This window comes from Lethenteron reissneri, unplaced genomic scaffold (assembly GCF_015708825.2).
Source record: "Lethenteron reissneri isolate LAM-NWPU_2019-01 unplaced genomic scaffold, ASM1570882v1 scaffold_146, whole genome shotgun sequence".
NCBI classification, from domain to species: Eukaryota; Metazoa; Chordata; class Hyperoartia; order Petromyzontiformes; family Petromyzontidae; genus Lethenteron; species Lethenteron reissneri.
In genome coordinates, this window is record NW_026891179.1 from 120,281 (window position 1) to 245,766 (window position 125,486).

Sequence of the window (125,486 nt, forward strand, 5' to 3'; positions counted from 1 at the left end):
GGGAAGAGAGGATCGTAGCGAGTGCGCAGTGATTGGTCAGATAAGTGGGTACTCTCAGCGACGTCCGCAGGAGGGGTATAAAGGGGGACGCGCGAGAGCACTCGTGGTCAGTGTTAACCAGTTGAAGACCGAAGACGGGGTGGAGGAGATAGGGGCCCTGTGTGGCTCGGAGCCGAGACTGGGGGGACCGTAGTCCGACGCCCGTGTGGGTCGGGACGGTGGTACCCAGAGCCGAGACGGGCACCCCGGCTGGGTGTGTCCCGGACGGCAACGGGGCGTAAGAGCCCGTGTCAGTACAGCTGAGTGGGTGTTAGTCGCCCGTGTAGCTGAGTGGGTGTTAGTCACCCGTGTAGCTGAGTGGGTGTTAGTCACCCGTGTAGCTGAGTGGGTGTTAGTCACCCGTGTAGCTGAGTGGGTGTTAGTCACCCGTGTAGCTGAGTGGGTGTTAGTCACCCGAGTAGCTGAGTGGGTGTGGGTCACCCGTGTAGCTGAGTGGGTGTGGGTCACCCGTGTAGCTAAGTGGGTGTTGGTCACCCGTGTAACGAAGTCGTAGCTGAGTGGGTGTCCGTCACCCGTGTAGCTAAGTGGGTGTTGGTCACCCGTGTAACGAAGTCGTAGCTGAGTGGGTGTCCGTCACCCGTGTAGCTAAGTGGGTGTTGGTCACCCGTGTAACGAAGTAGGGTGTTAGTCATCCGTGTAACTACAAGTTGGTGAAAATAAAGAGTGTGCTACCCGTGAAGTCGTCTCCTGCCGAGTTACTACTTTACATATGCTCCAACTCTCCAGGCAGATCCCGCTGATAAAGACAAGTTTTATTCCGACCTACGCAGCCTTCTGCAGGATATCCCAGCTGACGACAAGATTGTCATCCTTGGCGACTTCAACGCCAGAGTGGGCAGAGACTCGGAAACTTGGAAAGGCGTACTTGGAAGGCACGGCGTGTTACTTGAACTCTGTGCGGAACAACAGCTTTCCATTACCAACACCATCTTCCAGCAGAAAGACAGTCTGAAAACAACCTGGATGCACCCTCGGTCAAAACATTGGCATCTCATAGACTACATCCTTGTGCGCCAGCGTGACCTAAAAGATGTCTTTCACACCAGGGTAATGCCCAGCGCCGAGTGTCACACAGACCACCGTCTTGTCCGCTGCAAACTCAGCTTTCACTTTAAACCCAGACCAAGAAACGGTGGCGCCCCGAGGAAGAAGCTCAAAGTCTGCAGCCTTCAGTCTGCCGCGGTCAAAGCAGCTTTCCAGAAAAGCCTACGATCTAGGCTAGAGGAACCGAGCTGCCTAGGAGACTCGCCTCCGATTCCTGAAGTGCTGTGGGACCGCATCAAAACTGTTGTTCTGCAAACATCTGAAGATACCCTCGGATTCTCCACGAAGAAAAACAGAGATTGGTTCGATGAGAACAACTTAGAAGTCCAGGAGCTGCTGTCAAAGAAGAGATCAGCACACCAGGCCCACCTGGCCCGACCATCCTGCCCGCACAAAAAAGCAGCCTTCCGCCTGGAATGCAGCACCATCCAGCGCAAGCTTCGAGAGATTCAGAACGAGTGGTGGACCAACCTCGCAGTAAAAACTCAGGTTTGCGCTGATACTGGCGACTACAGGGGATTCTACGAAGCCCTAAAAGCGGTATATGGCCCCTCGTACCAAATCCTGAGCCCCCTGCGGAGTACAGACGGGAAAAAAACTGCTCACTGAAAAGGACTCAATCCTGAACCGCTGGTCTGAGCACTTCTACACGCTCTTCAATGCTAGCCGCTCAGTCCAAGAACCAGCGATTGACCGCATCCCACAACAACCAGTGAAAACCGAACTGGATGTGGCACCAACATTACAAGAGACTGAGGAAGCCATTAAACAGCTGAAGAGTGGTAAAGCTGCAGGAGTCGATGGCATCCCTCCTGAAGTATGGAAGAACGGAGGCCCAGCACTGCACACCAAACTCCATGAATTCTTCGTCTGCTGCTGGGAGCAGGGTAAACTCCCTCAAAATCTCAAAGATGCAGTCATCATCACCCTGTACAAGAACAAAGGGGAGAAATCAGACTGTTCCAATTATCGTGGCATAACACTTCTGTCCGTCGCCAGCAAAATCCTCGCAAGAGTACTGCTGAATAGACTGGTACCCGCAATAGCTGAAGATCACCTCCCAGAGACCCAGTGTGGCTTTAGAGCCAACCGGGGGACCACAGACATGGTGTTTGTCCTGAGGCAGATTCAGGAAAAGTGCCGGGAGCAAAACAAAGCACTGTACGTCACCTTTGTGGACCTGACAAAAGCGTTTGACACCGTGAGCAGGCAGGGACTTTGGAAAATCCTGGACAAGCTAGGCTGCCCACCGAAGTTCCTCACCATGATCGTCCAGCTTCATGAAGACCAGCTTGGACAAGTCAGACATAGCAACAATCTCTCGCAGCCCTTCCCTATTGCAAACGGCGTGAAACAGGGCTGTGTTCTTGCTCCCACGCTGTTCACCATTTTGTTCAGCATGATGCTCCAGTAGGTCACAGAGGACCTCGACGACGCTGATGGCGTATACATCCGTTTTCGTCTCGACGGGAGCGTGTTCAACCTGAGGCGTTTGCAGGCCCACACAAAGACCATGGAGCAACTGATCAGGGAGCTGCTTTTTGCTGACGATGCCGCCCTCCTTGCTCATACAGAGGCAGCTATGCAGCGAATTACGTCCTGTTTCGCGAAAACAGCTCAGATCTTCGGCCTTGAAGTCAGCCTGAGGAAGACTGAAGTTCTTCATCAGTCCGCACCCCATGAGGAGCACCATCCACCAAGCATCTTCATTGAACAAACAGAACTGAAAGCTGTCCACCAGTTCAGCTACTTGGGGTGCGTCATCTCGTCTGACGCCAAGATCGACAACGAAGTCGACAACAGGCTGGCCAAGGCAAACAGTGCATTTGGCAGACTATACAAACGTGTCTGGAACAACAGAAACCTTAAAAGAGCCACAAAGGTCAACGTCTACAAAGCTGTTGTGCTGACAACTCTCCTGTATGGCGCTGAGTCCTGGGTCACGTACCGTCGTCACCTGAGTCTCCTCGAGCGTTTCCATCAGCACTGCCTCCGCACAATCTTCAATATTCACTGGAGTGACTTCGTCGCCAACACTGAAGTCCTCAAGTCAGCGAAGGTCATCAGCATCGAGGCCATGGTCCTCAAGACACAGCTTCGTTGGGCAGGGCACATCGCCAGGATGGAGAACCACCGCTTGCCTAAGATTGTGCTGTATGGGGAACTGTCCTCTGGCCATCGCGACATAGGGGCACCACGAAAGCGATACAAAGACTCCCTGAAGAAGTCCCTCACTGCTTGCTGCATCGATCACCGTCAGTGGGCAACACAAGCAGCTGATCGCAACTCCTGGCGGCACACAGTCCACCAGGCCACCTCCTTCTTCGAAGATACCCGCAGGGCCCGTATGGAGGACAAAAGGAGAAGGAGGAAGAACCATGATCCCTCAGCACCCATCCCAGATGAGACCTATACTTGCAGCTGTTGTGGCAGGACCTGCTTGTCCCGCATAGGCCTCTTCAGCCACCAGCGTGCCTGCAGAAGACGTGGATGTCCTTCCTAGATCTTCGTTCGCGAAGCCAAGCCATGAGTGTAGGGGTTGCTGTGTGTGTGTAGTGGTTGCTGTGTGTGTGTGTAGTGGTCGCTGTGTGTGTGTGTAGTGGTTGCTGTGTGTGTGTGTAGTGGTTGCTGTGTGTGTAGTGGTTGCTGTGTGTGTGTGTAGTGGTTGCTGTGTGTGTGTAGTGGTTGCTGTGTGTGTGTGTAGTAGTTGCTGTGTGTGTGTGTAGTGGTTGCTGTGTGTGTGTAGGGGTTGCTGTGTGTGTGTGTAGTGGTTGCTGTGTGTGTGTGTGTAGTAGTTGCTGTGTGTGTAGTAGTTGCTGTGTGTGTGTGTAGTGGTTGCTGTGTGTGTGTGTAGTGGTTGCTGTGTGTGTGTAGTAGTTGCTGTGTGTGTGTGTGTAGTGGTTGCTGTGTGTGTGTGTAGTGGTTGCTGTGTGTGTGTGTAGGGATTTCTGTGTGTGTAGTAGTTGCTGTGTGTGTGTGTAGTAGTTGCTGTGTGTGTATGTAGTAGTTGCTGTGTGTGTGTGTAGTAGTTGCTGTGTGTGTGTAGGGGTTGCTGTGTGTGTGTGTGTGTAGTGGTTGCTGTGTGTGTGTAGTGGTTGCTGTGTGGGTGTGTGTAGTAGTTGCTGTGTGTGTAGTGGTTGCTGTGTGTGTGTGTGTAGTGGTTGCTGTGTGTGTGTAGTAGTTGCTGTGTGTGTGTGTAGTGGTTGCTGTGTGTAGTGGTTGCTGTGTGTGTGTGTAGTGGTTGCTGTGTGTGTGTGTAGTAGTTGCTGTGTGTGTGTGCGTAGTGGTTTCTGTGTGTGTGTGTGTAGTAGTTGCTGTGTGTGTGTAGTGGTTGCTGTGTGTGTGTGTAGTGGTTGCTGTGTGTGTGTAGTAGTTGCGGTGTATGTGTGTAGTGGTTGCTGTGTGTGTGTGTAGTGGTTGCTGTGTGTGTGTGTAGTGGTTGCTGTGTGTGTGTAGTGGTTGCTGTGTGTGTGTGTAGTGGTCGCTGTGTGTGTGTGTGTAGTGGTTGCTGTGTGTGTGTGTGTAGTAGTTGCTGTATGTGTTTGTGTAGTGGTTGCTGTGTGTGTAGTGGTTGCTGTGTGTGTGTGTAGTGGTCGCTGTGTGTGTGTGTAGTGGTTGCTGTGTGTGTGTGTAGTGGTTGCTGTGTGTGTGTAGTGGTTGCTGTGTGTGTGTAGTGGTTGCTGTGTGTAGTGGTTGCTGTGTGTGTAGTGGTTGCTGTCTGTGTGTGTGTAGTGGTTTCTGTGTGTGTGTAGTGGTTGCTGTGTGTGTGTGTAGTAGTTGCTGTGTGTGTGTGTAGTGGTTGCTGTGTGTGTGTGTGTAGTGGTTGCTGTGTGTGTGTGTGTAGGGGTTTCTGTGTGTGTAGTAGTTGCTGTGTGTGTGTGTAATAGTTGCTGTGTGTGTGTAGTGGTTGCTGTGTGTAGTGGTTGCTGTGTGTGTGTAGTGGTTGCTGTGTGTGTGTGTAGTGGTTGCTGTGTGTGTGTAGTGGTTGCTGTGTGTGTGTGTAGTAGTTGCTGTGTGTGTGTGTAGTAGTTGCTGTGTGTGTGTGTAGTAGTTGCTGTGTGTGTGTGTGGAGTAGTTGCTGTGTGTGTGTGTAGTAGTTGCTGTGTGTGTGTGGAGTGGTTGCTGTGTGTGTGTGTAGTGATTGCTGTGTGTGTGTGTAGGGGTTGCTGTGTGTGTGTGTAGTGGTTGCTGTGTGTGTGTAGTGGTTGCTGTGTGTGTAGTGGTTGCTGTGTGTGTGTGTGTAGGGGTCGCTGTGTGTGTAGGGGTCGCTGTGTGTGTGTTGACTCTTATTCTTCACCGATGCAAATCCAACGTCTTTGCTGCTCACAGCTCGGAGAAGGGAAGTTAGAAGGTAAACGAAACTAAAGTTTTAAGGAAAACTTTGGTTGTTAAAAGCTCACAACGGCATATTTCTTTAACAACTACAACAACGACAATACTACAACAACAAGACTACTACAACAACAGAAAGACAACAACTGCAACAAGAAGCTCACATACCGTGCTCACCTCGCCGTGCTGTACATTGAAACTATTTCTCACCGTACGTAGCACACCGTAACTAAGTCTTAGTATATGGGCAGTGTTAGTCTGTGGGTAGTGTTAGTCTATGTGCAGTGCTAGTCAATGGGTGGTGTTAGTCTATGGGTAGTGTTAGTGTATGGGTAGTGTTAGTGTATGGGCAGTGCTAGTCAATGGGCAGTGCTGGTCTATGGGTAGTGTTAGTGTATGGGTAGTGTTAGTCTTTGGGCAGTGTTAGTGTATGGGCAGTGTTAGTCTATGAGTAGTGTTAGTCTATGGGTAGTGTTAGTCTTTGGGCAGTGTTAGTCTATGGGTAGTGTTAGTGTATGGGCAGTGCTAGTCTATGGGTAGTGTTAGTGTATGGGCAGTGTTAGTCTATGTATGGACAGTGTTAGTCTATAGACAGTGTTAGTCTATGGGTAGTGATAGTGTATGGGCAGTGTTAGTCTATGAGTAGTGTTAGTCTATAGGCAGTGTTAGTCTATGGGCAGTGTTAGTCTATGGACAGTGTTGAGTCTATGGGCAATGTTAGTCTACGGGCAGTGTTAGTCTACGGGCAGTGTTGAGTCTATGGGTAGTGTTAGTCTATGGGTAGTGTTAGTCTATGGGTAGTGTTAGTCTATGGGTAGTGTTAGTCTATGGGTAGTGCTCGTCTATGGCCAGTGTTAGTCTATGGGTAGTGTTAGTCTACGGGCAGTGTTAAGTCTATGGGCAGTGTTAGTCTATGGGTAGTGTTAAGCTATGGGCAGTGTTAGTCTATGGGTAGTGTTAGTCTATGGGTAGTGCTCGTCTATGGCCAGTGTTAGTCTATGGGTAGTGTTAGTCTATGGGCAGTGTTAGTCTATGGCCAGTGTTAGTCTATGGGCAGTGTTAGTCTATGGGCAGTGTTAGTCTATGGGCAGTGTTAGTCTACGGGCAGTGTTGAGTCTATGGGCAGTGTTAGTCTATGGGCAGTGTCAGTCTATGGGCAGTGTTAGTCTATGGGTAGTGTTAGTCTATGGGCAGTGTTAGGCTATGGCCAGTGTTAGTCTATTGGCAGTATGTATGTACGTTGAACCTCTTTCTCACCGTACGCAGCCAACAGTTGTCTCATTGAAAGTGCGGTGGTGGTGTTATTATTATCATCTACGGTGTCGTGTTGCGTCTACTTGAACCACGCCGCGGCATGGTGAGGTGAATTGTCTCGAATGGGGGGTTAAGTGGTCGTTTGTAGCGCTGCGAACCCCTGGCGACCGAGTTCGATTGCTGGCTCCACGGCCACCGACACGTTCCTGACGAGAATCTAAACCGGTCTAGGGCCCTCCTCTAGGTCGACTCAGCCTGAAATGAGTTACCTGGTGCGGTGGTAAACATCGCCAGTCGGAGTGCAAAAGGGCGTGGTGCTGGCCACCCACGCCCTCGTGTGCCACGGTGCCGGCAGCCTTCAAAGACGCTGCTGCTGCTACCCGCGACTGCAGCCCCTCACCTCAACGATCTGTTAAAGCTACACGGAAGATCTCGGCACTTGCAGTTCTTGATGCGTGCGGTGAGTGTCTATATTAGATGTTTTTACTACTTTATTACTCGAGTTATAATTCGTCTGTCTCGGGGTGGGTTGCAGAATCTTTGTCTGTGAGTGTCGGATAATTCTAGATTTGAAGCTTTCGTGACTGCTAATGATTCATATTCTTGGGTTTTTTCGGTAAAGTCACGTAGGTAAAAAAATATAAATTAATAAAAGTAAAATTAAAATAAAATAAAAATCACGACGTTTCGGGGGCAACACAAGCTTCCGTCTTCAGGTGGAACCGTCACAGCACGCTTGCTGTATCACATTTACTTGATACAGCAAGCGTGGAACCGTCACAGCACGCTTGCTGTATCACATTTACTTGATACAGCAAGCGTGGAACCGTCACAGCACGCTTGCTGTATCACATTTACTTGATACAGCAAGCGTGCTGTGACGGTTCCACCTGAAGACGGAAGCTTGTGTTGCCTCCGAAACATCGTGATTTTTTTTTCTTTTACTTTTATTACTTTTTATTTTTTTACCTACGTGACTTTACCGAAAAAATCCAAGAATAAGTGTCGGATAAGTTGCGAGTCTCCGTCTGCGCACGCACTCGCACGGATTGCAGTTTCAATCCACTCCACCAAGCCCAGTGCACTTGTCCCCGCAGCCTGTGAGACAGTGCGCCTTTGTCTTTGTGAGTGGTGGCGCAGTGGTGAGCGCGCACTGCTGCTGCTGCTGCTGATGCTACGAACCCCGGGCAGTCTGAGTTTGATTCCCGCTCATTGCCAAATATATCTATGTATGTGTGTATGTTGAACTTCTTTTTGCATCATTCGTAGCCAACCGTGTGAATCCGTGGGTGTCTGTGGGTCTCTGTGTGTCTCTATGGGTGTCTCTGGGTCTCTATGGGTCTGGGTGTCTGTGGGTCTCTGTGTCTCTATGGGTGTCTCTTGGTGTCTATATGGGTCTGGGTGTCTGTGGGTCTCTGTGTCTCTATGGGTGTCTCTGGGTCTCTATGGGTCTGGGTGTCTGTGGGTCTCTGTGTGTCTCTATGGGTGTTTCTGGGTCTCTATGGGTCTAGGTGTCTGTGGGTCTCTGTGTGTCTCTATGGGTGTCTCTGGGTCTCTATGGGTCTGGGTGTCTGTGGGTCTCTGTGTGTCTCTATGGGTGTTTCTGGGTTTCTATGGGTCTGGGTGTCTGTGGGTCTCTGTGTGTCTCTATGGGTGTCTCTTGGTGTCTCTATGGGTCTGGGTGTCTGTGGGTCTCTGTGTGTCTCTATGGGTGTCTCTGAGTCTCTATGGGTCTGGGTATCTGTGGGTCTCTGTGTGTCCCTATGGGTGTCTCTGGGTCTCTATGGGTCTGGGTGTCTGTGGGTCTCTGTGTGTCTCTATGGGTGTCTCTGGGTCTCTATGGGTCTGGGTGTCTGTGGGTCTCTGTGTGTCTCTATGGGTGTCTCTGGGTTTCTATGGGTCTGGGTGTCTGTGGGTCTCGGTGTGTCTCTATGGGTGTCTCTTGGTGTCTCTATGGGTCTGGGTGTCTGTGGGTCTCTGTGTCTCTATGGGTGTCTCTGGGTCTCTATGGGTCTGGGTGTCTGTGGGTCTCTGTGTGTCTCTATGGGTGTCTCTTGGTGTCTCTATGGGTCTGGGTGTCTGTGGGTCTCTGTGTGTCTCTATGGGCGTCTCTTGGTGTCTCTATGGGTCTGGGTGTCTGTGGGTCTCTGTGTGTCTCTATGGGTGTTTCTGGGTTTCTATGGGTCTGGGTGTCTGTGGGTCTCTGTGTGTCTCTATGGGTGTCTCTTGGTGTCTCTATGGGTCTGGGTGTCTGTGGGTCTCTGTGTGTCTCTATGGGTGTCTCTTGGTGTCTCTATGGGTCTGGGTGTCTGTGGGTCTCTGTGTGACTCTATGGATGTCTCTGGGTCTCTATGGGTCTAGGTCTACTCAGCCTTAACTCTGAGCGTGTACACATCGATTAGTTGGGAAGACAAAGATGGCCGGGCGTGTTTCCTCGCCAAACCACGGACACTGTGCACAGCGACCTTAACAGGTGCTCACTGACATCACCGCTCACTCCTGCAGCCTACTTGGCCAGATTCCTGTGGTTCGGCAGCTCGTTTTCAGGAAAATCAAAAAGTTAAATCAAGAATTACAAGAAATGACGTACGCTGCTGCACACGTGATCCCTTGGGGCCGTCCATAAATGACGTCATGCACCTAGGGGGCGGGGGTCAGACATTTTTGACGATATGTGACGAGGGGGGGGGGGGGTTGAGAAATGTGACGTCACATCAAAATGGGGGGAGGGGGGGTAACCCAAATGCGTATGGGGGGGTCTCCTGACAATGCACGGGGGGGGGGGGGGAGCCTCGATAATAATAATGCAGCCGGCGATGGACTATGTGTTTGCTTAAACACGTTTATATTATTGATCATCAATGGATGGCCCCAATTGGAGCGGATCGCGCTGCTCTGCGCTACGAACCTTACGACCCGGGGTTCGATTCCCACTCACGACCAACACCAGTGACGATTATCTGAACCGGTCTTGGGCCTCTCCTAGGTCGACTCAGCCTCAAATGAGTACCTGGTGAGATGTGTAGACATCGCCACTAGGGAGACAAAGGCGGCCGGGTGTGGTGTTCAACCACCCCCTCGTTTGCCGTACCCGCCTTTATAGGTGCTCGCTAACAGCACTTGTCCCTACAGTCTGTTAAGGCTATACGGGGGATCTTTGTATTTGCCTTTATTGATGAATACATTGTGGGGAGCGGTAGTGTGGAAGCGGTTAGCTTCGAATCTGAGTCCCGCTCACAGCCACCAACATCAGTAGCGATAGCGATTATTGGAACCCGTTCTGGTGCCTCTCCCTAGGTCGCCTCAGCCTCAAATGAGTAGCTGGTGCAGTGGTGCGTAAAACCATCGCCGCTGGGGAGACAAAGGCGGCCGGGTGTGGTGCTGGCCACCCACCCCCTCGTGTGCCGCAGTGCCGGTAGCCTTCATAGGTGCTGCTACTCGCTACGAACAGCACTCGCCCCAACAGTCTGTTATACGGGGGGATCTCTGTATTTGTACACATTAAAGATAATAATTTTACCAAGTATAAGTCCACTGAGCAAGAAGCGACCCGGCCATCACGAATGATCGCTCCAGGAAGTGGCTTATCACGTGGAAACTTACGGCGGCCAAGTGCTCTTTTAATTTCGATGACAGAATGCATGCTGAAGCTGGGAGTGGGGGCGAACAAAATTTAGTTTGAAGAAATTAGTGTGTGTGTGTAGTATGCATGTTGAACTTCTTTGGCACCGTGCGTAGCCAACCGGGCTAACCTGTGGGTCTCTATGGGTGTCTCTAAGTGTCTCTGTGGGTCTCTGTATATGTATCATGCAGAGGTGTAAAAAGTACTCAAAAATGTTACTCAAGTGAAAGTACAAGTACTGAGGGAAAATTTTACTCAATTAAAAGTAAAAGTATCTGGCTAGAATCTTACTTGAGTAAAAGTAAAAAAGTACCACATTAAAATTGTACTTGAGTATTAAATAAGTAAAAGTAACAGCAAGAATGAAAACTAGAGATTCTTGTTTAAGCTTTTAATCTCAAAAACATTAAATGAAATGCAAATAATGTTTTATCCTGCTTTAGAACTGTTTGTATTTAATTATAAAACTATAAGTCTATCTAATGCCAGTATGCAACATGCTACTCAAAGTTGTAAAACCTCAGATTTAACTTAAGCAGAAGCTGATTTTCAAAATTGTGAGTGTCAAGCCTAGCTCTTTTGGGGCTGAAAAGCAATCCTGCAGTGCTGAAAAGCCTCTCACAGGCAGCCGATGCAGGAAGAGGTGTATTAGTCTTGATAGAGAGGCTGCAAATAGCAGGGAACGTGAGCAGAGACTCCCTGGTGTCTGAAACACAGGCCAGATATCCATCCAACTCTTTGCTGGCTTCATGTGTTGTCGGTTTCAAAGAAGCGAAAAAATCTTCATCATCAGATGAACTGTTGGCCAATTCCTTATTGTGGTCCAAAGGCTCCAGATGCACTCTGATGTAGTCCATGCCTACAAGCAGAGTGAGCAGACACAAAGAAAGGTTTGGTTGAGGGGCTTCTGACTGGGAACAAATTTTATGGATTTTGTCATTAACTACATTTACGTGCAGTCATCTACATCTAAATGTCTAAAATCATGCAAATCCATTATTTTAGCATAAATTCTAACAGCATTTCCAAGCCACATATGATACGAGAGTTTTGTTTCAAGAAACACTGAGGGATAACTACAACCTGCTGCAAGAATACTATACATGAATATTCATATTGAGATCACAGCCAAAGATCGGATCATAATATTCCTAAAAAGTTCAAAAAAAAATATTGGTATGGATCAAATGTTGCCCAGATTAGAATTTCTTCAAGTGTATGTTGCTTGCATTCATTTACCTCGTTTTATGAGGTTTCATCATTTGTCCAAGAGGTCCGAAATTTAGGGAGAAGGATGGCAGCTGCGATGATCTCAGGATCTTCAAACATATGCTTGAATCGTGTTTTGATTCCTTGTTGTAGGGCATCCACAAGTGGGTCACAGTACCTGAGAGAATGGTGGAGTCGCTGAAGTTTAAGCTTAACTGATGGACACTAGGCAGCAGCCACCCCAGCTGTGTATTCGTTTCCGCTTGCAAGATGTCGAGTACTTTTGCAACTGGACGCATTGTGTTGGCCCACTCTGTCAAGAACAGCATTTCTGCTGGATTAAACCTACAGGAGAAATCGGCATAATCAAAGAGTATACAACAACAACCCACATTTGTTAACATCAATAGAGGGGAAAAACACTTACATTGGAACCTCAAGAGAGGTGCATATATTCCTAAGTGCGCCTTCTCCTGCTTCTTTGCAAATTTGAAGAATTCTGTCAACAGCCATAAAAGTTGAATTCCACCGCATTTGGTTTGGCCTTAAAAGCTGAAGCCTGCTTTCTGCTTCAACAGCTTCAGCTGCTAGAGCCGATCGGCTGCTTTTATTCCATAAAGCTTGGCATTTGCCAAAGACAGTTCTGTAGAGTTTCTTGTAGTGTTCATTTGAGAGAGCTTTTTGGGCATCAACGCTTGAGACTAGGTTAAGTAAGTGACATGCACACTTTTGATGTTTTGGTAGCTGGAATTCGAAGCCATCGTCTTGGTCCAGGACTCGAGAGGCATCTTGGAATTCCACACCATCACTTCCCTCACCACAGCCTTCAGAATCAGTGTCATCACTTTCACACCTTCTTGTCTCAGTCTCGATATCATTGTTTTCCACACCAAAAACTCTGAAAGCCTTCAGAAAGTTGGAACCACTGTCTGTGGTTGTGCAAACAACCTTGTCACGTATTTCATACTCTGAGTGGATATCATTCATAGCACTGGCCACTACCTCAAAAGTATGAGAGCCCATTAATCTTTTGCAGGCAAGTGCAGCGGAATGTCTTTCAAGACATCAGGGTTGATCCAGTGAGCAGTTACACCAATGAATGACTTTGTACGTGCAGTCCAACAATCCGTTGTGGTTGCAATCCATTCAACTTCACTCATGGCAGCAGTCACTTTCTGTTTCATGATCAGAGCAGCTTCAGCTATCTTGGAGCGTAAAGTAGGCCTTGTAATGACAGAAATGCCAGGCTGCAGTGTACTAATCAGCTCTTTAAATGATGGCAGATCAACAGTGCTGAAAGGATGAAGTCCTTGAATGATGTACCTTAATATAGCTTTGTTCACAGTGACTGGAGACACGTGTTTGACTGGGAAAACTGAGTCAACTTTCAGTTGCTTACTGCTGGAAGCATGGGTGGAGGTCCCGATCTTTATCTTCTGTGCTGTCAATTTAGAGTAGTTTTTGAGGTGATTTGGGTGCATTCTCTGTAAAAACAACAACTAAATATTTATATTCAATATAAATGTACCAATTACACATACGCTCTCCGATTACAGCATTAATAGAACTGACATTTGCATCCAATTGCACACTTTATAATGTTAAATACTTTTTGATTTTAGAAATACAGTAGCATTTAGTGACTATCAAACATTAATTTTATTTCTGATTATATTGAAAAAAAAAACAGGACTGTAAGGCTGACATGACAGGGTGAATTGATTTAATTACATTAGTTTTGACGGTAACACTTTACAATAAGGTTCGTTAGTTAACTACATTAGTTAACATGAACTAATAATGAACTGCACGTATACAGCATTTATTAATCTTTGTTCATGTTAATTTCAACATTTACTAATACTTTATTAAAATCTTGTTAACATTAGTTCATTCACTGTGAACTAACATGAACAAACAATGAACAGCTGTATTTTTATTAACTAACGTTAACAAAGATTAACAGATACAGTTACAAATGTATTTCTCATGGTTAGTTAATGTTAGTTAATACATTAACTAATGAACCTTATTGTAAAGTGTTACCGTTTTGACAATACATGTTTGGTAATTATAAAAAAAAAACATTTCTCGCTTGGTTTTCTTGTGTTGTGCATGAATTCAAACACAATGAGAGCACGGAACGATAATGATGATTCAAAACAATACTGCTATAGGCGCCAAATTTCCCGTGGACCTAACGTTACCATAGCAAATAATTTACAGACAATTACAAATGCATTTTAGCATTTTATTACGTGAGCCTTATATTGTCAGTCGCATGCATTAGTGAAAATAGGCCCTCTACACATATAAAAGGTGCGCCGTCAAGGTCAAAACATGCACACAAAAAAAAACTATCAGTAAAACAAAATACTTAACGTACTTACCTCAATATGCTTCCTTAAGTTTGATGGCGGACTTTTGAAGGCCGATATTTCCTTATTAAGTGGGAGACAAAGGACACATTTCATCTTGAATTATTCCTTATTAATACCACTAAAAGAAAAGAATTCGCTAAGATACGGCCACGGGTGCTCTTGATCCTGTGGCTGATTTTGGACTGTGCTCGCAGCTGACTCACGTTCTTCCTCCATTTTCTTCCACTGATTGACTGTTCTAATTTCTCTAATTTCCAGGTCAAGGTGCTGTGCATTGTGGTAATAGATGTGACATATCGTCACTTCCAAAGGACCAATGAACATGTCTGACCAATTTCATGTAATGTGAAAACGATTTTCATAGGCAGAATAAATAACATTTAAATTAAACTGGGCATCAATTGGTTTGGTAATAGCAAGGGAAAATAGAATGAAGTGATCTCCAAAAAATAAGTACTTTTTGACTGTAAATTAAATTGTAAGGAGTAAAAAGTACTTTTTTTTCAACAAAAAATGTAATTAAGTAAAAGTAAAAGTATTGATTTTTATTCGTACTCAAGTAAAGTAAAATCCCCAAAAATAATACTTAAGTATAGTAATCAAGTAAAATTACTCAAGTACTTTACACCTCTGTATGTAAGTACGCATGTTGAACTTCTTTCACACCTTACGTAGCCAAACAGTGCGTGCTAATGGGAGGTGCGTGGGAAGGACAACAAACGCAACACAAGAAGTCGTTCTAAAGAAATGAGTTTGCAATCGAGGTAATTTAAAAGTGCACAGCTCCAGCGGCTCCCTAATGTCAGAAGGAAGAGCGTTCCAGACGGCTGCAGAAGCGCGGTGCAGTGACCATCTTTGTTCGATGGTTAGCCAAAAGCCGCTGCTGCCAGGATGACCGGAGTTTACGTGGTGATGGTTTATGCTCTTTAACGAGCTCACCATTGGTTTGTTGTTCATTTGTGGCGAGCACTTTGTGTGTGTAATGAGTGCGACTTCAATGTATTCGTTTGGTACCCGGAAGCCAATGCAGCTTGGCGAGTACTGACTGGACACGGTATTGGATCTTCTGCGGGAACTAAACACATATTGGTTGTCACTGTCACACGACGAACATCACTCCCAATATAGACCACTGAGGGGGGAGATAATTGCTGCCCTCCGCTATGGGAGACAGAGAGAGCTCATTGCAAAACATTCCTGTGGTAACTCTGTGGTCTCCGCTTCTGCAGGTCCATTCTAGAATAATAACAACGCCACGAAGGGCCTGGAGGAGGCACTGCCTCTGTGAGAGTTCCCCAATAGATTCTGCCTCTCGTGCTGCGATGGTGATTTAGCACAACATGGAGAGAGGAAATCAAACATTGGCAGGAAAATAATGGAAATCACTACGAATCTCAATGGGGAGCATGGCCATAGGAAACATTTAAATTAAGGACGTCTCAATGCTATCAAGGAAAATGTAAACCTCAAAGTGGTGGGACCTGGTAAGAATAAACGTGCATTTTACTGATACATTTCGTCTTGTTTCTCACAGCAGCATCGTCAGTTGTCTACGATGGTTACGAATCGGTCTGCACTGGTGGCAGTATTTGTGGGTAAGTACTGGACAGCTCTTCAGCATGCTAATATTTATTTACATTTATTGGAGGAATCCAATAAGCTATGAAGCTCTTTTTCACAGATAGTCCAGTAAGGGCACGGGGACAGAACGTTACAACAACAGACACAAAACAAAAACACGATAGGAGTGCAAAATATAGGAAAGGTAAACAAATCACGATTTAAAGCTTTCGTGACTGCAGGGATTCATCTTCTTGGTTCTTTCATTCTACATGACTTTACCGAAAGAACCAAGAAGGTAAACAAATCACTTAGAACAAAAAAATATAATTATTTAAATTTACCAGGCAAAGCCCACTGAGCGAGGTGGCTCTTATTCAGAAGCGACTTGGCTATCACAAATGACAGCTCTAACGAAGTAGCTTATGGCGTGGACATTTATAGCAGCCAAATACTGTAAACGCATTAGGATGATTCTAAATGTCGAGGGAATAAGCAGATGACCCGGAGAAAAATCCACGCGACCACCATGGAGATAGAGAGACATGCAAACTCCAAATATACAGCAGCAGGCTTCGGGGTCGCGATCGAACTCACAATCTCCTTACCAGGCAAAGCAGTTAACGTCTTCCCACCGTTACAACTAGCTTCATCAGGCGACAGCCAGATTTGTGGAGAAGTCCACCTGGATTAGGCTGTCGCCTGATGAAGTTAGTTGTAATTACTGGCGAAACGTCGTACTCAGATTGTAAATGTTGTGGCTTGGCTCTCCAACACACCGGTGTGCTGTACTAGTGACGAAGTGGCCACGTTCTATTCTTAGGTTTTTTCGGTAAAGTCACGTTGGTGACTTTACCGAAAAAAAACCTAAGAATATGAATCCTTGCAGTCACGAAAGCTTCAAATCTAGAATTGGCCACGTTCTGTTTACGTGGCAACCCTTACTGGTTGGCTGTGTCAGATGGTGGCGGGTTTTAAAGACACATTTATATATTTACGCGATCTAACCCAAAAAAAACCTCTTATGGAATATATTGGTCGCGAAAGCCTACGTGTTAAACTATGTTACATTTCTAGATTTGAAGTTTTCATGACTGCAAGGATCCATACTCTTTAGTTCTTTCGGTAAAGTCACGTAGATGAAAAATTAAATAAAAAATTAAAAACATTTTAAAAAATGTTAATATTTTTTTTCATCTACATGACACCATATGTAGCCAGCAATGCTAATCGTATGTGCAGGGGGAGGACATAACTCAACACAAAAATCAGTTTTAAAGAAATTAGTCCTCAATGTAGTATAGAGGTGTAGTGTATAGTAGTTTATAGTGTAGTGTATAATAGTGTCGTGTATAGTGAAGTGTGAACTTTTTTCCCAATGTGCGTAGCCAACCGTGCTAATCGGAGGTGCGAGGGAAGAGCAACAAATTAAACACATCAACAAGCATGATAATAGGTTTTTCCCCTTTTTTTCTGGCAAAAAAATTGGTGTTAAGATACTCTTTGGTTCTTTCGGTAAAGTCACGTAGGTAGAAAAATACTAGATCACGACGTTTCGATCGCAACACAAGCAATCGTCATCAGGTGGGACAACCACAGCATGAAAAAACTGCTGAAGTAGGCGAGAGAGCTGCCGTGGCACGAGGTTATATAGGCCTCCGCAGTAGGGGGGGGAGAGAGGGGGCGGGGCAGAAAGTGGACCCCGCGGCAGCACTTGGAGAGATCTGAGAGATCGAAACGTCGTGATCTATTATTTTTCTACCTACGTGACTTTACCGAAAGAACCAAAGAGTATGGATTTCTGCAGTCACCAAAGCTTCAAATCAAGGTGTTAAGATGTTAAAACACCAAACTGAAACCTTTTACAAGAAATCATGTCAGCATTAACCAAAATTCTTGTGGTCAGAGTGCAAACAAAAAACATACTCTGATAATACATGCATTGTCCTTGAAACTGATTGGTCTAACCCAGAGACAGCTTTTTTTTAGCCTTCTCTCAAACGGTGTCGCTACCTCGGAACAATTCTCATTCTTTTTCACTCGTTGCTTGCGTTTTCAGTGTCTGTGTTCACAGGACCTGCCCACTTTGCCGCTCTGAACGTGAGGACGGAGACCGAGGTTCAAATCACAGAGGGATCCGTGGCCCTGCTCTTCTGCTCCTTTGACTGCAGCCCCAACAGTGACAAGGCCACGACTGTAGAGTGGTCTCGAGTATCTGACGGCTCAAAGGTGATGGGATTTTCTTCCTGAAATGTAAATTTAAACTATTTGAAAATATATATTGGTAAGGCCAACTGAGTTTGCAGAAGTGACCTGGCCACAAATGAAAGCTCAACGACATGGCTTATCATCATGTATACATTTAAAGCAGGCAAATACTCTAGATATGGGGGAGAGAGAGCACACAAACTCCAAGATCAAACCAACGGCCTCCTGCATACCAGGCGAAGGAGTTAATATTTCCTATCCACCATAGCACCCCCATTAATCATACTGCCATTGCTCAGAGTGGTTTGAAGCCTTTATCCAGCAGGGGATAGAAAGCTGTAACCCTGTTTTACATGCTTCCTGAGCACAGGCCCCAAAGGCCCGAATGCCATGAGCTAGCTAATGTAAGTGCATTGTTGATGGTGTAAATTGGAGCAGTATTATTTTAAGGATTATGGGACAGATATACAATAGGAGAGAAATCCAAAGTAGACCAGTGTGAGGAAAGAACAGAAAAGGGAGGGGATTTGTGCTTACATACATTTAATTTATTTCGCACCATATGTAGCCAACCACGCTAAACACAAAAAGCAGTTCTAAAGAAATGAATTGTCAATCTAGAAGATTTAAAAGTGCATATGTGGGGGCTGAGGCTCCCCTCCTCCTCTCCCCCTTCCTCCTCTCCTCCTTCCCGCCGGGCTGCCGCCGATTGGGTGATCGGACTCCCCGCACCAGCGTCCTCTCTGTGGGGCATGACTCGTGGCTGGCTCTCCACCGCCTCGCATTATCCTGACTCCATCCCCCGCGTAAACCACCACTCACGGTGTGGTGGCTGCATGCACGCACACAACCATACCTGCTGCTCACCACGTGCACACGCAGCCACCCGTACCTGCTGCGGTGGCTGCGTGCACGCGCATGCCTGCTCAGGTTGCTTGCCCCGACTTGCGCTCCCACGAAATCTTCTTCCCTCCGCCTTGGCGTCAAGAGCGTAGGTACACGTATGAGTGCAAGTCCCGGGCACACGATGATCGAATCAATGGCAATATTCGCGCATTGCACCGCTGAGCGTTAACGTCGTTACGCTGACACACTGCGTAAAACGCGTGTCGCTATGCGGACACACTGTGTAAAATGCGCTGAGTAAACCCACACGCGAGCGCAAGCACCGGGCACAACGACGATCGGATTGATGATAATATTCGCGTGTTAATCAGCCGTACCAAACACGCACGGCGAGCGCAAGCACGCGGGCGCAGTTACTAAATTACTACCCGCGCTGCCTCACGCACACACACATAAATCACATGGCATCATTGCTCTGTGCTAAACTTTATTACTGGCTCGCCTGAAGAAAAACCCTGCATGACCCGGAGCAAAATATTCAGTGAGCAGCTTCCCACCTATCTCTATCCAACCCCTCGGGGAACCCTCGCGCTATTCCTCACCCCTCGGACATTCTCACGGTATCCCACGGATGCGATGGGAGTGGGAGGGACGAGGGTCCGAGAGGTCTCTGCCTGGGTGGAGTTGTAGCTGCACTCGCCAGCATCTCTTGGACGCTCGAGCGGCTGGGAGTCCGACTGGGTAGCTGGCTGACTGGAGGAGAACTGCCTAACATATCTCCTTTTCCCTCCTTTTATCTCTTCTCAATTCAAAAATCCCTGGCCAAGTTGTGTTGCCCTCCCAGCCAATCCGGCCCAACCTTCCCACCTGCGCAGGGCTGGGCAGCGAGCGATACCCTGCTGGCCAATCGGGCGCCTACCTGGCGTGTGGCTTTCACTTGCTTCACAATTCGTTGTTTACGTGCCCGTCGTTTTCCTCCCACTTGCTTCCTAACCCATTGTCTTTGTGTCCGTCCTCCCTCCCGTACTTTTGGTTGAGATTTTTAGCTTTAGCCAGCTCACTAGGTGTTTTGCTCTCCGCACGGCCCTATTCCCCTGTGTTCAGTGCATTTTAATTGCGGTTGCTCGGTGAGCTCGCCGTGGCCATACAATTTTAAGTTAATCCACAAGGCCGCAGTGCAATTTGGCCTGGGGGGGGGTCTGCCAATTTCCTGGCACTGGGAAACCGTGGGACATCCCCACGAGGGGGCCCTCGGGTAAAAACCCAGGGTGCCAGGTGACCCCCCCACGAGACCCTACATGGGTGTATGTGTGTGTTTAGAGGTGGTGTGCGTGTGTTCGTGTGGGGGGTTGCGAGGGGATAGCAGTGCTGGCAGAGTTGCTCTGTTGCTGCGGCACCACATAGCCCCGGGTTGACTGGAGCACCTCGCCTGGGCCGCCCCCACGAGGTAGCGCCACGGGTCTGTGGGACTCGACCGGCCCTCGTTGCCGGTCTCATGGGTGGTGGCTCCGTTTTCTGGGGCTCCCGTGGTGGTCTCCTTCTCCACTCCAAAGGCTCCTCCCATCCCTCGTCATCTGCGGGCTGGGGAGCAAACTCAGGGGCAGAGGGGGTTAGGGGCCACCGCCCCCACTGCCTCCGGGCCGGGCCAGGGCCTCCCGGGGGCTGGGGTTCCACGGGGCCCATATACGGTGCAAAGCCCCCAGGTATGGGGGGCATGGGGATCCCGGGATTTCGGGGTACCGACCGGCAGGGGTCTCTCTCGCCGGGGCTGCCCTCCATGGTTTTAATCGGAGGACGTTGACCACAGTCTCTCGGCCCCTCTACCCGCCCTGGATCAGCATCGTCCAGGGTGAGATCTGCCACACCACGGTCCAGGGCCCACGCCAGTAGGTGGTCAGCTTCCCCACCTGTCCAGCCCCTACACGCGAGGTGTGCAGCCACACCTTAGAGCCCGCCGAGTAGAAGGGGGGCTCCATACGGGGTCGGGCGCCCTACTCTTGCCGCTGATGTGCGGCCTCCCCCTGTTGGTAGGCCCAGCCACGGCCCCCTCGTAGGGTCCTCATCAGTTGCTCCACGGGCTGGCTCCCTTCCTCCGATTGTGGTGGGGGAACGCCGAACAGCAGATCTGCGGGTAGGCGAGACTCACGACCAAACATCATTAGGAACGGGGTCTGTCCCGTAGATGTGTGTACTGTGGTGGCGTAGGCGAACAGGGCATAGGGGAGGTGTTCGTCCCAATCCTGTTGATTGGTGGCCACCATACATTTGAGCTTCCCGGCTAAGATCTGGTTCATACGCTACACCATACCATTCACCTGGGGGTGGTATGCCGTAGTTCAGGTCCTTCTGGATTCTTGAACTCCCGGCACAGTGCCTGAAATAGCTCTGCCTCAAACTCACTACCCTGGTCAGTAATGACTCTTTCGGGGATCCCATGTTTAAGCACGTAATGCTCCACAAATGCCAGGGCGACCACAAGGGCTGTTTTGTTGGGGATGGCCGCCGCCACTGGATAGAGCGTGAAATTTTCCCCGGTACGAGGATATACCAGTTGCCTTGGTGGGATCGTGGGAATGGCCCCTGTAGGTCAATCCCGACTAGCTGGTTCACCCGGCTGACGCGGAACGGCCTACACTGCTGGCAAACGCGGCAGCCCTGTACCCAGGTGGCCACGTCTTGCGCCAATTTGAGACAAAGATACTGGCGACGCAGGCTTTTCCTGGGCGGTAACACAGATGCACCCCAGCTGCCCGGCTTTGGTTAGTTCCCACACCACCCCATTCTTCACACACAACCGGGCATACAAACCACTCCAGGGTCCCTGTAGGGCGACCCTTTCTTCCCGCAGGGCCGCCTCACCCGCCGCCAGGTCCGGGTCCCGCTGCTGGGTCTGTTTCAGCTGCTCGTCATCCAGACCCGGGAATGCACAGCCGACGTCCTTTTGGATCCGACCGGGCGGGGCTGAGCGGTCTGTCAGAAAGACAGCGTTCTTCACCTGAGGACGGTTGCTTGCGTTGTGGCCGAAACGTCGTGAGAATTATTTTATTATGTTTTATTTTTATTATTTTATTATTTCCATTCTACGTGACTTTACCAAAAGAACCAAGAAGATGAATCCCTGCAGTCACGAAAGCTTTAAATCGAAAATTAGATACTGTTTCCATTGCAAGCCCCGCATCACCAACTCCATCAACCACTGGAATGTCGCCGGCGCATTAGTGAGTCCGAACGGGAGTACTTGGAACTCGAACAGTCCCATTGGGTGGTAAATGCGGTCTTTGGCCGATCCTCCTCCGCCATCTCCACCTGTCAGTACCCGGACGCTAGATCGAGGGTGGAAAAATACCGCGCCCTCGTGTCATCGATGCGGGGGATGGGGAAGGCGTCGCCGAGGGTAACTGTGTTCAACTTTCGATAATCAAGGCAAAACCGGGCCGAACCAACCTTTTTCGTCACCCGTATAACCGGGGCAGACCAGGGACTCGCTGAGGGCTGGATTATGTTATCGCGGAGCATATCCACGACTGCCTCTTTAATCTGGGCCCGTTCAGGTGCACCCACTCGGTATGCGGGGTGTTTAATGGGTCGGGCAGCACCTGTGTCAATTTGGTGCTTAACGAGGTTTGTCCAGCCCACATCAGAATCGTGCTCACTGAACAAGTCAGCGTACTCCCGCAATAACCCACACAGCTGATCGGCCTCCCCCTTGGGTAAATCTGCCCAGGGTACATGTAGTGCATCAAGCAGGGGGAAGACCTCGGCTCTGGGAGTCGGGCCGACTCGCCAGGCCAGGTCCTGGTTGTCCTCGGAGCGGCAGGGGTCCTCAGCCCACAGGGCAAACACTGAGTTGTTAGAGTGGCGTGTGTGTAGGGGGTGTACTGTGGCCACCGTGGTGCGCCGTTGCAGCATTGCCGAGGTACTGTGGGGGATAAATACCCGCGTAAACAGTCGGCTCCCATCCGCGTTAACTAGCGTGGCGGGACCCCACAACCCCGTACCGTGCCACCAACTCCGGGTGAGGAGTCAGCATTACCTCAATTCCAGACACCCATCCATCAGATTCACCATGGAAGTGGAGAAAGATGGTAAACTACCATTCTTGGATATTCTGTTTGAGAAGAGACCTGACGGATCCTTGGGACATTCTGTCTACAGAAAAGCCACCCACACAGATTCCTACTTGAAACCGGATTCCCACCACTACCCATCTCAAAAGAATTCTCTCATCAAAACGCTATACCACAGAGATCATGGCATTTCTGACCAACACCACCTGGCCAGTGAATTAAGACACGTACATCGGGCCCTCAGGATGAACGGATACTCTGACCGCACTATCCGCCAAGCTGTTTCTCTCACCATACAGAAACAGCCACATGAAACTCCGATCAAAACTATCACGTTGCCATACATAGCAGGCGTGACCAAAAATATCTCCAAAATTCTAAACAAACATAAGATCCAAGTCCGATTCAGTAGAGTGCATAAAATCCGTGATCTGATTCCATCTGTGAAGGATGTCTTTCCTGACTTACAGTACCCTGGAGTCTACAAACTGAGTTGCAGTTGTGGTGATTGCTACATTGGAGAAACGAAACGTCATGTTTCTGATTGTGTCCGCGAGCACAAGTCAGATCTGAAACACGGCAGAACTGATTTTTCGGCCGTTGCCGATCATTGCTACAACTCTGTGGGCTCTCATGAGATTGTCTTTTCCGAGACCAGGGTGCTCTGCAAACCTCCTTGCTACCATCAGAGGTTTGTACACGAAGCCATACAAATATACAAACACAGACATAATTTCAACCGTGATGATGGCTACAAACTGAGTAATCATTGGAAAGATGTGATTAACCATGCAAAAAAGATTTAACTACACACATTTGGACCATATTATTTGACAGACAACTATTCTTGAGTTACTGTACAGGTTACTGATAGACAGCCAGTTTTGTTTTACCATGTTTAGCTTCTTTTTTCACACACTGGTTTCCTGCTATAAGTTTTACCCACCAAACAACATATCAGGAGGCCGTTTCTTCCTGACCTGCTTTTGTGCTTTTACCATCTACATGGCATAGGCTCGGTCTCATTAGCAGCAGTTGCACTTTGAACAACTCTGGCACCCCCCCCCCCTCTCAGGCTCAGTCCTTTGTTATGTAGACTAACTGTAGTGTCAAGCTGCACCTTACCATAATAAAAGCTCAGTCCTTTGTTATGTAGACTAACCGTAGTCTCAAGCCGCATCTTACCATAATAATAAAAAGTGGGCCGTTCTGGCCCATTCCCCCCCCCTCAACCACTATATATACGGGATAGTATCTCTTGTAATCTCTCATTTACTTGATACAGCTATCGTGCTGTGACGGTTCCACCTGAAGACGGAAGCTTGTGTTGACTCCGAAACGTCGTGATTTTTATTTTATTTTTACTTTACTTTTATTAATTTTTTACCTACGTGACTTTACCAAAAACCTAAGAACATGATTACCTCACTCGATGGTCGGTGTGCGGGGTCAGGGGAGGGTGTTGCCACCGGCACCAGCATCTCCGCGAGCAGCCTGATGGTGACGGTCGACACCAGAGTAACGGCCACGGATGTGAAGCGGGGGCGATCCGGCTCCTATCCAAGGAACGGAATCCGCTCCCCGCTGCCTTCCACGGTGGCGCATCGCTGGCGGGGCTGTACATTGAGCCCCAACTTTTTCAGCAGGTCGGTACCTGCAATACACTCATGGCACAACACGCTCGAGACACAGAACTCCTGGGTACACACCTGGTGTCCGAGACGGACCTCAAGGGTGACCCTCCCCAGCAGTCCCATCCCAGCTCCGCTTGCAGTGTGCAGCGCGTGATCCGGGGCTTGCAGGCGGCCCACATCATCCCCGAACATGCTGCAGTGTGTGGCGCTCACGAGTGAGGCCACCGCCCACTTGTCCAGCAGAATCCCGGTACGCCGCCCATTTATCTGCCCTTCCACCAGCGACGTGGCCCCCGTGATTCCCGCCACCAGCTCCCGCAGCCAGTCGCCCTCAGTCGCCGCCTCCTTGGATGTTGTTGTCGGCATCTGCGTGGATGTCACTCGCTCACCATTATTATTATCATATTTTCGTGCTGGGACTGTGTCGATTGTACCCTTAGTTGGTCCACTCTCTAGGGGGCGTTGGTGTTTCACCCTAGCGCGTGTCTAGCAAGGGCGATCTGGGGACAGTCTCTCACGAGATGCCCCCGACGGTCGCATAGGTAGGGTGGCGGCTCCGTAGGAGGCCCGCTGCCCACTCCCTCTTCCCCCCCCATGCGCATCTGCCCGAGCTCTGCCTCTAACTAAGACACCCGCTCAGTCAGTCCCCCTACCCTGGAGCGTAGCCCTTCCATCTCGGATTGGATTGTCTCCACCATAGACTGCTACTTGGGTCACCTCCCCGCGTACTCGGGTCACCTCCTTGCCTACGTGGGTCACTTGCTCGCAGGTTTGGGTTACCTCCCCGCGTACTTGGGTCACATGGCCGGCTATATCCCCTATGCCATTCTGTAGCCCCGCCACCCATCCTGGGGCTGTCTCGCAGGGCCCTGGAGGCTCCCTTGCTCCCCCCCCTTACCATCCTGGCGACGAGCTCCTCCTCCTCTTCCTCCTCTGCGAGAAGGCTCGCGATGGCGCGCTCCCGTCCCAGCCCTCGGAACTGCGTGGGCACACTGGCGAGTCTCTCGCATGCACGTGCGCGCTCAACAAGGGTGTTAAATAGGAGGTGCGCTTAGCTTACATCGGGCTGCCACCACGCGGTGCCAGCCAGATATCGCTGGACCTTCTCGGCGGCGAGGTCCTCAATTATTTCCGCAGCATACCCCAGGCGTGCGATCTGCGTTAGCGAGCGAATGTCCTCGGCGTAGTTGCGGAGGTCCTCGCTGGGCTGCCGGCGGTGCGCATCTAATGCCGCCTTCGCCTCCTCCTCATTACGTGCGCCGAAGCGTTGGTCGAGTCGGTGTATTAATTCTCCCCACTGCGCTTGCGCGTGTGCGCGCTTGCGGGTAGCGCTTCTACAAAGTCGGCTGCCCATCCATACAAATGCATATTCAGCTGTTGTAACGCTTGCGTGTCCGTCCAGCTGTTAATATCTTTCGCGTATGTGAGGTTGCGGGCAAACGACTTCCATGACGGAATCCCTTGCCCGGTGAATACCGATCTTACCCTAGCTTGGGGTGGTGGGCCTCTCTCCCTTGGAGGTCTGAGGGTCGTACCACCTCTGACGCCATTATGTGGGGGCTGATGCTCCCCTCCTCCTCTCCCCCTTCCTCCTCTCCTCTTTCTGCCGGGCTGCCGCCGATTGGGTGATCGGCCTCCCCGCACCAGCGTCCTCTCTGTGGGGCATGACTCGTGACTGGCTCTCCACCGCCTCGCATTATCCTGACTCCATCCCCCGCGTAAACCACCACTCACGGTGTGGTGGCTGCATGCACGCGCACAACCGTACCTGCTGCTCACCACGTGCACGCGCAGCCACCCGTACCTGCTGCGGTGGCTGCGTGCACATGCATGCCTGCTCAGGTTGCTTGCCTCGACTCGCGCTAAAAATTGCTGTATGAATATGCCCGCGCCTCTGCCCCCTCCTACGTCAAGAGCGTAGGTACACGCGCGAGCGCAAGTCCCGGGCACACGACGATCGAATCGATGGCAATATTCGCGCGTTGCACCGCTGTGCGTTATCGTCGCTACGTGGACACACTGCGTAAAACGCGTGTCGCTATGCGGACACACTGTGTAAAATGCGCTGAGTAAACCCGCACGCGAGCGCAAGCACCGGGCACAACGACGATCGGATTGATGATAATATTCGCGCGTTAATCAGCCGTACCAAACACGTACGGCGAGCGCAAGCACGCGGGCGCAGTTAATGAATTACTACCCGCGCTGCCTCACGCACACACACATAAATCACACGGCAGCATTGCTCTGTGCTAAACTTTATTACTGGCTCGCCTGAAGAAAAACCCTGCATGACCCGGAGCAAAATATTCAGTGAGCAGCTTCCCACCTATCTCTATCCAACCCCTCGGGGAACCCTCGCGCTATTCCTCACCCCTCGAATGTACTCACGGTATCCCAAATCGGGCCCGACCTTCCCACCTGCGCAGGGCTGGACAGCGAGTGATTCCCCTGCTGGCCAATCGGGCGCCTACCTGGCATGTGGCTCTCACTTGCTTCACAATTCGTTGTTTACGTGCCCGTCGTTTTCCTTCCACTTGCTTCCTAACCCATTGTCTATGTGTTCGTCCTCCCTCCCGTACTTTCCGTTGAGATTTAATCTTTAGCCAGCTCACTAGGTGTTTTGCTCTCCCCACGGCCCTATTCCCCTGTGTTCAGTGTGTTCTCGTTGTGGTTTCTCGGTGAGCTCGCCGTGGCCATACAATTTTAAGTTAATCCACGGGGCCGCAGTGCAATTCGGCCTGGGGGGGGGGGGGGCGGACGGCCAATCTCCTGGCACTGGGAAACCGTGGGACATCCCCACGAGTAGGCCCTCGGGTAAAAACCCAGGGTGCCTAGGTGACCCTCCCATGAGGCCCTACATGGGTGTATGTGTGTGTTTAGAGGGGGTGTGCGTGTGTTCGTGTGGGGGGTTGCGAGGGGATAGCAGCGCTGGCAGAGTTGCTCCGTAGCTGCGGCACCACACAGAGCTTCCTAATATCGGAATGAAGAGCGTTCCAGACGGCCGTGGAAGCACATCTGAGAGCGCGCAATGCAGTATTGGATGCATATGAATGTGTAGCCCACACAAAGGCGTTTGGAAGCTCTGTGTATGGTCTTCAGTAAAGAAAACGTTTCAACACCCATGACGAAAGACAATGCATCATTTAACCTAATCTAATTGTACCTATTTATAGAACACCTCTACGCAAGGTACTCTATGACACAGAATGGAATGATGCAGTTGGCAGGGGCCATGCTACATAGATTTAAGAATTCCGATTCCAAAGAACACAGGATGAGATGTTACTATCCTTTGTGCAAGCACTTCCAAGAGTTCATGAACAGTGAGCCTGGTGAAATTTGGGGAGCGCATCGTCAGTAGTGACCCTTTGGTTCCTAGGGTGTTTCGGCCTTTCATACTATACACCCTCTCCAAAGGCGGCCAGCGACAGGGTGATCAATCCTACGCTTGCGTCCCATTCCCAATTAGTCATAGGAGTTGCCTTGTTGTTGATAGCCAACATCCCATGGGACTATGCATGGCAGGGGCGTCCTCCTCCCTGAGTCAAGCATTGTGGACTGCATACCTCCTGGCCCACTCACTTTGGGGCCCAGCTGGGGTCTTTCCTCTTCATCCAGAGCCACTGACTGCTGCCTTCTGCCGCCTCCGATACAGCTCTGATTGCCGAACGCTGGCTCTGGCCCTTAATTCCCAGGTCTCTAAGCAGTCTGGTTGTAGATGTTGCCACAAAACCTCTGCAGCCCACCTCCACTGGTCGGACTTCTGTGTTCCAGCCATGATGCCGTGCTTCGGCAGCTAGATCGGCATAGCGCAGATGTTTTCGCTCATAAGCCTCATCTACTGAGTCCTCCCAGGGTACTGTGAGCTCAATGATGAAGACCTTCTTGAGCGAACTGGACCAGAGCACCATGTCAGGTCTTAGGGTGGTGGTTGCGATCTCCGGAGGAAACACAAGTTGCCGGCCAATGTCAGCTAGCATTTTCCAGTCGCGGGCCAAGCGCAGCTGGTCTCGCTCTATTGGTGTAGAGAATAAGTGACAGCGATAGAGGGGGAACTCAGAGGATCACGAAGGGGTAGTGGAGGGGCGGGAAAGAGTGGAGGGGTGGAGGAAGAGAAGAGGAAGGGAATGGGTGATGTAGAAGAGGTGAGGCTTTAAGAGAGGAATGGAAGGAGGTAAAGGAGGGGGACTGCTTAATGTCCAGGGGCAGTGTTGAGTCTATGGGCTGCAGTGTTAAGTCTATGGGCTGCAGTGTTAAGTCTATGGGCTGCAGTGTTAAGTCTATGGGCTGCAGTGTTAAGTCTATGGGCTGCAGTGTGAGTCTATGAGCTGCAGTGTTGAGTCTATGAGCTGCAGTGTTGAGTCTATGGGCTGCAGTGTTGAGTCTATGGGCTGCAGTGTGAGTCTATGAGCTGCAGCGTTGTGTATATGGGGGAGTTCTGCTTAATGTGTTGATTCCAGTGGAGGGGTGTACTACTCATCCTTTTAGTGAACGATCATCTTTCAAACGTAAGTCACGTATGGTATTGTGTGTATGTGCATTGTGGATGATCCCCCAAACCTCACAGATCTTGGTTAAGAATGGCTACGATATCCAACTTTACCGGCGGGTGGAGTGGGCTAGCAAGAAGTCCAACTGCGACGCAACCATTCGCATCAATGACGCGGAGATCGGGGACTCCGACAGCTACCAGTGCAAGGTGATTCGCCAGCCCTCCGACGATCAGGGCTTCAGTGTGGTCAGGCTGAGAGTCTCCGAGACTAGAGGTGAGATGGACGGATGGACACATGCGCAACGGCTCAAGTTGTTTGGTCTTTTAATTTGTTAGATTAGCAGCAATGAGAAGGGACACTTGCGTTGTTTGGACACACACACACACGTATGTAGAAAAGATGGACAATGGGAAAATAAAAATTGGGGTGGTGTTGTTCTGAAAAATGGAAGGAACCGGTAAGAGAGGGGGACTCTTAACAGAGAATAGCTTAACGACGACATTCGGAGATTGTGCCAGAAAGATGTGGCCACTATTTGATACATATTGGCACTACAAGACAGAGGAAAGTGGAAACAAATGACTAAATGTGCAGTGAACACACAACTACTACGGGCTATCTGTCCATGGCTCCTATGGTGTTTACCTCAAAATTTAGAATCAACGTTACCAGTTTTAGAGTATTTGGCTGCTATGCATTTCCGTGTGATAGCTATATAGTCAGTCACTTCTGAATAAGAACTACATAGCTCAGTGGGCCTTGAACCTTAAAAAAATATAAATTGTTTGTTTGCATCAGTGGATTCATCAAGGCCGTGTCACAACACTCAGCCAATGCTGGGTTTGAATCCAGGTTTTTCCCTCACCTGGGCCATGCAATGAGCGTGCGGTCGTTTAAATTTTAATCAAATATATCCTGTCTGGTTTTATCTATAGATCTGGTAGTCCGTGCCCCTGAGGAAGTTACGGCGGTGCAAGGAGACACCGCCTTCCTGCCATGCTCCTACTTCTGTGGCGTCAAGGGCAATAACGACACGCTGGTGGAGTGGTACAAGACCATAAACGGAGAAAAGAAAAAGGTCAGTGTTGGCGAGTGGTGCATTGCAAGCAGCGCGTTCCTCCCGTTCCCCCCACGGGTGAAGACATCTCTCTGGAGGCATGGCTGGATTCCTTTATTGTAACGAGGTTCTCTTCTGCTGAATCTTGGGGGTGGCATAGTACCACTGCGCTGCTTGAAGCGAGTAGTCTCTCCCTCCACCTTTCTGAGCTGAACTCAGAAAGGTGGAGGGAAAGTATGAGCACCCAAAGGCCTCATGTAGATTATTTGTTTTCATGGGGTGTTTCTTTGCCCCCCCCCCCCCCACCATCTGCCCTTTATCCAATTTCCTACCCCCCTTGCTGGCCTAGATTTTCCCTCATTAGGTTGGGGTTTTACTTCCCCTCAAACTATCTCAGCCATGACAACCTCGACTCTCACTCCCTGCATATGGCTGGCTCAGTTTCATCACGACAGTTCTTCTCCTCGTGCGATTGGCGACTCCCAGGAGCTTTGTGAACCATGCAAAGGGCTGTAACGTGCCTCGCGTTTTGTTAAATAAAAGGCAAAAACATATACCAATACGAAGTCACCTGGCTACGACTTGAGCTGATCATCGCCACTGCTCTTTGGTGGTGTGGTGAGTGTGGGGAAAGGCGCTGCCCTCTCTGTGTGTGTGGACCAGGTAGAAAGGAAACCCTCATAGTTAACGGCGGTCATCCAGCTCCACGTCAATTTAACAGGAAGGATATTCTCAACTAATATTATTATTCGTGACGACGTGTTTTTGGGTTAGATCGCACGAGTGAATTTTAGGGCGGAAGTAGGAAGACTTATTCACAATTCTGGCAATCGCCCGATGATGGTGCTGGTTGTAATCACCAGCGAAACGTCACAATTACTCGCATTGTAAACATTGTTGTGGGTTTAACTCTCCAACACAGCCGCTATGCTGAAGTAGTAACTAATTGTCACGTTTTATTCAAGTGACTAACCTCACCGATTTGGCTTTGTCGGGTGGAGGTAATGTTTACAACACATTTACATTTACGCGATCTAACCCAACAACAATAAGCCTTGACATGGATCCACATTAGTTCTCTCTAACATGAAAGGTTGGCACTGCTCTGCGAGATTTTAAAAGCGACACTTTACTCCTTGACATGACACCAATAACACAGTAAGGATACAACCGGGTGTTGGGGGGGGGAGAAGAACATTTCATGACTTAAAATGTCACACCTCTGCTGGACCAACACAACTCAGTGCAGCCTCCATTCTGCGTAGTTCCCATGCAGTCTGAGACAAGACAATTCCCCAGCAGTTGGTACGTTGCTGGATGCCATTGGAATCAAAGTTAAAAACAAAGATTAAATGGGCTCAAAGATTAGCATTCGTCAGCAGTAATGAGCTCTTCATGATTTCCAATTATCTCTCGACAGTAAAGAGAGAAAATAGAGCGTTGAAACAGACGCCCGTGACGATACTGGCGTGCAGTGTGGTTGCTGTGCGGAGCAGGAACTTGAAATCTTAGAAAGGAAGACGAGACGCTCGGGGAAGTCTCGAGATGTGGTTATGAAAATCAGCAAGATTAGTATATTAACAAGCGGTACGAGTTAAGGAGTAAGTTCTTGAAAATGTTAAGTAGGAGTCAAATATAGTTTTAAAAATGCGGAAGAGGCAATATATATGTTACAATGTAGGAGATGAAAGCGTGATGAAGGAATTTTCTGGAAGGTAGGTAGGATGTTGAAAAAAGAGGCCAAGAAGAATACAACGTAAAATGTTGCTTCACAAATTGAATGTGGGGAGGGGTGAACAGTGAACTGAAGAAGACAGCCTCCTGATTCACCAGACAGCTGCCAATTCCACAGAGGTGTGGGGGCCGTTGGCCCCCGGGGTCTCTCCCTCACGCATCCCCTGTTCCAGTTGCGTTGCCGCACCGCCCTATTACCCGCTAGGGTTTCGCCGACATTCGAACGCGACGCCCCTACTGTTACAGCCTCGCGCAGCGCTCCCACGCTGCGAGCGTACGTACGTACAGCATCATCAATCAAGCACCATACTCCCCCTCACGCAGCTTCGCGCAGCACTCACTCGCTACGAGTATACGTATGCCCGTCTACAGCCCTGAGCAGCACTCGCCTCAACGCCGAATAACCACGTTACCAATCGCGCACCTGTATCATACACGGAGCGAACGTACGCCCACACCCACACACAGCTCCACACGCGATACTCACTCTTGCGCCGCTCTGCGCAGCGCTCCCACGTGGCGAGCCGCTGTATACACAGCACCACACACGTTCACACTTCTCAGCGAGATCACACGAGGCCACGATCAGCTATTAATGATTTATTGTCTGCTACCTGGGACTTGTTGTTAAGTCAGTATGAATCAACGAGGCTGGCCTACGCTGATACCTTTATGCCTATTCCCGATTTATCTGCTTATGATCCTAATTCACCTTCTTACTCATGGTTAGGTGTCCACGGCGGTCCGTTGATCCCGTGCTCGCAGCGTACCTCGATGCGTCGCACGGACGTCCGGGTCGCTGGGCTGGAGAGCGTCTCGTGGCCTGATGCTGGAGCAAGAGAGACCGATCTCCCGTTTTCGCCCCCTTTTTATCGTTCCTACATCAAAGGGATGATGCTCCGACCATGGTGGTGGCCCCCTCCCAGTTTTTCTTTAACAATGGGCGTGCGGCGGTTCCGGGCGCGCTTGCTATGCTAATCAGATGCGCTGCGTGTGTGGCGTTTATTCTAATTATGCTCCTCCATAACATGCTTATGCGTGGCGCTTATTCTAATTATGTTCCTCCATCACAATGCTTATGCCCCTCTGCCTGCCCCGTTGATACTTGCGTGTGTGGGGTGTGTGGGGTGTGTTTCACCCGCGGTGGCCGAGTGGCCCCTCGCTGCGACCTTGCAATCTTAATGCCGGTCGCAGCGCCGCGAAGTAGCATCGGGGGAGGTCGTCCAATTCCCTGGTCACCGGAAACTGTGAAAGTTATCCCGATAAGGGTTTCTCGGATTAAAACTGCTCGGCCAGGTGACTTCCCCTCGGAGCTCTATGGGGGGGGGGAAATGCGTGCGGGTGTGTTCATGTGAGGTGAGGTGAGGGGGACGCGGGGTTGGCTCCGTCGCTTGGTGGTGGCGAGGTCATAGATGGGGCGCCTGCTGAACGGCTTCGTGGCAGCGGCATCACAGAGGATTAATAAAGAGAAATATGAACATCCCCAATTCTCTCAAAATCTTACGTAAGTTCTTCCTTCCTCATCTTGTCCTTCCCCACATATAAGTAGATAACCGATTATCCAGTGGCTTCCAGGGTGGGGGGGGGGGGCGCCAGATTTTCAAAAACGCCGGATAATCACTAAATCAACATGATAAAAAATGTCCTTGCATTAAATAACGTGGTCTAGTGTTAGTGGATGTGTTTTTTTGTGTTTTTAATGTTTTTACTAAGTGAAATTGTCATTTTTCGATTTAAAGCTTTCGTGACTGCAGGGATTCATCTTCTTGGTTCTTTCGGTAAAGTCACGTAGAATGGAAATAATAAAATAATAATAATAATAAAACATAATAAAATAATTCTCACGACGTTTCGGACAGAGTCTCCTCGACAGACCTGTTCTCCACCTGAGGATGGCTACTTGCGTTGTGGCCGAAACGTCGTGAGAATTATTTTATTATGTTTTATTTTTATTATTTTATTATTTCCATTCTACGTGACTTTACCGAAAGTACCAAGAAGATGAAATGGTCATTAATAAACAAATAGGCTAAAATAAACATTCTACTTTAAAAAGCTACTGAATTTACTGTACCGTACTTACCACTCCAATCTCGAATAATCTGCATGGGGTGATGTATACACGTGCAGTATTTTCATTGTTTAAGTTATATGTGGTGTATAATATACTTGATATAATATTTGACACTGAAATCAAATATACTGTACGTACTTGTGTTTGTATCAGAAAACTATTACAGGTTACTGTTTAGCTTTCTACCAGGTTTAGCTTTCTTTTTTCACACTTTTGTTATGTAGGCCAGGCGTAGTCACAAATCGAACCTCTCCATAATAAAGGCTCAGTCTTTTGTTATGCAGTCTATTCATAGTCTCAAGCCGCACCTTTAATCATTGGAAAGATGTGATTAACCATGCAAAAAAATATTTAATTACACTTATTTGGACCATCTTATTTGGCAGAAAACTATTGCAGGTTACTGATGGACAGCCAATTTTGTTTTACCAGGTTTAGCTTTCTACCAGGTTTAGCTTTCTTTTTTCACACTTTTGTTATGTAGGCTAGGCGTAGTCACAAACCGAACCTCTCCATAATAACGGCTCAGTCTTTTGTTATGCAGTCTATTCATAGTCTCAAGCCGCACCTTACCATAATAATAAAAAGTGGGCCATTCCTGGCCCTTCCCCCCCCCTCAACCATTATATACACGGAGTGGTATCTCCTGTAATCTCTCATTTACTTGATACAGCTGTCGGGCTGTGACGGTTCCACCTGAAGATGGAAGCTTGTGTTGTCTCCGAAACGTCGTGATTTTTATTTTATTTTACTTTTATTAATTTTAATTTCCTTTACATATGTATACATTTTTTCACGACAAATAACTACGGTACTAAAAACAGAAAATGTACACGGTGCTGCCTAAAAAAAGTGCCGTGTAATTCGGCGTTCGCGGGAGCACCCAGTCTAAAGGCTGCATCAGTCGGGCGATCGTCAAAAACATGGTTGTGATGAAACACGAGCGTAGAACTCCGTACATCATCTCATGCGGAGTCGTCGATATTGTCGTGGTAAGTACCATGCAGCAAATACAGTAACTTTTTTTTCCAAAATATTTCTTTTTCCTTATTAGTATATTTTATTTATGCCAATTCCTTATAGTAAACACATTTAAAACACCAAAAAATATATACACAACACCTAATACATACTGTTTAGAAGTAAGCGCAAAAATAAACTATTTTAAATAATAATTTAATGATTATCCGTTATAAAAAAAAAAATACGGCGCCCCCTTCCCCCACTAAAGCTGCCGGATAATTATTGATGATCTACCGTATTGTCCATTTTTTGTCGTCACTGATTTAAAGTATCGTTGACGCGTGATAGGTTTGCACACTTTTTACCCATTAACTAAGACATTGTTGCTCTATGCTTTTGTGCTTCCAGATATTTAAGATCGAACTCCGGAGCTTGAATGAACCGCGGGTGAAGTGGATGGGAGACGAGTCCAAGTGTGATGCGTCCATCTCCATGAGCAACATCCAGAACGACGACTCTGGTCCCTACCGCTGTGAGGTCACACTTCTCCCCTCTCTCAAACAAGGCAGCAAGACTCAACAGCTGAGAGTACAAGAAGCATCACCAGGTCTGTATCGCATCCGCCAATAGTAATATTTGAACGTATTTGTAGTTACACCGATAGTGTGTGGTATATAAAAAAAATTAATCGAAATAAAACAGGTCCCTGCGGGGTGGGCTGGTAGGAACGAATAACCAAAGAATATAAACATAATGTATTATTAGACTTGTTTAGCCAGGAAAGCCGCACTGATTCTAAAGGTTTTTGTAGGGTCCTGCCAAGTGTTTGCAGTAGGGGGCGATGTTGCTACACCTAATCGGACGATACGAAGGGAGAGTTTGAGGCCTACTTCTAGGCTTTAGGCCTAGCTGTAGGCTTTAGGTCGCTGTGAGTTAATTTTTTATTTAAATGTTTTAATTATTAATGTAAAAGCTTTAAATTTAAATGTTTCTATTTAAAAACATCAGGGAATGTAACATTGTTAAACATTAACTCCCTTTCACACACGCGGGGGTACGATATGAAGGGAGAGTTTGAGGCCTAGTTTCTAGGCTTTAGGCCTAGCTGTAGGCTTTAGGCCGCTGTGAGTTAATTTGTAATTTAAATATTTTAATTAAAAACAATGTCAGGGAATTATAAGGGAATGTTACACTTGTTTAGCCAGGTAGGCCGCTGTGAGTTAATTTGTAATTGAAATGTTTTAATTAAAAACAATATCAGGAATTATAAGGGAATGTTACACTTGTTTAGCCAGGAAAGCCTCACTGAGTCTAAAGGTTTTTGTAGGGTCCTGCCAAGTGTTTGCAGTAGGGGGCGATGTTGCTACACCTAATCGGACATCGGACGGACGGACGGACGGACGATATAATCTATTGTAGGCTGGTTCACTTCGTTCCTACCAGTATTAGTATTTTCCCTCTATTCGCACCACAGTAAGAAAATCTTGTCGAAATAAATTCGTATTTTCCCTCTATTCGCAACCACAGTAAGTAAATCTTGCGGGGTGTTGGTGGTGGTGATAATCGAAATCAGTTTCTCGTGATTTTGAAGCGGTCAGAAGATGAGTGGTTATGAGCGGCCTGAACACAAAGCTTATTCACAGTCTGATGCCATATAGCAGCAACCCAGCATGATGACGATTGGCCGGCTCCATGTTCCAAAGGCAGATTTCTACTCGTGCCCGAGACTTGGTCGGACGGTTCTTTGATTCAACGGGACCTAATTCAACGGTCAATATTGATCTTTTTTAGCAAGTATCAGTAGTCTTGGTTCTTTCGGTAAAGTCACGTAGAAGGGAAATAATAAAATAATAAAAATATAAAACAATAAAAAATATTTTTATTGTTTTATATTTTTTATATTATATATCCCTGCAGTCACAGAAGCTTTAAATCAAAGTATCAGTAGACTGAATAAACCTTCGAATCGTGTCAAACGTTGTGACAGGGTCAATAAAAGATTGAGAAAGAGATTTGGTTATTAAAATGTATATTTTAGACTGTTAATGAGGATCAGTGTATTATCATCTCCCAGTGGTAACATGGATTTTTCTCTCGGTCCTCCGGTTTTCACCCCCACATTTAGAAACAACGTCACAACGTGTTCAGAGTATTTGGCTTCAATACATTTTGCGACGTGATGATAATCAACTTTGTTGAGCTATCATTTGTGATGGCCAGATCGGTTCTGAAAGAGAGTTATGTAGGTCTATGGGGCTTTACTGGTAAAACAATATATAGTTTTTATATTTTAGTTTAAAGTCTCTCTTACCAATTCAAGACAATTGAATTGTCCTTTCTGTTCCAATCTTAACTCAGGGCATCCCAGAATGTCCTGAAATACATTCTAAAATAAGCCATGCATTGTCTTTGAAACTGATTGGCCTACGCCAGAGACAGCCTTCGTCATGGCCTTGTCTCATCAGTGTCAGACTAAAAAACGGCACGAGATAGGAGCGCCAAGGGGGCTAGGAGATGTTAACTACCTCACCTGGTATACAGGAGGTCGTGGGTTCGATCCCGATCATGAAGCCTGTTATAAATTTGGAGTTTGTGTATCTCTCTCTCCCCGTGGTTGCGTGGATTTTCTCTGGGTTCTCCAGTTTTCCCCTCCACATTTAGAATCAAAACGAGTTTCAAGAATGTATCTGTTATAAATGTCCACATTATAACCCACTTCGTTGAGTTTTCATTTGTGGCCAGGTTGCTTCTGAAAAAGAGCTAAATGGCTCAGTGAGCCTTAACTGGTAAAATTAAAAGAAAAAAAGTCCACAGTTTATTTTTATTTTTTAGGACGCTTCACTTGAAACTGCCCAAATCATCTTCAGGTCAAAAATCAGGAAGCAATTTTTTTTCAACAGCAATCAACACGCTGAATGCTAGTACTGTATATGTTACAATTTTATGTATTTGTCAATAGCAGGCGGCAAGGGTCTGACAACACAAATACACACAAATTTGTTGTTACATTTCAATTTACAGATTTGTTTGCGTATGTCTGTATGTATTTCGAACTTAAATTTCACCGTACGTAGCCAACCATGCTAATCAGATGTGCGGGGGAAGGACAATAAACTTAACACAACAACGAGCAGTTTTGGCAGCATTCATGATGTGGCTTGAAATACCAAAATCAGGGCAGGGAGCACGCGAGCAACACTACCAAGAGGACAGCATCTACGGAATTCAATTTGCGACTCTCAGCAACAAGGCGTCCCAGTTATTGTGAATATCACGGCCCAAACCATAAGTGGTAAGCATAAATGTGAAATTCATCTTGAATTTAACAGGGAGCTGATGCAGTGGTTTACGAAATGGAGTGAGTGACACACACGTGCATGTGTGTGTGAGAGTGTCTGAGCACTCTGGCTGCCCAAAAAAATGTAACCAGTTAGAGCCAACGTCGCTTGGAATCAGAAAATCCCAGTTTTTGTGATAGGAATCTAACCGAGAGATATCAGAGGTACGAAACATCTCAGCATTTTTGTTAAGCAGAATGTATCACAGTTGGGTGATGTCCCTCACCTTCTCAAATGAGGTCTTTATATTATAACTAATATGGGAATCTAAAAACCGTTCTGGTCTCATGTTCATAGGAGTTGGAGTGGTGATATGGGTTGGGGTAGTGAAAGGGATTGGGGTAGTAATGTACAGTATGTATGTATGTTGAACTTCTTTCGCATCGTACGTAGCCAACCATGCTAATCGAAGGTGTGGGGGGAAGGATAAAAAACTAAACACAAAAAGCAGTTCAAAAGAAATTAGTTTTCAAATGAGATGATTAGAAAGTGCATAGCTTCACTGGGTTCCTTATATCGGAATGAAGAACATTCTAGAAACGCATCTGAAAATGCTTGATGCGGTAACCGTCTTTGTTTTATGGTTATCCAAACGCCGCTGTGAGTATGACCAGAGTTAGCGTGATGGATTTGATTATCATTGACGAGATCAGCAAGGTATTGACAAGATCAGCAAGTGATAGGGGTAGGGTAGTGATAGGGGTAGGGTAGTGATAGGGGTAGGGATAGTGAAAGTGGTAGTGATAGGTGTTCTAGTAGTGGTATGGGTAGTGAAAGGGGTTGGGATGAGGGCTTCAGTGTGGTCAGACTGAGAGTCTCCGAGACTAGAGGTGAGACAGGCGGATGGACGCACCCGCAACGGCTCGAGTTGTTTGGTGTTTTAATTCGAACGTGGCCGTTGGATTTGTTGGATGAGCAGCAAATAGAATGGATACTGGTGCTGTTTGGAGACACACACACACGTATGTAGAAAGGATGGACAATGGGAAAATAAAAAAGTTGGGTAGTGTTGTTCTGAAAAATGGAAGTAACCGGTAAGAGAGGGGGATTTTTAACAGAGAATAGCTTAACGACGACATTCGGAGATTGGTGCCAGAAAGATGTGGCCACTACTTGAGCCATATTGGCACTACAAGACAGAGGAAAGTGGAAACAAATGACTAAATGTGCAATGAACACACAACTACTACGGGCTATCTGCCCATGGCTCCTATGGTGTTTACCTCCAAATTTAAAATCAACGTTACCAGTTTTAAAGTATTTGGCTGCTATGCATTTCCGTGTGATAGCTATATAGTCAGTCACTTCTGAATAAGAACTACATAGCTCAGTGGGCCTTGAACCTTAAAAAATATAAATTGTTTGTTTGCATCAGTGGATTCATCAAGGACGTGTCACAACACTCAGTCAATGCTACCGAGGGCCTGGGTTCGAATCCAGGTTTCTTCCTCACCTGGGCCATGCAATGAGTGTGCGGTCGTTTCAATTTTAATCAAATATATCCTGTCTGGTTTTATTCATAGTTCTGGTAGTCCGTGCCCCTGAGGAAGTTACGGCGGTGCAAGGAGACACCGCCTTCCTGCCATGCTCCTACTTCTGTGGCGTCAAGGGCAATAACGACACGCTGGTGGAGTGGTACAAGACCATAAACGGAGAAAAGAAAAAGGTCAGTGTTGGCGAGTGGTGCATTGCAAGCAGCGCGTTCCTCCCGTTCCCCCCACGGGTGAAGACATCTCTCTGGAGGCATGGCTGGATTCCTTTATTGTAACGAGGTTCTCTTCTGCTGAATCTTTGGGGTGGCATAGTACCACTGCGCTGCTTGAAGCGAGTAGTCTCTCCGCCATGCAAGAGCAAGCACCTACGATTAGATACGGTTGGCTATGTATGGTGCAAAAGAAGTTGTCAATAATACGATGCAGCATCCCCCCCTCCCCACTCGGTGGTTAAAAGGGAGCTGAACTCAGAAAGGTGGAGGGAAAGTATGAGCACCCAAAGGCCTCATGTAGATTATTTGTTTTCATGGGATGTGTCTTTGTCCCCCCCCCACCATCTGCCCTTTATCCAATTTCCTTCCCCCTTGCTGGCCTAGATTTTCCCTCATTAGGTTGGGGTTTTACTTCCCCTCAAACTATCTCAGCCATGACAACCTCGACTCTCACTCCCTGCATATGGCTGGCTCAGTTTCATCACGACAGTTCTTCTCCTCGTGCGATTGGCGACTCCCAGGAGCTTTGTGAACCATGCAAAGGGCTGTAACGTGCCTCGCGTTTTGTTAAATAAAAGGCAAAAACATATACCAATACGAAGTCACCTGGCTACGACTTGAGCTGATCATCGCCACTGCTCTTTGGTGGTGTGGTGAGTGTGGGGAAAGGCGCTGCCCTCTCTGTGTGTGTGGACCAGGTAGAAAGGAAACCCTCATAGTTAACGGCGGTCATCCAGCTCCACGTCAATTTAACAGGAAGGATATTCTCAACTAATATTATTATTCGTGACGACGTGTTTTTGGGTTAGATCGCACGAGTGAATTTTAGGGCGGAAGTAGGAAGACTTATTCACAATTCTGGCAATCGCCCGATGATGGTGCTGGTTGTAATCACCAGCGAAACGTCACAATTACTCGCATTGTAAACATTGTTGTGAGTTTAACTCTCCAACACAGCCGCTGTGCTGAAGTAGTAACTAATTGTCACGTTTTATTCAAGTGACTAACCTCACCGATTTGGCTTTGTCGGGTGGAGGTAATGTTTACAACACATTTACATTTATGCGATCTAACCCAACAATAAGCGTTGACATGGATCCACGTTAGTTCTCTCTAAAATGAAAGGTTGGCACTGCTCTGCGAGATTTTAAAAGCGACACTTTACTCCTTGACATGACACCAATAACACAGTAAGGATACAACCGGGTGTTGGGGGGGGGGGGAGAAAAACATTTCATGACTTAAAATGTCACACCCCTGCTGGACCAACACAACTCAGTGCAGCCTCCATTCTGCGTAGTTCCCATGCAGTCTGAGACAAGACAATTCCCCAGCAGTTGGTACGTTGCTGGATGCCATTGGAATCAAAGTTAAAAACAAAGATTAAATGGGCTCAAAGATTAGCATTCGTCAGCAGTAATGAGCTCTTCATGATTTCCAATTATCTCTCGACAGTGAAGAGAGAAAATAGAGCGTTGAAACAGACGCCCGTGACGATACTGGCGTGCAGTGTGGTTGCTGTGCGGAGCAGGAACTTGAAATTTTAGAAAGGAAGACAAGACGCTCGGTGAAGTCTCGAGATGTGGTTATGAAAATCAGCAAGATTAGTATATTAACACGCTGTACGAGTTAATGAGTAAGTTCTTGAAAATGTTAAGTAGAAGTCAAATCTTCTTGGTTCTTTTGGTAAAGTCTTTACCGAAAGAACCAAGAAGATGAATCCCTGCAGTCACGAAAGCTTTAAATCGAAATTTAGGAGTCAAATATAATTTAAAAATGCGGAAGAGGCAATATATATGTTACAATGTAGGAGATGAAAGCGTGATGAAGCAAGTTCTGGAAGGTAGGTAGGATGTTGAAAAAAGAGGCCAAGAAGAATACAACATAAAATGTTGCTTCACAAATTGAATGTGGGAAGGGGTGAACAGTGAACTGACAGCCTCCTGATTCACCAGACAGCTGCCAATTCCACAGAGGATTAATAAAGAGAAATATGAACATCCCCAATTCTCTCAAAATCTTACGTAAGTTCTTCCTTCCTCATCTTGTCCTTCCCCACATATAAGTAGATAACCGATTATCCAGTGGCTTCCAGGGTGGGGGGGGGGGGGCGCCGGATTTTCAAAAACGCCGGATAATCACTAAATCAACATGATAAAAAATGTCCTTGCATTAAATAACGTGGTCTAGTGTTAGTGGATGTGTTTTTTTGTGTTTTTAATGTTTTTACTAAGTGAAATTGTCATTTTTCGATTTAAAGCTTTCGTGACTGCAGGGATTCATCTTCTTGGTTCTTTCGGTAAAGTCACGTAGAATGGAAATAATAAAATAATAATAATAATAAAACATAATAAAATAATTCTCACGACGTTTCGGACAGAGTCTCCTCGACAGACCTGTTCTCCACCTGAGGATGGCTACTTGCGTTGTGGCCGAAACGTCGTGAGAATTATTTTATTATGTTTTATTTTTATTATTTTATTATTTCCATTCTACGTGACTTTACCGAAAGTACCAAGAAGATGAAATGGTCATTAATAAACAAATAGGCTAAAATAAACATTCTACTTTAAAAAGCTACTGAATTTACTGTACCGTACTTACCACTCCAATCTCGAATAATCTGCATGGGGTGATGTATACACGTGCAGTATTTTCATTGTTTAAGTTATATGTGGTGTATAATATACTTGATATAATATTTGACACTGAAATCAAATATACTGTAGGTACTTGTGTTTGTATCATACGCACTTGGTGCCGTTCGCCGGACCTGGTTAACAGCCTTTGGAGCGCTTTTTGCCGGTTTCTCCGGATCAACCGGATAATTTTGGAAGCCGGATAATGGGGCAGAGCCTCAATCTCCCTCCCTCTAAACCCCGTAGCCCCAGAGTTGGGGACCTCTGTCCCAGCGGAGATTCTGTAGCGTCCTTCCTCCCTGCGTCGCGGTTCGTGCTCCGTACCGGGCTCATGGTCCACCCTAAAACCACATCACCCACTGCATAAACCACGGCTGCAGAAGATGCGGATACCTGATGCACAAATGGGTAATTATAAACTTTCCAGGAGTATGCGACTGTGGTCATCCAGAGCTGAGACCGTACAATGTATGACGACGTCAAAGCCCCAATCCACAAATACGGAGGAGAGATCACAGCCATATACTCCACTCCTCCTGACGCAGTTATCTGGCTTGACCACCCGAATGTGACATTTTAGTTGTTGCTCAGTATCTATATCAGCCATATGAAAGAATAAGATTGAAATACAATAAAAACTATTTTAAAAAGAGAAATATATTTCAATACGTGATGAGCAGCATGATTCATGTACAGATTACCATCGATTATGCAGTGCGCGATTATCCAGCTTCCAACATTATCCGGCGGTCCCGGACTGATCCAACGAAATTGGCAAAGGCGGGTCAATCGGCACCGTGTGCGTGACGAAAAAAAGTAGCTATTCTTGATTTCAGTGTCAAATATATACAGTTCATTGTACACTCCATCCAGCTTGATGAAAATGCTGTACGTATATATGTGTAACAGGTTCCGGAGACACTTGTAGAGGTAACTTCTTTATTACAATCCAACACTTCAACAGTCCTGATACTCTGTTACAGCCTAGGTACACAGCCTAGGTACACAGCCTAGATACACTACTCTGGCTACGCTCTGGAACTCGCCCTCACTAGGACGTAGAGCAGGGAGTTCCAGAGTCCCACCACTGGCCCTCACATCGTCCCAGGGTCCTGAGATGGCTGGTCTTGGGTCTTGGGTCTTGAGCTACAACTGGCCTCGATCGTCCAGGGAGCTGCCCTTTTATGCCTCGTCCCCAACGAGGGGTGGGGTTGTGGTCGCCCCCAGATATCCCACAGAGCACACACAGCACCCCCCCCGTTGGTGGCGCCAAGGGGCTTAAGCATCTGGATTGCCTGGGAACCTAGCGCCTGGTGCCAAGGGGCTTAAGCGTCTGGGTTGCCTGGGAACCTAGCGCCTGGCGCCAAGAGGCTTAAGCGTCTGGGTTGCCTGGGAACCTAGTGCCTGGCGCCAAGGGGCTTAAGCGTCTGGGTTGCCTAGGGTCCCAGAGTCCCCAGCAGTCCCTCCCCTCTTATGTCACTACATATGTATACATTTTTTCACGACAAATAACTACGGTACTAAAAACAGAAAATGTACACGGTGCTGCCTAAAAAAAGTTCCGTGTAATTCGTCGTTCGCCGGAGCACCCAGTCTAAAGGCTGCATCAGTCGGGCGATCGTCATAAACATGGTTGTGATGAAACACGAGCGTAGAACTCCGTACATCATCTCATGCGGAGTCGTCGAGATTGTCGTGGTGAGTACCGTGCAACAAATACAGTAACTTTTTTTTCCAGAATATTTCTATTTCCCTATTAGTATATTTTTATTTATGCCAATTTCTTATAGTAAACACATTTAAAACACAAAAAATATATACACAACACCTAATGCATACTGTTTAGAAGTAAGCGCAAAAATAAACTATTTAAAATAATAATTTAATGATTATCTGTTTAACAAAAAAAATACGGCGCCCCCTTCCCCCACTAAAGCTGCCGGATAATTATTGATGATCTACCGTATTGTTAAAGTATCGTTGACGCGTGATGGGTTTGCACACTTTTTACCCGTTAACTAAGACAATGTTGCTCTATGCTTTTGTGCTTCCAGATATATAAGATCGAACTCCGGAGCTTGAATGAACCGCGGGTGAAGTGGATGGGAGACGAGTCCAAGTGTGATGCGTCCATCTCCATGAGCAACATCCAGAACGACGACTCTGGTCCCTACCGCTGTGAGGTCACACTTCTCCCCTCTCTCAAACAAGGCAGCAAGACTCTACAGCTGAGAGTACAAGAAGCATCACCGGGTCTGTATCGCATCCGCCAATAGTAATATTTGAACGTATTTGTAGTTACACCGATAGTGTGTGGTATATAAAAAAAATGAATCGAAATAAAACAGGTCTCTCCACATTTAGAATCAATAAAAATATGTTTTTATTGTTTTATACTTTTTATTATTTTATTATTTCCCTTCTACGTGACTTTACCGAAAGAACAAAGAATATGAATCCCTGCAGTCACAGAAGCTTTAAATCAAAGTATCAGTAGACTGAATAAACCTTCGAATCGTGTCAAACGTTGTGACAGGGTCAATAAAAGATTGAGAAAGAGATTTGGTTATTAAAATGTATATTTTAGACTGTTAATGAGGATCAGTGTATTATCATCTCCCAGTGGTAACATGGATTTTTCTCTCGGTCCTCCGGTTTTCACCCCCACATTTAGAAACAACGTCACAACGTGTTCAGAGTATTTGGCTGCAATACATTGCGACGCGATGATAAGCAACTTTGTTGAGCTATCATTTGTGATGGCCAGATCGGTTCTGAATAAGAGTTATGTAGGTCTATGGGGCTTCACTGTCAAAAAAATATAGTTTTTATATTTTAGTTTAAAGTCTCCCTTACCAATTCAAGACAATTGAATTGTCCTTCCTGTTCCAATCTTAACTCGGGGCATCCCAGAATTCTCTGAAATACATTCTAAAGTAAGCCATGCATTGTCTTTGAAGCCGATTGGCTTACGCCAGAGACAGCCTTCGTCATGGCCTTGTCTCATCAGTGTCAGAATAAAAAACGGCACGAGATAGGGGCGCCAAGGGGGCTAGGAGATGTTAATTACCTCACCTGGTATACAGGAGGTCGTGGGTTCGATCCCGATCATGAAGCCTGTTATAAATTTGGAGTTTGTGTATCTCTCTCTCCCCGTGGTTGCGTGGATTTTCTCTGGGTTCTCCAGTTTTTCTCTCCACATTTAGAATCATAACGAGTTTCAAGAGTGTCTGTTATAAATATCCACATTATAACTCACTTCGTTGAGCTTTAATTTGTGGCCAGGTTGCTTCTGAAAAAAGAGCTAAATGGCTCAGTGAGCCTTAACTGGTAAAATTAAAAGAAAAAGAGTCCACAGTTAATTTTTTATATAGGACACGTCACTTTAAACTGCCCAAATCATCTTCAGGGCAAAATTCAGGAAGTATTTTTTTTCAACAGCAATCAACACGCTGAATGCTAGTGTAATAAAAGACTCGGACGCTTCTCTCTGTCCTGTGTCCTTTATTTGGGTTCGATCTCTTTTCCCTCACGGCACTCCCCCTTACTCTTCGCTCTGCAGCCCCAGGCTGCTATCGCTCACGTAGCCCACTTCCCTCCTTGCAGACCCGCTGCTGTCTCGTCGTGCAGACCCCCGCTGCCCAACTCCATCCTTGCAGACCCGCTGCTCTCTTTGCAGCCTCCTCGCTGCTCCTCCAGCCCCGGGGTCGGTCATCGTTGGCCGACGGTGCCGATCCTCGGGGTCTGTGTGTGTGGCGATCTCGCCACTCTCTCTCTTCCCCACTCCGCCCTGCGTGGCCTTACACTTTCCCAGTCTCCGATCACTCCCCTACTGCTTCCGGTTTCCCCCCTTATAGACCTGAACCCTCTCCCCCACGTGACGTAACTCCTCCCCCCATGACGTCACCTCCGGAAGGTCGTCCACTGCCCGCATTACACTAGTACTGTATATGTTACAATTTTATGTATTTGTCAATGGCAGGTGGCAAGGCTCTGACAACACAAATACACAAAAAATTGTTATATTTCAATTTACATATTTGTTTGCGTATGTCTGTATGTATTGTGAACTTAAATTTCACCGTACGTAGCGAACCATGCTAATCAGATGTGCGGGGGAAGGACAATAAACTAAACACAACAACGAGCAGATTTGGCAGCATTCATGATGTGACTTGAAATACCAAAACCAGGGCAGGGAGCACGAGAGCAACACTACCAAAAGGTCAGCAACTACGGAATTCAATTTGCGACTCTCAGCAACAATGCATACCAGTTATTGTGAATATTACGGCCCAAACCATAAGTGGTAAGCAGAAATGTGAAATTCATCTTGAATTTAACAGGGAGCTGATGCAGTGGTTTACGAAATGGAGTGAGTGACGCACACGTGCATGTGTGTGTGAGAGTGTCTGAGCACTCTGGCTGCCCAAAAAAATGTAACCAGTTAGAGCCAACGTTGCTTGGAATCAGAAAATCCCAGTTTTTGTGATAGGAATCTAACCGAGAGAAATCAGAAGTACGAAACATCTCAGCATTTTTGTTACGCAGAATGTATCACAGTTTGGTGATGTCCCTCACCTTCTCAAATGAGGTCTTTATATTATAACTAATATGGGAATCTAAAAACCGTTCTGGTATTATGTTCATAAGAGTTGGAGTGGTGATATGGGTTGGGGTAGTGAAAGGGATTGGGGTAGTAATGTACAGTATGTATGTATGTTGAACTTCTTTCGCACCGTACGTAGCCAACCATGCTAATCGAAGGTGTAGGCGCTCTTGCAAGGTCAGCAGGCACAGGCAAAGGCGCGTCGGCAGCAACAGACCCCGGCAAGGCAATCTCAGGAGATGACGCATCAGGTCGAGGGGCCACGTATGGTTTCAACCGAGATGTGTGGACGAACCAACGCCGAGATCCAAACCGAACACGCGCCGACTGTGGGTTGGGAACCTCAATGAGGCGAACCGGCCCCTGCCATGGTTTGTGCAACTTAGGAGAGGTACCTGGCCGCACCTGTGGACAATGAAGCCAGGCCAGGTCCCCCGGTTTCCAGGGGCATTCCCCTTTTGAACGTCGTGCACACCTCTCATTCTAAGCCTGGGCTTTGGCCGTAGCCATGCGGGCCCCTTCCCGCGCCACGGTGACTCGGCGAACGGTGTCCTGAATATAGTCAGGAAGAGGCTTAGCAGGTCCCCTCGCTCCGGTTCCCAACTGTTCATTAATCGGCGGTACGTTTTCACGACCGTACATAAGAAAAAACGGCGAATATCCTGTAGCCGCGTGTGGCGTCATCCGGTACGCAGAAAGCACCCCAGGGATATGCAAATCCCAATCCGATTGTTTTTCACTAACCGTATGGCACAACATGGCGGACAGAGTCCGATTTAGCCGTTCCACCATACCATCCATTTGCGGGTGGTAGGGAGATGTCCTGAATTTTCTTTGTTCCAAGAGCCGCACACACCTCCCCCAACAATTTAGACGAAAAATTCCGGCCTTGGTCCGTAAGGAGCCTCTCCGGCGCCCTCTTGTCCATAACATACCCAAATAGAAAGGCGTCTGTGATAGACGCCGCTGACTGGTCAGGCAAGGGCCAGGCCATCGGCCAGCGGGAGAGGTACTCCACCCCTACCAGCAAATATTTATTTCCCCTAGCGGATGGCGGAAAGGTTCCCAAAATATCTAACGCCACCAACTCATTAACTCTAGACACTTGAATAGATTGTATAGGCGGCACATATGGATGTGTAGGTGGCTTACGGCGGGCACAATCGGGACACGCACGAACGTGTCCGACGACATCCGTCGTCATGCCGTGCCAATAGTAATCTCGCTGCAGCGTCAATAGGGTCTTTTGCACCCCCAGATGTAAAAGCGTGTCACAATGCAGAGTCCTAATCAATTCGTACCGCAATGATGCCGGTACAACAAGACGCCAGCGTTCCTGTATTCCATCCCTCCACATCAACAAGCCATCACGGAGAGCAGTTTCCGGCACACCCCCCGCACAGAGATCCCCCTCTCCCTTCACTGGCCGCTTACGTAATGTCACCAAAGAATCATCCAACATTTGTTCTCGGATCCACACGGACCTTGGAAGATGTAAAATGCCATCAGCCGGTCCCCCATCAGCCGGCCCCGGCTCAAGCGGAGCTTCAGGCACCTCGACTGCCAACGCGACAGGCTGAGGGGGGTGCTGAATCGGGCCACACCTATGCGTCCCCGACGCACACGCGCAAGGGGATCGCTGTGGCAGCATGGAAAGTGCGTCCGCATTAGCATGACGCACTCCCTTCCGATGGTGAATTTGGAAGGAAAATTCTTGCAGCGTGTCCAACCACCGCGCCAGCTGGCCAGATGGTTGGTCCATTTTAAGAGCATATTGCAAGGCCGCATGATCCGTGCGAACAATAAACGAACGGCCGTACAGGTACGGTCGAAATTGGCGGAGAAAAAAAACAATAGCCAAAAGTTCCCTGCGTGTGACGCAGTAGCGGGTCTCAGCGGGAGACAAAACCCGGCTACCATACGCCACCACGCGTTCCACACCACCCTTGGACTGAGACAACACCGCCCCAATACCCGTGTCACTCGCGTCCGTATCCGCTGCCTAACTCCACCCTTGCAGACCCGCTGCTCTCTTTGCAGCCTCCTCACTGCTCCTCCAGCCCCGGGGTCGGTCACCGTTGGCCGACGGTGCCGATCCTCGGGGTCTGTGTGTGTAGCGATCTCGCCACTCTCTCTCTTCCCCACTCCGCCCTGCGTGGCCTTACACTTTCCCAGTCTCCGATCACTCCCCTACTGCTTCCTGGTTTCCCCCTTATAGACCTGAACCCTCTCCCCCACGTGACGTAACTCCTCCCCCCATGACGTCACCTCCGGAAGGTCGTCCACGCCCGCATTACACTAGTACTGTATATGTTACAATTTTATGTATTTGTCAATGGCAGGTGGCAAGGCTCTGACAACACAAATACACAAAAAATTGTTATATTTCAATTTACATATTTGTTTGCGTATGTCTGTATGTATTTTGAACTTAAATTTCACCGTACGTAGCGAACCATGCTAATCAGATGTGCGGGGGAAGGACAATAAACTAAACACAACAACGAGCAGATTTGGCAGCATTCATGATGTGACTTGCAATACCAAAACCAGGGCAGGGAGCACGAGAGCAACACTACCAAGAGGTCAGCAACTACGGAATTCAATTTGCGACTCTCAGCAACAATGCATACCAGTTATTGTGAATTTTACGGCCCAAACCATAAGTGGTAAGCAGAAATGTGAAATTCATCTTGAATTTAACAGGGAGCTGATGCAGTGGTTTACGAAATGGAGTGAGTGACGCACACGTGCATGTGTGTGTGAGAGTGTCTGAGCACTCTGGCTGCCCAAAAAATGTAACCAGTTAGAGCCAACGTTGCTTGGAATCAGAAAATCCCAGTTTTTGTGATAGGAATCTAACCGAGAGAAATCAGAAGTACGAAACATCTCAGCATTTTTGTTACGCAGAATGTATCACAGTTTGGTGATGTCCCTCACCTTCTCAAATGAGGTCTTTATATTATAACTAATATGGGAATCTAAAAACCGTTCTGGTCTCATGTTCATAAGAGTTGGAGTGGTGATATGGGTTGGGGTAGTGAAAGGGATTGGGGTAGTAATGTACAGTATGTATGTATGTTGAACTTCTTTCGCACCGTACGTAGCCAACCATGCTAATCGAAGGTGTGGGGGGAAGGATAAAAAACTAAACACAAAAAGCAGTTCAAAAGAAATTAGTTTTCAAATAAGATGATTAGTAAGTGCATAGCTTCAATGGCTTCCTTATATCGGAATGAAGAACATTCTAGAAACGCATCTGAAAACGCTTGATGCGGTAACCGTCTTTGTTTGATGGTTATCCAAAAGCCGCTGTGAGTATGACCAGAGTTAGCGTGATGGATTTGATTATCATTGACAAGATCAGCAAGTGATAGGGGTAGGGTAGTGATAGGGGTAGGGATAGTGAAAGTGGTAGTGATAGGAGTAGTAATAGGTGTTCTAGTAGTGGTATGGGTAGTGACAGGGGTTGGGATAGTAATAGGGATAGTGATGAGGTTGGAATAGTAACAGGGGTAGTCATAGGGGTAGTGGTAGTGGTGTGGGTCGTAATCGGGCTTGGGATAATGGTAGGGGTAGTGATAGGAGTTGGGGTAGTGATTGGGTATGATGGGGGTTGGGGTAGTGATATGATTTGGGGTAGTGATATGATTTGGGGTAGTGATAGGGGTAGTGATCGTGGTAGGGGTAGTGGTAGGGGTAGTGATAGAGGTTTTTGTAGTTGTAGTGATAGGGTTTGGCGTAGTGATAGCGATAGGGGTTGGGATAGTAATAGGGGTAAAGGTAGCGATAGGAGTTCTGATCGTAGTATGGGTTCCAGTATTGGTATGGGTAGTGGTAGGGATAGTTATAGGGGTTTGCATAGTGGTAGGGGTAGTGATAGGGGTTGGGGTAGTGCTCGTGGTCTGTGTAGACATAGGGGTTGCAGTACACCTGGTCGTAGCTGGAGGGCATTGCCAGGGAGCAGCAGTGGCAGCAGGATGGGCTTGGGGAGACGAGATGGGGGTTGTTCCAAGGAACGGAAGTTGCAGGTTGTGGTTGTTAGAGTGATGAAGATGTTTGCTCTGTGCGCTGCAGTGGAGGAAAAAATAAATAAAATAATTCTCACGACGTTTCGGCCACAACGCAAGCAGCCGTCCTCAGGTGAAGAACAGGTCTGTCGGAAAGACAGACGCTGTCTTTCCGACAGACCTGTTTTATTTTTATTATTTTATTATTTCCCTTCTACGTGACTTTACCGAAAGAAGCAAGAAAACCAAGAATATGTTTAACTTCTTTCGCACCATACGCAGCCAAGCTGCTTTTTAAATCCTTTATATTAAGTTCGCTTGCTTGCTTGCGTGCTTGCGTGCTTGCTTGCTTGCTTACGACCGTGCAAATCTTTCGGTCGTTTTTTAACCCACTTCCCGTGATCCAATCGAGCTGACATTTTGCACACAGACTCGTTGTGCGAGACAATTAATGTTCGTGAAAATGTTTTTCCAAAATTTTACACTGTTTAGGGAAAACAAATTAAATATTTGATTACCAATTGCTTAATACTGGCAGACAATCATCTGACCCATAGGTGGCAGCCATCTCAAGCCAGAGGACGAGAGGACTCTAGCCGCCACGCATATAAAGGATTTATAGTGAAAAACTTTGTTTTTACGGGTTATACTTATTGTATTTAGTTTATTGTCCTTCTCCCACTCCTCCAATTAGTATGGTTGGCTATGTACGGTGTGAAATAAGTTCAACATGCATCATTATTATTCTTTAAATCCTAAGGCCTTTTTAAATCCTTTATTAAATCCTTTATATTAAGTTCACTTGCGCGCTTGCTTGCTTGCTTACGACCGTGCAAATCTTTCGGTCGTTTTTTAACCCACTTCCCGTGATCCAATCGAGCTGACATTTTCCACACAGACTCGTTGTGCGTGACAATTAATGTTCGTGAAAAACATTTTTCCAAAATTTTACACTTTTTAGGTCAAAAATATTATATTTAATTAGTAATTGCTTAATGCTGGCATGCAATCATCTGACCCATAGGTGGCAGCCATCTCAAGCCAGAGGACGAGAGGACTCTTAGCCGCCACGCATATAAAGGATTTATAGTGAAAAACTTTGTTTTTACGGGTTATACTTGTTATTCCTCCAGGTATACGCTGATAAATATAACGGCACATTTTTGGCCATTTGACCGATTGGTCTAAATGAGTCGTAACCTTGTGACACTCAAACTAGATTTGAAGCTTTCGTGACTGCGGAATTACTCTTTGGTTCTTTCGGTAAAATCACGTAGAATATAAAATAAAATTATAATAAAATACGACGTTTCGATTACAACACGAGCAACCGTCATCAGATAAGAATGAATTAGAAAACCAAACATAGTAAACTTATAAATATAATGCAATACAACACAGTCGGCTAACACAACAATCAACACCCCACCTGGTTGATTACGTTCTTCCAAAGATTGCTAATTCTGAGAGAGAGGCAAAACACAGACACGGAGACGCATAGACAGACATGCAAAGAGAGACACAGACATACAGAGAGAGACACATACCTCATGTGAAGGTGTCCTGGCTTAGTTGAGAAGTTACGATTTAAAAACAAACTATTTGTAATTTACCAGGTAAGGCCCCACTGAGCCTTGTAGCTCTTTTTTTCGGAAGCAACCATGGCTATCAAATGATGGCTCAACGAAAGTGGCTTATCACGTGGAAATTTATAGCACCCACAAACTTTAAAATGTTAACCACCTCGCCTGGTATACAGGAGGTTGTGGGTTCGATCCCGACCCCTTTATGCCTGCTGTATATTTGGAGTTTGCGTGTCTCTTTCCCGTGGCCATGAGGAGTTTTCTCCTGGTCGTCCTGTTTTTTCCCTGATTTAACATTCCACGATAAGCTCCTTCATTTTTGTGGCCAGGTCCGTTCTGAAAAAGAGCTATATAGCTCAGTTGGCCCTACTTGATAAAGAAAAGTTTAGTTTTACGAGATAGAGATGCAAATTGGCATGAATGAAACTACATTAAAGGTATTTATTATTATATGTCACTTGCCAGTTATGTTAGCCATGGAAGGTAATTGAACTCAACACAAAGGTATGAACCACTGTGCCACTGCCTGTATAAACGTTTATGTGCGTGTACATATTGCGAATACGGGAGTGTGCATGTGGCGTCTTCTGTTTGTGAATTCAAATTCAGAGGAGTTGCTCAGCGGTTAGCGCTACGCTGAGCTCCAGAGCCGTTTCTCGAGTTCAATTCCCACTCCCGGCCAACACCAGTGACGATTATTTAAACCGGTCATGGGCCTCCCCTAGGTTGACTGAGCCTCAAATCAGTACCTGGTGCGATGTGTAAATATCAACTCTGGGAGACAAAAGGCGGTCGGGCGTGGTGCTGGCTACCCACCCCTTCGTGTGCCATGCCAGCACTTGCCTCAACAGTCTGTTAAGGCTATATGGGGGATTTTGTCTTTGTGGGGAGCGGTAGTGTAGCAGTTAGCAAGCTGTGCTACGAATCCGGCGACCCGAGTTCGATTCCCTGCTCAGGGCCAACACCGGTGACGATTATCTGAACCGATCCTGGGCCTCCCCTAGGTCGACTCAGCCTCAAATGAGTATCTACACCTCGCCACTGGGGAGACAGGTGGCTAGGCGTGGTTCTGGCCGTTAGGGCCTTCATAGGTGCTGCACTTGCACCCAACAGTCTGTTAAAGCTATACAGGGGATCTTTGATCTTTAATCTCTGTCATGTTGTTCATGCGTGTGGATGCGTGCCCATTAGATCCAGTTCCTTCAACAACCACAACTCCGACCACAACTCCAACCACAACACCAACACCTGGAGGGCTGAATGCTGGAGGCATTGCTGGGGTCAGCATTGCTGCTGTGATTGGAGTTGCTGCTGCAATTGGTGTTTACTGCTGGATGTCAAGACGTGACAGACCACCAGAAGAAGTCGTCCAGTGAGTGAAATGGCGTTAACTCGCTTTAATGAACGTGCTTTCCATGAGGATTAGTGATAACGGACAATTTGAAATGGTTTATACATTTTGTTTCCCCCCACAAAATGAGCAATCGATTTATCGACGTGTGTCCTGTGGCGGCAAGGTGTCGTGCTAAAACTTACATCTCATATTTTAACACGGGCAGGCGTGGGGGAGGGATTCGATGGGAAAACGACGATCACTTAACAAGTTGTTTTGCCTACCGAGCAGTTTTCTCACTCGTTATGCCCCGTACTGACTGCCAACTGCACTGTGATGGGCACGGTGAGTAGTGACACGTGGCTCATAGTGGCCGTGACGGAGACCCCCGGGTCGGCACCACTGAGAGTCCAAGTCTTTCGTGTCTTCATCTTTCTCTCCTTGTTATCTCTGTCTCTTTTCTTAGGGTATTATTTTCTTACGTTTTTTCCTTCATGCCAATGTATGTGTAGTGGCGGTGCGCGCCGACAAGGTGGGGGCGTGGGTGGGCGTGGGTGTGCGCGCGCCGGGCGTGGCTACATCGAGTGTGGGGGGTGTTGACGCACACTGACAGTGATGGATCACGGGGCGGCGCTGGGTGCGTGGTTGTGCACGCAGACACGATATGGGAAAGAGGATCGTAGAGAGAGCGCTGGGTGATTGGTCAACTTGGGTGGGTGCTCTCAGCGACGTCCGCATGGAGGACTATAAAGGGGGACGCGCGAGAGCACTCGGGGAATTATTACCAGCTGAAGATCGAAGACGGAGTTGAAGAGATAGGGCCCTGAGACCCTAGCCCCGCTGTCCTTGTAAGGGCCGGGACCCTGTGCGGCTCAGAGGCGAGGCTGTGGGACCCGGGGCCTGGTGTCCATGTGGAACCAGGTTGTGGGACCCAGAGTCGAGACTAATAACCCAGCCGGGTGTGTTCCAAGAAGCTACGGGGCGTGAGAGCCCGTGTGGGTATAGCTCAGGGGAACCTCGTGGGTTATGTGGCAGTTGCCACCCGTGTAACAGTTTGGTGTTAATAAAAAGGTGTGCTACCCGTCAAGGTCGTCTCCCGCCAAGTGACTACTTTACAACTGGCGTCAGAAGTAAACCTGTCTTCACAAACGATGGATACCAGGAAGACTACCCGAACCCACGACCGAGATCGGGGAGACGACGACGTACCGGAGCCACAAGCATCGGGAGGCGAGGAAGATGAGACGCCACCGATGCAGCACCGTGCGGCGATGGACGACGCTGCGCTCGCCTCCAACACCGGCCTTCAGGAAGCACACTCCCGCCTGGCGGAGTTGTTGCTCGCCGCCGCTTCTTCGATTTTGTCCGAAATCACGGCTTCAGGGGCCGGGACGGCGACTACGAGGGTGGAGGAGGGAGTGCGGCCGCCAGGATCCCGCCAGAACGCGCTTCACGCCAAAAGTTTTGAAATTGGCGCCATTTTCGAGGGTCCACCTGCAATTGGCGGGAAGCGTGGACACCACGTGCTCGGAGACATCCACTCCACACAGCCCGCGTCATTGGCGCGCGACGAGACTCTCCACCATGCGCCTGCCGACGGAGCCGACATTTTCATTGACTACAGCGGTGCGCGGGAAAAACATTCTTCGGGGGACGACGACCAGGTCCTCCAACAGAGACTGCCCGCGCTCACGGCGTTCAAGGCCGACGGGGGCGACTGGGGGGCCTTCCAACGAAGGTTCCTCGCGCATCAGGAGATGTCGGGGTGGTCCGACACCACTGCCCTACGCGCGCTGCCGGCGATGCTCGACGACGACGCACTTGCGGCCTTCACATCCGCCCCAAGGTCGTCCCGCTCTACGCTGCAGACCGCGCTACATCTCATGGCTAAGGTGTTCAGACCGCCCTCGACCTGTCGCCACCAATTTTACGAACGACGTAAGGTTGATGGAGAAACTACACTCGCCTATCGCACATCGCTGCTCGCCCTGGCGGACGCCGCCTTTCCACGCATGGACAAGGAGGGGAAGGACGCCATGGTGACGGAGCAGCTGCTGGCGTTGGCACACGGGCTGGGAGTGCCCATAAATACAGCCGATGAGATGGACATCTGCTCCTTGGGGGTGGCGACAAGTATTCACACACACGAGGTCCTCAAGCGAAAGCGGCCGGTCATCTGTGCATCGGCGGGGATCGCGACACCAGCCGCGACGGGCGCCGAGCCTCAGACTGCGACGGTTCGGGAGGAGGCCTTCACCGTCTCAAGACCGGGGGAGTGGAGATCGGGGGGTCGTTCGCCCGTACGATCCCGCAAGCTGGAGCAACCGAAACCTACGACGTCCATGGTCTTGTGTTACAACTGCGGCCTCCGGGGTCACGTCGCGTCCGGGTGCTGGGCTCCGCGTCAGCGCGCCTCGGGACCACGTCCGGACGACGACCAAGGCCCCAAGTCGTCCCAGCAAACCCCGGCAAGTCGCGGCACCCCACACGCTCGGTCCACATACACGGCACACTCGGGTCGCCGCTTCGCGGTGGGGGGACCGCGTATGGGTACCGGGGATTCGGTTCGGCGAGGGGGGTTCGTACACGGGCCTGGGGCAGTCGAATGGTCAGAGTTGGCCCACAGGATAGTGGCTGCGTCGGCCGGGTCGTCCGTAGTAACGGGGTTTATTGACGGGGTCAAGGTCCGGGTGCTGGTGGACATGGGTGCGTCGGCCACCATCATTTCGGACCTTATTTATAACATCCTCCCCGCCCAATGCCGACCCCTTCTCCCGGTGGACGTACCGTTTTACGTGGCGAACGGAGGATCCTTGGGAATAATCGGACAGATTCGGGCCACTATTTGTATTGGTGATATCAAATTGACGGGTCCCATTTTTGTGTCATCGTCTCTGGCGGTTCCTTGTTTACTGGGCACGGACTTTTTGGCTAAAATGCCCATTAAAATTCTCATTGATCAAGCCTGCATTGAACTTCCGTCGGGTCGGCGGGTTGCATTTTTAACGAGTCCTACCAAAATACGCACGGTTTGTGCAACGGTTCAGGCGCTGGCAACTCAGACTGTGCGGGTGCCCCCGGGATCGCAAATGTTGGTACCCCTGCGGTTGCGAAAACCCCTGGGGATCGACGGGGGGGACCAGGGAGTCCTGTTAGGGCCATCTAACAGAGCAGTTGGGGGCCTGGACTTAGCAGTAGCTCAGACCATGGTGCGGACAGAGATCCGTTCGTGATGGTTCTGAATACGGGGCCGCGGACGGCTGTAATTACTCAGGGCACGGTGCTGGCTCACGCGGCGCCGCTGCCCGTCGACGGAGGGCTCGTTGCGCATGCCGACTCCAGCCTCGATACACACCCTCCATCGGATGAGGGGACAGAATGGCTCGACTCGTTGTGTGCTGGGTCTAGCGACTTGTCTAGTGTGCAGTTGGGAGCGTTGAGGGGCCTGCTACTCGAATTCGCCGACATCTTTAGCAGACATAAGTACGATATTGGCTGCACGGATTTGTTGCGCCACCACATAGCGACCGGTGATGCGGCCCCTATTCGGCAAAATCCCTTCCGGCTCAGCCCGGCCGAGAAGGAACATGTGAGATCAGCTGTTAACGACATGCTGGCTGCCGACATCATTTCGCCCTCTTCCAGTCCGTGGGGGGCTCCCATTGTCCTTGTTAAGAAACAGGACGGCTCCTTGCGGTTTTGTGTGGATTTTCGCCGCCTAAATAAAATCTCTATGGCCGACGCGTATCCACTACCTAGGATGGATGAGTCGCTGGATGCCCTGGCGGGAGCACAGTATTTTTCGACGCTTGACCTGCTTTCAGGATTTTGGCAATTGCCCCTCGATGAGGAATCAAAACCTAAGACTGCTTTCCGGACACCAGGAGGCCTATTTGAATTCAATCGCTTGCCCATGGGCTTACATTCCGCTCCTGCCACGTTCCAGAGGCTCATGGAATTGGTTTTGTCAGGACTCCAATGGGACACCTGTTTGATCTATCTCGATGATATCATCGTTTTCAGCCGGACTTTCGAGGAGCACCTCCAGCGGTTGAGAGGGGTGTTCCTCAGGATGCGTTCCGCTAAATTAAAATTTAAACCCGCGAAATGTCACCTGCTCCGGGAATCGGTCCGGTACTTGGGCCACATTGTTGGCCGTTCAGGGATATCCACGGACCCTGCTAAAACGCACTGTGTCAGCTCATGGCCAACGCCAACCTCAGTCACGGAAGTCCGCAGCTTCATAGGATTCGCCTCCTACTACCGCCGGTTTGTCGAACATTTTGCCACCATTGCCAGGCCCCTACACGCTTTGACGGCTAAAGGGGTAAGGTTTCACTGGGGCCCAGATGAGGAGGCCGCGTTCTGCTCCCTTCGGGACGCCTTGGTGCGAGCTCCCCCCTTGTGTTACCCCGATTTCACGTAACCGTTTCTGCTTGACACGGATGCCAGTAACACGGGTATCGGGGGAGTGCTCTCACAGGTGGTCGGGGGGGTCGAACGGGTGGTCGCCTACGGTAGTAGAGTTCTGTCACCTGCGGAACAACGCTACTGTGTGACTCGTCGTGAATTGCTTGCGATCGTTTTCTTTATACAACAATTCAGACCATATCTCTACGGACGTCATTTTACTGTTCGTACGGACCACGCGGCTCTCCAATATGCAATGCGGGTGGCGCAACCCTCCGGCCAATTGTCCCGATGGCTGGAGGTCCTACAAGACTACCAGTTCACGACGATTTACCGAAAGGGATTGCGGCACTCGAATGCGGATGCCTTGTCGCGGTTGCCGCCTCGCTCGGAATGCGCGTGTCTTCTGGGATCGGCGCGGTGTAAACCCCCTGTCACCGCTCGCGCCGGAGTTTTGCTCGCCGCCACTGATGCTCCAGAGGTTGTTTTGACCGCCGCTCTCACGTGCGGGGACTCGCTGCTCGCGTTACCTCTTATCGAGTGGGGCCGTCTCCAAATGGCCGACAGCTCCCTACTCACGCTACGGCGGAAGGCAGAGGCTCCCGAGGGGGGGGGGGACGCGGGTCAGTTCGTGGGTGGTCAGACAAGGCCTCCTGATGAAGTGGGACAATATGTCCCGGCGCCATACGCTCGTTGTGCCATCTGCTTTACGGGGTAGGGTCGTTCTGGCTGCTCACGAACGCCTCATGCATTTGGGATTTCACAAAACGCTTACCCTACTCCAACGGGACTATTATTGGCCGGGTATGGGGAGCGACGTGGAGAACATCCTCAAGGGATGTGTGGGGTGCGCTCGAAGGAAACCGCCACAGATTGCGGCTAACCCACCGCTACAATCCATTCAGGTTTCGCGCACGAACGAATTGGTTGCGCTCGACATTTTGGGGCCCTTTCCCGCTACACCTAGGGGAAACAAATACCTGCTGGTTGGCGTAGAGTACTTCACCCGATGGCCTATGGCGTGGCCACTCGCCAACCAGTCAGCTGCGGCGGTGGCGGACGCCTTTGTCCAGGGCTACGTTGTGGACAAAGGCGCCCCAGAACGCTTGCTGACGGACCAAGGAAAGAATTTTTCGAGCGTTTTGTTGCGCGAGGTGTGTGACCTGTTGGGTACAAAAAAAGTGCGTACCTCCCCGTACCACCCGCAGACTGATGGAATGGTTGAACGTCTGAACAGAACGATCACTTCTATGCTGTGCCAACAGGTCTGCAATGATCAGGTTGATTGGGACTTACAGGTACCCGGGGTACTCGCGGCATATCGTATGGCCCCACATGCGGCAACGGGCTTTTCCCCATTTTTTCTCATGTATGGGCGGGAGGCTGATCCGCCTATGGATGTCCAACTGGGGATTTCCCAGCCACGTGCGAATTCCAAACTGGCCGACCACATTAAATTTAATATCGCCAAGCTGGCTGAAGCGCGAGAGGCTGCAAGGTTAAATTCAAGGTCGCGCCAGGTCACTAACGAAAGGTTGCATGAACGGAAGGTGCATACGCACGATTGGAAAACAGGCGATAAGGCCTGGCTGCATTGTCCACATGCACCGTTGGCCACGTCCCCTAAGTTGTTGAGACCATGGAGGGGACCGGTGGAAATCGTGCGTGTTGCGCGACCCCAGTGTATCCAGATTAAATGGGGAAAACGCCATTGGTACGTACACCCCTCCCGGCTGAAACCTTTCGCGGAAACCCATGACCTCCCTGTGTGCCGTAACGACTGAGCGTGTGATGGGGCCGTCGGCTCGGGGTGGCAGGTGTCGCAGTCTGATCCTCACGTGTCTCCGCCTGACCTACTCCCAGGTGTCGCGGACCTGACGGCGGCTGACCACCGAGAGCCGGAATCCCGAGGCACGCACGGATCTACAATACCTGCCCCGTGCCTCCCTGGACTGCCGGCGCCACCGGACGGTCAACCGCGTCTGGCTCCGTATGACGGACCGGCCAGACGGACTCGTGCTAAGACTAGCCACTTTTCCTGAAGGGGGGGGGGGGGGGGGCCGAGATTGCGGCTCGGCGCCACGTTCCCCTTCTGCCCAGTATATTGCCCCGTTCAAGGGGTGATCGGAAAATGAAGGGACGCTGTACGAGTCATTTTTGTATATACGTTTATTGTTGTCTCTCGCCGCTTGTATATATTGTTCTGTTGTTGCGGTGATATGCTCTGCTTACGGTGGGCGGAGTTCTTATTGTGTTGTTGTAATTGTTGTTGATGTTACGGGGCACACACTAATTGGGGGGGGAAATAAACATTTTTTTAGCAGCCGGGTCGGCTGCGAGCTATGTGGTAGGGGGTGATGTAGTGGCGGTGCGCGCCGACAAGGTGGGGGCGTGGGTGGGCGTGGGTGTGCGCGCGCCGGGCGTGGCTACATCGAGTGTGGGGGGTGTTGACGCACACTGACAGTGATGGATCACGGGGCGGCGCTGGGTGCGTGGTTGCGCACGCAGACACGATATGGGAAAGAGGATCGTAGAGAGAGCGCTGGGTGATTGGTCAACTTGGGTGGGTGCTCTCAGCGACGTCCGCATGGAGGACTATAAAGGGGGACGCGCGAGAGCACTCGGGGAATTATTACCAGCTGAAGATCGAAGACGGAGTTGAAGAGATAGGGCCCTGAGACCCTAGCCCCGCTGTCCTTGTAAGGGCCGGGACCCTGTGCGGCTCAGAGGCGAGGCTGTGGGACCCGGGGCCTGGTGTCCATGTGGAACCAGGTTGTGGGACCCAGAGTCGAGACTAATAACCCAGCCGGGTGTGTTCCAAGAAGCTACGGGGCGTGAGAGCCCGTGTGGGTATAGCTCAGGGGAACCTCGTGGGTTATGTGGCAGTTGCCACCCGTGTAACAGTTTGGTGTTAATAAAAAGGTGTGCTACCCGTCAAGGTCGTCTCCCGCCAAGTGACTACTTTACAACTGGCGTCAGAAGTAAACCTGTCTTCACAAACGATGGATACCAGGAAGACTACCCGAACCCACGACCGAGATCGGGGAGACGACGACGTACCGGAGCCACAAGCATCGGGAGGCGAGGAAGATGAGACGCCACCGATGCAGCACCGTGCGGCGATGGACGACGCTGCGCTCGCCTCCAACACCGGCCTTCAGGAAGCACACTCCCGCCTGGCGGAGTTGTTGCTCGCCGCCGCTTCTTCGATTTTGTCCGAAATCACGGCTTCAGGGGCCGGGACGGCGACTACGAGGGTGGAGGAGGGAGTGCGGCCGCCAGGATCCCGCCAGAACGCGCTTCACGCCAAAAGTTTTGAAATTGGCGCCATTTTCGAGGGTCCACCTGCAATTGGCGGGAAGCGTGGACACCACGTGCTCGGAGACATCCACTCCACACAGCCCGCGTCATTGGCGCGCGACGAGACTCTCCACCATGCGCCTGCCGACGGAGCCGACATTTTCATTGACTACAGCGGTGCGCGGGAAAAACATTCTTCGGGGGACGACGACCAGGTCCTCCAACAGAGACTGCCCGCGCTCACGGCGTTCAAGGCCGACGGGGGCGACTGGGGGGCCTTCCAACGAAGGTTCCTCGCGCATCAGGAGATGTCGGGGTGGTCCGACACCACTGCCCTACGCGCGCTGCCGGCGATGCTCGACGACGACGCACTTGCGGCCTTCACATCCGCCCCAAGGTCGTCCCGCTCTACGCTGCAGACCGCGCTACATCTCATGGCTAAGGTGTTCAGACCGCCCTCGACCTGTCGCCACCAATTTTACGAACGACGTAAGGTTGATGGAGAAACTACACTCGCCTATCGCACATCGCTGCTCGCCCTGGCGGACGCCGCCTTTCCACGCATGGACAAGGAGGGGAAGGACGCCATGGTGACGGAGCAGCTGCTGGCGTTGGCACACGGGCTGGGAGTGCCCATAAATACAGCCGACGAGATGGACATCTGCTCCTTGGGGGTGGCGACAAGTATTCACACACACGAGGTCCTCAAGCGAAAGCGGCCGGTCATCTGTGCATCGGCGGGGATCGCGACACCAGCCGCGACGGGCGCCGAGCCTCAGACTGCGACGGTTCGGGAGGAGGCCTTCACCGTCTCAAGACCGGGGGAGTGGAGATCGGGGGGTCGTTCGCCCGTACGATCCCGCAAGCTGGAGCAACCGAAACCTACGACGTCCATGGTCTTGTGTTACAACTGCGGCCTCCGGGGTCACGTCGCGTCCGGGTGCTGGGCTCCGCGTCAGCGCGCCTCGGGACCACGTCCGGACGACGACCAAGGCCCCAAGTCGTCCCAGCAAACCCCGGCAAGTCGCGGCACCCCACACGCTCGGTCCACATACACGGCACACTCGGGTCGCCGCTTCGCGGTGGGGGGACCGCGTATGGGTACCGGGGATTCGGTTCGGCGAGGGGGGTTCGTACACGGGCCTGGGGCAGTCGAATGGTCAGAGTTGGCCCACAGGATAGTGGCTGCGTCGGCCGGGTCGTCCGTAGTAACGGGGTTTATTGACGGGGTCAAGGTCCGGGTGCTGGTGGACATGGGTGCGTCGGCCACCATCATTTCGGACCTTATTTATAACATCCTCCCCGCCCAATGCCGACCCCTTCTCCCGGTGGACGTACCGTTTTACGTGGCGAACGGAGGATCCTTGGGAATAATCGGACAGATTCGGGCCACTATTTGTATTGGTGATATCAAATTGACGGGTCCCATTTTTGTGTCATCGTCTCTGGCGGTTCCTTGTTTACTGGGCACGGACTTTTTGGCTAAAATGCCCATTAAAATTCTCATTGATCAAGCCTGCATTGAACTTCCGTCGGGTCGGCGGGTTGCATTTTTAACGAGTCCTACCAAAATACGCACGGTTTGTGCAACGGTTCAGGCGCTGGCAACTCAGACTGTGCGGGTGCCCCCGGGATCGCAAATGTTGGTACCCCTGCGGTTGCGAAAACCCCTGGGGATCGACGGGGGGGACCAGGGAGTCCTGTTAGGGCCATCTAACAGAGCAGTTGGGGGCCTGGACTTAGCAGTAGCTCAGACCATGGTGCGGACAGAGATCCGTTCGTGATGGTTCTGAATACGGGGCCGCGGACGGCTGTAATTACTCAGGGCACGGTGCTGGCTCACGCGGCGCCGCTGCCCGTCGACGGAGGGCTCGTTGCGCATGCCGACTCCAGCCTCGATACACACCCTCCATCGGATGAGGGGACAGAATGGCTCGACTCGTTGTGTGCTGGGTCTAGCGACTTGTCTAGTGTGCAGTTGGGAGCGTTGAGGGGCCTGCTACTCGAATTCGCCGACATCTTTAGCAGACATAAGTACGATATTGGCTGCACGGATTTGTTGCGCCACCACATAGCGACCGGTGATGCGGCCCCTATTCGGCAAAATCCCTTCCGGCTCAGCCCGGCCGAGAAGGAACATGTGAGATCAGCTGTTAACGACATGCTGGCTGCCGACATCATTTCGCCCTCTTCCAGTCCGTGGGGGGCTCCCATTGTCCTTGTTAAGAAACAGGACGGCTCCTTGCGGTTTTGTGTGGATTTTCGCCGCCTAAATAAAATCTCTATGGCCGACGCGTATCCACTACCTAGGATGGATGAGTCGCTGGATGCCCTGGCGGGAGCACAGTATTTTTCGACGCTTGACCTGCTTTCAGGATTTTGGCAATTGCCCCTCGATGAGGAATCAAAACCTAAGACTGCTTTCCGGACACCAGGAGGCCTATTTGAATTCAATCGCTTGCCCATGGGCTTACATTCCGCTCCTGCCACGTTCCAGAGGCTCATGGAATTGGTTTTGTCAGGACTCCAATGGGACACCTGTTTGATCTATCTCGATGATATCATCGTTTTCAGCCGGACTTTCGAGGAGCACCTCCAGCGGTTGAGAGGGGTGTTCCTCAGGATGCGTTCCGCTAAATTAAAATTTAAACCCGCGAAATGTCACCTGCTCCGGGAATCGGTCCGGTACTTGGGCCACATTGTTGGCCGTTCAGGGATATCCACGGACCCTGCTAAAACGCACTGTGTCAGCTCATGGCCAACGCCAACCTCAGTCACGGAAGTCCGCAGCTTCATAGGATTCGCCTCCTACTACCGCCGGTTTGTCGAACATTTTGCCACCATTGCCAGGCCCCTACACGCTTTGACGGCTAAAGGGGTAAGGTTTCACTGGGGCCCAGATGAGGAGGCCGCGTTCTGCTCCCTTCGGGACGCCTTGGTGCGAGCTCCCCCCTTGTGTTACCCCGATTTCACGTAACCGTTTCTGCTTGACACGGATGCCAGTAACACGGGTATCGGGGGAGTGCTCTCACAGGTGGTCGGGGGGGTCGAACGGGTGGTCGCCTACGGTAGTAGAGTTCTGTCACCTGCGGAACAACGCTACTGTGTGACTCGTCGTGAATTGCTTGCGATCGTTTTCTTTATACAACAATTCAGACCATATCTCTACGGACGTCATTTTACTGTTCGTACGGACCACGCGGCTCTCCAATATGCAATGCGGGTGGCGCAACCCTCCGGCCAATTGTCCCGATGGCTGGAGGTCCTACAAGACTACCAGTTCACGACGATTTACCGAAAGGGATTGCGGCACTCGAATGCGGATGCCTTGTCGCGGTTGCCGCCTCGCTCGGAATGCGCGTGTCTTCTGGGATCGGCGCGGTGTAAACCCCCTGTCACCGCTCGCGCCGGAGTTTTGCTCGCCGCCACTGATGCTCCAGAGGTTGTTTTGACCGCCGCTCTCACGTGCGGGGACTCGCTGCTCGCGTTACCTCTTATCGAGTGGGGCCGTCTCCAAATGGCCGACAGCTCCCTACTCACGCTACGGCGGAAGGCAGAGGCTCCCGAGGGGGGGGGGGACGCGGGTCAGTTCGTGGGTGGTCAGACAAGGCCTCCTGATGAAGTGGGACAATATGTCCCGGCGCCATACGCTCGTTGTGCCATCTGCTTTACGGGGTAGGGTCGTTCTGGCTGCTCACGAACGCCTCATGCATTTGGGATTTCACAAAACGCTTACCCTACTCCAACGGGACTATTATTGGCCGGGTATGGGGAGCGACGTGGAGAACATCCTCAAGGGATGTGTGGGGTGCGCTCGAAGGAAACCGCCACAGATTGCGGCTAACCCACCGCTACAATCCATTCAGGTTTCGCGCACGAACGAATTGGTTGCGCTCGACATTTTGGGGCCCTTTCCCGCTACACCTAGGGGAAACAAATACCTGCTGGTTGGCGTAGAGTACTTCACCCGATGGCCTATGGCGTGGCCACTCGCCAACCAGTCAGCTGCGGCGGTGGCGGACGCCTTTGTCCAGGGCTACGTTGTGGACAAAGGCGCCCCAGAACGCTTGCTGACGGACCAAGGAAAGAATTTTTCGAGCGTTTTGTTGCGCGAGGTGTGTGACCTGTTGGGTACAAAAAAAGTGCGTACCTCCCCGTACCACCCGCAGACTGATGGAATGGTTGAACGTCTGAACAGAACGATCACTTCTATGCTGTGCCAACAGGTCTGCAATGATCAGGTTGATTGGGACTTACAGGTACCCGGGGTACTCGCGGCATATCGTATGGCCCCACATGCGGCAACGGGCTTTTCCCCATTTTTTCTCATGTATGGGCGGGAGGCTGATCCGCCTATGGATGTCCAACTGGGGATTTCCCAGCCACGTGCGAATTCCAAACTGGCCGACCACATTAAATTTAATATCGCCAAGCTGGCTGAAGCGCGAGAGGCTGCAAGGTTAAATTCAAGGTCGCGCCAGGTCACTAACGAAAGGTTGCATGAACGGAAGGTGCATACGCACGATTGGAAAACAGGCGATAAGGCCTGGCTGCATTGTCCACATGCACCGTTGGCCACGTCCCCTAAGTTGTTGAGACCATGGAGGGGACCGGTGGAAATCGTGCGTGTTGCGCGACCCCAGTGTATCCAGATTAAATGGGGAAAACGCCATTGGTACGTACACCCCTCCCGGCTGAAACCTTTCGCGGAAACCCATGACCTCCCTGTGTGCCGTAACGACTGAGCGTGTGATGGGGCCGTCGGCTCGGGGTGGCAGGTGTCGCAGTCTGATCCTCACGTGTCTCCGCCTGACCTACTCCCAGGTGTCGCGGACCTGACGGCGGCTGACCACCGAGAGCCGGAATCCCGAGGCACGCACGGATCTACAATACCTGCCCCGTGCCTCCCTGGACTGCCGGCGCCACCGGACGGTCAACCGCGTCTGGCTCCGTATGACGGACCGGCCAGACGGACTCGTGCTAAGACTAGCCACTTTTCCTGAAGGGGGGGGGGGGGGGGGCCGAGATTGCGGCTCGGCGCCACGTTCCCCTTCTGCCCAGTATATTGCCCCGTTCAAGGGGTGATCGGAAAATGAAGGGACGCTGTACGAGTCATTTTTGTATATACGTTTATTGTTGTCTCTCGCCGCTTGTATATATTGTTCTGTTGTTGCGGTGATATGCTCTGCTTACGGTGGGCGGAGTTCTTATTGTGTTGTTGTAATTGTTGTTGATGTTACGGGGCACACACTAATTGGGGGGGGAAATAAACATTTTTTTAGCAGCCGGGTCGGCTGCGAGCTATGTGGTAGGGGGTGATGTAGTGGCGGTGCGCGCCGACAAGGTGGGGGCGTGGGTGGGCGTGGGTGTGCGCGCGCCGGGCGTGGCTACATCGAGTGTGGGGGGTGTTGACGCACACTGACAGTGATGGATTACGGGGCGGCGCTGGGTGCGTGGTTGCGCACGCAGACACGATATGGGAAAGAGGATCGTAGAGAGAGCGCTGGGTGATTGGTCAACTTGGGTGGGTGCTCTCAGCGACGTCCGCATGGAGGACTATAAAGGGGGACGCGCGAGAGCACTCGGGGAATTATTACCAGCTGAAGATCGAAGACGGAGTTGAAGAGATAGGGCCCTGAGACCCTAGCCCCGCTGTCCTTGTAAGGGCCGGGACCCTGTGCGGCTCAGAGGCGAGGCTGTGGGACCCGGGGCCTGGTGTCCATGTGGAACCAGGTTGTGGGACCCAGAGTCGAGACTAATAACCCAGCCGGGTGTGTTCCAAGAAGCTACGGGGCGTGAGAGCCCGTGTGGGTATAGCTCAGGGGAACCTCGTGGGTTATGTGGCAGTTGCCACCCGTGTAACAGTTTGGTGTTAATAAAAAGGTGTGCTACCCGTCAAGGTCGTCTCCCGCCAAGTGACTACTTTACATATGCATGTGTTGAACTTATTTCTTAATGTGCGTAGCCTACCGTGCTAACCGACGGTGCTGTCCGACCTCCGACGGTGCGAAAGAAGTTCAACGTACATACGTACATACATCCTGCTTCTCCGATCAGCCTCATATCCTGAGACCAACAATCTTATCAAATTTTTCACAGAGCAGTGCGACCCTTCATGCTAAAGAATGACACTAGAGAACGCAAGACTGCTGTGGTGGTGAGATGTTCACTACCTCGCCTGGTATGTAGGTCATGTGTTCGATCCCAACCCTGACGCCTGTTATATATTTTGAATTTGCGTCTCTCTCATCGTCACGGTGGTCAGGATATGTTATTTCCCTCGCCTGCTATACAGGAGGTCGTGAGTTTGATCCCTGACGATGCCTTCTGCTGTATATTTGGAGTCTTTCTCTGTCTCTTCCCGTGGTCAAGTTGATTTTTCTCCGGGCCCTCCGGTTTCCCCCCCACATTTATAATCAACGTGGTTGAGAGTATTTGGCAGCGCTACATTTCCACATAATGATAAGCCACGTCGTGGAGCTATCATTTGTGATGGCCGGGTGACGTCTGAAAAAGAGCTATATAGCTCAGTAGACCTTACCCGGTACAATAAAAAATAATGTAGTTTTAACATCTATGTAAGTGGGTAGCACCATGGCCATAGATCCCATTAAGCGACCTTTGACCCACACAGCAGAGATTGTTACTTGAAATTAAAATAAAATTCTATCGGAATTAAAATAAAATTCTATCGGAATTTTTTTTTGCCAAATTAAGTGTAGAACCAAATTCAAAAACCGTGGTTTCTTGTGCAATCATTTGGTGGCCGGAGCTGAGACCATCAACTCGTGGCCGCTTTTGGCTGGCCATCGAAGAAAGTTAATTTCATTGTGCGGTTTGAATGATTTATACACTACACTACAATATAGGACACCACTATACACTACACTACTATACACTGCACTACACTATACACTCCACTACTATACACTGCACTCCTTTAGAGTACACTACTATACACTACACTACTATACACTACACTATGCACTTTTTCTGGGATCCCTCCTAGTAGAGTATGATTTCCCTCCAGGTGTTACTTGTCTGTGTTGTGAGGTGGACCTGGCTGGCCATGGGTCCGGAGATGGTTGAATAGGCCAATCCGTGACTTGCAGATCTTGGTACAGTGGGGGCACGGATGGTCCATCCTGGAGTTCCCACTTGTTGTCTCTGTCTCTGGTGTGTGTGCTTTGTGGCGTGCTCTTTTCCTGGCTATCAACTCTCTTCGCTCAGCCTCAAAATGCTGAGTTCCATTGTTTATTTTGGCCCTCCATGATGGTCTATCAAGAGCATAGATTTCCGAGTTGTTTGGATCTATGTGGCGTCGCTTGAGGTGCATTTTAACGTTGTCACGGAAACACTTCCTTTGACCTCCGGGGGCACGTGATCCATCGCTGAGCTGGGAATAAAAGATTTGCTAAGGAAGCCTCGAGTCATTCATCCTCACAAGGTGACCTGCCCATCTGAGTTGATACTTTATCATGATAGCCTCTATGCTGGATGAGTTGGATCGCTCCAGGCCACTGATATTAGTTTGTCTTTCTTCCAAGAGTGATGTTTATTATTTTCCTGAGACAGCATTGATTATACATTTCGAGAAATTGTATGTGTTTACAATCGGTGGTCCAGGTTTCTGCGCCATTTAAGAGGTTTGGAATGATCACAGCATTATACACAGCGACTTTGGTCTTGGTGATAATGTGGTGGTCTTCAAAGACCCTGTTCTTATGTTTCTCAAAGGCAATCAGATGTAAGACCTTGCTAGAGAGATGGCTGCCTAAGTATGAGAAACTGGGAACGTTCTCTAGTATTGCATTGTTGATAATGATTGTAGGGGGTGGTAGGTGTCTTCCCGGAGTTTTTTAAAAAGGATATTTGTTTTGCTGGTGTTCAATGTTAGGCCCAACCTGATGTGAGCATCTGTAAATATGTTGACGATAACCTGAAATTCAGCTTCTGAGCATTCGCTGACTTGGGCATCGTCAGCATATTTAATATCAATAACGAATGTGATGTTTTCGACTTGGCTCTGAAACGGTTGATGTTGAATATGTTCCTGTATGTCCTATATGTGATATTTATGCGTCTGGGAAGTCTGTTCTCTGTCAGATGAAGCATTTCTGCCAGGAAGATGGAGAAAATAGTTGGTGCAATAATGCAGCCTTGCTTCACACCGGTCCTTACTTCGATTGGCTTTGAGGTTTCGCCATCAGAGAGGATGACAGCCTTCATACCGTCATGCAACAGATGGAGGACGTTAACAATGTTGTTTGGTAGCCATATCTCAGAAGGATTCTCTATAGTGCTTCACGATTAACAGAATCGAAAGCTTTAGTCAAATCAAAGAAGGCCATGTACAATGGTAGTCTCTGCTCCTGGCACTTCTCTTGGAGTTGACGGGCTGAGAAGATCATGTCCGAGGTTTCCCTGCCAGGTCGATAGCTACTTTGCGATTCAGGAAGGAGTTTTGCAGCAAGTGGTAGAAGTCTGTTTAGTAGGATTCATGCCAGTATTTTTCCAGCGGTGGCAAGAAGAGAGATGCCTCTGTAGTTGTCACAGTCTGACTTGTCACCTTTTTTGAAGACGTGACAATGATGGCATCTTTCAGTTCGTTGGGAAGATCTTTATCATTCCAGATCCTGGCCATGAGGGAGTGCAGCTGTTCTAGTAGGCGTTGTCCTCCATTTTTGTAACTATGCACTACACTATACACACTACTATAAACTCCTTTAGAGTACACAACTATACAATACACTACGATATAGTACACTACTATGAAGTACATTACTGTACAGTACTATACACTACACTCATATACAGTACACTACCATACACTACACCATGCCCTACAATTTTGACTAGCTATTGCACAAAGAAGGTTAATGCATCGCACGCTTTTAGATGAGCTTCTGCGTCTGTCTGGAATGCTCTTCCTTCCGATATTAGCAAGCCACTGAGCTTTGCACTTTAAAATCATCTAGATTGAAAACGAATTTCTTTAGAAATGCTTTTTGTGTTTAGTTTGTTGTCCTTCCCCCGTACACTTCTCATTAGCACGCATGGTTGGCTATACACGGTGCAAAAGAAGTTCAACATACACACGGTGACACAGGCTACATGTTGGTGAGGGTGAGGATGTGTGATGGACGCGCGTCCAATGCTTTCTCAACAGGGATCACGAACTGCAGCCAATGGCACCAGCTGGAGGAGGCGGTGCAGCTGAGAGAGAGGAAGAGAGAGGTACGAAGCAGGAGCCACACTCAGACTCACTCATTCACCTACACCAGGGGTCGGCAACCTACGGCTCCGGAGCCGCATGCGGCTCTTTACAGGCTGCTTCTTGACGATATGTACAGTATGTACTCAGATGCATTGCGGCTCTTGAAATACTGAATTTTGTACCGAATTGGAAAGAAATGGCTCTTCTTGTTATTTTGGTTGCCGACCCCTGACCTACACGGAGCAGTGCGCGGCTTCTTTGTGTGTCTGTGGTGTGTTTGTGCGGTGTGTCATAAACATCACCACTGGGGATTCCAAGGCGGCTGGGCGTGGTGATGGCCACCTACCACTGAGATCCTAGGTTCTCATCCACGCCTCCTCTGCCTGTGATGTATACCAAGTTCTCAAATATGGTTTCTGCGGTGTGTTGAACCTCTTTCGCACCGTACTTAGCCAATTGCGCTAATCGGAGGTGCGAGGGAAGGACAAGAAACTAAACACAATACACAACTCCATTATATATACTACAGTACTATACACTACACTATACATCACTATGCACTACACTACGATACACTACACACTATGTACATATGTATATTGAACTTCTTTCACAGCGTACTTAACTTTGCAATTGTGTATGCCGTGCAGGATCCTTACATCCCAACGTTGTTTCTCTGTGTGAAGCAGATCGAGTCCCGGGACAAAGAGAAAATGGACAATTGGCAGTGGGTGACATCGTTTTGAACGATGACGTTTCAGAAGCCTGAGCAGGCAGGCCTCAGGAGCTCATGATGAGAAAGCGGATTGAACAATGGCACTTATATAACTCACACGTCACTCCAAAGATAAATAGTAACAACCTTAGCCTCAATCCCTTTTTTTGGAAATTTGCCTATTTTTTCTGAACCTCATCAATGCAATATGAAACGTGGTCATGTTGGGGAAATGGCTTTTCATTCCATCATGTCCTTGCTATGAGGTGGGCGGATATTGTGTGCTCCATATTATGGATATAAAACCATCATGCAAACTCAGATGTTCCTTGCAGAGACGGGTTCTTGTTAGCCATCGAAGAAGGTGGTCACTGCATCATACGCTTCAGATGCACTTTTAGCTCTAAATTTAAAAACTCTAAAAAATTGCTTTTTGTATTTAGTTTGTTATCCTTCCCCGGCATACTTCCAATTTACGTGGTTGGCTACGTATGGTGCAGAAATAAGTTCAATATTTATACTACGTTATGCATTACTATATACTACACTATACACTACCGTATACATTAAAATAGACTGCATTATACACCACTATACACTACACCACTATACACTATACCATTATACTAAATCGAAAACTAAAAAAAAAATTCTGGAAATGAATCGAGGAACCGTTTGACCAAGTCTCGAGGGGCATGAGTGAAGTCTGCCTTTGGAACATGGAGCCCACCAATCGACATCAGGCCTGGGTGCTGCTATAGGGCAACATGCTGTTGAAGTACCGGTGAGGACGCTTGACGCCGAGGTTGAGGCACACGTATATTTATTTCACAATACGACAGTGGGCATATAACACTCGAGGGGGTATCGGCCCCCTCACCCGTATAACTCGGGATACACCCCTAGCTAAGTCTGTCCTAGCCCCGAGTCCTCCACTAATGGGCTAGGGGAGGCTATCTGGCCCGACACTGGTAAGTCGGGCCCGGTACCCGGAGTTCCAGACCAGCTCTTACAAGAGCACCGGCTCTGGCTTTCGGGACCACGCCGCTGGCTCAGTCCTGTCCGGCCCTGAAAAGGACATCGAACTAGGGGAGTCCAGGGCTCTATCTAAGACGTCTTCAGTCTTCTTCCCTTAGCTTAAAACATAACTAACTCGAGCCCTTTGAACATCCCCTTTTATACCCAACCCCTCCCTGAGGGGTGGGGCCCCGGGGGATCATAACGTTCGAACCAGCCCCCCCCAGGGTGTCTGGCTCGGACGTCGTAGAGGGCACCTCCTCGTGCACTTACGTAGCCCCGCCCACTGTGTTTGTTTTCCATAGGCTGCCATGCATAACGGGCCCTCTCTTTAACACCCCTACATCACCCCCCCCCCCCCCCCCCCGCATAGCTTGCAGCCATCCCGGCTGCCAACATACAAAAATGACAATAAAAGTGCATTTACACCTTGACCGCGCGTGTGCCTCACTATTTTTCAACAATAACAAGAACAGCAACAAGAACACAACAAAATGCAACAGCAAGAAGAGAAAACAACCCGACGCACCCCCCCTTGAATAAATACGAATTCCGTAAAAAAACAACCTATATACAATTTGCAGGGAACCCACCATACACACAACACCAGGTGAACCCAACGTATGTACATTTCAATGGGCAGGGAACACACCACCCACACAACACACAATGAACCCAACGTATGTACATTCAATGGGCAGGGAACACACCACCCACCCAACACACGATGAACACAACCTATGTACACATCTTCCGGCCTCATAACAGTCTGCACATTTTGCACGCGTCCTTGCAGCAGGCCCCTCACACTGTAACCCCGGGTGGCGGACCGTCAGGTGGCAATTGTCCGTCCCGGAGTGAGTCCTCATCCGACGCCGCGTGACCGTCGGTATCCCCAGGAGGGGTGGTCGGGCGTGAGCCCGTCAGTCCTGATGCACCTGGAGGTGGCACGGCCGGCAAGGCATTAGGTGAGAACGACGGAGACGGACCCAGTGAGTCGGTCGACCCCCCACGCGTTTGGCCACGCATGTGTGAAGTGGGATTGTGTACCGCAACGAAGGGTTTTAATCGAGAGGGGTGCACGAACCATCGCCGCTTCCCCCATTTAATGCGCACGCACTGTGGTCGCAAAACTTCGACCACCTCCACAGGGCCCCGCCACGGCCGCACCAGCTTAGAGGAGGTTGCCAGTGGCACTTGGGGACAGTGCAGCCATGCCTTGTCCCCCGGCTTCCACTGTATCATGTGCGCTCGACCCAGCCTGAGGCGCTCATTCGCCTTTTGACGGAGGTCCGAGTTTAGCATTGCAGCATCCCGCGCCTCTGTTAATTTGGCCAGATTAAACGTGACGTGGTCAGCCAATTTAGTTTTCCCTTGCGGCTCGGGGATCTGCAGCTGGGCGCGAACAGGCGGGTCGGGTTCGCGACCGTACATGAGGTAAAAGGGGGAAAATCCCGTAGCTGCATGGGGTGCCATCCGGTATGCCGCCAAGACCCCTTGAATATGCAGGTCCCAGTCGGTCTGTGAGTCCGAGACCTGCTGTGACATCATTGACGTAATGGTGCGATGCAGGCGCTCGACCATCCCGTCAGTTTGCGGGTGATACGGGGAGGTACGAATTTTCTTCGTGCCTAGGAGGTCACAGACTTGTTTGAGTAATTTACCGGAAAAATTTCTGCCCTGGTCGGTCAGCAGCCGCTCCGGAGCACCTTTGTCCAGGACGTATCCCTGAACAAAGGCCTCCACGATGGCTGCTGCCGACTGGTTGGCAAGGGGCCAGGCCATAGGCCAGCGTGTAAAATACTCGACACCAGTCAACAAATATCTATTGCCCCTGGGGGTGGCGGGAAATGGGCCCAAAATGTCCAGCGCGACAAGCTCATTTATTCTGGCCACTTTGATCGATTGCAAGGGCGGGTTAGACTCCCGCGCCGGCGGTTTCCGTTGCGCACACCGAGGGCATGATCCCAATAAATCCCCAACATCCCTCGTCATGCCAGGCCAAAAAAATCAAGTTGTAGCAGGGCAAGAGTCTTTTGGGTCCCCAGGTGTAATAGGCGCTCATGCGCGGCCCAGAAGGGACCACCAGCCGATGTCGCTGGGATTTCCCGTCCCAATGCATCAGCAGACCTTGCACCATTTCCCATGCATCAGAATCACCCTTCACACGCCCAGCACCCCCGACGCGACGACGCCACCCGAGGAGGGAGGTATCCTCCATCTGGAGGCGCCCCCATTCAGTGACGGGCAACCCCAACAGGGAATCTCTTCCCTGTTGTTCGATTGAATTAGTAATTAATGTTTCGTCGTCGTCGGTGGCTGCCAAGACCGGAACCGATGCGTCCCCTGAAGGCCTGCAACGTCCCGACCCCAGGAGGCATGCACATTCGGTGGTGGTTGGCATGCGCAACAGAGCGTCCGCATTCGTATGGCGAACGCCCTTACGGTAGGTGGTTTCAAAATCAAAGTCCTGGAGAACCTCCAACCATCGAGACAACTGTCCCGATGGTTGTTGAACTCGCAGGGCATACTGTAGTGCCGCATGATCTGTGCGGACGGTGAATTACCGACCGTACAGATATGGGCGATACTGTTGGATGAAATAGACAATTGCCAACAGTTCCCTACGGGTGACACAATATCTTTGCTCCGCAGGAGACAACACCCGACTACCGTACGCGACCACCCGTTCCACGCCATCAACCACCTGGGATAGCAAACCCCCAATACCCGTGTTGCTCGCATCGGTGTCGAGCAAAAAGGGCTTAGAAAAATCGGGGTAAACCAAGGGAGGGGCTTTTACCAGGGCGTCCCGAAGGGAGCAGAAAGCAGCCTCCTCCTCTTGACCCCAGTGGAACCGAACCCCTTTAGATGTTAAAGCGTGCAGGGGTTTGGCAATTGTCGCAAAATCAGCGACGAACCGTCGGTAATACGACGCGAAACCAATGAAACTCCTGACCTCTCCCACCGAGATGGGAGTCGGCCAGGAGCTGACACACTGCGTTTTGGCGGGATCGGTAGCAATACCTGAGCGTCCCACGATGTGCCCCAAATAACGCACCGAATCGCGCAACAAATGGCATTTTTGGGATTTGAATTTGAAATTAGCAGCCCGCATCTTTAGGAAAACCGCCCGCAACCTCTGGAGATGTTCGTCAAAAGTTTTACCAAAGACGATAACGTCATCCAAATAAATGAGGCACGACTCCCATTGCAATCCAGCCAAAACCAATTCCATCAAACGCTGGAAAGTTGCCGGCGCTGAGTGTAAGCCCATCGGCAACCGGTTGAATTGGAACAGGCCGTGCGGTGTACGGAAAGCAGTTTTAGGCTTAGAATCATCGTCCAGAGGAAGCTGCCAGAATCCCGAAAGTAAATCGAGTGTGGAAAAGAATCGCGCTCCCGCCAAGGCGTCCAGCGATTCATCCATCCGAGGGAGCGGGTATGCGTCGGCAACCGAAATTTTGTTAAGGCGCCGAAAATCAATGCAAAACCGCAACGAACCGTCCTGCTTTTTAACCAGGACGATCGGCGCTCCCCAAGGGCTGGTGGAAGGAGAAATGATGTCGGCGGCCAACATGTCATCAATAGCCGATTTGACATGGTCCTTTTCGGCAGGACTCAACCGAAACGGATTTTGGCGAATTGGCGCGCTGTCACCCGTGTCAATATGGTGACGCAGCAGGTGAGTACAACCCAAATCGTATTTATTCCGACTAAAAACGTCGGAAAATTCCCGCAGTAGTGTTTTAAGTTGTTGACGCTCTGAATCTGACAGGTCCGTCGATCCCGCACAAAGCGCCTCGAGCCACCCTTCATCGCTGTCCGAATGCGGTCGCGGCGCAGGGACAACGCTGATGTGATTTGCGACGGTTTCCTCACATGGCACCGGCGTTGCGTGAGCAAGCACGGTTCCCTGTGGGACCACCACCGTCTGCGAGCCCACATTGAGGACCGCGATGAAGGGTTCACCGTCCCCTCTTACTATGGTCTGGGCCGGAAGTAAATGAGGTCCACTAACCCCGGCCCTAGACGGCCCCAGCAGAACCCCTTGGGCCGCAATACCCTTAGCGAAGGGTCGCCGAAGTTTCAAGGGAATCAACATTTGTGCCCCCGGAGGGACGCGCACCATTCTCTCTACGAATGCCGGCACCGTCGCGAACGCCGTCCGAGTCGTAACGGGTGATGGCAGAAACGCCATGCGTCTGCCCGACGGGAGCTCAATGCATCCCTGGTCGATTAATATCCTAATCGGCATTTTGGCCAGGAAGTCCGTCCCCAGCAGGCACGGAACCGCCAGCGAGGAGGAAACAAAAATCGGCCCAGACAATTTAATTTCCCCAACACAAATTTGGGCCCGAATTTGTCCGATGATGCCAAGTGAGCCCCCGTTAGCCGCATAGAATGGTACGTTAACAGGCATCAAAGGACGGCTCTGGACAGGGAGAATATTGTAAATTAACTCCGAAATAATGGTCGCCGATGCCCCCGTATCGACCAGGATGCGCACCTCAACCCCGTCGATGTGCCCCACAACGGCCGACGACCCCGACGATGCGGCTACCACACGATCGGCCAGCACGGACCACTGGCCGGGTTCGATATGAGTACCCAGAGTGGTGCGTGATGGTGCGATGGTGCGCGATATCGGCCCCCCTCTCGTTGCGGTGTTTGAGTGCGTGACGGGCGTGTGCGTGGGCCAAACATGTGGGGTGCCGCGACTCGCCGGGTTATGATGGTGGAGCTTGTGATGAGGCCCGTCGTCCCGTTGAGGTGTCGTCCCGCGCTGACGAGGAGAGCGGCACCCCGAGGCGACGTGGCCCCGGACGCCGCAGTTAAAACACCGCGGGAGCGCCGTCGGAGGTGACGGATGGTCGGAACGGCCCGACCCGTCCCGGCCCGACCGTGCTCCCGTCGCCTGTTGCCGTCGGTGGTCGACGGCGTAGAGCTCCTCCGTCGGAAGGGTGGCTGCAGCCACCGCACGCCCCGCCGATGCCCTGCTGGCTTTCCGCCGGAGTGACAGGAGGTTGGCGTGGAGGAGCCGCGCCGCCTGGAGCGATGTCATCTCCGCGTCCTCCTGTGCGACGACAGCGATGTCAAGGTCGTCTGCCAGGAGGAGGATTTTCTCCGTGACCATAGCGTCCACGCCGTTGTCGTCCATACGAGGGAAGGCCGACTTAGCCATCGCCAGGAGGCTCGTCCGGTATGCTAGGGGCGACTCCTTTTCACCCCGCTTGCGGTCGTAAAATTGCTGTCGGCATTCAGCTGATGGTCCATAGACCCCGCCCAGCAGCTGTAGCGCCATCGGTAATGTAGACCGTATCTCTCTCGGCGCCGATGTGAGGGCGGCGAGCGCGTCGCCGTCGAGGAGCGCCGGCAGCGCGCAGAGAGCCTCCTCATCGGACCATTTTGCCATCTCCTGATGGGCGAGGAAACGTCGTCGAAAGCCGGCCCAGTCTCCCTCCGCGCCGATGAACTCCTTCAGCGGGGGCAGTCTCTGATGAAGCGCAGCGGTTGTTGTAGACTCCCGCAGGTTGTTGTCACCCCCACTTGGCTGTGCATCGGTGCGAACGGCCGATGGGATCGCCTGTCGCGGTTGTGATGACGCACCCTCCGGCGGTGATGACGCTGCAGCTCCAGCGACGGCGATGTCGGAGCGGATGTTCAGGCTGGCCACGTCCTGAACAGCTGTAGCGTCGATGGCGGGAAATTCAAATTCCGACTGCTCCGAAATGGCGGGAAGGCGCCCTGGTCGTTGGCTCGCCTCGCCCCGTGTTGGATCACCGGCCCCCAATCGCGTGATGGTCTCCAGCGTGGCGGCAGCGGCATACAGCAGCTCCGCCAGCCTCCCGTGAGCCAGCCGTAACGCGTCTGACTGCGGCTCCTCTTCATTTCGATGCCCCGGTAAGGAGGCGTCAGGCCCCGGCTGCACCATGTCTTGTGGAGCCGTCTCGGGCTCGACGATCTCGGCAGTGTCTTCCTCCTGCGGTACTTTGGCCCACGCTGTTTTCCGCGTGTCCATGTTCGTATTACTTCTGACTCCAGTTGAAGTACCGGTGAGGACGCTTGACGCCGAGGTTGAGGCACACGTATATTTATTTCACAATACGACAGTGGGCATATAACACTCGAGGGGGTATCGGCCCCCTCACCCGTATAACTCGGGATACACCCCTAGCTAAGTCTGTCCTAGCCCCGAGTCCTCCACTAATGGGCTAGGGGAGGCTATCTGGCCCGACACTGGTAAGTCGGGCCCGGTACCCGGAGTTCCAGACCAGCTCTTACAAGAGCACCGGCTCTGGCTTTCGGGACCACGCCGCTGGCTCAGTCCTGTCCGGCCCTGAAAAGGACATCGAACTAGGGGAGTCCAGGGCTCTATCTAAGACGTCTTCAGTCTTCTTCCCTTAGCTTAAAACATAACTAACTCGAGCCCTTTGAACATCCCCTTTTATACCCAACCCCTCCCTGAGGGGTGGGGCCCCGGGGGATCATAACGTTCGAACCAGCCCCCCCCAGGGTGTCTGGCTCGGACGTCGTAGAGGGCACCTCCTCGTGCACTTACGTAGCCCCGCCCACTGTGTTTGTTTTCCATAGGCTGCCATGCATAACGGGCCCTCTCTTTAACACCCCTACACTGTGAAGCGTCATGTTCAGCTGCTCATAACGTCTGTCTTCCAACCGCTTCGACATCAATCAAACTGATTTTGACGCACCACCACCCCCCCGCATGATTTTCTGATCGGGGTTGTGAATTAGCACTACCGGTGTACCGCTAATACGTTCATTTGGAATGTTTACTTTTGCGATGCAAATCACTATTTCTTTAACCAGGTTGTGTGAACTCAAGAAACCAGGATGCATCTCATTTGCTAGTGCACACAAATACGCTACAAATACTAGTAGAAAACAATGATATACCATGCCTCGCAGGAGTAACGTCCTCCCCTTCACGCCCCACTGACAAAATCCCTGCACATATGGGATGAATTGCAGGTTTTGAATTATTTGTACTTCTGTAGTGATGCGAATCGGAGACAGTAATACTTGGAGACACTTCTTTATTAAACAAGCACCATCGGCATATATACACACCCTATGTGGGTGCACACTTAAAACTAAGACCTTCTATTGTCGGCGGCACTAGTTAGTTAGAACAGTTGGTAGGCTGTGTGACTAATAGCACCCCGGGATGGTGAAGATGAAAACGACGACGACGAGATGGTAACGATGACGATCTTGAACAACCGGGACGGGGATTCCACTTCCAGCAACAGCCCCGAGCTCCTGCTCAGGGCCCCCTCTTATACTCACAGCGTGGCCTTGCTCCGGCCTGGCCACGCCCCCCTTCTGGAACCTACTAGCAGGTTCCTGGGGCTTACCGATGGACCCCTTCTGTGGCCTTTCCCCAAGATGCTCCCTCTCGTGTCTATCGTGGCCTGCTGACGCGAGTCCTGCCGTACACCGCAGTTACATCACATTATAGTTTAATTTTACGGTTACAAGTTATATCTTTACGGAACTCCCTCATTCAACGTCTCACCTGCGCCGTGCCGAATCAATTCTAAAATCGGTGACGTAAACGCCTACTCGACCACACCGAATCGATCAAACTGAATCGAATCGATCAGTGATCGTGTTAATGTGAAGTCTCCATCATCACCTCAGCACTTTGTCAAAAATATGTTCAAAAGAAAATAAAGAGGTTCTCCTTATAATACTGAAGCGCGAAACTATGCACAATTTAACAAATACATAACCACACAGGTTACAATGAAATAAAATGCATTTATTGTAACATAAAAGCTCATACAAATTACGATCGAAAACCACTCGTACTAAAAGTAAGTTACAATACATCAACATTTATTTGGGGTGAATTATGTCATAATTGCGCAAGTACGTAATAAAATATGTATCAAATAAAGTAAAGTTATCATACAGAATTGGCAGCTTCGCATTAGATTGTGCTGAAGATATAAAAAACAATTACATTTTGAAGCAGTGGATATTATATTGACTGATGTCATCTGTCCTATCTGTATGGTAAGGACTTTTACTCCCGTGTGTAGATTTTCTCCAGGTGCTATATGAAAACTCAAATTTATTAGTAATTACATGCGTTGGAGGCATTAACAAAGAATGTTTTCGAATGACATGCATTTTTGTCCTAAAGATAACTTCATTGTTGTGAGGAATCTAATATTTCAATATTATGTTTATTCATGGTGGGAAAAAAGTTACTATTAGGTCTGGGTCTCAACTGCTTCTACAACTATTTGACCTGACAATGAATCGAACGTCTACGTAGGATTTAGACATGCAAATGATGACCGGATATGCTGACACAAAGCATTGTGGTCCAGTCGATTCCAGTCTCTGCTGGGTGGGCGAATAATATAATCGGTGATGCCACTTTTCACATCACAAAACTGTGATCTAATTCATAATATATGGTTTTGGGTTAGATCGCGTAAATATTTGTCGTTAAACCCGATCAAACCCAAAAACCTCTATTATACATGCAGTTTTGGTGATCTGTGCTTAACGCCTGACACTAAGCTGTGTGTAACGCTGGGTAGGCGACGTGGATTTTGATGCATTAAAAATAAATGTCATGAAAGGTGTATTATTAAAATGTTTATTAATTCACAATAGAGGTTTTTGGGTTAGATCACGTGAATATATAAATGTGTCGTTAAAACCCACCACCACCCGACAGCCAACTAGTAAGGGTTGTCACGTAAACAGAACATGGCAATTCCCCACTCGTACAGCACACCGGTGTGTTGGAGAGCCAATTTTTTACACGATCTAACCCACAAACCTCTATTATAGATGATTTTTGGTCGCGAAAGCCTACGTGTTAAACTTGCAACTAATTATTAGTTTGTTCTTCATAAATAAACCAGCTCCGCTTTTGATAAAAGCCAAGTGCGCCCCTGTTTTTGTATTTTATCTTTTCGTTTAGCAGACCATTACAGAATAATTATTCATAATCTATTCAGTTAATTTGAGTGTGACAATAGTTTTTTTTTGCACATCAAATAGAAATTGAAATAAAGAAGCGGAATCATTTAAAATTTGAACTCAGTGCAGTTTCACTTGGATGACTTTTGCTCGCACTTGTATTGAAAATTTGTGAAAATTCGTGAACACCGACCTGTCCTTCCGGTTTATAACTTTTTTTTGTATTCACATACATACAGAATCCAGTGAGTCGATACTTAGAATCATTAGATAATTTCGACAACAATTGCCCATTTGCAACAAACATAAGTTATTAACCAAGTAAAGTCTTAACTGACTGTGATGTGTCCACCCTACCTGCCTATGTCGGCTGTTATTTCCGACTCTGGGTGTCTCTCCTCTCTCTGTGCCTCTCTCCGATCTCTACTCCAGTGACCCGGGTGCTGCCGCGGGGTCCACTTTCTGCCCTGCCTCGCCCCCACTTCTCTCTTCCCCCCCTACTGCCGAGGCCTACTATATAACCTCGTGCCACGGCAGATCTCTCGCCTACTTCAGCAGTTTTTTCATGCTGTGGTTGTCCCACCTGTTGACGATTGCTTGTGTTGCGATCGAAACGTCGTGATCTAGTATTTTTCTACCTACGTGACTTTACCGAAAAAACCAAAGAATATGGATTCCTGCAGTCACGAAAGCTTCAAATCAAGATTGGAAAACCAAATGTTTATATTTTTTTTATTCACTCTCAGTTGTGGAAAATTTTAGGTTTGGAAAATATTTTTTCATTTAAACATTTCGTTTACTTTCTTCCTAATGTAAAGTAGGAGCCGACACCAGATTGCAGGGGTCTCGTCCTTTATTCCTTTCCTTCCATCCACACCTGTCCCCAGCCGTCCCAATATCGTTCCCGCCAAAGGCCCCCTCTTCCCGCCCGTTCTCTCCTTATATCTCCTCGATCACCCCTCCCACTAACCCATCTATTGGTGGGAATCCTTCCCCTGACACCCCTACACTAATATAAACGTAACTCAAACAGCTCTCATAACGCTATGATAAAGGTGATTTACCATTGTAATTCTTTATTTACAGGTTTTATGGTGATTCTGATGTGAGTTCACCATTTATTTTGAAGCGAAGGCAATTTCCACGCATTCCTGCATTTGCTACCACTGTCAATAAGTCACAAGCACAAACTTTTTAGTTTGTCGTTGAGATAAACACACTTTTTAGTTTGTTTATCTCAACGAACCTGTTTTTCCCATGGACAACTTCATTACGTTGCTTTATAAAAATGCAAAAATCCAACCAACATCAAAGTGCTGTCTTGATTTGAAGCTTTCGTGACTGCAGAAATCCATACTCTTTGGTTCTTTCGGTAAAGTCTCGTAGGTAGAAAAAAAAATCACGACGTTTCGGGCACCAACACAAGCGGTCGTCCTCAGGCGGAAAAAATATTATCCGACACGTTAGTTCAGCAGTTCCACTGCTGGATTATATTTTTTCCGCCTGAGGACGACCGTTTGTGTTGCGATCTAAACGTGGTGATTTATTTTAGTTTATACCTACGTGGACTTTACCAAAAGAACCAAAGAGTATCAAAGTGCTGATTTAACTAAAGTAATCTCGAGGAAAACTTTTGAGAGATGATAGTCAATTAACACCAAATGTGATGTATAAGGAAATGTCTGATGAAATAAATACAATATAATATTGATCTTCTTGGTTCTTTCGGTAAAGTCACGTAGAAGGGAAGTAATAAAATAATAAAAATAAAACATAATAAAACAATTCTCACGACGTTTCGGCCACAACGCAAGCAGCCGTCCTCAGGTGAAAACCAGGTCCGTCGAGGCGACAGAGTCTGAATGAAACAGCACACGAGCTTGGAGCATATATATAAGCTGGGCGCATTGACAAAGGAATTTGCATATCAAAAGGAATTTAGCATATTTATGGGAAATGCAGGAATGTGATTAGTACTGCATATGCATGTGCATTATGCAGGATTAACAGCATCAAAGGGAGCTGCAGTTACTGCTGCTGCTGCAGTTGCTGCTGCTGCAGTTTCTGCTGCTGCTGCAGTTGCTGCTGCTGCTGCAGTTGCTGCTGCTGCTGTTACTGCTGCTGCTGCACTTGCTGCTGCTGCTGCAGTTGCTGCCTTATCCATTTTAATATAACACTATGTATTATTCTACCCACCCTAATGTGTATCACACTGCTATATGTTTACTATACAATTACGACACCATACATTACTCTGCACACTGCACCATGCCAGTGAGTGGAACGCGGTCTGAAAGTCACCGTAAACGTGAACACAATCAGTTAAGATCCGAAATGGTTTATTACGTCCTTCCAATGATTGCTAAGCCAGAATCCATCTTCTCGGTTGAAATTGTCTCTGTGTTTGTATATGTGGATCGCCTCATGAACGAATCTCTCATGATAGCCAGATGGCTTGCAGAGAACCTCTGTCTTGGAGAAGTCAATATAATGTGAGCCCACTGAGTTGTAACAGTGATCTGCCACGGCTGAGGTGTTTGTCCTACCGTGTTTCAGGTCTGCCATATGTTCACGGATGCGGTCCGAGACATGTCGTTTGGTTTCTCCAATGTAACTGCTACCACAGAGGCAACTTAGTTTGTAGACGCCAGGGTACTGTATGTCTGGAACCACATCTTTTACAGACGGGACCAGATCACGGATTTTATGTACTGTGTTGAATCGGACCTGGATCTTGTGTTTAATCAGGATTTTGGAGATCTTTTTTGTGACCCCAGCAATGTAGGGTAAGGTGATGGTCTTGAAAGGCTCCTCAACAGGATCCTTCTTGATGGTTGGAGTGATGGCTTTGCGGATTGTGTAGTCGGAGTAACCATTAGCCTTAAGAGCTTGGCGTACGTGTTTGAGTTCACTGGAAATGTGTTCATGGTCGGAGATGCATTGGGCTCTATGATATAGAGTCTTGATGAGGGAATTCTTCTGGGATGGATGGTGGTGGGAATCCGGTTTTAGATAAGCATCCGTGTGGGTGGCTTTCCTGTAGACAGAGTGGCTCATTGAACCATCAGGTCTCCTTTTGATTAGGACATCCAAAAAGGGTAGCTTGCCATCATTTTCGACTTCCATGGTGAATCTGATGGCTGGGTGTATGGAATTGATGTGGTCGAGAAATTGGTCTAGAGCAGGCCGGCCATGTGGCCAGATGACAAAAGTGTCGTCTACGTACCTCTTCCATAAGGTCGGGCGTAGAGTGGCAGTCTGGATGGCGTCCGTCTCAAATTTCTCCATGAAGATGTTGGCTACAACCGGAGATAGGGGGGAGCCCATTGGGGTGCCCTCAATTTGCTTGTAGAAGGTTCCATTCCAGGTGAAGTATGTATTGGTTAAGCAGTGTCTCACCAGGGGGGGTACCCCAGCATTCAGTCCTTGATGAACCAAGTCTTCAATGATTGCGATGGTGTCAGGCACAGGCACCTTGGTGAACAAGGAAACCACATCAGAACTGACAAGCAGGTCGTCTGGGGACAGGGCAATCCCCTTGATTGTCGATACCAGGTCAGTAGAGTTTAGTACTGCAGAGGTGGTTTTTCCAGTGAAAGGCCGTAGGATTTCGGACAAAAAACGAGCCAGTTTGTAAGTGGGGGAGTTGATAGTAGAAACAATGGGACGAAGAGGTGTATCTTCTTTATGTATCTTTGGCAAGCCGTACAATCTTGGTGGCCTGGCTGCAGAAGGTTTCAACGAGAACTGTTTGGTCTGATCAATTAATGCGGTTGAAGCAGAAATGATGTTGTTGGTTTTGGAGACGAGGCTGTTGGTGGGGTCTCTTTTTATTTTTGTATAGTTGCCATCGTTGAGTAGTTCTTGAATTTTGTTGTTGTATTCTATTTTGTCCATGATGACAGTGGCATTGCCTTTGTCGGCTGAGAGGATGACAATGTCATCCCTCTTTTTTAATTGAGCTAATTCAAAACGCTCATCTTTGCTGATGTTGCTAGCTGGCATCTTAGCGTTTTTGAGGGTTACAGAGATTTCAGATCTTGCTACGTCTGCAGCGATGTGACTCAAGCCCTTGAGAGCTACATCTACTCGAGCAATTATATCATTAACTGGTATGTGTCTAGGTGTGACTGCAAAGTTTAGTCCTTTAGCTAAAACGGATTTCAAACCTTCAGAAATAGGACTGTTACTGCGATTAATTACGACTTTGTTAACATCTAGCTTTTCAATGTGTGGGTCCGGTTTCTTGTTTGAGAGGCGGTTGAATTTGGAAATCAAGTTGTCCTTACATTTAGTCGACATAGCGGCAGCTGAAGAGGCAGTCATTTTTTCCACATGTTCCCAATCTTGAGCCTGTCACGTGACGGGCAATTACACTGGTTATCATAGAGCTGTAGCCACTAACAATGTCAACTTATAGCACTGCACCGTCGCCGATGCCGAACTGCGTTAGCGCACTCTCGCAGGATGAATCAAACCACGAGCAGGGAAGGCAACAGCCAAGTGGTGGGAGAGCCACGTGCTACCATCAATTGCCCAAGCTCTGTGCTTCTCTACACATCAAGATGTTTTCTGCCAATTAACGAGCATTTAGTTACACTTGTGGAAAGAAAGCGGAAGCACCTGGAAGGAAATAAAAACCTACACGTACAAGCGAGGGGACAACACAGAAGGAACGCATGGAGAGTAGTCCACACTTCTTGCAGAGTCGGGGTATGGGAGTCGAGTTTGAACAGATGGGGATGATGTACAATAGATCATCGATTATAAACGATTATGGGGTGCCGAATTTTCAAAAACGCCGGATAATCTATAATCATGATTTAAAATAGCTTATTTTTGCCCCTTCTTATTAGACATGTTTTTAGGTGTTGTGTATGTTTTTTGTTACAAATTGTCGTATATAAACTAATGAAAAACAAAATAAATATCCTTTTGTAATAAGTTACCGTATGTTATGTACCAAAGTTCCCACTGCAATCCCAAGGGCTCTGCATGGAGTGATGTTCTAAGGGGCCGTCCATAAATGACGTCACACACCTGGGGGGGGGGGCAGACATTTGTGACGTGTGACGAGAGGAGGGGGGGGGGGTTTGAGAAATGTGACGTCACAACAAAATGAGCAACTTGAAATAAATATAGAATTGTTATAACAACACCAATTGTTATAACACTCCTACAACATCAGAGTGCAGCGTCACATTAAATACGCACGACAATGACAATAGTTTGAAGCGATTTGAGACATGTTTTATTTTCAAAATGGAAATATGGTTTGGGGGGGGGGCAGAGCTTTGTGACGTCATATTTGAGGGGGGGGGGGTCTGACTTTTTGTGACGCCTTGTGACGAGGGGGGGGGGTCAAAAATCGTCCAAAATCGCGTGACGTCATTTATGGACGCCCCCTAAGCTCTTGTTTCAACAACTTGTGTTTGATGATCGCCGAACTGATGGAGCCTTGAGACTGGGTCCTCGGGCGAACTCCGAATTAGACAGCGCACGTTTCGCCGGATTGCACTGTGTAAATGATTCGTTTTGTGTTCCTGTAGTTATAAGTCATGAACAATGTATATACGTGCGGTATTTCCATCGTTCAAGTTGTTGTATGCAGTGTATAATATTTATATTTGGCACTAAGCGTAGCAACATTTTGTTTTGTCACGCACGTGGTGCCGATCGCCGGAGCTGGGTACAGCCTTTGGAGCGGTTTTGCCCGAGACCGCCGGATCACGTTGGAAGCCGGATAATGTTGGAAGCCGGATAATCGCGCAGTGCCAGATAATTACAATCGATCAACCGCATGAATGTGGAACTTCTTTCGCAACCTTGCTGTCCACCACCTTCTGGTGATCCAGGATTCGCCTTCCCCTCGTGTGGCCACTCACGGGAAGGAGTTGAAACGGAGTGGAAGATTGATCCACACGTTGCTGCCACCGCCTTCACCCTCAGCGTCCAGAGTGGTTTCACATTTATGATCCTCCACAGCCCCGCCCCCACAGCCCCTCCCCCCACCCCGCCCCCACAGCCCCTCCCCCACAGCCCCGCCCCCACCCCTCCCCCTCCACCCCTCCCCCACCTCATCCCTCTCCACCCTCCCCCCACCCCTCTGAGCGCGTCTCGCGCTCGATGACGTCACGAGACGACCCCTGAACCAGGAAGTGGAGTCGGGGAGTCGACTCCCCGTGGGTCTCTGAGCGGAGGTGCTGACATCGTAGTTGTGGTGGTGGTGTTGTGGTGGTGGTTGTAGTTGTGGTGGTGATAGTTGTGTTGTGGTGGTGGTTGTAGTTATGGTAGTTGTGTTGTGGTGGTGGTTGTAGTTGTGGTTGTAGTTGTGGTGGTGGTAGTTGTGTTGTGGTGGTTGTAGTTATGGTAGTTGTGTTGTGGTGGTAGTTGTGTTGTGGTGGTAGTTGTGTTGTGGTGGTAGTTGTGTTGTGGTGGTGGTTGTAGTTGTGGTGGTAGTTGTGGTGGTGGTTGTAGTTGTGGTGGTTGTAGTTGTGGTGGTTGTAGTTGTGGTGGTCGTGGTTGTGTCGTGGTTGTGTCGTGGTTGTTATGGTGGTTGTGGTAGTGGTGGTTGTAGTTTTTGTGGCTGTTGTAGTGGTTGTTGTAGTGGTTATTGTGGCTGTTGTAGTGGTTGTTGTAGTGGTTGTTGTGGTTGTTGTTGTGGTTGTTGTGGTTGTTTTAGTGGTTGTTGTGGCTATTGTAGTGGTTGTTATAGTGGTTGTTGATGTGGTTGTTGTAGTGGTTGTTGTGGTTGTGGCTGTTGTAGTGGTTGTAGTGGTTGTTGTAGTGGTTGTTGTAGTGGTTGTTGTTGTGGCTGTGAGTGGCTGGCTCAGGTGCCATCTGTTGAGGAAGTACTGAAGGCGATCCAGAGTCTGAGACCAGGAAAGGCACCGGGCAGAGATGATCTCCCAAGCGAAATTCTGAGGGAGGGGGTGGCGTTTGTGCACAGACTGCCCTACATGACATCATAACAATAGTCTGGGCCACTGGAAGGGTTCAGCAGGATTGGAAGGATGCCTTGGTGGTCCCCCTCTTTAAGAAGGGACCACACAGACTGTAACAACTACAGGGGCATCTCACTCCTCAGTGTGCCGGGAAAGGTCCTGGCAATGATTATTCAACATCGCACGCTGAGGAGAGCCTTGCGGAGACCCAATGCGGTTTCAGGAAAGGGCGGCCCTGCACAGATGCCATATTTTCTGTCCGTTTGCTACAGCAGAGGTGTAGGGAATTCCAACAAGACCTACATCTCTGCTTCATTGACCTGGTCAAGGCCTATGATACCATCAGTCGGCCTGGGCTCTGGGTTGTTCTTCGTGCTTTCGGAGTCCCTGACCCTCTGCTCATGATCATTAAGGACCTTCATGATGGTGAGCGGGCCCGGGTAAAACTACTGGCTGGGTCATGTAGCCCGCATGTTGAGTGACCGCATGCCTAAACAGCTTTTGTTTGGCCGGATAGAGGGGGCTAAACGGCGCTGCACGGGCTAGAGAAGAGATGGAATGATGTGGTACAGGAGGACGTGGAGCTGAGTGGACTTGCCATGACAGGTACCAGCGGTGTCAAGATCGGCCTCTGTGGAGGACGCTGCTGCTACTGGGCAGTTGGAGGCAGTCGCCCTCCAACAACAACGGAGGGCGGAGGAGCGACGCTCACAACGAGTGGAGCGCCGGGTGGCTAAAGCACAGCAAGTTGGCACAGTAGGGGGCACAGGTGGTGCATCAGCCAGTCATTTCAGTCATCTCAGTCGACTCGTGGCACCTGGGTCTGCCCCGCGACCTGCCAGCGGGCGTTCGACACTTCACGCGGCCTCAATGTGCACATAGCCTGGCACAAACGTCGTGGTGACATCACCACCACTTAGTGGCGAATGGCGATTGTTGTTGTGGCTGTTGTAGTGGTTGTAGTGGTTGTTGTGGTTGTGGCTGTTGTAATGGTTGTTGTAGTGGTTGTTGTGGCTGTTGTAGTGGTTGTTGTGGTGGTTGTAGTAGTGGGTGTGGTGGCTGTTGTCGTGGTTGTTGTTGTAGTGGGTGTGGTGGTGTCTGTTGTAGTGCGTGTGATGGTTGTTGTTGTAGTGGGTGTTGTGGTTGTTGTCGTGGGTGTGGTGGTGGTTGTTTACCCAGCTGAAGCCTCGCTTTGTCTTCCTGTTCTAGGAATATCGATTTAGTGGCATCAACTGGGGATTTCCGTTCAGGCTGTAACAGCGACGCGTTAGGGGCCATCCATTTAGTACGCACGCAAAAAAATCTGTCAAAACTTGACCCCTTCCCCCCTTCCTGTACGCATGTGTACTTTTACACCCCCCCCCCCCCCCCCACCTGCGCACCCTGTCCCCCCGCCCCTCGTATTTAATCCATGCAGAAACGAACAAGGATGAATAATATTGACGTATTTAAGCAAACAGATAGTCCACCGCCGGCTGCATTATTATCGAGGCTTCACCCCCCCGTTTCCTATGCGTACATTGTCAGTAGACCCCCCATATGCAAGCATATGGAATTGGGTTAACCCCCTCCCCCCTCCATGCGTACGTACTAAATGGATGGCCCCCTACAGCGTGGGGCCGTGCAGGGCTGCTCCACCGCTCTTCACTGATCGCGATTCTCTCTCTCGCTCTGTGTTGTTTGTCCTCAGCCTGGCTCATTGCTTCACCTCACTGAGGAGACGACACTCGGCCGAGTCCTTTGCTCCGTTCCTGTCCCTTCGCTGTCGTCATTCTACTCTGGTGCATCTCTACATCATCTCTCCTGGCTGCTTCACAATGTTGTGGCGAGTCTTCAATATGTAACTTAGATTTACGTGATACAGCTGCTTTTGCCTTGATTACTTTTTTTTCGCTTCATTATTTCTCTCCCTTTGTAACGATATCGATTGAGGGGCGCACAGCTATGGATCGGTGTCTTAAGTGTATTGTACGTCGGTGTTTGATGTCTGCCCTGCTGCTCCATTTACTTTTGCTAAATGCTCCTCGTTCACTTTGAGGCCTGCTGCCTGCCCTCGTTGCTGGACCTCATCGGTGAGATCCTCACTTTCAGGAATCCTTGCCCAATCTGCGAATATTTTACAAGGAGTCCTGCAACTTGAGTCATTTGCAGGCAGCTGCATTTTCAGCACTGCTATGTTAGTTCAATTACTTGGATGTGGGGGGGTTGCATATTTTTTATTGGAGGAAAACCTTGGAAAACAGGTGCAGAATATGCAAACTCCACGCAGAAAGTTTCAGTCAGAAGAATAATTTTCCAGTAAAGCCCACAGAGCTAAGAAGGTATTTGTCAAGGGCCACTCGGCCGACAGACAACATGAAAGCATTCCACAATTCCAGCCACTCACCTACTCAACCACTCACCCATTCACTTACCCAGCTACTCACCCAACTACCCACACCCACTCATCCATTCATCCATCCACCCACTCACGGACTCGTCCACCACTCACCCACTCACCCATCGAACTACCCACTCACCCACCCACACTCACTCACTGGCATATTCACTCTCACCCACTCACAACAAAGACAAATATCAAAGATTCCCCGTATAGCTTAAATAAACTGTCGGGGCAGGTGCTGTAAGCGCGCACCTATGAAGGCCGTCACGGTACACGAGGGGGTTAGTGGCAGCACCACGCCTGACCACCTTTGTATACCCAGTGGCGATGTTTGCACACCACACCAGGTAGTCATTTGAGGCCGATTCCCTCTCGGGGAGGCCCATTCAGATAATCGTCACTGGTGTTGTCCATAAGCGGGAATCGAACTCTGGACGCTGGGTTTGTAGCGTAGCATGCTAACTGCTGCACTACTTTTACACACGCAATTACGTGCTGAACAAATAGTTCCACGGTTCAAATTGCAAGTTCGCGTTTTAAATCTATATAAAATAAACATCCATAAAGCTTTTTTTGGGTTTGATCGGGTGAATATAAATGTGCCGTGAAACCTGTCACCACCGCTTGACAAAGCCAGTTACCAAGGTTTGTCACATAAACATAACATGCCAATGAGTTACTAGTTCAGCACGCCAGTTGTGTGTTGGAGAGTGAACGCATTACAACATTTACAAATCGAGTGCTGTGACGTTTTAGTGTTGATTACAACAGCAACAAGCTCCATTGGTCGATAGCCAGAATTGCGAAGAATTCCTTCTGTTTCCGGTCTGAAATAGAGGGGAGTAAAGGTGATGTCATCACTGTGATGCCTATCCGGTGCAAAAGCCAGAGAGGGGTTAATGTAGTCGTGTAAGTTATAATGGAACATATTAATCTAAGCATATGCCCGTGCCTATTGTTTGGGTTAATCACAGTTAAACATTATGTTAATCTAAGAGTATGCAGAGAATGTGGAGTACATATTAGTGGCTGCTAACAGTTAATGTACTGTGTGTAAGCGTATAATATCTGTGTATATTGTGTGTAATGTGCATGTATATCTGCTGGGTGTACTGCACGTGAGTGTGCAATGCTTATGTATATGATGTATATTGTATGTAGTGTGTAGGTTGTGTGACTAATATTTATTTATCGTGTATATTGTGTGTAATGTTGTATAATGCATATGTATCATGTATATTGCTTGTAGTGTGTAATGTGTAGGTTGAATGACAAGGAGCAGTGACTCAAGACAGCCCGGTGCTAGAAGACACCAATGCGAGCAGTGTCCATACGGCACGGACCACCCTGGACACATGAATCTGCACCAGAAGTCACACATGGCGAAGAAGGAATTCAGGCGGTCATCTCACCTGAATATTCATCAGAGAACACACACAGATGTGAAGCCATTCAAGTGCACTGTATGTGAGAAGGCATTTAGACAGTCATCAGAACTTCAAAGTCATCAGGGAATACACACAGACGAGAAGCCCTTCAAGTGCACTACTTGTGAGAAGGGATTTAAACGGTCATCACAACTTAAAACTCACCAGAGAACACACACAGGCGAGAAGCCTTTCAAGTGCACTGTGTGTGGAAAGGGATTTGCAGATTCAAGAAATGTTTTGCAACATCAGAGAACACACTCGTGCGATAAACCTTTCAAGTGCACTTTGTGTGAGAAGGCATTTAAACGGTCATCACAACTTCAAATTCACCAGAAAACACACACAGGCGAGAAGCCCTTCAAGTGCACTGTGTGTGGTAAAGCGTTTATACGGTCAGGATCTCTTAAACATCACCAGAGAACACACACAGGCGAGAAGCCCTTCAAGTGCACTGTCTGTGGTAAAGCGTTTACACGGTCAGGATCTCTTAACATTCACCAGAGAACACACAGAGGCGAGAAGCCCTTCAAGTGCACTGTGTGCGGTAAAGCATTTATACAGTCAGGATGTCTTACCATTCATCAGAGACAACACACAGGCGAGAAGCCCTTCAGTTGCACTGTTTGTGGTAAAGCGTTTACACGGTCAGTATTTCTTAATGTTCACCAGATACAACACACGGGCGAGAAGCCCTTCAAGTGCCCTATGTGTGGTAAAGCATTTCTACACTCAAGATCTCTTAACATTCACCAGAGAAAACACACAGGCGAGAAGCCCTTCAAGTGTACTGTGTGTGATAAAGCATTTACACAGTCAAGATGTCTTAACATTCACCAGAGACAACACACAGGCGAGAAGCCCTTCAAGTGCAGTGTGTGTGGTAAAGCATTTACACAGTCAGGATCTCGTAACGTTCACCAGAAAAAACACACACGGGAGAAGCCCTTCAAGTGGACTGTGTGTGGGAAGGCACATGCAACGTCAGACGACCAAAATAGGCATGAGAAGATCCATGTGGAGACGGAGGTGGAATCGAGAAGTGAAAGTGCTGCATTGAGTGCATCTTGCATGCAACAAGAAGCAGAAGACGACCCCAGTTTAGTAACGTGGCCAGCAGTGACGGTGGAATGTAAAAAAGTGAAAGTGGAACGTCAAAGAGTAAAGGTGGAACGTAAAGAAGTGAAGATGGAATGTGAAGAGGTGAAGGTGGACTGTGCGGAGGTGATGGTGGACTGTGAAGAAGTGAAGGTGGAATGTGAAGAAGTGAAGGTGAAAAATGAAGATGACTCGACTCAAGGACCGGACCTCCAGGTGGATGGAGGCAGCGTAAAGCAGGAGGAAAATTCAAACTCTGAGGGACGGCGAGGCGACCCTCAGGAATTTGTGAATGTGGAGGTGTGGGTGGAGTTTTTGGGGCAGTGATCGTTTAGTGGTCAGCACGCTGCTCTACGAGCCCGGCAACTCGAGTTTGATTGCCGTTCACGGTTTACATCAGTGACAATTATCTGAATCGGTCCTGGGCCTCCCCTAGGTCAACTCAGCCTCAAATGAGTACCTGGGGTGGTGCCTAAACACCACTGGGTAGATCAAGGCAGTCGAGCGTAGCGCTAGCCACTCACCCCCTTGTGTGCCATCCTCATGATCATGCAGTGCATCCCCAAGGACGATGACCTCTTGCATCGGGAGTCGGTATACTTTAGTCATTTTACGTGGTTGTACTGTTTGATTCCTGTGAGTTTGCTTTTGACTAGCAAGACCTGTGATTGAACGAAACACCTTTCCACATGGCTCACATGCACAGTGGACTGAGGGTAACTCCTGATATTCAGATGCACTGGTCGATACTGTAACCACTTCTAACCCGCGTCTCCTGGCTTAGTGTTTCTCCGTGTCATTAACATGTCTCTCAAGCAGTTGAGTAGCTGTGCGCCATTGCTGTCTGTTTTTGGCGAGATTTTCCCATGAATCTACCGATATTCTTCATCTCAAATTTTAGTGAAATACATCCTTAAAGCGCAGGCACTGACCTCCTCTACTTCGGGAGTCCTTTTGCAATTTAGTGTAGAGCTATTGTTTCGGGAGTGTTTTTTCCTCCCATTCCGAGTGTGTCCAGCCCAGTGAAGTTGGGAAGCGGTGACCATAGATGACACAGCAGCCATTCCAGTTCTAGCAAGGTCTGCTGGATGTTGTTGAGTTGTAAATGGCGACGGTAAGGAGTCACATTTTCAGAACTATGAAGGAGAGCTACTCCTGTAAACACTGCACTTTGTCCTTATGGTGATGCCTGGCTTGTCCCATATATGCTCTCTAAGGCGACCGAAAGTGGACGAGGCTCAGCTTATTCTAATTTTAATCTCTTGGTCCAGATTACCATTTCTTATCACTGTACTTTCCAGATATGTGAACTTGGTGATTGAGTTAAGTTGGTGTTGGACAATGTGGATCCTTGCTCCAGCTTCAGAGATCCCAGGAGCCGGTTGATGCATTACCTCAGTTGTCTTGAGGCTCACAGCGAGACCACATTCTCTGGCTGAATTGGAAATGTAGCTGACTAGCAGTTGTTGGCCCACTTCAGTGTGGTCAACCAAGGCACAGTCATCTGCATACTAAAGTTCACGTACTATGATCTCCCTGATGGGAAATTGTCGTGCGTAACCATGACAAGTTATGAAGCCCAGAAACTGTGCGGGACTGGATAGCTACTACTGCTTTCAGATCCTTCATAGCCTCATCGACCATAGTGGCAAAGAACAGGCTGAATAAGTTGGAGCTGGAGCACAGCCTTGCTTCCCTCCATTTGAAATAAATGCATCTTATATGTCTGAGGGAGTGCAGACCCTGCATACCATCATGGGACTATCTTGATTATTCCAAGGATTCTGGGTGGACACCCAAACTTTAGTCGTAGTTTTCAAAGTCCCTTTCTCCCTACGATGTCAAAGTCGAGATCAACCAAGGTCACGTACAGTGGTTACTAATGTTCAATGCACTTCTCTTGTAGTTGTCTGAGTGTAAAAATCATGTTGGTTGTGTCTAGACCTTCCCTAAAACCACCTTTGCTTTATGGGATAATTTTGTTCGTGATGGCTTTATTGATTATGTTAAGAATCAGCTTGGCTAAACATTTACGTGGAATAGAAAGAAGAGAAATGCCTCTGTAATTGTTACAGTTGGCCCTATTTCCCTTTTTAAAGATGGTACTAAAACTGCATCCTTCAGGTCCTGTCGTAGGACTCCACATTTCCAGAACTCTCTGAATAAGTGCCATAATTCTTCACCGAGAATATCTCCACCAGCTTTAAGTATGTCTGCAGGAATCTCGTCCACTCCCGGGGCTTTACCAGGTTTGAGTTGTCGGATTGCTAGTTTGACCTCATCAAGTAGGATTTCTGTATGAGTAACTGGGCCATAGACTTCTCGAAGTGCATGATAAAATTGTTTATACTGCTATGCATCTGTGTAATTTTGTATTTCAGCTGCTTAATCGTGCCACCATTTATTTTCAATTTATATTAGCTTCTTCTGGAGGGTGGACCATATTGTATAATATGCCAGTTTCCTCCTTTGGGATTGAGGGCCTTGAAGTAGGGTGTTAGGAGCTGAAGCTATTGCATATCGAAGCTCCTGGATCTGTGGGTCATTCTCATCAAACTAGTCCTTGTGTCTTAGACTTGAAATTCCAAGGACGTTTGATGAGACGTTATAGACGGTGTCTTTGAAACTAGTCAAACGTAGCGCAATATCTTTGCGTTCGGAGGCAAGGTTTCTCAGAGATTGGCCAAGATTCTGTTGGAAGGAGAGCTGGAACTATTCCGCCTTAAGTTTGATTATGTTGAGTTTATTTGGAAGTGGTGCAGTCTTTACACTTTGGAGTATATATATGAAGTTGTATCTTTGATCTTACAAGACATTGGTCTGTGTCACCAATTGCAGCTCTTGTTACTCGTGTGATGTAGATGTCTTTTGAATCACTTTGTCGAGTAGTAATATAATCTATCAAGTCCCAATGTTTTGACCTCAGGTGCATCCAGATTGCTTTGAGATGGTGAGGAAGTAGATATAAATAATTTGATGAGAGGCTATGCATTGAGCACAGTCCCAGGAGACGTTGACCATTGCTATTAAACTTGCCCACACCATGCATTCCAATGAAACCAGGCCAGGTGTCATGGTCGGTCCCTACCCTGGAATTGAAGTCGCCTAGCAAGAGGATCTTGTCATTCCTGTGAATGGAGGATAATTCATTATATAACGTTTCCTTTATCGTTTGAGGTTATTTAAGGTTGGAGCATAAGGCGAGACAACTATGATGTGTCTAATGGCCTTAAGAGGGAGGCGAAGTACCATGCGTCTATCTGAATTCCCCTCAGGAAGCGATGGCAACGTTCTGGCAAGGGAATTCTTCATGGCAAAACTGACCCCTGCAGTACGTTTCTTTCCTTCGGGTCTTCCTGACCAGAAGGTGTATCCTGCGAGGTATTCCGTGATCTGTACTTCCCCAGAATAATGTGTCTTACAAAGAGAGAGCAGCAATGTCTATGCTATAGCGATTGAGCTCCCGTAAGATAAGTGCAGTCTTTCGTTTTGGTCTGGGGCAAACCTCTCGATCAATTAGGGTGCAAACATTCCAAGTTTCAATTACAAATGTATTTCTCTAACTTAATTTGGAGCTTTCGTGACTGCAGGAATTATTCTTTAGTTCTTTCGGTAAAGTCACGTATAAAGATAAAATGAAATAATAAATTAAATTAAGTATACTAGATTTGTGTTTCTATTTACTTTATACCTGATGATGATTGCTTGTGTTGCAATCGAAACGTCGTATGCTAGTATTTAATTTAATTTATTATTTTATCTTTATACGTGACTTTACCGAAAGAACCAAAGAATGTATTTCTCTGTTTATACTTTTGCTTTTTATCACTCCATTGGTTACCCACCAGCCACGCCGAGGTGATCAGGTACGATTTGGGGTGAACATTTGTTAAGCTACCTTTTGTAGGTTGCTCTCCGGATCGGGGTGGGCAGTCACTTGGGGTGCTGCCCTGCAGATCAATAACTAATGCAGATACTGCACGACCCATCTTCCCAAACTACCTGTATGTGAATGTTTCTACAGCTTACAACTCGTCAGGCCTGCTGCTTTGCTCCTTATCCCTCGCTCCAGGACTTTAGTTGAAGGATGGTGGAAAGATATTGACACCATATACATTCAAGATATGCACGCGGTGCCACCTTGTCTCCGTCTTGTCTCCAATCTTGCCTCTCCCTTGTCTCTCCGCCTTGTCTCCGCAGCATCCCATCGCGGGTCCCACATCACGTGGTGTTCCCAGCCTCCAGTGTTGCTGCCTGTGAATTTCTTTCCTGTCCATGTGCAGTAGTGTACGCGTCAAGAAAACACGTGTCCGGTATTGTACAGCACTGTACAGTAGCGTACACTGCTTTACTCGAATTCGTGTACAGTATTGTATGCTACATTGATGTGTAAAATTATATAAATGTACTGTTCAAATAACATTTTACACTGTAGAATATATCAAACGTATTTTTCACTCAAGATACTCCCCGTGTAATGTCTGGGTTGGTGTCGGCTGTAGGGTAACCAGTGGTGGGCCATATATTTTACACCGAGGCCTTCAGTGCTATCCTCCCGCAATCAAACCGCCTTCGAATAACCTCACCATGACACGAGGGCAATAGGCTATTGTCATATTCACAGTGACAGTAACTTCTATCGAGTGGAATCAAGTTATTTAACACGAGGCTCAACACCTGAGAGTTACAATACACTAATTGCAGAGACATGAATACATGGTGACTGAATCCAAGGATATACCACTATTATGCAGTATGACAGGATGCTGCATCACAAATTGATATCGCATAGCCCAAATCAATGTAATGTCCAATAAATCCGCCACCAAATAATTGTCTCATTCAGCCATTGTGCGTAAAAAAAAACAGGGCTAAGTAAAAATCTAAGCAAAAAATATAATGCATTACATCAAAAAATCTAAACGTCACGAAATAAAGTTTAAATCTAAGATGATGCCACGTTATATGTTTCAGTTAGCTGACCCTCCGATCACGCCACACGAAAAATGTTGACGTCGGCGGCGAGACAAGCAAGAAGGCTCCGGTGTGTGAAAGAACACACCCAACATGGCACTCTAAATTTGATTGGTTAAAAAATATGACAACAACATCGTCCCCATTTGCTTCAACAGCAGACGGGATTCACTCAAAAATCTGAAGGCCTCGGTAGATGTTTCACCCGGAGACAGCACAGGTGGAAAATCTGATTGGATACACACTGTAATGTATGAGCTGCACTGGAAGCATTGTAACGGAGGGAGAGAGTAGCAATGGAATGACGTTAATAGACTGATGGGAACGAACTTTGTAAAATACATATAGCATTAATGAAAATATATTAAATAATACATTTCTGATTTTGACAATCTCTAGGCTAGCAGAGAAGGCCTTGCTGGTCCTGACAGCCCGCCTCGGGTAATGTCAAACAGGCGGAGGAGGAGCAGGTGTTGTATTAGAAAAGCCGTGAAACAGACCCTCGTTTTTCCCCACAATGCCTTTTGAGTTTTGCGAATCGCGGATTTGCCAACTGTGGCTATTTTCAAGAACGTAACTAGACCCATGACAGACAAAGGTTTCGTGTTTTGTATAAAGTAATGCGACACTAATGGGAGATGCACAATTAGGCTGTGTCCAACACAGTTAAACAAGAATGCTATATGTCAACATGTAGCGTGATCATTCTCTTTTTTAGGTGACGTTTCTCTAGGAATGCTAATAAAAAAACACCAGCTATTTAAACTTGCTATTTCATGAAAAAAGTGGCACTTGTCAACTGCTATTGTACAATGTGATTTAAAGTGTGAGTTAACTCGTTTTAACTTAGACTACAGTAAGGGAAAAAAGTATTTGATCCCCTGCTGATTTGTACGTTTGCCCACTGACAAATAAATGATCAGTCTATAATTTTAATGTTAGGTTTATTTGAACAGTGAGAGACAGAATAACAACAACAAAATCCAGAAAAACGCATGTCAAAAATGTTATAAACTTATTTGCATTTTAATGAGGGAAATAATTATTTGACCCCTCTGCAAAACATGACTTAGTACTTGATGGTAAAATCCTTGTTGGCAATCACAGAGGTTGGACATTTCTTGTAGTTGGCCACCAGGTTTGCACACATCTCAGGAGGGATTTTGTCCCACTCCTCTTTGCAGATCTTGCCCAAGTCATTAAGGTTTCGAGGCTGACGTTTGGCAACTCGAACCTTCAGCTCCCTCCACAGATTTTCTATAGGATTAAGGTCTGGAGACTTGCTAGGCCACTCCAGGACCTTAACGTGCTTCTTCTTGAGCCACTCCTTTGTTGCCTTGGCCGTGTGTTTTAGGTCATTGTCATGCTGAATATCCATCCACGACCCATTTTCAATGCCCTAGCTGAGGCAAGGAGGTTCTCACCCAAGATTTGACGGTACATGGCCCCGTCCATCGTCCCTTTGATGCGGTGAAGTTGTCCTGTCCCCTTAGCGGAAGCATAATGTTCCACCTCCATGTCTGACGGTGGGGATGGTGTTCTTGGGGTCATAGGCAGCATTCCTCCTCCTCGAAACACGGCGAGTTGATTTGATGCCAAAGAGCTCCATTTTGGTCTCATCTGACCACAACACTTTCACCCAGTTGTCCTCTGAATCATTCTGTTCATTGGCAAAACTTCAGACGGGCATGTATATGTGCTTTCTTGAGCAGGGAGGCCTTGCGGGCGCTGCAGGATTTCAGTCCTTCACGGCGTAGTGCAGGGGTCCTCAAACTTTTTAAACAGGGGGCCAGTTCACTGTCCCTCAGACCGTTGGAGGGCCGGACTATAGTTAAAAAAAACTATGAACAAATTCCTATGCACACTGCATATATCTTATTTTGAAGTGAAGAAACAAAACGGGAAAAATACAATATTTAAAATGAAGAACAAGTAAAGTTAAATCAACAAACTTGCCAGTATTTCAATGGGAACTATGGGCCTGCTTTTGGCTAATGAGATGGTCAATGTCCGGTTTCATATTTGTCACTGCTAGTCGTAACAAGTGATGCAAGTGTGCATCCGTTAGTCTAGATCTGGTTGGAGATTTCAAATGTTTCATTCTGGAAAAAGTCTGTTCACAGACTTGTGCTGCCAAAGATGGTTGCCATTTTTAGTGCATGGTTCCTGAGATGAGGATATGTCTCAGAGGGGAGAGATGCATAGAAATTATGAAGGCTGCTTGACTTGAATGCGTCTTTCAGAGAGTCACAATTCTGCAGTTCAGTCAGTTCCATTTGGTAAATTGTATCCACATTTTCAATGTCAATAGAAAATGGGTTACGGAAAAGCTGTATGTCCTGTTCATGGAGATGAAGCTCTTTAAATCTAAATTGGAACTCCTTTTGCAATTTTTCCAGTGAATCCACACATGTTTTGTTTGGGAATGCAACCAATGGTTTTTCCGCTAACAGATTTTGAGTTGTGGGGAGATGGCAGAAGTTTGCCTCCTTCACTTGTTTGATGAGGAGGCCTAATTTTACTTCAAATGCTTTGACATGTGATTGCATATCACAGATGAGCTTCCCCTTTCCTTGAAGTTGCACATTGAAACTGTTGAGTAGCTCTGTTACATCTGTCAGAAAGGCAAGGTGCCATTTCCATTCTGCATCATTGAGCTCTGGTACTTCTTTGTTTTTTGAAAGCAGAAAAGCTGTAATCTGTGGAAGTAAGTCATAGAAACGTTTCAAAATTCTCCCTCGACTCAGCCAACGGACTTCTGTGTGGTACAGAACATCTTCATAGTCAACATTTAGCTCAGACAGAAATTCCTGAAATTGTCTGTGGTTTAGTGCATGAGCTCTAATGAAGTTAACACAAGATACCACAATTTTCATAACAGAGTCCCACTTCAGTGATTTACTACACAGGCTTGTTGGTGGATGAGGCAGTGTATGGCTATTGGATGAGAATGGTTATGTTTGTCCATCTCTTGGTTAATGCGAGCAATTACTCATTTCTTAGACCCCACCATGCTAGGAGCACCATCAGTTGTCACACTGGCTAGTTTAGCCCAGTTCAGCTCCAAACCATTCACAGTTTGGCAAACCTTTTCATAGATATCCTCTCCTGTAGTTGTTCCTTTGATGCTTTGCAGTGCAACAAGCTCTTCTGTGACTTCGAAATAGTCATTCGTCCCACGAATAAAAATTAAAAGTTGTGCAGAATCAGGAACATCATTGCTTTCGTCGAGTGCCAAGGAAAAATAGGAAAGTTTTTTTGTGGAGTTTTGTAAATGCTGATGCAAATTGTCTCCCATTTCTTCAATCCTCCGTGTAATTGTAGGTCCTGAAAGACTCACTGTACTAAATAAATCGGCCTTCTCTGGACACATCTCTTTGGCAACAGGAAGGCATTCTTTAACAAATTCTCCCTCCACGAATGGTCTGCCAGTGCACGCTATTGGCTTGGCAACTTGAAAACTTGCTCGCAGTGATGAAATATTTAGCTGCTTCTGCTTCACAAAAGTATTTTGCTGAGTTGTTAATGTATTTTTCAGTTTTAATATTTTATCTTTTCTCACTTCTCCGACCAAACAATCATATTTATCTTTATGTTGAGTTTCATAGTGTCGACGTAAATTGTATTCTTTGAACACAGACACTATATTCTGGCATATCAGACACACAGCTCTTTCCTTGTACTGCATGAAAAAGTAATCATAAGTCCACTGTTCTTTGAATATCCTACACTCCGAGTCAATTTTTCTCTTTCTTGACATCATTGTTTCCTAGGGAGTCAAAATTGCTATTAGTAAAATACCAATATATATACAGCGCTACAAAAACAATATACCAGCAATAACTTTACCCACACAGAGACATACAGACTGCACTGCCCATCAATGCAGTCTGATTGGGGGAACTCCGCTTTTACCCCAGGCTCACACATGTGCGCGTGCCATTAAAAAGTTAATTAGACCTGCAGTTTTGTTCACAGATCGCAGTGCGGTGGGCACAATGAGTGCCCACCGCCGCAGCTCAATCAGTGCTCACCAGCGCAGCCAAATCAGTGCTCGCCACCGCAGCCCAATCAGTGCTCACCACCGCAGCCCAAAGAGTGCTCACCAGCGCAGCCCAATTAGTGACCATGGGCCGGATAAATGTCCTCAGCGGGCCGCATGTGGCCCGCGGGCCGTAGTTTGAGGACCCCTGACGTAGTGTGTTACCAACTGTTTTCTTGGTGACTATGGTCCCAGCTGCCTTGAGATCATTGACAAGATCCTCCCGTGTAGTTCTGGGCTGATTCCTCACCGTTCTCATGATCATTGCAACTCCACGAGGTGAGATCTTGCATGGAGCCCAGGCCGAGGGAGATTGACAGTTCTTTTGTCTTTCTTCCATTTGCGAATAATCGCACCAACTGTTGTCACCTTCTCACCAAACTGTTTGGCGATGGTCTTGTAGCCCATTCCAGCCTTGTGTAGATCTCCAATCTTGTCGCTGACATCCTTGGAGAGCTCTTTGGTCTTGGCCATGGTGGAGAGTTTGGAATCTGATTGATTGATTTCTTCTGTGAACAGGTATCTTTTATACAGGTGTAATAAAAGTCGTTGAAGCGACTTGTGGAATCCGGTCTTTATTTGTCTTTCATTACAACACTCCTTCACGCTGCTGACAGACAGCGTGAGAGGGATAGAAAGAGAGAGACGCGCGCAGCCACGTGGCAGCCTGGACCCCCGCTCCCGCGTGGCCCCTTCCCTTCGTTCGTTCCAGTTCTGACCACGTGTTGTTCGTTTCCACCCCTATTTAATACCCGGGTCACGTGGTACCTTTCCACCAATCCTGGTTAGCCTCTATGGAATCTTCCAGACTCCACCGTAGGCTCCCGGGATCACGCCCCTGACTCGTCTCCCCATTGGATGTGGCTAAAGCCAGCAGAACCAATCCTCTATTTACAGCTGTCACCTTTCCAGAGCCACGCCCCTAGGCTTCCCCCCATTGGCTATGGACCAGGACCGGCAGAGCCAATCATCGTGACGAGTTGTGATCCGTCAGCGACCCGGATATAACCTCACATTACACAGGTAACAAGCTGAGATTAGGAGCACTCCCTTTAAGAGTGTGCTCCTAATCTCAGCTCGTTACCTGTATAAAAGACACCTGGGAGCCAGAAATCTTTGTGATTGAGAGGGGTTCAAATACTTATTTCCCTCATTAAAAATGCAAATCAATTTATAACAATTTTGTCATGCGTTTTTCTGGATTTTGTTGTTGTTATTCTGTCTCTCACTGTTCAAATAAACCTACCATTAAAATTATAGACTGATCATTTCTTTTTCAGTGGGCAAACGTACAAAATCAGCAGGGGATCAAATACTTTTTCCCCTCACTGTATGAGCAGTTACTTTCCATTGTCAATGCAGACATATTCACAAACATAAACGGCTTAAAAACTTACACATTTACATGACCAACATATCACCAGTTACTTGCGATTGTCAATCGAGACATTCACAATCATCAACACGTGAAAAGCTCTACGTTACAATAATAAGATATTCACTACATATGAAGTTACTTTACATTCTATTCTATGTAAAGTAAATAAATAACACGATCTGACCCAAAAATAACCTATATGAATAATATTGGTCGCGAAAAGCCTACGTGTTAAACTTTACATTCTCAATGCAGACATTCCCAAAAATATACGGCTTAAAACCTTTACGTTCAAATTACAACATATTATCAAGATATGAACACTTACTTCCCATTGTGAATAGACATATTTGCTCAAATATAGTATGCGCGCCCCACGCTTTTATTTAGTCAGTTACAACAAGAGTATATGAAACATATATAATGCAAAGTACTTGAACAGAAAATATTTATTTTTTACTTTTTAGTACATTTCATAAGTGCGTGTTTAAAAAAAAGTTTAAAAATATACATTTGATCTGTTATTTATACACCAGTTTTCTTGTTTTTAATTAAACGCATTAGAGTTTTGACGTTTATCCTTGCTGTGTAATTAGACGAAGTGGTGCAGAGAAACGCACAGCGAGGCCGAGACAGGTCCCATTAGGTTCCTTATTTTAAAGAAAACTACGAATTGTTCTCTAGAGGAAGATGGTACCTACACTTCTAAGCTGAAGCTGACAGTTCATGTCGCACAAACATCTGCAGTCACACACTACGGGGAAGTTTTAAACTTATCTTCTTTTTCTCTCTCTCTCTGACTACTTGTTCTCTCTGCCTGTGTCCTCTCTTTGGAATGTTCACACTTAAATTCTAACTTAGCAATCTTTGAAATACGTAATCAACCAGGCTATGCGTTAATTGTGTGTTGACCGACCCTCTGTGTTGTATTACATTACATTTCGATATTTTACTAGGTTATTTAATTTTAGTGTGTCCTCCTGATTTTCAGGCTTGCTTGCCGTGTCATCGCACTTGCAGCACCACGTTTTTGTTGTTCACTCATTGATATGCTAATTTTTTCTCTAACCCCCCCTCCCTCTCTCTGCCTCCGCCCCCCTCTGTCTATTTAAGGCCACCCCACAGAGACGATCACCTCTCTCTGTTACCTGTGTTGCTCTCTCTATGTATCTTGGTGATATCTGTCTGCTAATATGTCTGTCTATAGTTTTCTGGTTAGATTTTATGTCGCTAATTCATTATACCTGATGATGATTGCTTGTGTTGCAATCGAAACGTCGTATTCTATTATTTAATTTATTATTTTATCTTTAGACGTGACTTAACCGAAAGAACCAAATAATAATTCCTGCAGTCACGAAAGTTCTAAAATTAAGATCTGCAGTCACATGAATACAAGGACATTGCTCATATTCATACCACGCAATCGATCTGTCCAGACATCCCATATTCTATACGTGACCCTGATACACGCAACTTGCTACATCAAGACTCACAATCGGTTGATGGGTAATCATTCGTTCATAATGCTAAGATTTACAGAATCCGAAGAACCAGAAGTATATTTTCCGAGCAAACCCCATTGAGCAGAGATTTGTTTTAAGGGCGACTCGGGCCAGTAAGTAACATCAAAGCATTCCACACAATTACAGATAAAACAAAGAAATGTAATAATAGTAATTACGTTGTAAAATAGCATTCACACCTAAACGTTGGTGATTTGAATAAGAGAGTCAGTTTGAATGAGGACAGAAGATGGCCGGATGGAGATTCCAAGAGACGAAACTTCTTAGGTGGTTCCCAAGGCTTTGGGGTAGCTGCGTTAAATGAAAGGTAACCTCTGAGTGGATGACGCCGACAGCTGCACGTATTGTTGTAATAAGAGATGCCTGTAAATAAGGTGACCTCATTGGGAATTCTTTCAGACCTTTCCAGACCCCACTTCAAACGTGCTGGGCCCTCAATCTGCTTTGTAAAAAAACTTCGAAGATAAATTTGCCCCTTGAGAGCCTGAACAGACTTTTAAGACAAGTGTGGCAGCGAGCACCGATGAAGGCCGGCACGGTACACGAGGGGGTGGGTGGCCAGCACCATGCCCGTCCACCTTTGTCTTCCCAGTGGTGTTTAGGCACCACACCAGGTACTCATTTGAGGCTGAGTTGATCTAGGGGAGGCCCAGGACCAATTCAGATAATTGTCACCGATGTCGAACGTGAACGGGAATCAAACTCGGGTTCCCGCGCTCGTAAGGCAGCACGCTAACCGCTGCACGATCCCTCCGCCAAAAACTCCACCCACACCTCCACATCCACAACCTTCTGGGGGTCACCTCGCCCTCCCTCAGAGTCCGAATGCTCCTCCTGCTTGACGCTGCCTCCATTCACCTGGAGGTCGGGGCCTGGAGTTGAGTCTTCATCTTCGCATTTCACCTTCACTTCTTCACATTCCATCTTCACATTTTCACATTCCACCTTCACCTCTTCACATTCCCCCTTCACTTCTTCACATTCCACCTTCACCTCTTCACATTCCCCCTTCACTTCTTCCCGTTCAACCTTCACTGCTGGCCACGTTGCTAAACTCGGGTTGTCTTTTGGGTCTTGTTGCATGCGAGATGGGCTCGATTCCACCTCCTTCTCCACATGGATCTTCTCATGCCTATTTCGGTCGTCTGACCGTGCGAATAACTTCCCACACACAGTGCACTTGAAGGGCTTCTTGCCTGTGTGTTGTCTCTGGTGATGATTCTTAAGATATCTTGACTGTGTAAATGCTTTACCACATACAGTGCACTTGAAGGGCTTCTCGCCTGTGTGTTTTCTCTGGTGACTGTTAAGAGATCCTGACCGTGTAAACACTTTACTACACACAGTGCACTTGAAGGGCTTCTCACCTGTGTGTGTTCTCTGGTGAATGTTAAGGGATCCTGACCGTGTAAACGCTTTACCACAAACAGTACACTTGAAGGGATTGGCGCCAGTGTGTGTTATCTGGTGAATTTGGAGATGTGATGAGCGTTTAAATGTCTTCTCACACAAAGTGCACTTGAAGGGCTTATCGCTTGAGTGTGTTTTCTGATGTGTCACAAAATTTCCTGAACCTGCAAATGCCTTTCCACACACAGTGCATTTAAAGGGTTTTTCACCTGTGTGTGTTTTCTGGTGAGCGTGACGAGATGCTGAACGTGTAAACGCTTTACTACAGACAGTGCACTTAAAGGGCTTCTCTCCTGTGTGTTGTCTCTGGTGAGTTCTAAGTTGTGATGAACGTCGAAATACCTTCTCGCATACAGTACACTTGAAGACCTTCTTGGCCATGTGTAATTTGTGGTACAAATTAATGTGTCCAGTGTGGCTCATGTCGTATGGACACTGCTCGCATTAATTCCTTCTAGCACTGGGCTGTCTTGAGTCTCTGCTTCATGTCATTCAACCTACACATTACACACAAAATATACACAGTACACCCAGCGGACATGAGATGCACACATTACATACAATATACACAGATTATACACCTACACCTAGTATTATTCACGATGTACTTACAAAAAAATCAACAGACTACCTGCTGGATCTCCTCACTGTTTCGAAGAACAAATGTGACCTAAGGTCTTAGCTCATTTACCAGCTTCACATTCCTTATTGCCGTACAAATACTGAAGGAAGGGTATTTTCCATTGATGCCCCGAGGGTCTGGAATGCTATCGCCAATAAACTGCAACTTGGATCACTACCTGTGAGATCTTCACTCAAAACTGCTCTAAAGGAGTTGTACACCCCTAGCTGCCACTGCTATTCAGAATGGCCTGAAATCAAATGTATCATTCTGGATGACCGCTACAAAGTATGATCTTGAGTTTTGATTATAGTGTGCTGATCTTTAAAGGTGTATTTACATTTTTCGATTCTGCTACTGATACTCCTGCTGTTATGGAGTGACTCACGCAGCCAACTATGGCTGCAAAGTTTGGTCGTACATGTTACAGTGAGGAAAAAAAGTATTTGATCCCATGCTGATTTTGTACGTTTGCCCACTGACAAAGAAATGATCAGTCTATAATTTTAATGGTATGTTTATTTGAACAGTGAGAGACAGAATAACAACAAAAAAATCCAGAAAAACGCATGTCAAAAATGTTAGAAATTGATTTGCATTTTAATGAGGGAAATAAGTACTTGACCCCTCTGCAAAACATGACTTAGTACTTGGTGGCAAAACCCTTGTTGGCAATCACAGATGTCAGACGTTTCTTGTAGTTGGCCACCAGGTTTGCACACATCTCAGGAGGGATTTTGTACCACTCCTCTTTGCAGATCTTCTCCAAGTCATTAAGGTTTCGAGGATGACGTTTGGCAACTCGAACCTTCAGCTCCCTCCACAGATTTTCTATGGGATTAAGGTCTGGAGACTTGCTAGGCCACTCCAGGACCTTAACGTGCTTCTTCTTGAGCCACTCCTTTGTTGCCTTGGCCGTGTGTTTTGGGTCATTGTCATGCTGGAATACCAATCCACGACCCATTTTCAATGCCCTGGCTGAGGGAAGGAGGTTCTCACCCAAGATGTGACGGTATAAGGCCCCGTCCATCGTCCCTTTGATGCGGTGAAGTTGTCCTGTCCCCTTAGCAGAAAAACACCCCCAAAGCATAATGTTTCCACCTCCATGTTTGACGGTGGGGATGGTGTTCTTGGGGTCAAAGGCAGCATTCCTCCTCCAAACACGGCGAATTGAGAATTGGTCTCATCTGACCACAACACTTTCACCCAGTTGTCCTCTGAATCATTCTGTTCATTGGCAAAACTTCAGACGGGCATGTATATGTGGCTTCTTGAGCAGGGGGGCCTTGCGGGCGCTGCAGGATTTCAGTCCTTCACAGCGTAGTGTGTTACCAACTGTTTTCTTGGTGACTATGGTCCCAGCTGCCTTGAGATCATTGACAAGATCCTCCCGTGTAGTTCTGGGCTGATTCCTCACCGTTCTCATGATCATTGCAACTCCACGAGGTGAGATCTTGCATGGAGCCCCAGGCCGAGGGAGATTGACAGTTCTTTTGTGTTTCTTCCATTTGCGAATAATCGCACCAACTGTTGTCACCTTCTCACCAAGCTGCTTGGCGATGGTCTTGTAGCCCATTCCAGACTTAAATTTGGATTTAAAGCTTTCGTGACTACACGGATTCATCTTCTTGGTTCTTTTGGTAAAGTCACGTAGAGGGGAAATAATAAAATAATAAAAATAAAACATAAATAATTCTCACGACGTTTCGGCCACAACGCAAGCAGCCGTCCTCAGGTGAAGAACAGGTCTGTCGAGAAGACAGCGTCTGAATGAAACACCCCAGGCTTGGAGCGTATATTTAAGCTGGGTTGGAGGGGGAAGAGCGCCTTGACAAAATAATTTGCATATCAAGAGGAATTTAGCATATTCATAGGAAATGCAGATATGGGATTAGTACTACTTGTGAAATGGGTAGGAGGTGGGCGGGGGGGTTTCAAAGTCATATTATGCCCGTGCATTATGCAGGATTAGCAGCATCAAAGGGAGGGGATAGGGGTAGCATTAATAAAGGGAAGGAATGTTAATAGTATTATGCTGCAGTAACTAAACCACAACGTAAAAAAAAACTAAAGTATAAACTACATAGTATCATCAGTATACTAAATATACTCTCCAATAAGCTGAGGTACTAACAGTAAGTAATACATTACAATTCTATGTCGCAAAAAATATAATATGCTTCCAGCTAAACTTTTTTCTCTTACATCACACGGGTCTACCCCATACTATATACTGCCATAGACAAAACCAACATGGTAGCCAGATGGCTTGCAGAGAACCTCTGTCTTGGAGAAGTCAATGTCATGTGAGCCCACTGAATTGTAACAGTGATCTGCCACGGCTGAGGTGTAGACGCCAGGGTACTGTATGTCTGGAACCACATCTTTTACAGACAGGACCAGATCACGGATGTTATGTACTGTGTTGAATCGGACCTGAATCTTGTGTTTAATCTTACAATGTATAGTCGAAGGTATAGGGTGGTGTATTGTAATACAGTATATAATTTAATGTTGGTTTTGTCTATGGCAGTATATAGTACAGGGTAGACCCGTGTGATGTAAGAGAAAAAAGTTTAGCTGGAAGCATATTATATTTTTTGCGACATAGAATTGTAATGTATTACTTACTGTTAGTAACTCAGCTTATTGGAGAGTATATTTAGTATACTGATGATACTATGTAGTTTATACTTTAGCTTTTTTACGTGGTGGTTTAGTTACTGCAGCTACATACTATTAACATGCCTTCCCTTTATTAATGCTACCCCTATCCCCTCCCTTTGATGCTGCTAATCCTGCATAATGCACTGGCATAATATGACTTTGAAACCCCCCGCCCACCTCCTACCCATTTCACAAGTAGTACTAATCCCATATCTGCATTTCCCATAAATATGCTAAATTCATCTTGATATGCAAATTATTTTGTCAAGGCGCTCTTCCCCCTCCAACCCAGCTGAAATATACGCTCCAAGCCTGGGGTGTTTCATTCAGACGCTGTCTTCTCGACAGACCTGTTCTTCACCTGAGGACGGCTGCTTGCGTTGTAGCTGAAACGTGGTGAGAATTATTTTATTATGTTTTATTTTTATTATTTCCCTTCTACGTGACTTTACCGAAAGAACCAAGAAGATCATTCCAGCCTTATGTAGGTCTACAATCTTGTCCCTGATATCCTTGGAGAGCTCTTTGGTCTTGGCCATGGTGGAGAGTTTGGAATCTGATTGATTGCTTCTGTGAACAGGTGTCTTTTATACAGGTAACAAGCTGAGATTAGGAGCACTCCCTTTAAGAGTGTGTTCCTAATCTCAGCTCGTTACCTGTATAAAAGACACCTGGGAGCCAGAAATCTTTCTGATTTAGAGGGAGTCAAATACTTATTTCCCTCATTAAAATGCAAATTATTTTATAACATTTTTGACATGCGTTTTTCTGGATTTTGTTGTTGTTATTCTGTCTCTCACTGTTCAAATAAACCTACCATTACAATTATAGACTGATAATTTATTTGTCAGTGGGCAAACGTACAAAATTAGCAGGGGATCAAATACTTTTTTCCCTCACTGTATGTATATCGTTCATTGTTAAATTTGAATCAGTTCCTATGATCACTGTTACATTGTTTTTATAGCTCTAATTTGTTGATTTAGAAAACTTTTGGTTTAGCCATGTTTGTTTGTTGTGGCACAGAGTTAGCCTGATAACTTTAATCTAAATTGTCTTATGGTTGTTTTTGTTTCACTGGGATATTTGCACACGGCGTTGAAATACGGTGCTTTTTCTTGAAGACTTTGCTGTTTTTTCCAGGATTTTTCTGTTGCATGTAGTCACTTTAAGATGTTTCTTGTTCATGTTTTTGTTTTGTTGCGGTTGCACCTGAGTCAAGAGTCGCATGGCTCACAGGGTTATACCTAATAAATGAAACTAAATGAAATGAAACACCCAGCCGAACAGATACTTAGGCATGCGGTGACTGGGAATGCAGGGCGACATAACCCAGCCAATGCAGACTCACTTGCCAGGAGAGCTCACAGATTTTTTTTGAAACCATTAAATATTTTTATCACACCAGGTAAAGCACACTGAGCAATATATCACTTTTTCAGAAATGACCTGGCCACAAATGATAGCTCAACGAAGTGGCTTATCATCACGTGGAAATGTTTAGCAGACAAATATTCTAAAAGTATGTTTCTAAATGTCAGGGTCCGGATTGAACCTATGACGACCTGTATACCAGGCGATGTAGCTAACATCTCGCTATTGTGGCACCACTGATGGGACTTTGTCCAGATCTTGCAATTATCCCTGAACAACTTACACAAACCAGTGTGGTTAAACCCAGGATGGATCGTAGACAGGCTAGCCTGAATATTACAAACTGGTGCAGATGTTCAGTTAGAGGGTGCTCCAAATTTTGCAAGGGAAGGCATGACTGTATCCGAGAAGACCTGAAGCTTCATGTGGAGCGACAGGCGAGGTAGTTGCCATTCAGAATTATGCAGTCGATTAAATGAAAATGCTGTCCGACTGATTCAGAGTGAAACCTCTGCTGTCAAACCGGTGCTGGACATAAGCACACTGCCCAGGTATGGGAAACTCTCCAACCTCTCATCAACTGCTACACCACCAATGGGGAGCTGAGGGGGTGGAGTCTTTGATGACACAAAATACCCAGGCAGGTGCTTAGTTTTGGTGGGGCTGATGGTAAGACCCCACCTCTTTGTGACACACTCCAGGTTCAGCAGCAGTGCCTCCAACTCCTCCTCTGAGTGAGCAGCAATCACCAGATCATCAGCAAACATAACGGGGCCGTCCATAGATGACATCACACACCTAGGGGGGGGGGAGTAGGGATCAGACATTTGTGACGATGTGTGACGGGGGGAGGGGGGGGTTTGAGAAATGTGATGCGACGTCAAAATGCGCAACTTTAAATAAATATAAACATAAGAATTGTTATAACACTAATTTTAATTAATTTTCATTAACTATTCGATTATTTAAATGTACTAAGGTCACCTTTTATTTATTCCATGAAGGAGCATTTTGCTTCTTCATGGTAGAATGGAGAAGCATACATTTTGTAAATGTCTTGAATGATTGTTATTAAAAAAAGTATTTGTAATGATTCTACCAGGGCTTTTCATTCTGTGGAATGAATATGTGATTGTTATAATTGTACTCTCCATTTTGCTTCGTTCTACTACGAAGGTTTCAAGTATTTTTTATACTTATAATTACTTTTAATATTTTATAATTATAATAGAATTTCAATATAATATTCTGAACATTTGCAGTTTTAGTTAAGCAGTTGAATATTTTCAAGTGAATTTTATGCTAAATTTCAGCTCTCCAACGGTTCCTTTTTAATACGTATTTATCCTACAACATCAGAGTGCAGCGCCACATTAAATACGCACTACAGTGACAATAGTTTAAAGTGATTTGAAGCATGTTTTTTGTTCAAAATGGAAATATTGTTTTGGGGGGGGGGGCAGAGCTTCGTGACGTCATATTTGAGGGGGGTCTGACTTTTTGTGACACCATGTGACGAGGGGGGGGGAGGGGGGTAAAAATGGGCCAAAATCACGTGACGTCATTTATGGACGGCCTCTAACATGGCTGATGACCAATAAGGAGCCATCCCTCGACTGCACCCGGGCATCGATCACATGCAGTACACCCAGTAGCTATACATACATATTACACACAAATATATATATACATACACACACCAATAACCTATTTGACACTGTTGTGACATCACCACGTGCATGTGCCAGGCACTGTGCACTTTAAGGCCATGTGAATTGTTGAACGCCTGCTGGCTGGTCACAAGACAGACCCAGATACAATGGGTTGACTGAGATAATTGGCAGATGCATCACCTGTGTCCTCTACTGTGCCAGCTCGATGTGTTTTAGCCACCCGGCGCTCCTCTCATTTGTAGAGAGCGTCGCTCCTCTGCCCTCCGTTGTTGCGGGAGGGCGACTGCCTCCAACTGTCCAGTAGCGTCCTTCACGAGCCTCCTCCTCCTCCAGAGGCCGATCTTGACACCGCTGGTACCAGCCGTGAGCAAATTCACTCAGCTCCACATCGTCCTGTATCACATCACTCACACATCGTCCTGTATCACATCACTCACACATCGTCCTGTATCACATCACTCACACATCGTCCTGTATCACATCACTCACACATCGTCCTGTATCACATCACTCACACATCGTCCTGTATCACATCACTCACACATCGTCCTGTATCACATCACTCACACATCGTCCTGTATCACATCACTCACACATCGTCCTGTATCACATCACTCACACATCGTCCTGTATCACATCACTCACACATCGTCCTGTATCACATCACTCACACATCGTCCTGTATCACATCACTCACACATCGTCCTGTATCACATCACTCACACATCGTCCTGTATCACATCACTCACACATCGTCCTGTATCACATCACTCACACATCGTCCTGTATCACATCACTCACACATCGTCCTGTATCACATCACTCACACATCGTCCTGTATCACATCACTCACACATCGTCCTGTATCACATCACTCACACATCGTCCTGTATCACATCACTCACACATCGTCCTGTATCACATCACTCACACATCGTCCTGTATCACATCACTCACACATCGTCCTGTATCACATCACTCACACATCGTCCTGTATCACATCACTCACACATCGTCCTGTATCACATCACTCACACATCGTCCTGTATCACATCACTCACACATCGTCCTGTATCACATCACTCACACATCGTCCTGTATCACATCACTCACACATCGTCCTGTATCACATCACTCACACATCGTCCTGTATCACATCACTCACACATCGTCCTGTATCACATCACTCACACATCGTCCTGTATCACATCACTCACACATCGTCCTGTATCACATCACTCACACATCGTCCTGTATCACATCACTCACACATCGTCCTGTATCACATCACTCACACATCGTCCTGTATCACATCACTCACACATCGTCCTGTATCACATCACTCACACATCGTCCTGTATCACATCACTCACACATCGTCCTGTATCACATCACTCACACATCGTCCTGTATCACATCACTCACACATCGTCCTGTATCACATCACTCACACATCGTCCTATATCACATCACTCACACATCGTCCTGTATCACATCACTCACACATCGACCTGTATCACATCACTCACACATCGTCCTGTATCACATCACTCACACATCGTCCTGTATCACATCACTCACACATCGTCCTGTATCACATCACTCACACATCGTCCTGTATCACATCACTCACACATCGTCCTGTATAATATCTCATCTTTAGCCCATGACACACCCGTTTAGGCTCCTGTATATAACTTAACAAAAGCTGCTTGGGTATGCAGTGGCTGGGCATACGGGGCACATGACCCAGCCGACGCAGCCTCGCCTGTTGGAGGAGTTCACCGATGGGATTGTCCAGATCTTTCAAGGATTTGCGAGCTCCTCACATAAAGCAGCCTGCTTCAATCTAGGCGAGATCGAAGGCAGCGGCGGTAGTAACGTGGGAAGCAGTAGCAGCTGTTGAAAGTGATCACTTATGGCCTTTAAGAACCTTGATCCGTCCCTGCAGCAACCACCACAACTACGACCACCACAACCACCACCACAATCCACTACAACCACCACCACCACAACCAGCACCACAACAACCACCACAACTACGACCACCACAACTACGACCACAACAACTACATCCACCACAACTACGACCACCACAACTATAAACACCACAACCACCACAACAACCACGACCACAACAACGACCACAACTACTACAACCACCACAACTACGATCACCTCAACTACAACCACAACAACACAATCACATCCACCACAACCACCACCACCACAACAACACAACCACCACCACAACCACCAAAACAACACAACCACCACAACCACCAAAACAACACAACCACCACCACAACAACTACGATGTCAGCACCTCTGCTTAGAGACCCACGGAGACGACTCACCAGCGTCACTTCCTGGTTCAGGGGTCGTCTCGTGACGTCATCGATCGCGAGACGGGCTCAGAGTGAGGGGCGGGGGATTAGTGGGGCGGAGGGGAAGAGGGGCGGGGGGGAGAGGGGCGGGGGTATCAAGCGCGTGCATTGTGTGGGCAACAAAGGAGGAGTTTCTAAAGAACTGCAAATGCCCTACTACCATCTAATACACCTGTGTGAAAAAATTAAAATATAAACTACATCAATATATCTTCTTGGTTCTTTCGGTAAAGTCACGTAGAATGGAAATAATAAAATAATAATAAACATAATAAAAGAATATAATAAAATAGATTATTATATTATTTTATATTATATTATTTTATTATCCGTATGGGTAGCTTTATATTATTTTATTATGTTTTATTTTATTATTTCCATTCTACGTGACTTTACCGAAAGAACCAAGAAAATGAATCCCTGCAGTCACGAAAGCTTTAAATCGAAATTTACATCAATATAATCAATGTGCTTAATATACTTTCCAATAAGCTGAGCTATTAACATTAAGTAACTGGGTATACGCTACACTATATAATGACTACCATATAGTGAACCGATAAAAACTAAAATATAAAATACATCAATGTAATCAACATAGTCAATATACTCTCCAATAAGCTGAGCTACTAACAGTAAGTCATACATTACACTTCTACGTCGCAAAAAACACAATAATATGCCTCCAGCTAAACTTTTTTCTTACATCACACGGATATACCCCGTACTATACACTGCCATAGACAAACCCAACATTGAATTATACACTGCGTTACTATAGACCACCTTAGACTATACATTGTAATATTACACTATGTATTATTCGACACACCCTACTGTATACCACACTGCTGTATATTCACTATACAATTACGATACTATATATTACCTTATACATTATATTAGACATTACACTGTTATACTATTTATTATTATACAATCTGCTATACACCATCTCATTGATCGTCGCGTGAAAGGTACCAAGAGGAAGCAACGAAATATGTCAATGGGAGAGTGGTAGGAGGAGACTTGCAGCAGAGCAAAGACTCCATTTCGGGATGAGAAAACGTGAACACAATCAGTTAAGACCCGAAATGGTTTATCACGTCCTTCCAATGATTGCTGAGCCAGAGTCCATCTTCTCGGTTGAAATGGCCTTTGTGTTTATATATGTGAATGGCCTCATGAACGAATCTCTCATGGTCGCCGGATGGCCTTCAGAGAGCCTCCGTCTTGGAGAAGTCAATGTCATGTGAGCCCACTGAATTATAACAATGGTCTGCCATGGCTGAGGTGTTCGTTCTACCGTATTTCAAGTCTGCTTTATGTTCACGGATGCGGTCAAAGACATGTCGTTTCGTTTCTCCAATGTAACTGCTACCACAGAGGCAACTTAGTTTGTAGATGCCAGGGTACTGTATGTCTGGAACCACATCTTTTACAGAAGGTACCAGATCACGGATTTTATGTATTGTGTTGAATCGGACCTGGATCTTGTGTTTGTTCAGGATTTTGGAGGTCTTTTTTGTGACCCCCGCAATGTAGGGTAAGTTGATGGTTTTGAAAGGCTCCTCAAGAGGATCCTTCTTCATGGTTGGAGTGATGGCTTTGCGCATTGTGTAGTCGGAGTAACCATTAGCCTTGAGAGCTAGGTGTACGTGCTTGAGTGCACAGGCAATGTGTTCCTGGTCGGAGATGCATTGGGCTTCATGGTGTAGAGTCTTGATGAGGGAATTCTTCTGGGATGCATGGTGGTGGGAATCCGGTTTTAGGTAAGCATCCGTATGGGTAGCTTTCCTGTAGACAGAGTGGTTCATTGAACCATCAGGTCTCCTTTTAATTAGGACATCCAAAAAGGGTAGCTTGCCATCTTTTTCGACTTCCATGGTGAAATCTGATGGCTGGGTGTATGGAATTGATGTGGTCGAGAAATTGGTCTAGAGCAAGCCGGCCATGTGGCCAGATGACAAAAGTGTCATCCACACCCCTCTTCCATAAGGTCGGGCGTCGAGAGGCAGTCTGGATGGCGTCAGTCTCAAATTTTTTCATGAAAACGTTGGCTACAACCGGAGATAGGGGAAGCCCATTGGGGGGCCCTCAGTTTGTAGAAAGTGTCATTCCAGGTGAAGTATGTATTGCTTAAGCATTGTCTCACTAGGGGGGGTATCTCAGTATTCAGTCCTTGATGAACCAAGTCTTCAATGATTGCGATGGTGTCAGGTACAGGAACTTTGGTGAATAAGGAACCACATCAAAACTGACAAGCAGGTCGTCTGGGGACAGGGAAATAAATACCCTTGATTGTCGATACCAGGTGGGTAGAGTTTAGTACCACAGAGGTGGTTTTTCCAGTGAAAGGCCGCAAGATTTCAGACAAAAAACGAACCAGTGTGTAGGTGGGGGAGTTGATAGTAACACAATTGGACGAAAGGGTGTATCTTCTTTATGTATTTTTGGTAAGCCATATAATCTTGGTGGCCTGACCACAGAAGGTTTCAACGAGAACTGTTTGGTTTGATCAATTAATGTGGTTGAATCAGAAATGATTTTGTTGGTTTTGATGACGAGGCTGTTGGTGGGGTCTCTTTTTATTTTTTGTATAGCTGCCATCGTTGAATAGTTCTTGAATTGTGTTGTGTAACGTATACCCAGTTACTTAATGTTAAAGCTCAGCTTATTGGAGAGTATATTGAGCACATTGATGTTTATATTTCGTTTTTTTAACACAGGTGTATTATTTGGTAGTAGGGTATTTGCAGTTCTTTATAAACTCCTCCTTCTTTGTTGCCCACACAATGCACGATCTTGATATGCGGTGGTTTGGCTGCTGCAGTTTCTTACGATTAAAATTTCCCTCCCTTTATTACTGCTAATCCTACTTCCTCCCTTTATCACTGCTAATCCTACATAATACACTAGCATAATATAAATTTGAGACCCCCCCCCACTACCTACACAATCCACAAGGAGTGACTAATCCCATATCTGCATTTTCTATCAATATGCTTAATTCCGGTGTTGATATGTAAACTCCTTTGTCAAGGCGCTCTCCTCCCCCCGACCCAGCTTAAATATACGCTGCCAAGCTTGGCGGTGTTCATTGGGACACTGTCTTTCCGACAGCTCTGTTTCTTCACCTGATGACGGCTGCTTGTGTTGTGGCTGAAACGTCGAGAGAATTTAAATTGTATTATTTTTTATTATTTTATTATTTCCCTTCTACGTGACTTTACCGAAAGGACCAAGAAGATGAATCCCTGCAGTCACGAAAGCTTTAAATCGAAATAAGTTGCCAAACATTACAATAATAAATTTTCGTGCAGATAACAACTCCGCTTCATTGTTTACTATTACGAAACAAATACGTTGGCAAATATTACATTCATAATGTTTGTGTGCAGATAACTCAGGTTCATTGTTTACTATTGAAGAGGAGTCGATAATGGTTTGAAGCACTTCTTTAATTCACCAATGCACAGCTACACTCGTTACACAACCCACCTCGAACACCCGTCCCACAGCGCCCTTTAACGCATCTCCAATACACACTCCCGTCTGGCACCCCTTGGTCCGGGTGACGCCGTGTTTGCGTGGTGCGTGTGTGTGGCTCACAGATCCCCTATACTATTATAAAATAAATACGTTGGCAAAGATTACAATAATAATGTTTGTGCGCAGCAAACGTATTATTCATTACTAGATTGCTAAATATTCCCTTTATTGCTGTTTTTTTTTACGCTGCGATGGTGTACTGCCAGTCTGTGCTGTGGACTGCTGCCTGTTTATTAATTAACGTCAGTGCACTGGCACTCTATTATCTACACTGCTAGTTTGCCTTTTGGCCATTATAAGTGTATGCCAGTCTCTAATCTGGTGCCTGCTTCTTTACCACACTCAGTGTACTGCCAGCCTTTCATGTCGACTGTATCCTGCTTTTTCAGCTGCTGCCCGTATTTCCAGCTTTTAATGTCGGCGACCTGCCAGTCTATAATCAAGACTGTAGCCTGCTTCTCAATTGACCTGTGCGTACTGCTGCTCTTTAATTTACACTTATTTCAGCTTATTTCTTCTATGCATTTCCATTGTGTCCATTGGTCACGTCATGCTATTTACTGATACGTACTGCTTCGAGGCTGATAGCTATGCCATCATTGGGAATTGCTGTGCACGTCGGTGTGTGTGTGTGTAAGTACATGTGTTTGGGTCCGGCAAAACAACCCCCTACCTCCTCGTGGTGCCGGACGGGCAACTCTGTCGTGGACATTGCTGTGGGGGGAGGGCCAATGCCCATTGGCCTCTCCCCTCATGGCGTCTGTGACCACGACAGTGGCTAAACGGGGGCTCTGGATGGGTGCAAGGGGCTGGTAGCCCCTCCACCTTCAATTCATTACCACGAAACTACGAATTAAACATAAATATGTAACTAATAAGCTTGTGCCAGAGGTCCCGGGGGGACAGGCGTCTATGACGTCTCCCGGCCAAACCCCAATTGGCGGAGCCAGGAGATTGAATCTTCACCCTTGGAGCTCCTCCAGAAACAACGAAAAGCTACTACGGATGGCCACGTGGAATGTTAGAACGCTCACTGCGGAGGAGAGGCTGCCACTCCTTCGTCGGGAGCTGGACTGGTACCGCCTTGATCTCTGTGGTATTCAGGAGGTCCGGTGGACCGGGTCTGGCTCCTGCCACCATGAGGGGTGGACAATCCTCTACTCGGGGCAGGAGACTGCCAAACAACAGGGTGTGGCTCTTCTTCTGAACAAAATAATTAAGGGGGCGTGGGAGCGTGGCGGTGAGGTGTGGGAAGCCGTAAGCCCCAGACTACTTTGGGCTCGCCTTCCCATCAACCGGAGGTGAGGAGTGGTGGTCGTGGTTACTTATGCCCCCACTGAAAACGAACATCCGTGGAGGGATGCAGACAAAGCCGATGAGTCGGATGCCTTCTATGATCTCCTGTCACAGGTGCTGGCTAAAGTGGTCACTCGGGACAAAGTCATCTTGTTGGGTGACTTCAATGCCCCAGTTGGTCATGATGCTGGCACCTGGTCTGGAGTGATTGGAAGGCATGGGCCAGATCAGCTCAATAACAACGGTAGGAGGCTGCTAGATTTTTGTGCAGCCCATGGACTGGTAATTACCAACACGCTGTTCCGGCATCGGCGCATCCAGACAACATCAGTGATGAATGCCGGGTCCCAGCAAGAACATCTGCTGGACTACATCGTGACGGACCAGCGGATGCGAGCCCATCTCCTTGACACCAGGACCTACCGTGGAGCTGATCTGCCCTCTGACCATCGACTAGTCATCGGTGGTGGGTGTTTACCCCGGGCCCCATTCCAACCTAAAATGGCCTGGTCTCAGTTAGCTGATGAAAGTTGCAAGCGAGAATTTCATCATCGCTTGCAGCTGGGGTTGGCATCGTCCCCCACTCCTCCTGATGTCGAGGGTAAATGGGCGAGGTTTAGGACTTTGACTCATGCAGCTGCAATGGCTGCTTTGGGTACGTGGTCCAGACCTCCCCAGAGACCCTGGCTGACAGAGGAGGTGTTCAGGATAGTTTATAAAAAGCGACAGGCCCACTCTCATTGGCTACAACATCCGACGTCAGAGAATGAGGAGGCTTACCGCAGCTTTCGCTTGGAGGTTCGGAGAGTCGTAAGGCGCTGCAAGGATAGGTGGTGGTCGCGGGTTGCTGAGGAGATGGAGTCTGCCTCAGTGGCCCGCGATCACAAATCACTATTTAACTCCATCCAAAAAGTAACCTGCAGCGCCACACCTATTACCATCATTAGGGGAAAAAATGGTAATCCAATCTCCGACCCCCAGGAACAGGTTTGCAGATTTGCTGAGCATTTCTGTGAGGTCCTAGGGGAGGGGAAATCCCTCAGCCAGGAAAACATAATGGCACAAATTGGGGATAACCCTGCTGAGGCTGCGGTGCCTAAAATATTGGAAGAGGTCACCCCCTGTGAGTGGCTGGCTGAGGTGCCATCTTTGAGGAAATACTGAAGGCGATCCAGAGCCTGAGACCAGGAAAAGCACCGGGCAGAAATGATCTCCCAAGCGAAATGCTGAGAAAGGATAGCGTTTGTGCACAGACTGCCCTATATGACATCATATAGGGCAGGTTCCGCAGGATTGGAAGGATGCACTGGTGGTCCCCCTCTTTAAGAAGGGGGACCGCACAGACTGCAACAACTACAGGGGCACCTCACTCCTCAGTGTGCTGGGTAAGGTCCTGGCAAGGATTATTCAACATCGCCTTGCTAGGCATGCTGAGGAGAGGCTTGCGGAGCCCCAATGCGGTTTCAGGAAAGGGCAGTCCTGCACAGATGCCATATTTTCTGTCCGTCTGCTACAGCAGAAGTGTAGAGAATTTCAACAAGACCTATATCTCTGTTTTATTGACCTGGTCAAGGCCTATGATACCATAAGTAGGCCTAGGCTCTCGGTTGTTCTTCATGCTTTCGGAGTCCCTAACCCTCTGCTCACGATCATTAAGGACTCTCATGATGGTGAGCGGGTCCGGGTTAAAATACGTGGCCAGGAGTCAGAGCCTTTCCCTGTTCACCTTGGGGTGCGACAGGGATGTCCTCTGGCTCCCACATTATTTAACATCTATTTTGACCACGTAGTTCGTGAAGCCTTCAATAACTGTACTGGGGGAATCTCCATTTGGTACAGATATAATGGGAGGCTGATCGATGCCCGGGAGCGATCAAGGGATGGCTCCCTATTGGTCAACCACGTTATGTATGCCGATGATTTGGTAATAGCTGCTCATTCAGAGGAGGAGTTGGAGACGCTGCTGCTAAGAATGGAGCGTGCCACTAAGAGGTGGGGCCTTACCATCAGCCCCACCAAACCTAAGCACCTGCCTGGGTATTTTGTACCATCGGACACTCCACCCCCACAACTCCAAATCGGTGATGGGGCAGTAGTGGAGAGAGTGGAGAGTTTCCCATACCTGGGCAGTGTGCTTATGACCGGCTCCAGTTTAACAGCAGAGGTCTCATTCCGAGTCAGTCGAGCAGCAATATCTTTTCATCGGTTGCGTAACGCTGTGTGGAAGCTACCTGGTCTGTCGCTCTGCACGAAGCTTCAGGTCTTCTCGGCCACAGTCATTCCCTCCCTTCTCTACGCTTGTGAAACGTGGACCCCCATAATGGAGCATCTTCGCCGGTTGGAAACATTTAGGCTGGCCTGCCTACGATCCATCCTGGGTTTAACCAGGCTGGATTGTGTGAGGAGATCACAAATCCTTGAAAGATCTGGGGAAAGACCCATCGGTGAGCTCCTCCGGCAGGCAAGGCTGCGTTGGCTGGGTCATGTAGCCCGCATGCCCAGTCACCGCATGCCGAAACAGCTTTTGTTCGGCCGGATCGAGGGGGCTAAACGGGCGCGGCACGAGCTAAAGAAGAGATGGAGTGATGTGGTACAGGAGGACGTGGAGCTGAGTGGACTTGCCGATGACTGGTACCAGCGGTGTCAAGATCGGCCTCTGTGGAGGAGGCTCGTGAAGGACGCTACTGGGCAGTTGGAGGCAGTCGCCCTCCAGCAACAATGGAGGGCGGAGGAGCGACGCTCACAACGAGCGGAGCGCCGGATGGCTAAAGCACAGTAAGTTGGCACAGTAGGGGGCACAGGTGGTGCATCAGCCAATCATCTCGGTCATCTCAGTCAGTCGACCCGTGGCACCTGGGTCTGCCCCGTGACCTCCTGCCAGCGGGCGTTCGACACTTCACGTGGCCTCAAGGTGCACATGGCCTGGCACAAGCGTCGTGGTGACGTCACCGCCACTTAGTGGCGAATGGCGGTTGTTGTTGTTGCGTCAATGTGTGTGTGAGGTCACGCATGTCTGTGTGTACATTGATATGTGTGTGTAACTCCATGTGTGTGTATCTAAAGTGGATGTCTATGTGTGTGCGAGTCCATATGTGTGTATAAGTCGATGTGTTTGTGTGTGTGAGTCGATGTGTCTGTGTAACTCCATGTGTGTGTGTCTAAAGTCGCTGTGTGTGCGTGCCTCCATGTTAGTCAGTGTAAGTACATTTATTTGCGTGTCTGTAGGTCCATGTGTGCGTGTTAGTCCATGTGTGTACTTTAATCACCTGGTCAAGGCCTATGATACCATCAGTAGGCCTGGGCTCTGGGTTGTTGTTCGTGCTTTCAGAGTCCCTGACCCACTGCCCACGATCTTTAAGGACCTTCATGATGGTGAGCGGCCCTGCTTCAAACTACGTGGCCGTGAGTCAGAGCCATTCCCTCTATAGCTTGGGGTGCGACCGGGATGTCCTCTGCCTCCCACATTATTTTACATATATTTGGACCACGTAGTTCGTCAAGCCTTCAATGGCTGTACCGGAAGAATTCCCATCTGGTACAGATACAATGGGAGGCTGATCTATGCCCGGCTGTGGTCAAGGGATGGCTCCCTGTTGGTCAACCACGTTATGTATGCCCATGATCTGCTAATTGATGCTCACTCAAAGGACGAGTTGGACGCGCTGGTGCTGAACCTGGAGCTTGCCACTAAGAGATGGGGCCTTACCATTAGCACCACCAAACCTAAACACCTGCCTGGGTATTTTGTACCACCCCCACAACTCACAATTGGTGATTGGGCAGTTGTGTAGAGAGTGGAGAGTTTCCCAAACCTGCCCAGTGTGCTCATGACCGGCTCCGGTTTCACATCAGAGGTCTCACTCCGAATCAGTCGTGCAGCATATTTTCATCGGCTGCGTAAGACTGTGTGGAAGCTACCTGCTCTCTCACTCTGCACGAAGCTCCAGGTCTTTTCGCCCACAATCATTCCCTCCCTTCTCTACGCTTGCGAAACTTGGACGCCCCTAATGGAACATCTTTGCCGGTAAGAAACATTTAGGCTGGCCTGTCTACGATCCATCCTGGGTTTAACCATGTGTGTGTGTGCGTCTAAGTCGATGTGTTTCTATGTGTGTGGGTCGATGTCTGTAAGTCGATGTGTGTTTCTGTCTGTTTCGCCCAAGCAACGCCGGGTACTTACCGCTAGTCCTACATAATACACAAGCATAATATGACTGAGACCTCCCCACCGCCTACACATTCCACAAGGAGTGACTAACACCATATCTGCATTTGTCATCAACGTGCTAAATTCCTGTTGATATGTAAACTCCTTTGTCAAGGTGCTCTGCTCCTCCCACCCAGCTTAAAATACACTGCCAAGCTAAGCAGTGTTCATTAGGACGCTGTCTTTCCGACAGCTCTGTTCTTCACCTGAGGACGGCTGCTTGCGTTGTGGCCTTAACGTCGTGATAATTTAATGTTGAAAATGTATTATTTTATTATTTCCCTCCTACTGTGACTTTACCGGAAGAACCAAGATGAAACCCTGCAGTCACGAAAGCTTTAAATCGAAATATGAACACTTACTTTCCATTGTGAATACAGACACATTTGCTCAAAAATAGTATGCGCGCCCCACGCTTTTATTTAGTCAGTTACAACAAGAGTAGATGAAACATATATAATGCAAAGTACTTGAACAGAAAATGTATTTACCTTTTAGTACATTTCATAAAAGCGTGTTTAAAATAACTTTTAAAAAAGATCATTTTATCTGTTGTTTATCCACCAGCTTTCTTTCGTTTTTAATTAAACGCATCGGAGTTTTGACGTTTATCCTTGTTTTGCGTGTTATTAGACGAAGTGGTGCAGAGAAATGCACAGCGAGGCCGAGACAGGTCCCATTAGGTCCCTTATTTTAAAGAAAACTACGAATTGTTCTCGAGAGGAAGATGGTACTAACACTTCTAAGCTGACAGTTCGTGTCACACAAACATCTGCAGTCACATGAATATAAGGACATTGCTCATATTCATACCACACAATCGATCTGTCCAGACATCCCATATTCTATACGTGACCCCGATACACGCAACTTGTTACATCGAGACTCACAATCGGTTGATGGGTAATCATTCGTTAATAATGCTAAATAATGTTTTCAATGCCATCAGATTTACAGAATCCGAAGAACCAGAAGTATATTTTCCGAGCAAACCCCATTGAGCAGAGATTTGTTTTAAGGGCGACTCGGGCCAGTAAGTAACATCAAAGCATTCAACCCAATTACAGATAAAACAAAGATATGTAATAATAGTAATTATGTTGTAAAATAGCATTCACACCTAAACTTTGATGATTTGAATA

At 48.0% G+C, this 125,486-nt stretch overlaps 3 protein-coding genes across 13 annotated transcripts; 2 read left to right on the forward strand and 1 right to left on the reverse strand.

The window, feature by feature from the left end:
• The first annotated feature begins 6,710 nt into the window (after positions 1-6,710).
• LOC133362379 (V-set and immunoglobulin domain-containing protein 1-like) lies at positions 6,711-72,780 on the forward strand. 2 transcript variants are annotated; one of them, XM_061581311.1, is made up of 11 exons: positions 6,711-7,150; positions 15,440-15,497; positions 17,522-17,691; positions 28,788-28,986; positions 29,649-29,791; positions 34,950-35,148; positions 39,403-39,545; positions 44,278-44,476; positions 53,617-53,797; positions 70,638-70,705; positions 71,372-72,780. In XM_061581311.1, the coding sequence occupies exons 1-11, from the start codon at positions 7,142-7,144 to the stop codon at positions 71,452-71,454; spliced, it is 1,452 nt and encodes a 483-aa protein (XP_061437295.1). In that variant the 5' UTR covers positions 6,711-7,141; the 3' UTR covers positions 71,455-72,780. The 2 variants fall into 2 exon arrangements, with proteins under 2 accessions (XP_061437295.1, XP_061437294.1); XM_061581310.1 differs by having other exon boundaries at positions 6,712-7,150; positions 15,437-15,497; positions 71,375-72,780.
• A 14,717-nt stretch (positions 72,781-87,497) lies between these two features.
• On the forward strand, positions 87,498-105,614 carry LOC133362382 (zinc finger protein OZF-like). 5 transcript variants are annotated; one of them, XM_061581316.1, is made up of 3 exons: positions 87,498-87,584; positions 90,019-90,649; positions 91,961-105,614. In XM_061581316.1, exon 3 carries the CDS (start codon positions 91,980-91,982, stop codon positions 93,561-93,563), a length of 1,584 nt encoding a protein of 527 aa, XP_061437300.1. In that variant the 5' UTR covers positions 87,498-87,584; positions 90,019-90,649; positions 91,961-91,979; the 3' UTR covers positions 93,564-105,614. The 5 variants fall into 5 exon arrangements, with proteins under 5 accessions (XP_061437300.1, XP_061437301.1, XP_061437302.1 ...); XM_061581317.1 differs by having other exon boundaries at positions 90,019-90,153; XM_061581318.1 differs by having other exon boundaries at positions 90,019-90,147.
• Positions 102,812-115,331, reverse strand: LOC133362383 (zinc finger protein 239-like). Of its 6 annotated transcripts, none has more exons than XR_009757492.1 (3): positions 113,083-113,380; positions 103,352-107,063; positions 102,812-103,283 (listed from the first exon to the last, which is right to left on the reverse strand). XR_009757492.1 is itself a non-coding variant. In XM_061581323.1 (3 exons), the coding sequence occupies exon 3, from the start codon at positions 106,987-106,989 to the stop codon at positions 105,889-105,891; it is 1,101 nt and encodes a 366-aa protein (XP_061437307.1). In that variant the 5' UTR covers positions 106,990-107,063; positions 113,083-113,295; positions 115,260-115,331; the 3' UTR covers positions 102,812-105,888. The 6 variants fall into 6 exon arrangements, 5 of the variants coding, with proteins under 5 accessions (XP_061437307.1, XP_061437308.1, XP_061437309.1 ...); XM_061581323.1 differs by adding an exon at positions 115,260-115,331 and having other exon boundaries at positions 102,812-107,063; positions 113,083-113,295; XM_061581324.1 differs by adding an exon at positions 115,229-115,244 and having other exon boundaries at positions 102,812-107,063; positions 113,083-113,295.
• Between the last annotated feature and the right edge of the window lie 10,155 nt (positions 115,332-125,486).

Excerpts from the sequence above, each read along its gene's own strand:
- LOC133362379 (XM_061581311.1), top strand. Across the intron at positions 29,792-34,949 it reads TAAACGGAGAAAAGAAAAAG|ATATTTAAGATCGAACTCCG; the intron begins GTCAGTGTTGGC and ends TTGTGCTTCCAG. Across the intron at positions 70,706-71,371 it reads TGAGAGAGAGGAAGAGAGAG|CAGATCGAGTCCCGGGACAA; the intron begins GTACGAAGCAGG and ends CTCTGTGTGAAG.
- LOC133362382 (XM_061581315.1), top strand. The coding sequence starts at position 91,980 with ATGACAAGGAGCAGTGACTCAAGACAGCCCGGTGCTAGAAGACACCAA.
- LOC133362383 (XM_061581323.1), bottom strand. The coding sequence starts at position 106,989 with ATGAGCCACACTGGACACATTAATTTGTACCACAAATTACACATGGCC.